Source organism: Dendrobates tinctorius, unplaced genomic scaffold (assembly GCF_039654945.1).
Source record: "Dendrobates tinctorius isolate UK_male_01 unplaced genomic scaffold, ASM3965494v1 ptg000097l, whole genome shotgun sequence".
NCBI classification, from domain to species: Eukaryota; Metazoa; Chordata; class Amphibia; order Anura; family Dendrobatidae; genus Dendrobates; species Dendrobates tinctorius.
The window spans coordinates 2,402,634-2,546,812 of NW_027361765.1; the positions used below are offsets into that span (position 1 = coordinate 2,402,634).

General features: G+C 41.9%; 2 protein-coding genes across 3 annotated transcripts; one reads left to right on the forward strand and one right to left on the reverse strand.

Moving 5' to 3' along the window:
* Window positions 1-6,475: 6,475 nt before the first annotated feature.
* On the reverse strand, window positions 6,476-91,555 carry LOC141098898 (dual oxidase 1-like). Its single transcript, XM_073586868.1, has 34 exons — window positions 91,492-91,555; window positions 83,681-83,748; window positions 82,187-82,270; window positions 80,908-81,072; window positions 78,761-78,948; window positions 73,096-73,297; window positions 70,886-71,052; window positions 70,235-70,295; window positions 68,890-68,986; window positions 49,517-49,607; window positions 48,036-48,138; window positions 47,738-47,901; window positions 46,244-46,407; window positions 44,266-44,384; window positions 42,001-42,138; window positions 41,779-41,889; window positions 39,845-40,047; window positions 39,424-39,609; window positions 37,854-38,070; window positions 34,006-34,099; window positions 31,336-31,502; window positions 29,596-29,677; window positions 22,758-22,823; window positions 22,493-22,677; window positions 21,172-21,402; window positions 20,983-21,082; window positions 19,473-19,522; window positions 16,502-16,629; window positions 14,163-14,316; window positions 12,007-12,236; window positions 11,568-11,726; window positions 10,659-10,814; window positions 9,363-9,491; window positions 6,476-7,097 (listed from the first exon to the last, which is right to left on the reverse strand). The coding sequence occupies exons 2-34, from the start codon at window positions 83,730-83,732 to the stop codon at window positions 6,975-6,977; spliced, it is 4,566 nt and encodes a 1,521-aa protein (XP_073442969.1). The 5' UTR covers window positions 83,733-83,748; window positions 91,492-91,555; the 3' UTR covers window positions 6,476-6,974.
* A 13-nt stretch (window positions 91,556-91,568) lies between these two features.
* DUOXA2 (dual oxidase maturation factor 2) lies at window positions 91,569-117,218 on the forward strand. Of its 2 annotated transcripts, XM_073586869.1 has the most exons (7): window positions 91,569-91,817; window positions 95,160-95,322; window positions 99,289-99,346; window positions 101,354-101,488; window positions 103,016-103,229; window positions 107,151-107,365; window positions 113,475-117,218. In XM_073586869.1, the coding sequence occupies exons 2-7, from the start codon at window positions 95,176-95,178 to the stop codon at window positions 113,639-113,641; spliced, it is 936 nt and encodes a 311-aa protein (XP_073442970.1). In that variant the 5' UTR covers window positions 91,569-91,817; window positions 95,160-95,175; the 3' UTR covers window positions 113,642-117,218. The 2 variants fall into 2 exon arrangements, with proteins under 2 accessions (XP_073442970.1, XP_073442971.1); XM_073586870.1 differs by lacking the exon at window positions 91,569-91,817 and having other exon boundaries at window positions 93,129-95,322.
* The last annotated feature ends 26,961 nt before the right edge of the window (window positions 117,219-144,179 follow it).

Sequence of the window (144,179 nt, forward strand, 5' to 3'; positions counted from 1 at the left end):
ACTCATTACCTATTCCCATTGCGTTCCACCATCGGACCAGCGTGCGTGTCACATCAAATGCGCATGACCGGAAGTGATGTACCCGGAACTTATCAGTGCCTGTTACCTCGCAACCAGAAAGAAGCAGCAGACAAGCACGGCATTATACCGTGACCTATTCCCACGCAAGCGCATTACCACCAGGTTGATAGACAATGATGCCGTCCAGCGTCACCATATATAGATACATAGCCCAGGTTTTTCCGCATACAAAAAACACGCGCACATATTAACCCAATACTTAGCGCGTATGTCAGATTCAACTTATATAAAATAATAATAGTATGCCCTTAATTGAGCAACTAAGTATATAACATTAACAGTGGGAATATACAGTCTCTCGGTATAGTAACACTGGAGAAAGTGAATTTATAATGATATGTTCAAAAGATATTAAATAGTATAACAAATGCTTTATTAATAATAAAACTCATAATAGAGTTAGTGCGAAATTATTACGCACTACTTGCAAATAGACTAGCTACACATTATCTAAGAGAAAGTTTTCTGGGGGCCAAAGAAAGCCATAGGTGGCTAAACAAAATCAAAACTCTTAAAGGAAACATGTGAATGACAAGCATTCATTTAGACCTTTTGGGGACAGGGATTGGAGTCTATATATCCATTCTGCTTCTCTTCTTTGTATAATTTTGTCAAGATCTCCCCCTCGAGGTTTGGGTCTGACTAATTCAACTATACAAAAAGTAATATCCTTCAGAGATCCAGCATGCACCTCATTCATATGTCGCGCAATAGATGTATCCCTACCATTTTTAATGTCATTCAAATGCTCACCTACTCTTATCCTGAGCTCCCTGATAGTCTTACCAACATAATCCAGAGGGCAAGTGCATGTTGCTTTGTATACCATACCAGAGGATCTACAATTCCCAAAATCCCTAATATTATACACCTTACCATCCACTGAGCTACAAAATGTTTTAGATTGCGACATAACACCACATCTCGAACAGTTTCCACATTTGAAAAAACCTTGTGGTTTACGAGCAAGCCAAGTTACTTCCTTTTTTGGTCTCTGATAGAAACTATGTACCAAACGGTCCCCAAGGGACCTACTCTTCCTGTAGGTAATACTCGGCTTGGGCGTAATAAAGCCCCTCAGGTCTGGGTCAGCTAGAAGAATACCCCAATGCTTTCTAAAAATGTTGTAAACCCTTTCAGCTTGGCCATCAAATGTGCCTATCATCCTAACCATTTTTTCATCATTCCTCCTTTCTTTAACACCCAACAATGTAGATCTATCAGTAGACAATGCTTCCTGATATGATTTTCTCAGAATATGTTCTGGATAGCCTCTCATTTGAAGTCTATGGTGCAAATCATCAGCCTGATTTCTAAAGGTAACCAAATCAGGACAGTTCCTCCTGATACGGAGGAACTGTCCCTTTAGTATACCTCTTTTTAAGGGAATTGGATGATGGCTTGTCCAATTGAGGAGATTGTTTGTAGATGTCGGTTTCCGATATGTAAGAGTCTCAATACTGCCATTCCGTTTTTTGATAATAGTCAAATCCAAAAAATTAATATTATTGTTGTGACACTCGGACGTAAAACGTAGCCCTATGTTATTGGTATTAATATTTTCCATAAATCGATGAAACTCACTCTCAGAGCCAGACCAAAATACCAAAATATCATCTATATATCTGGCCCATAATGTTGTATGAGCATGGCACTTATGAAGTCCTCTGTGGGGACCCTACCAAGAAATATCATTCCGTTTAGACTGCAATTTTAACAAATGCAAAGGGGAATGGGACTTATTTCTTTGAATGAATTTAAGTTCATGTTACCTATTCAGCCAGTAGTACCAACATTCTATGCCCTGCCAAAAATTCATAAGGGTCTTGTACCTTTAAAAGGTAGACCAATTGTGGCAGGCATAGAATCCTTAACACAGAATGTTGGTATTTATCTGGATAAAGTTTTAAGGCCATTTGCAACATCACTTCCATCTTATGTCCGAGATACATCACATTTGTTAAATCTTTTGGAGGGAATTTCTATCGATGAGAATACAATCTTAGCCTCTATTGATGTAGAGGCGCTCTACAGCAGCATTCCACATGAATGTGGAATGAGAGCTGTGAATCATTTCCTCCAATCTAGAGCGGTCGAATGTGGGGATCATAATTTGTTGGTAGAGGAGCTTCTTTCATTTACCCTTTCACACAATTATTTTCTTTTTGATGGTAAGTACTTCCACCAGCTCAGGGGTACAACAATGGGGAGCCCTTGTGCCCCCACTTATGCTAATGTATTCCTGGGCTGGTGGGAGGAAACACACATCTTTAGTGGTGAGGATATGTGGTGGAATTCCCATATTACATTATGGGCCAGATATATAGATGATATTTTGGTATTTTGGTCTGGCTCTGAGAGTGAGTTTCATCGATTTATGGAAAATATTAATACCAATAACATAGGGCTACGTTTTACGTCCGAGTGTCACAACAATAATATTAATTTTTTGGATTTGACTATTATCAAAAAACGGAATGGCAGTATTGAGACTCTTGCATATCGGAAACCGACATCTACAAACAATCTCCTCAATTGGACAAGCCATCATCCAATTCCCTTAAAAAGAGGTATACCAAAGGGACAGTTCCTCCGTATCAGGAGGAACTGTTCTGATTTGGTTACCTTTAGAAATCAGGCTGATGATTTGCACCATAGATTTCAAATGAGAGGCTATCCAGAACATATTCTGAGAAAATCATATCAGGAAGCATTGTCTACTGATAGATCTACATTGTTGGGTGTTAAAGAAAGGAGGAATGATGAAAAAATGGTTAGGATGATAGGCACATTTGATGGCCAAGCTGAAAGGGTTTACAACATTTTTAGAAAGCATTGGGGTATTCTTCTAGCTGACCCAGACCTGAGGGGCTTTATTACGCCCAAGCCGAGTATTACCTACAGGAAGGGTAGGTCCCTTGGGGACCGTTTGGTACATAGTTTATATCAGAGACCAAAAAAGGAAGGAACTTGGCTTGCTCATAAACCACAAGGTTTTTTCAAATGTGGAAACTGTTCGAGATGTGGTGTTATGTCGCAATCTAAAACATTTTGTAGCTCAGTGGATGGTAAGGTGTATAATATTAGGGATTTTGGGAATTGTAGATCCTCTGGTATGGTATACAAAGCAACATGCACTTGCCCTCTGGATTATGTTGGTAAGACTATCAGGGAGCTCAGGATAAGAGTAGGTGAGCATTTGAAAGACATTAAAAATGGTAGGGATACATCTATTGCGCGACATATGAATGAGGTGCATGCTGGATCTCTGAAGGATATTACTTTTTGTATGGTTGAATTAGTCAGACCCAAACCTCGGGGGGGAGATCTTGACAAAATTATACAAAGAAGAGAAGCAGAATGGATATATAGACTCCAATCCCTGTCCCCAAAAGGTCTAAATGAATGCTTGTCATTCACATGTTTCCTTTAAGAGTTTTGATTTTGTTTAGCCACCTATGGCTTTCTTTGGCCCCCAGAAAACTTTCTCTTAGATAATGTGTAGCTAGTCTATTTGCAAGTAGTGCGTAATAATTTCGCACTAACTCTATTATGAGTTTTATTATTAATAAAGCATTTGTTATACTATTTAACATCTTTTGAACATATCATTAAAAATATCATTGAAAATATCAATATTTTCCCTTCCTTCATATCTTTTCTATCTCACATTGTTTTCCCACCTGTGTAACTAGGGTGAGGTAGGGGAGTCAGGGTCAGACGACATTGAGTGGGGGCGCCAAGCATCTGTAACTCCCCTACATTCATGGGGTTCCCATGGGTCTTCTCTAAGATTTGTAGCACATTGTTAAAGGTGTCACGCTCTCTGGGGGGTTGTAACATAACTGAGTCTCTTGCTTCTCCATCTAGAGCCACCATGGCCACCTCGGCTTCTAATGCAGGTGCATCCTCATCATCCCCCTAATGCGCTCAGTCCATCTCCCTAGCATAGTATTATTCCCCGTAAACTTAGGGAGGTTGCTCAACAATGCCCTCAGGGATATACTGGACCTAGGGCTCACCCCAACTGCTTGGTCTGTGCCTCCGTGCTGTTAGACTGCATCCTGCTGACTACGCCAAGTGTGAGTTAGCAGGTATGTGGGATGCAGTAATGAGCAGGAGGCAGAACAAGAGTTAAAGGGTTTATTACAGGGAATACTCCACGCAGGGAGAGAATGGATTACTAGGGAGCAAAATTGAAAAATATATCGGGAAAAGAACAATTGTTTATGTAACGGGTAAACTTATCAGTGTTGGTTTTACGAGCTGTGAAGGCTTGAAATCCCTCGATGGCACCCATGCAAGTGAAGCGTGATGTCTCTGGCATGGTCCTATGACATGTTGAGGAACTGTCTCCCGACATAGGCAGAGTATCCTGGCTCTCCTAGGCGAGGTCCTGCATTCACGGGTCGACATACGTGATGTGGCACAGTCTGTGGAACAGCCGGAGCGTGACTCAGTTCAGCGGCGGGGGAGAAACTACCCGAATTTGTATGAATCACCAGATCAGTCTTAGGCTGCGCACCCGCGGCCATCAGCGAAGCAGTGCAGGATGGATTCTCGGTGACGGGTGAGCGGGCACACAGTAACTTGTTGCTCACAATCAGTGGGCACATAGGCTGGGGGGACTACAGCGCAGGCATGAGTTGTCACATCACTCCCTGGAGAGTGAACCAACCTTCTCCCACTGCACACTGTCTTCCTGCCAAATCTCCCTCTTTCCCATGCACCATCCCTTTTATCCCTGACATGCCCCCTACTATTGAGTGCAAAGGTCTGTCCGGGTCAGAAAGCTTTCGCCCTGGCAACAATGGTGACAGCCCTGACAGTTCCAGAACCGGCGCAGGAGAGGTACCACCTTCCTAGTCCAAATTAATACACTAACACTCCCTCTCCTTAGTATACTGTTGCCTATTGGCTATGCCCTTACACTGTTCCCCTATGCTACACCCCCCCACACTACTTAGTCTCTATTATGTGCCTGCTCACACTTATTCTCACCATACTGTCTCCTTGCATGTCTCCTCCTCCCTCCTCATACATTTACCTTCTCACTTTCCATACTGCCTCCTCACACATCCCTTCGACTTCCCATAATGTATCTGCACCCATCCCATCACCTTCACTTCCCATACTGTGTCCTCATACTGTATCTACACCCATGCTACCACTCACCATACTGTGTCTGCACCCAACCCCCCATTTATGCCCCATCTCATACCTTCCTCCTCATATTGTGTCTTTAAATTTCTCCCTCTCTCCATATTGTGTCTCCACCTGTCCCTTCCTTGCGCCCCAAATTTGTGTCCTCAAATAATACCTTGTTACACAAAATCTCACCAGCCCCTCAATACTAAATATCCCCATCACAGTAAATCTCCTTCTGCCCATTACAGTAAATACCCCCCTCACACACACAACAAATACTCTCCTCCACACACAGTAAATACCCCCGTCATGCACACATAGTAAAATACCCCCTCACACACGGTAAATAACCCTCACATACACAGTAAATACCCCCTCACACACACAGTAAATACCCCAACACACAGTAAATACCCCCCTTATATCCTCATACACAGTAAATACCACCATACTCTATATACAACACACACATTAAATGCACCCCCCATGAACACCACCCACATCCAGTAAATACAACAGCACACACAAACTAAATAGCCCCACACACACAGTAAATACACATACACAGTAAACCTACCACCAGGGAATGAAATACCCCTGCAAGCAGTAAATTCCCCCCTCCTATCTTCGGTGTTTTCAGCTCTACTAACGTGGAACACTAACCACCAATCTGCGTTGCCGGTGAGTGATGTCAGCAGCGTGATCACATGACATGATCACACTGCTGCGTCGCTCTGACCCGGCGGGCAGTGCTTCAATTGTGCTCAAGTCTGTAAGATGCGAGTACAATTGAACACTGGGAGCCGGTGCGCTGCAGCTTCTCTGAGCCAGCTGTCAGCTTGACAACCGGCACAGAGAACTGCCGACTCCCAGTTCGGGCAGCAGAATGCATCCGCCGGAGGAGATACTGCGGACCGCCGCATTAGATGGCCCAACTGCACCCCCCTGTCAGCTGTGCCCAGGGCACATGCCCCAGTTACCCCCCCTAGATATGCCTCTGCTTAGTTCTGTCTACTACCTGAAAAGTTTCCATTTGAGTGTAGGTGTGTGGGAACCCCGAACAATCTCATACTGAGATAGATATTCAATTTTTAAACCATGAACAACCCACTTAACAATTTATGGGCTGAACGTTTATGAATATCTAATCAGAGCACCACATGCAGACCCCCCTCCAGGCCCACCTTAGGGCACGAGCATATCATTAGCATAAAACTGAAAATAAAGATTAAAGAACAATCATAAGAAAGATTTCATTTCTTTTACTCATTTATATAGCATCATTAATTCCACAGCGCTTTACAGACATTATTGGCACTGTCCCTAATGGGGCTCACAATCTATAATTCCTATCAGTATGTCTTTGGAATGTAGGAGGAAACTGGAGAACCCGGAAGAAACCCACACAAACACGGGGAGAACATACAAACTCCTTGCAGATGTTGTCCTTGGTGGGATTTGAACCAGGCTGCAGTGCTAACCACTGAGCCACTGTGCTGCCCCCATCAACCAAGGTATCATTTTAATCAGTATAATGGCACTGACCTGACCCTATATGTAGGTTACTGTGCATAATCTTGGTGACAGGCTCCAATTAAGTTTGTCTTTCAATATATTTTTATTTATAATTTTATTTTAGAACAGTGTCACTTGAAGTTTGGCTGAAAACTTATGGTTAATTGCAATCTATAACAGTAGTAAATATAATAATATCAATAGTCACTGCTTGCTTATGTAATCATAAGTTAAAAATTTTCATAGTGATGTATAAAATAAGCCTGGTCCCTTTTGTTGAGTTTCTGGCAGGCATTTTCAACATTTTTAGTCATTCCAGGAGGGCCACAGCTGAAGACACCAATTTTCTTCACCTTTAAAGGAAGATAAACTAAATGTTACTTTCATATTCTTACTCTACATACAGTACAACATTGTACTTTTCTCCTTATGTATCATAGACTGATGGCTGTGTGTACTGCCACAAGGCTTGCATGTTGCAATGTTCATGATGTAGATACTAAGGGCCCAATTCCTCAGTGTTTTTTTGCCAGAAATCTGGTGTAGAACGCTTTCATAAGTTAATCACACCACTGTGAGCATGGTAGCAGTGAACTTCAGCAATGAGTGGCTGAGCACTTTTGACAATTCCAAGTTCAAGCGTGCTAGGATTAAAGCGGTGGACCAAAATTATTATTAATTTTCATCCTAATTGTCTCTCTATCTTAATAACATAATATTTTTCTAATATGGTTTAATTGAAAAGTCCGTACCCTTACCTCTATAATTTACTTTACTTTTGTTTCAATTACATTTCATTTGAGAATCCCCAGTGCATGCTGGGATACTCATATGAGCTTTAATCAGGGGGAAGAGGCTGCGGTTACTGCCACAGCCTCTTATCTAACCCTGAAACAAAGCGTTATCCGTGATGTCCTTTTCAGGGGTTGGGCTAGTTCATACTGTACTGTGCATGCAGCAGACATCAGTTCTAACGGATACTCAGTATGAGTTTACTTCTTACTATGAAATATACTTCTCAGTGCAGAGTGACAGTGTGCTCCCTTGCTGGCACTAATTAGAAATCACAAGCTGGCAACAGAGCGCACTGTCAGTGTTCATTGTAAGAAGATAACATTATCTTTCAAAAACTGCAGAAACAGTGAGTTATAATAAAGGCATGATCAAAAACATTACTAAGAACCTGAAAAACTGTTCTTACTACATTATAAGGAGTAAATACCCTTGACAAGTTCCTTTCAAACCAATGTTAGAAGTACAGTGTAAGGCAAAATTAATTATATAGAAACAATTCTATATCGGTCTTCTTTTTTTTAATCCACTGATAGTTTTGTTTTCAAAAACTGAATGAAAGGGTTCATGTGAAATCCACTAAACGCAAACCAGTAAGAAATAGGTGACTTAGATGCTTACTGTTAGTGCTGATAATCAACACTGACATGTCACATGCATGATACTGAAAAACATTTATATTTAAATGGAACATCCTAACAAAATGATCCTCTCACATAACTTGGCTACATGAGAAGATGACAATGGAATACTGCGTAGGAGACATCTATGACAACTATGAAAGAAAACATAGCAACCAATCACAACACAGCTTTCTTTTTGTATTCTACTTTTTAAAACTTAAAGCTGTGCTGTCGTTGATAGCTCTGGGAAACTAACAAAACTCTTCTTTTCCACAGTTTATCTAAATATGAAAAAAACATGGGAAATGTATTTGTAAAAAAACATTTTCTTTATTACATACAAATGTTTAAAAATTACATCCAAGGTAGATAAATGAAAAGCCACACATTTCAAGTGTACTTCAATGTCCAAAGAACGCTGAGGTACATTCAAAACGCATTGCTTTCCATTTATCTGCCTTGGAGGCAATTTTTAAACATTTGTGAGGAATTAAAAATATATACTTTTTTACCGATAATTGCAATACATTCCCCATGTTTTTTTCCCCTTTTTGCCATACGAAGGAGGGATTGTATCTTTCCATGCACACTTGATCATAATTACTGGTGAGTTCAGCTGTCATACTTTTTCTTCTTTATCTAAATTTGCCCATGACCATATGTATCAATGGACCTTTTATTACAATAAAGAGTAAGATTTTATGAATAATTGTGGAGCACTAAAGCTGGGTTCACATCCCATTTTAGCCACCGACAATGACTCCATCCAGCCATCCATCTGAAGCTCTGGAAGACGGGATTCAGATGTATCAGCTGATGGGACCATTGACTTTAATGAAACAGGCAGAGTCACTTTGTGCTCTACCCTCATTTTTGGCTGTATACGCCTGTTTCAGTCGGTCACAAAAGTACAGATGGCCATGTTTTTGTGTCTAAATCATAAAGGCGGGCATTGCCGAAAATGAGGGCAGGCAGAATACATCTGGCTAAGTAAAGTCAATTAATCTGTCAGTGGATAAACCTTAGTCTCGTTTTTCATTGCTTCCCTGAGAGAGCCACTGATGTGTGGTAAAAATGTGATGTGAACCTATGGCAGATGGGTCTAGAAGTCTTCTTATTCTGTTAAGGGGTTGATTGTGTCAAATATGTACTGAAATTTCTCTGGCTGATGGCACTATATCTTTATTTAATATTAAACCATACCTCGGGGTGGGCATCTTGTAAGGAATTCAAAAATCCCATAAAAGGAGGTCTCCCGAAATGTGTGAATGATCTTAGTCCAGTCATTAAGCTCCTGTTTTGTACTTTCTGAAAGTGCCGCTCACAGATGTACTGCAAAATTAAGGGTTGTATATCTTATTATGTCCAGGTGAATATACATATATATAAAGAAACGTGATCAATATCATGCAAATTAACTTGATGTTGTGTTAATAACGGCTGCTAAAACCATGAGCAGAAAAAAATGATAAGCAATTTGGAATATAAATAAAAAATATCATAATAAAAAAGATTATATAACCCTATTAAAAATAATAAGTATAAATATATTCCAAGTCACTTGGACGTTCCAAAGAACCAGTACATTTCTAAAGATCAGGGAACATTCATACTGTACATTACATTACATTGGTGCATTTCACTTTTTATGCACAACTCAGCTGTTGCAAGATAATATTTTTGAATAATTAGGTGTTCACTTCCTTTTCACCGCTGATTGATATGAAACATCTTCATCCTTTTCAAAAAAAACAAGTCTACACAATCCGAAATGTGAATTATGATTTTCTGCAGCAGCTGTTACAAAGAAATGCATGACACATCACAAATGTTGAAGAACCATGTTCATCGGGACTTAAAAAGAACCTAGAACCTATCACTAGATTCATGCTTTTCCCTGCCTTTTCCAGTTGATTAATAAGTGCCTCCCTGTATTCACATATAGGAGTGAGACCGGTCAATTAACTTGGGCATCAAGAACCTGGCTGGGGTTGCCCCGGACTACTCAATTTTCTTCTTACAGTTTCAGCTATGACGTCATGGCTTTTTAGGAAATACCATACTTGGTTGCAATTGCAAAGCCAGGCTCTGATTTATTCTGCTCAAGGATCGAGCAGTATGAATCTACTCCAAGGTCTTATTAAAGAGGTATTTTCTAGTTCTTAAATTGCTTTAACTAATTATGCAGAAAAAGCAACTAAATTGCAAACTTGCTGTCATTCTCCTATAATGAGAGATTTTATATTTATGGTTTACAGCTTGCTTCCATGGAGTGTAGCTCCTATTGTCTGGCTGAGAGAGTGCAGTAGTTACATTCCAGTTGAGAAGTTAACTTAGCACCCCAGTCGGCCCTCTCAAGTCCACCTGAAGTAAAACAGTGCCACTGCTACATAACCATTAACAAAGGTCATCTGTTATCTGTTACCTGTTAGGAACAATTTCAACCCCAGTGTAATTAACTTGAGGAACAGAAAGAAAAAGAAAGAGCTACATATTTACCAGCATGGCTGTGCGGAAGTCGAACTTTTCACTAAGTTGTGTGATGTATATGTGGACTGACAGAAGGTTGTTTATGTCGTTCTCTTCCACCTCTTTGATGATGTTCGTTAACCATTCAAACTGTCTCTGAGTGCGAGTTACCCAAATGAAATAAATCTGAAGGAGAAACCAATAGTTATTTACATTTCAACCCAAACTTTTATATATTCAGCCTTTAAAATAATTATAATTGTACACTTTTTGTAAAACAGGCATTGTTCTCACTTCCTGCTTGTTTGCTCAGAAGCTGGTCTCTTCTTCAGTTTCCCACACACTCCATTCACTTAGTAGCACTTTTTGTCTGAACATATATTAATTTCGGCTGGTGAATGACTCATGAAGCCTTACATGCATAACTGTAATTTATTATAAAAGATTTCTGGACTATATATTATAATGAATTTTTTACCTTTTGTGATAATTCATATGTCCTATGTCCTATGTCATATTCATATGTTGCTCAGGATTACCAAAAATACACAGCTCAGCTTACTACAAAAACGAGCACCACTCTGGAGTTAGCCTCTCCAAAGATACTGAACATCGAACGACTGAGAAGGCTGACTATTTACCTTCTAAACCATACCCTGGTGAGAAGATATGTGAGCAACCTCCCACCCACTCTTTAGTTGTTCACATAAAACCGAGCATTTAAAATGGCTGTTTAACCCTTCTCAGCACTTAGTGTGCTGGAGAAAACTTTTGAGGCTAATAGCCTCAGTGAAACATGTCTCCCCTATGGTACTTTGCCAGTGACTTTGTCAAAGTAACCAAGAACATTTTATTATACTATTTTATGTAATAATTCCCACTTAAGCATGGTGGAATGATAAATAAAATGGAAAATAAAGATTAATTCTTTACGCATACTTTCTTGCACTGTATTCGTGCGTTGACTGATGATTTGAAGACAAGGTCTTTAAGGATTGAAGCAAATGGTGTAACCCCAATTCCACCACCAACTAAGACAGAAACTTCAAACTTGTTCCACTCTTGGTGCCCTTCTCCAAATGGTCCATCCAGGAATAGCTAAATAAAAGACAAAATAGGAAGTGTAAAAATACTTTTTATATACCATGGACACCAAAATGGAAAATTTCCATATGTCCAAATATTTTCATTAGGCAAGTGGTTATACGCTCTTTCCTCCTTTAAAATGCATGCAGGGATCCAACATTGGTGGTTCCATTTTTCGAAATCCCTGGTAATGTGGCACTCTGACATTTATGATACTTCAACAAAAGGTCTAATACTAAATCTGAACATTTTGTTAACTTACAATGGAAGAAATGCAAAATGTTTTATCTACCTTTGGGAACTTGATCTCTGCTGTGCTGGGAGAGGAATAAAGCTGTCTTAGGCTTGTTGTCCATGGCCCTACTGCTCTTATATGTAAACTTAATGTTTCTTCATGGGGAGCAGATGTCAGTGTAAATGGATGGTATTCATCTGTACCAAGGGTCAAGCAGGCAATCCTAACCCATTGTCCAGACTTGTAGTCAAAGTCAGATGGCCGCTGAAACTTCACGTACGTTACACCTTCAAATTAAAATAAATATAAAAAAGGTTATTTAATATTCATGAATGAATAGATTGGAGAACTTGATTTTTTGCTATTCATTTACACATTAGTTCATGGGTGAACACAGATGTAAGATTGTCCCTTTGTATGTGGCCACTTTGCAGTCACATGATGTGTCTTTGACAGAAGCTTCTTGATGCATTGAAAGTGGAAGTGGGCCCCTTACCTCTTGGGCCCCTGTGCTGCTGCACAGGTTTCACCAATGGTATGTGCACTCCTGGAAAAGTTAATAACCAACACCCAGCTCCAGATTATGAACCACTCTAGATAACAATTTTATAGCTACTATTATATATATAAAGCTGAGTGTAGAGCCCCGCCCATTCCACATAGCAACATTCACTATAATATCCCACATCATCCCATCAGCCAGAGCTACCAGACTACTACCACTAATATCCCACATCATCCCGTCAGCCACAGCTACCGGACTACTACCCATAATATCCCACATCATCCCATCAGCCAGAGCCACTGGACTACTACTCCTAATTTCCCACATCATCCTATCAGCCAGAGCCACCGGACTACAACCCCTAATATCCCACATCATTCCATCAGCCAGAGCCACCAGACTACTACTCCTAATATCTCACGTTATCTCGTCAGCCTGGAGTCAGAACCAGAGCGCTGAGTGGAATGGTCCTAACTTCCATACAGGGATCCCTTTAAGAGCGGCCTGGCATCAGAACCAGAGCGCTGAGTGGATTTGCCCTGACTTCCATACCAATGATTCATTTAATAGAAGCCTGGGGTGAGAATCAGAGTGCTGAGGGATTTACCCTAACTTCCCTTTAAAAGACCCTGGGGAAAGAACCACAGAGCTGAGTGGAATGGTCCTAACTTCCATACCTGGGATCCCTTTAAGAGAGGCCTGGGGTCAAAACCAAAGCGCTGGATGGATTTGCTCTGACTTCCATACCAATGATCCCTTTAAGAGGGAAGATGTGCCTATAGGATGGAGGATGTGTGATGGTATATGGGCACAGGAGGGGGGGATTCATTTCTGTCATGTGCTCTGTGCTCCTTTCAGTGGGGCAGACAATAGCTGTGAGCTTATGAAGTATTTCTCCCACCATGTCAGTGTCTGCTGAGGTGTTGTCAAGTGGGAAAACTGTTGGTCATAGCAACCAATCACAGCTCAGCTTCTTTTAACCAGGCTTTATTTTAATCGGGATGATTAAAATAATCACACAGTGATCAAACTATGATCATAGTTTGATCAGAGTGTGTGCATAGTGTGATTACATTTTCTTGGATGTAGATACGATTGGAAAAAACTTCTCCATCTTGTCCATTCTGTTAGTCCAGGAAAATCATACGTATCATCCGAGCGCAGTCTGATGTTTTCCAAGGACTCACTGACTTGCATGGCTGAGTGTGATCAGAATATTGGATGCAAATCATGCATGCTGCAGTATTTCTCCTGGCACAATAGAATCATGTTAGTCAGACTGCAGTCAAGTGTTTTGTCCGATCATGCTTGATCCAAAAATACAGTCATCTGCACAAGACCATTTAACAAGCAATAACAGCCAGCTGCCTAAGGTTTTTTATTTTCTGAACAGCGTCATTTACAAAACACTAGTGTCGTGAATTATTCATTAAGTGAAGAAAAGAAGATTTTCATCAAGTATTCTTTTTATTAGGCCATCTGCACACACTGAGTATTTGGTGAGTTTTTTAACCCAAGATTTGTTAGCCAAAACCAGGAGTGGAAAGGTCCGAGGAAAAGCATAATAGAAACATTTGCACCACTTCTGCATTTTTCACCCACTCCTGGTTTTGGATTACAAATACTGGGGTAAAAAACTCAATGTTTGCATGTGGCCTTACAACAGTATGTGTACAAGAATGTGCAGTAAATATATTCTATTACATACCTGACGGAAGTTGCTTGGCTTCTAGAACTTCTATCTCTATCTTTTTCCTCCTCAAACTAATCAGTTTGTCAACCACAAAGATGATAGCCGGGGCAATGAAAAAAATGTGAAACCTTGGTTGCTGGATGAGTGAAAAGCTGCCATGAATGATAGTCTGCGATAAACAGATCAAAGTGATATGAGAGAAGCCATGTAAGACAAAGTCTTTGGGGCATCATGGCCATTATCTTCTTACATTGCGTAACTGTACTGGATGACATGATGACTCAAAGCAAAAATAAAACCAAAGGACAGTACACATATCTTACAATATGTGTTACAATTAAGTGCAAAATAATAGCAGTCTAAAATCATTAATATGTTTAATTACTGTTTTTGGCAGAAATGATGGGAAAAAAATTCATGACTAGGTGTAGGCGAGTAATGGGTAACCAACAGAAACAACGGTTATGACATCCACACTTTTAATTGGGTGCAATTGATTCATTTATTGAAAGGGAGGTGTTCTAATTAATAGCAGTGGAGAGGTTAATTAGTGAGGTCATTCATTCTGTAAAGAAAGAGGTGTCAATTATGGCCTTACTTATAGAACAAGGGCAGCAAATGGTGTACCTGCTCCTTTTAGCCCTTGCTCTATTAGCAAAATGGAATGTTCTTGACATTGTACCAAAAGAGAACGAACTTTCATCAAGGAGTTGATTTGAGAGGAGAAAACATATAAAGAAGAGCAGAAAATATTTAGCTGCTCAACTAAAAAGATTTCAAAAGCTTTAAAATGGCAAACAAAACCCAAAACATTTTGTAGGAAAAGAAATACTACCATCCACATAGATCATAGGATTACGAGAATGGTACAGAAGCATCCAATGATCAGTTCCAGGGAGATCAAAGAAGATCTTCAGTTACCTGTGAGTCCTGAAACCATCAGAAGATGCTTGCATGACGACAAGCTATTTGCAAGAAATCCTTGTAAAGTACCATTATTGAAAAAAGGTGGGTTGAAAAGGATACAGTTTGCCAAAGAACACAATGACTGACCTAAAGAGAAGTGGCGCAACATTCTAATGACAGATGAGAACAAGATTGTTCTTATTGGGTCTAAAGGATGCAGTTTGTGACCCACTGACTTCAAGCCACAGTACACTGTGAAGACTGTAAGACATGGAGGTGCAAGCATAATGGTATGGGGTTGTTTATCATACTAAGGAGTTGGGCCAATTTATCAAATTACCACCATGGACCAATCTGAATATATCAAAATACTGGAGAAGGTCATGTTGTCTCATACTGAAGAAAAAATTTCCTTGAAGTGGGGGTTTCAGTACGACAACAACTCCAAACACACCAGGAAGCAGGCAACATGCTAGTTCCAGTATGAAGTGGCCAGCTCAATCCCCGGCCTTAACTGGTTGAGAATTTGTGGCGTGACATCAAGCATACTATTTTTGATACGAAACCAAAGAATATAAAACAACTGTAAAATGTAGGCCAGTCAGCTTGGGCTGGAATATCTGTTAGCGGGTGTCAGATGTTACTTGACTCCATGCTAGGCAGATGTAAAGCAGTTATCAAAAATAAAGGTTATACAACTAAATATTAGTTCACCGGTTAGCAGAAAGCTATGTCTCTAAATACATTTCAAGTTGTATTAAAAATATTCGAGTTTATAAGTGAAAATGAAGGCTGTTATTTTTTCTGAACGTCGCCTATTATTTATTTTTCTTCATTTTCAGTCTGAAAAATTATGTTTTGTTCTTCAAAAGAATTGAATGTGCAGCGCTCTCACTGCCTTTGTGCATATGGAAATAAATGCTATTATGAGGATTGAGCTTTTTCGCAGTTTTTGAAATGCACTGCTATGATTTTGCACATAACTGTATGTCTGGAAATTATTATAGAGAATATATAATAATAACTGTCATAAAGACGTGTTTAAGGCTCAAGACATCCCTCTATTAACCAGAGCAAGGAGGCGTTATCTAGTGGTTTATACATTTATATGCAAGTCATGTAATACTAAATACGCAGCTACATCTGCGTATTATTGGGAGTTAGAAAGGTTGCATTAATTCATTTCCAGAACAGTTTAAACAATAATCTAACGATGGGTTATTCATAAGTCACAGCCCCTTTCAGAAAAACATGTAGTGCAATAAAATCCGTATAGTCCATAAAATCCTTACAGCTTTCATATGTTGGTTTGAAAAATGAGAAATTGATTGTTTAGTAATATACTGTATCTATCGGAATGTAGCATTGATTCCATATCATAATATGATCCATTTTATCCTAATTACAGCAAACTGGTGATTTATGGGCTAGTTTCCTTACAATCTTACCAGAACATAGAACAACACATATAGATGATGAACGATCCAGAATCCACGGAAACTGATCCGTCGAAAATGATAGGTAGAAAACACATACATCAGAGCCATGACTGCTAGGAGCAGGACTCCAGTCATACCTGTAGTTAGAAAGAAAACTTTAACTCAACGTCTTGTGCCATGTCAGGGACAAACAATAGACTGCAGGTCATGGTAGGCATGAAAGATTAAATCTTTAGCTCTCCTGATTATTCCTGCTATCCCAGTGCTACCACAGCATTGGCCCCATCATTCTTCTTGATTCGTCTTGCAGTGAAGACGTGCCAATCATACACAAGTAACCACTGCAGCCAATCAGGCACCATCACTAGGGCCAGTGATTGGCTGCAGTACTAAAGCGTACATGCTTGACGCTTCTTTATTGCAGGGCAAAACTACGAAATCAGCATTATCACCAGTAGCAATGCAGGGGATTCACCAGGTGAATATAAGCTATTATTCAATTTTGCTACATTTGTTGTTTTTTTTTTTATCTTAAATTTAAGGCATTGTGACCACAGTGAGCCTCCACCAGTAGATCCCAATCTGCTAATTGCCAACCCAAGCTCTAGATTTTCTTATTCTTTAAATTGTCTAGTGAAAATAAGCTATTTATGGCTTTTGAAAAAGAGTTGTAAATTAGGTCTCCTAAGGATGACCGCTACAATTTTTTGTCTACATAAATGCCTGTATCTGTGGTTAAAAAAATCATTTTTTGCAATTTGGTTTCAGTAAAACCAAGCTTTGATGTTGCACTGCTAGTGCGAGGGTTGTAACCTTTCTTCTAAATTATTTTATGCTGATTTAGATCAAAGTGGAAATCAATACTGATGCGGACATAAATCTGCTTAGATAAGTTCAAAAAAAGGAAGATAATGATTACAGAACGAGTTCACTGATGAACTCACTCTGTTATGTAGAATTAAGCACAGAGACTGGGAAAAATAAAATGTTCTGCAATTTTAATGAAGCCGAAACACAAAAAAACTATTTTTGGCCAAAAATATTTATTCTGGAAGTAATAAATTAGAAACGATTGTGCTATACTTTTAACTTGCCTCTACATTTACACAACTGAAATTATATTACTATCCTATTTCCATAACTTTGCAGACTGTGTTTTTCAGGTTGATATACTAGTCTTAGTAGACATGTTACACTTGGCTGTAATATCTTTCTGATACTTTGGTGAAGACACGATAAAGAAAGCATTTGTTTCTTATTAATAGTTGTTCGTGATTACATTAATCATACACTAACGAAATGGTGATCCACTTCTATAAGTTAGTAGATATTTCTATAGACTGGGCACTCATGGTTGTATCAGACTTCTTTTACACTAACCGTATATTTGCTGCCCATTTTTGTGGCCCCAATAGATTTCTATGGGGCAGCAAAATCGGCCTGCAAAAATTAGTCGGACCGCCTTGTGCCGTATGGCCGTGAGGGCTGTATTAGCGGCCGTGAAAAAGGATCGAGCCTGCTTGATCTTTTTCACGGCTTACGGACATAGCCCCCATTGAAAATCAATGGGGCCGCAAAAACAACATAAGTTTATTTTTGCGGTGCACCGTCACTTCCGTTTTTGCGGAACGCTGTTTTTTTTCCAATGCTTCTTCCATAGTATTGGAAACCTGAAAAACGGTGATCCGCAAGTGTTTTGCAGTCTTTTATTGCGGCAGACCGTGAAAATTGCGGCAGTATGGCCTGCAAAAAAGGCCCGCAATAACGAGCCGCAAAAAACCCGGTGAGTGTAAACGAAGTCTTATCCTGGAAGTGATTTGTAGATAGGAAAACCCGCTTTATTTATTTATGTTTTTTGATTACAGCCAATCTGTTAACACACATATGCTATGCAATCTGTAAGCAGCATGAATTAGGGGCAGAAACCAGGATTCCAGTGATGTGTCATTCCTGGGCTGATTGGTGCACTTTTAATAAAATCCCTGTTTTATCTGCCGAAGATCTAGCTAATCTCTTCATAGCCTTACCCGCACCACTGATTGGCAGTTTTCTGTGTACATTGTACATTGGCAGAAAGCTGCTAATCAGTGGTATGGGCGGGATTACACAGGGTGGGAGGACTATGTGGCACAAAACAACTAGTCCTGTAGTGATACTCTACTGCTAATAAAACACTGATTTTATTGAAACTATAACAAGCAGGCCAGGAAGTAACACTTCACTGGAATCAGGACTTTTGCCCTTGTATCAAGTGGCAGACAAGGTAGCACTCACGGTGTAAAAATAGTCCTCTATTGAAGTGCTTCTAAAAGCATGCGGTCAGGGAAAGGGAGCAGGTGTGGCTAGTCAGACAAGGGTCATTTCACCCATTGAGACACTTCCACAGGACACAAAACAGCCGTAGTCTGACCAGCCTCACCTGCTCCCTCTCCCTGACAGCATGCTTTTAGAAGGACTTCAAGAAAGGAGTATTTTTACATGGTGAGTGTCGCCTTGCCTGCTATTTGATTTTTGCATTTCTATCGCCATAGTGGAAACATTTGAGCAGTGCACCACTGTTTTATCCACTGGTCTATCAGGAATTATGTCATCTTCGTATATGCACAATGGATAGCGCTAAGTTTTTTTCGGTTTCTCCTGTTGGATTTTCTGCCCCTACATCATTCTGCTCTTGGATTACATAGCAAAAAATCAGCTGAAAGATTCCCTTTAAGCTGGTCAGTGACAAAATAGCTCCAAACCTTTGAGTATTGAGACTGAACCTTTTCAGTTACATGTTTTATGAAATAATGCCAGTCTCACTAGTCTATTATGGTGAAAAGGTTAATTTATATTACACTACTATGTAATTTATTGTTTAACTACAGTTGCCAAGTCAAGGATTCTGAAGAAAGTCTCTATTACAACATCACATCTCAGACGTCAAAGTCTTTGTATTGTAAATTCTCATCAGTCATATTAAGATCCCAAAGCTGCTTACCTGGCACAGTCTCAAAAAACCACCAATAATATTTCTGTGGAAATTCAGATCTGAGGATTTGAAGGAAGCTCAGATTAGCATAAAGTTGCATAAAAAGAAATTCTATTATGGATTGTTATTATCGGATTTTCCACATTTATAAAATAGATAGTTGTTATAATCAAGTTGAGATGCAGAGAAAAGACAACTCAAGTTCTCAGAAACGTTCTTGTGGACCCATCAACATTCTTAGGAATACATTCATTATCAAATACAGAAAAATGTAACCTTTGTATTAGCCAGTAGATAGAAAAATATTACAATTTGAGAGTCCTCAGTGGTTGATACCTTTTAATGGCTAACTGAAAAGATGGTAAATTGCAAACTTTCACAACTAATTGGGTCTCTTCATCAGGCACAGAATCTATTTGAATGGAGGTGCACATGCTCAAACTCTACTCCCTTCACTGCTTATAGAACCGCCATTGATAGCCGACTTATGTTGAAGGCTTTCTCTGCAGAAGAAAGAGAATGAATAGAGCGGAGTTCAAGCATGCACACCTCCACTATATTCAGACCAGGTTTTGCACAGCTCAGTTATCTGGATCAATGGGGGTCCTAGAAGTCATATTTCCAGTGATCAGTAAGTTATTCCCTATTCACAGTGTAACCTTCAAATTTGGTAATACCCTTTTAAGCTACTAGAAATGTAATGGGTTTCACATTCACATTGTTGACTGCATTAAAAAGGTTGTCCCATGAAGGACATTAATCACCTATAGTCAGGATAGGGGATAAATGTCTGATCGGTAGGGGCCAAACTGCTGATAGCCCCACCATTCACTAAAACGGAGTTCCGAAGCCCACCATTCCTGCTCTGTATGATCACTGTGAGCAGAAGTTTGAATAGAGCAGTGGGTCATGATTGATTTACTGCTCCATTCATTGTCTTTGTAATAGCGCTGACAGAAATGGTTAAGTACGGTTATATGGTAATGATAAGTAGGGCACCCAGCAAATGCAGGTAGGTGATTAATGTCCTGTGTTAGGGTGGTTTCACAATAGCGTTTCAGGGCGCAGCGACGGCCTGCGCACGGCCGCCGCTAAGCCCCGCTCCGCCTACCGGCGCATGACGCTGTATGCGTCCCCTATCTTTATCACTGGGGACACAGGCCGTGCGCAGTATGCATTTGGTGGCGCATGTGTCCTTTTGACGGTGCGACGAGCGCAACCAAATTGCAACAGGTTGCGTTTGGTGCTGGTCGGCGCAGCGTCAAAAGGACGCATGAGCCGCCAAGCGCATACTGCACGTGGCCTGCGTCACCAGTGATAAAGATAGGGGATGCATGCAGCGTCATGCGCCAGTAGACGGAACTACCGGAGGAGGCGCGGTGGGGGGCAGGGTTTAGCGGCGGCCGTGCGCAGGCCGTCGCTGCGCCCTGAAACGCTAATGTGAAACCACCCTTAGACATCCCTTTATAGTTAAACAATAGTTCAATTTTTCTGACTCAAATGCTACAGTTTAACGTACCCGTCATCTGAAAACACCGTAGGGAAGAGGCAGCTGAGGACACTCAGTGGAGTGATGGTGAAGATGTAGACATTGACCAAGTGGCCAAGTGTGTGGAAAACTAAAGGAGGCAAAAGTATTGAACAAATTTATCAGTTACTCAGAATTTAGGCTTTATTTGCACTTTAGCCTACAATGATAGAAACTTACTGGTAAGGACAAGTGCACTCATGGCGATCAAACGGTGGAAATCTACTGCGGCATCAAATGGGATATATCGATTCAAGAAGGTCTCTCGCAGGAACGTAATTAGGTTTCGGCACATCGTCAGAAGGATATAGGAGAACATAAATGAAATGCTGGCAGCTGAACCTCGAGAAATTATAAGCCCCACATATGTAGTGTCAGCAATTCCGTTTCCTGGCGACGCAAAACCATAATCTGTAGAACGCAGAAACATTCAGGAGTGTCAGATATTGATGCAAGTCTTGCACATAATATTCATCACTGACATACAATATATCATTATCTTGTTCTTATTGCTTGTTTTACAAAGAGTTTCGCACTGAAAAACATTATTAATGTACCAGGGCCAGAAATCAACAGCTTGCTCGGCAACCTTATACCCTTCTAACTAAGCGTCTGCTCAAACATAGATTTCCTTAATATTTTTCCTTTTTTTGTTTTCAGTTCATTAATAACATGTGCAATACAGAGGTATGGAGTTAAACACTGTAGTTTACAGCAAAAAAGAGAGATATTGCAGGTCTTCCTTTTATTAAATGGGTTTTCTTCAATACTCCCAAAGTGTGCTACACAATTTTATATACTTTTTTTTAAGTAACAGTGCAACATGTAATTATTTTAGCATGGTATACAATGAGCTATCTTTTTGGAAATAGCATAGTTATTAGCCACATTAAAAAAGGAATCTATATTCAGAAATATACATATAATTTATTTTATCTTTTTAATATTTTTTTAAATTCATGGTGGCAGCTAGCCACGTTCAAAAATACATCTTGAACTTTTACATTTTTCACGTTGGCAACTGGAGAAAACAGAATATGCTGATGCTTTATGTTCTCTGCAGATCACTTGTTGGCTTTGCTGTGTAGACTGGGACAGAATCAACAGACGGTGGGAATTTTAATACATTTGACAAACAGATATCTAATATGACAAATTCACCTCTTTTTAAAAAATAATGAAAGGGTTAACCTATTAAGGCAGCCACTGTCTACATGATGATTTAAGGCCTATAGATGGCAAATAGTGTGGTCTTTTTTTTTTTACTGAAAATCACACTACATACTGTAATCGAGAGCGGAGAGTTCAATTCTACTCTGACTGATTATAGCTGTCAATTACATCCTTTCTATGACCTCGGATCTGGAAGGAATTGTTTGTGATTAAATCACTGCTTTAAAGGCAAACTAAATTTAACAAATTAAACATTTCCATCAAATTTACCGTTTTTTAGCTTTGCCGTACACACACACTAACATGAATGAGATAGTATTATACTCACAATATCCTCTTTCTGCAAACAGTCCAGCTGATATTCCATAGAAGATTACTAAGCATACAATATGACGCCGGTAGTTCTCAATTAATCTTTTAAATTGCTGTATTTTTTGGCGAATTTTGCTTGACTCATACTTTTCTCTTCTTGCCTTAGTAAATACATGTGGCTGATTTGTCCTCTGATTATTCCTAATGATGAAATTATAAAATGGATATTGAGCTAGATGTTATTATACTATATAATAATATAATATGCCAACTGCACTTACGTTCTACCATGTCTGTTTCGAAGGTCGCGGCCATCTGACTCTATGTTCACGTTGTTTTCAACATTACTGTAATGATAGACAAATATTGCTTGTTTGATTGTTCAAGGAAATGTATTTTTTTGTTATTAAAAAGCATCAAAAACATGAATCTACACTAAAATCATAATTACATAAGATATATATTTTTTCCATTACATTAAATATAGCTACAATAGGAAGAGAAGACTCTGGAATTATCTGTACTTGACCTTTTTTTCAAATCATGTGAAATTAGTCAGTCTCAGTCTTTCTTGCAACAGTCACTAACCTAAAGTGATGCATTCAACAAAAAGCTTGTTGAATACTTCATACAGATTGCAACTCTGATGCTCTGCCTAGAAATTTAGCTTAAGTGCATAAAATAAAATGAGTATAGTTTAGTCTTCAAGGAAGGTGTTATGCGGGGTTTAGGTCAAAGGAGGCTGAAATACCTGGGGCCCCTGCGGAGTCCCTCAAAATAGGGAAAACCCTGTCTGACCCTCAACCCAGGGGTTTTGCTAATGGTGCAAATGCCTGAGCCTCCAACCTTTCCTTATCTCCTGCTCAGCCCTAAGCTGAACCCTCCACCCTCCACCCAGTGAGTTGTCAAACCACCAAAGCCCACACAGTAATGACAGACAGGGAGAACTTAAACCACACCGCGCCGCAAACACACCGGACAATACTGTAATGTGAACAGGGCAAAAGAAAGCACAAATATAGGAAGGCGAAAAGGTAACAATGGATCATACGACACCAGATATGAATTTCTCTCTCCAACACCACCTCTACAGACCGGAACCACTTGGCATAAAACACAAGCTATAATCGGCGACGCCAACAGGTCAGCACGACTATTTAAAGACCGTGGGCGTGACCAAACATCCCACCTGATTTCCAGCTAGATTAACCCCCGATAACTTGAGTAAAATCAAGCCGGCGCCACTGAGGCTATAGTGGATGGAGATGGAACTACCGCTGCCTGCCAGACGCTGTGGTGTGAATAGTGTCCGACATGACAGTACCCCGTCTTCTACGAGGGACCCCAGTGCCCTCAAGACTCATAGGACCCGGCTTGTCCGGATGACGGCGGTGAAAGGAACTGACCAGCCGATCCGCATGTATGTCCGAGGCTGGTAGCCAAGACCTCTCCTCCGGACCATACCCCAGCCATTGTACCAAATACTGAAGAGAACGGCGCAGTACTCGAGAGTCCACCACCTTGGAGACTTCAAACTCTAAATCGCCATCCACCATGACTGGAGGTGGCATCGGCGTCGTGTCCACAGAGCCTACCACCTTTTTCAATAAAGCCCTGTGAAACACGTTGTGTATCTTGTATACCGCAGGAAGTTCCAACCGATAAGCAACCGGGTTAATGATGTCAGCAATCTTAAAAGGGCCAATAAACCTTGGACTCAATTTCAATGATGGAATTTTGAGTTTTATGTTTTTAGTAGCTAACCACACCCAATCACCCACACACAGGTGCGGACCTGGCATGCCTCTAGCGTCAGCCACACGTTTGTACCTTGCACTCATGCTCAGCAATTGCTGTTTCACACTCCTCCAGACCGAAGATAGTTGAACTCCTAACCGGTCCTCCTCTGGGACGCCCCCAGAGCCCCCCTGACGCAAGGTACAAAGTTGAGGATGGTGCCCATAAACACAAAAGAACGGAGACTCTCCCGATGATTCTTGGCGGTGATTATTTAATGCGAACTCGGCCAAGGGAAGGAACGTCGACCACTCCTCTTGGTTGTCAGACACAAAACATCGCAAATACTGCTCCAGATTTTGGTTCATGCGCTCAGTTTGACCATTTGACTGCGGATGAAACGCCGACAAATGAGACAACTTGATCCCCAATCGTGAGCAAAAAGCTTTCCAAAACTTCGCCACAAACTGGGTCCCCCTATCAGACACTATGTTCGACGGAACTCCGTGTAGTCTGACCACCTCCTGCACAAAGACCTGAGCCAACGTCTTCGCGTTGGGCAAGGAAGGCAACGACACAAAATGTGCCATCTTCGAAAATCGATCAACCACCACCAGGATGACCATGTTCCCCGCCGAGGCAGGCAAGTCCGTGATAAAGTCCATGGAGATTTCTGTCCATGGCCTACTAGGTATCCCCAGAGGCTGTAGAGTGCCAGCAGGACGGGTTCTGGGTGACTTGGCCCTGGCGCACTTGATGCAAGCTGTCACGTACGAGACCACGTCCTGCCGGATTTTTGGCCACCAGAAGCGGCGCGATACCAGCTCCAAGGTGCCCCTAACCCCTGGATGACCGGCCAGGACAGAGTCGTGGTGTTCCCCCAACACTTTAAGATGAAGATGAAGGGGTACGAATGACTTATTAGCGGGAAGTCCTGGCGGTACCTCCTCCTGGGCCTCGGCAATCTCCGCCTCTACCTCAGTCGTGAGAGCCGAAACCACTACACCTTCCTGGAGGATGGGTACCGGATCTTCCCGAGGTTCTCCCCCCGGGAAAACACCTGGACAAGGCATCCGCCTTGGTGTTTTTAGCCCCAGGACGGTAAGTCACCAGAAAGTTAAAACGTGTAAAAAACAATGCCCAGTGAGCCTGCCTGGGAGACAGACGCTTGGCCGACTCCAGATAGAGCAGGTTTTTATGGTCGGTGATGACTGACCTGGTGGGCCGCCCCCTCCAGGAAGTGTCACCATTCCTCAAAAGCCAATTTGATGGCCAACAACGCCCTGTTGCCGATGTCGTAATTCCGTTCGGCAGGCGACAGCTTCTTGGAGAAGTAGGCGCATGGACGCATATTGCTCAAGGACGAGCCCTGTGACAGTACTGCCCCCACTCCCACCTCAGACGCATCGACCTCCACCGTTAAAGGTTTAGATACGTCCGGTTGCACCAGAATGGGGGCTGAAGCAAAACCGTTTTTCAGAAGCTCAAATGCACGCACCGCATCATCAGACCAGATAGTGAGATTGGTACCTTTTTTCTTCATGTCCGTGAGCGGTTTGGCTATAGTAGAGAAATTCTTAATAAACTTCCTATAATAGTTGGCAAACCCAAGGAACCGCTGGAGCGCTTTTAGATTATCAGGCCTTCCCCTCGCAGCACCGTTTGCACCTTCGCGGCATCCATTTTAAACCCTGCGGCGGATACAATATAACCCAAAAAAGGCAACTCCTGAACAAAAAATACGCATTTTTCAAGCTTAGCATAGAGCTTATTCTCACGGAGCAACTGTAACACCTGCCTGACATGCTCTAAATGAGTGTCCTGGTCGCTCGAATAGATGAGGATATCATCCAGGTACACAATGACAAATTTCCCCAGCACATGAGCGAATACATCATTTATGAAATGTTGGAAAACAGCAGGCGCAGTTGTCAACCCAAATGGCATAACTAGGCTTTCAAAATGACCCTCAGGGGTATTAAATGCCGTTTTCCACTCATTCTCCTGACGGACCCTTATGAGGTTATATGCCCCCCTGAGGTCAAGTTTGGAAAACCACTTCGCACCAGCCACCTGGTTGAACAAATCAGGGATCAGAGGCATCGGGTAGGGATCACGGACCGTAATCTGGTTTAACTCCCGGAAATCCAGACACGGGCGTAACCCCCCATCTTTTTTCTTAATGAAGAAAAACCCCGCTGCTACAGGTGAGGATGAAGGCCGGATGTGCCCTTTACTTAAACTCTCCGCGATGTAGTCTTTAAGAGCTTGTCTCTCCGGACCAGAAATACTAAACATCCTCGCCTTTGGCAATTTAGCCCCGGGCTTTAGCCTAATCTCACAGTCATAGGCTCGATGTGGAGGTAGTTCTGAGCAACCCCTCTCAGAGAATACGTCCACAAAATCCTGCAATGCCTCCGGAAGGCTGGACTTCACGGCGGACACACATGTGGCCAAGCAATTTTCCTGGCAGAAACCGCTCCACTGAACTATGTCCTGGGTTCTCCAGTCAATCACCGGGTTGTGCTTGGACAACCATGGGAAACCCAGGACCATTTGTGCTGGGAGATTATTGACTACCCTACATGTAACCCACTCAGAATGTAGGACCCCAATGTGGAGTTTAACCTCAGCTACAAACTCAGTAATCTCCTCCTGTGGGAGGGGAGCGGCATTAATGGTAACCACGCGAATAGGATGAGGGAGTTTTTCGATCTTAAAACCTGCCATGTGTGCAAACTCCTCATCCATGAGATTGGTGGTGGAACCGCTATCCACAAACACTGATATGGGTAGCTCTCTGCCCGCAATAATAACCCTGGCAGGGAGCATACATTGAGATACCATCATGGAGGATATGCATACGCTCAGTTGGGCCTCCTCCATACCCTCTGAGCTTACCAGTTTTCCGCCGGTGCGACTTTCTTTGGTAGCACAGGACAAGCATTTACATAATGATCTCTTTTACCAAAGTAAAAACATGCTCCATGCTTCCTGAACCCAGGAACGCGACGCTGCACATGTGATACCCCAGCGATTTGCATAGGTTCCGTGGGCTCACCTGCAGCAACCACACTTGCACCCTTGCTTTCCCCCAGGGGCAGCATCTCCTGCGCCCCTTGCCGCAAACGGTGATCAATACGAATAACCAAACTCATGGCAGACTCTAACAATGCAGGAGTCTCATACATCAGGAGGGCCTGTTTAACTCTTTCTGAAACCCCATGAATAAACTGACTCCGCAGCGCTGGGTCGTTCCACTGTGTGTCTACTGCCCAACGGCGAAATTCTGAATAGTCTTCTGCCATACATTCCTCCTGACGGAGGGCTCGGATTTTAGATTCCGCCAAAGCCAATCTGTCGGGATCATCATAAATGAGCCCGAGTGCTGAAAAAACATTCTCAACCGAATGAAACGTAGCAGAGTCGGCTGGTAAAGAAAACACCCATGCTTGAGGGTCCCCACTCAGTAATGATAACACCAGACCCACCCGCTGAGCCTCATTACCTGAGGAGACCGGGAGCATGCGAAAGCATAACTTGCAGGCCTCCCGAAAGATGACAAATTTGCTGCGTTCCCCAGAAAATCGTTGAGGCAACGGAATCTTTGGTTCTGCACCTGCACCAGCAGAAGCCGCTTGCACATTAGCTACAACCAGGCCCTGCTGCTGAACTGCCCCCTTCAACTCGGTGACCTGTAAGGACAGCGCCGCCAACTGGCGGTTTATAGAAGTCATGGAATCCATGGAAAAATGTTGGGCCGATTATAATGTTATGCGGGGCTTAAGTCAAAGGAGGCTGAAATACCTGGGGCCCCTGCGGAGTCCCTCAAACTAGGGAAAACCCTGTCTGACCCTCAACCCAGGGTTTTTGCTAATGGTGCAAATGCCTGAGCCTCCAACCTTTCCTTATCTCCTGCTCAGGCCTAAGCTGAACCCTCCACCCTCCACCCAGTGAGTTGTCAAACCACCAAAGCCCACACAGTAATGACAGACAGGGAGAACTTAAACCACACCGCGCCGCAAACACACCGGACAATACTGTAATGTGAACAGGGCAAAAGAAAGCACAAATATAGGAAGGCGAAAAGGTAACAACGGATCATACGACACCAGATATGAATTTCTTTCTCCAACACCACCTCTCCAGACCGGAACCACTTGGCATAAAACACAAGCTATAATCGGCGACGCCCAAAGGCCAGCATGACTATTTAAAGACCGTGGGCGTGACCAAACATCCCACCTGATTTCTAGCTAGATTAACCCCCGATAACCTGAGTAAAATCAAGCCGGCGCCACTGAGGCTATAGTGGACGGAGATGGAACTACCGCTGCCTGCCGGACGCTGTGGTGTGAATAGCGTCCGACATGACAGAAGGGTCTAGAGTAACACTTGTATTTTGCCATGCGTAAAAGAGCTAAGACATTTGTCTTTGATTTGTCTATGTTTAGTGAAAGACACTTTAGAGGACACTAAATGAGACAGAATTCCAGATCTATTTTTGCCTAAAACCTGTCTTTTGTGACATGCACCATTTTTATTATGAGTTTTAGATCCTTTTTTCACATTGTTTGTCAAGGCCTTTCTGTAAAGTCTGTGGCTATTTAAAAAGGAGCATCAATCCCGTGCGCCAAAAATGCACCAACATTGTGGCACTAAGTAGGCAAACTAATAGGTGATGTAGACTTGTACTAGACAGTCAGAAAATACACCAGATTTATGAAGCAGCAAGAGAGACTGATAAATTGAGGATGAATTTGACACATTTTAAAGAGGAACTGTCAATAGCTAAAAGAAAAGTTAAATACTTTGTAAAATCCCTGAGATTCCTTAATTCTGACACTCCTTTCCATTTTTCACTGAGTCACTCCATTGCAGAGATATTCACATTTGTTACTTTTGGAGCATATGATGTAAAATAGCTCCTTGCAGTTCAACCGGGAGTTTCGTCAGGGGGAATGCAAACCACTCCCTCCCAGAAGCAGCCAATCGCAACTCTAGCTGTGTAGCAGTCTCAGTCACAGCCGAGCTGTGATTGGCAGCACCTGGTAAGAAGCGGTGAAAGCATACCCCCAGAGAAGACTCTGAAGAAATGCCCAGTTGAACCCTGTTGAGCTCCAAGAATAAATTTTACACTGTGGACTCCAAAAGCAACAAATGTGAATATCTCTGCAATGGTTTGGCACCACACAAGAAGGAAAAGAGCAGCAGAATCAGGGGACCTCAGGGTGATTAGATGGTTTTTTAAGTCAATTTTGTTGTAGGAAGTGATTGGTTTTCTTTAAGACTGACTGGTCTTTACACTGTTTAAAAATTTGACAGTATTGACAAATCTTCTCGAAAAGATGTTCAAGTATCAAGAATAAACATGGTGATTACCTGTTACCATGCTCGGTGATTTTTCTGTCTATAAAGGAAATCCTGCTGGTAAGATTGTTCTTATTGAGTGGAAAAGTTGATCCTTTAACAAAAACAAAGCACACACATCTGAATATCAAATACATCACATAATGTAACACAACCTTCTTCTTTTAGGTCCTCACCAGATAGATCATGATGGTGCTTTGGCCTCATCGTTAGTGGAGCAAAGTTATGTCAAAATAAAAATTAGTATTCAATTTAAGTTTGTTTCCTGAATTCTCCACAACATGAAAATAAGTGCTGAATGAGTCAATTGTGCTGTGACACTAAAGATGTCTTCAGTCAAAAAATGCACTTTACAACTTAAATTCAATTATGTCAATACCGATTCCCAAGCTCAACATCATCAACAATTAGAGGGGATCTCACCATTTGAGAACCACTGCATTAACAGACTCCATTACTGCCATATTTATGCAACATATAGGTTATATTACTTACCCTACCTTACTTTAAAGGGGTTGGCCAGAACTTATGAATAGGTCATCAGTATGAGATCAGTGGTGGTAAGACACTTGGCACTCCAACTTATAATCTAAAAACTGTTCTGGCAGCATCCAAAACCAAATGATATATAGGTGGAGGGGTCACAGCAGTCCCATAGATTGCTTAGTAGCTGCTGTTGAGTAGTTTGCTTTTTATCATCCATTCAAGTGGGAGAGAATGGTCCACTTCCAGAGTAGTTTTCAGCTAAACGTTGGAGATTCCATCGTGTCAAACCTCCCCTCCAATGTCATATTGATGATTTATCTCATGGATTGCTTTAATAGATTCTCTTTAAAAGATGCAAGCTTTGATTAGCTTACTCCATGTTTGTTGTATATGGATATGAATGTAATCAATTAGACTCTTGTGGTGTTCCTGCCGTTATTGGATCTTAGGATCTATTTTCAGTGGATCTTGTTGATCTCCACAATTCTGCTGAATAAGATATGTATTAAGGTACTGTCACACTTAGCGATGTACTAGCGATCCCGACCAGCGATATGACGCGGTCAGGATCGCTGGTGCATCGCTAAGTGGTCGCTAGTGAGCTGCCACACAGGCAGATCTCACCAGCGATATCGCTGGATACGGGGGTCGCTACTTACCTGTCACACTAGGTGATCCTACGTCCTCCCGCCCGGCTCCACGCTCGTCGCTCGTCTCTCCACAGGAAGCGCCGCAGGAAGCTGATGATGAGAAGCGGTCCTGAACGTTCTCGCGCAATCAGCGATAACCAGCGGGGGAGCCGGTCGTAGGTAAGTATCAGACACAGCGATATCGCTAGCAATATCGCTATAACGTCACTAGTTATAGCGATATTGCTAGCGATATCGCTTAGTGTGACAGGCCCTTTAATGTGGCTTGTTCCACTGTTGTGGCAGAATAAGGATCAAACACGATCAATATTACCAAGATAGATCAGTTGGTCAGCAGCAATGAATTCACATCAGAAGTTCATCACCTAACAAATGGGTACCATAAAAATTGTAAGACCCAAATGCTGATTTTTGAATTGCTGATCATGTCTTTCTGCATTTTGACCCTGGACAATGTATGAAATATTTTACAAACATGACGTCAAACAGTTTTATATACTCTTCCAGCTCGTGTAATTCTTTTCAATGCTGAAAACAAGACAGTATATACTGTAATTGGCTGCTTTAGTAGGTAACTTCATTAATAAACTTGGTATAAATGTCATGGTCACCTTACCTTGAAATGTTATTTGGTTTAAAACATTGGAATGCTGATTAAACAAAGAGTAAAACTGATCCCATGTGATCTCCTGCGTAGACTGAAGTCCGGCTTCAATAAGCATGCTCTCAATAACTTCTTCAGTTTGATCTCTTGACAGAAAGTTAGATATTTGATTGAAAGACCTTAAAATGAAAAGAATTGAACATCAAACACTCAAAATATTTTACTATTTGTTCATTATTATAACTACACACAAGTATTTGTGACTTTAACTGTATTATGCCACATTTTATTTGTTATTCTCTCTTCTTAACTGTGCGGTAACTAACACGCACCTGAATTTTGTCTAGTTTTGGTTGTTTTTCATCTTTTTTTGTTTGCACCATATTCATCTTTCCATTTGCACTTTTTTAAGTCTATTATATACAATATATACATGTTATATTGTTGTTTTTTTTAGCTTGCCACTGTGGGTGACACCTAGGGTTTCCAGATGTTTTGACTTTATTCATCATTTGTGACTTTTCAAAAAGTCTCAAAATTTGACGGAAATGTACTTCAGTACCTCCTAGAGTGATTCCGTGCAATCCAGAAATATTTGAGCAATTTTTGCAATATTTCACTTCCCCTGAGGAAGCTGCACCCAGCAGCGATACGGGTGGGGCTTCCCACACCTCCCCTGTCCCGGGACCACATTTTCCTGATGACCTGACCCCCAACATTCCATTTTGGACTACTCTTTATGGTGACCATTTCTTTACTTTCTACTATATACTGTGGCATTTATCCCAACATTTTTTTTTCTTGCCCTCAGTATTCTATTTGGGTCTAGATCTCCTAACCATACTCATATTGGATGGTTCCCTGCTCCCTCCTATATCAGGGCTATTTGCAGGGCTCCTCAGATCTTAAGGGGTCTTCTGGAGTGAGTGTCTGTATGATATCCCCTCTATTCTTATAATACCTTTTGGTCTATCTATAAATATAAATATTTTGAGTAAATAGCTACATTTCTCTGGGGATGCCCAGATTCGGGGTTGTTGGGTCATGCCCTATGTATTATTATGTACATTTTGGTGAATTTTTTGTCATTTTCCATAAGTGGTCTTTGCCTATCAGCATTTATTATTATATCTGTTTGGGACATTTGGGGTTGTGCCTTCCTTTTTAAATGTTTTTATTCTGCATACCTGTTTGTCTCTCATTAAAATTTATATGTATTGTCACATACTTTATTGCCTTGGATGTGCGCCTTATATGCAGGGCCCTTTTTTCTTTAGTTGATCATTGCTTTTGCCTTTGCATTGTGCAGCACCCCTCATTTATTTTCAATATTAATTATTCCTCAGCCCCTTAGTAGTGCTCCCTAACCTTCTCTTTTTTCATATTTCAAGAATTATGCAAATTTATGTGTTTAAAACTCATAAGAATTGTTAAAGAAGTTGTCAGGGACATTTTTTTCTGATGAACTCTCCCATCACACCCAGCACTCCTACCAATCAGCTGTTTCCAGTGCTGTTGGCAGCCAGATGTGCTCAGTTGCTGAGCTGCATAGCACAGCTCCTTCAACCATATAATGGCCAGCACAGGAACAGCTGATCGGAGGGCGTGCCTGGTGTCTCCATCTCTGTCAATGGTGATTCATAGAGAAAGAAAGGGGTAAGCCAGCCCCCTTTATACACATCCCTGGTTACCAACCAACACAAGAAACTGTTTTCTATAGTATGATAGACCAATATTGGAAGTGGTGCAAGACAAGGCCTGAAAGTAGAACATGGGTAGACATTTGACTATGTTAGTGTATGATGTATATAATGTAGTGATATATATATATATATATATATATATATATATGTATTTCTTAAACATATATAAAGATTGTTTTCATAGCTGGACAACACTTCAGACAAAACTGATGCAACTTGTTATGCTTTGTGCAAAGCCTCAGAGGGAGATACGCAACAGCTCTTGTTATCATAGATATTTTTTCCCCATTCATTTAGGACCCTTTCTCCTCTCATAATAACAAGTCTTACATTTGGGATATTTTGTCCAATGTGTAATTAAATAAGCACTGGCATCAGAGGTTTTTTTATCCTCTTAACATATTGCAGTCATCGCATTATATAGCATTGTATGCTTACAATTGCTTATTTTTCACATCAACCCAGCTAATTCTTCTATTTTCTCTGCTCTATGTAGAAACAGAAAGTTTCTAGTCCTTGCCTTTATAACCTCCCTCTTTAATTTCTGACTCAGCTGCTTCACTCATCCCCCCTGCCAGGGAATTTTTCAGTGACTCATGACTCATACAGGGAAAATTGACCTCCTGTTTCTACATAGACCTCCTGTTTCTTCATAGTCAATTTTTAATCACTTGATGACATAGCCCTAATGGAAAAGAAAAGAATTGACTATGTATAAGGGCAAAATGTGCAATTTTAAGTGCGCAGTGGTATATAATATGATGACTGCAACATTTTGATAGGAGTGATTTGTTAATATTAACTTTTTTTACGAGAACAATAAAAACATGAATAATAAAACAATATTATCTTTTATATTCTCATTATATCGTCAGCATTTTATGACATTCATGCATCACACTGGTAGAATATGTATTTAGATTTTTTGAGTTTGACTTTGATATAAGTAATACATACAAGGTGCCAGGAATATACAGACCTAAGCATTTGAATGATCTCTTCCTTTGTAAGTACTCCAGTTTCATTAACATCATGCATTGAAAACATAAATTGTAACTTGCTTTCCACAGAGCCTAAAAATAAAAACTTATGATAATATAATCTAGAATAAAGCAGGCAGAAAGCTTGGTAAAAAAAAGTCATGCTGAAATACTAAATATTAAAAAAGAAAGAAGATAGAATATGGCTATGGTAATTCGCATTTTTCAATTTAGCACAATAACTATTTTGTTTCATTTTCTTTATTTTTTCTCTAATTGTACCTAAAATCCCCTTTACAATTAAATTATAGTTTCCCTTTAATTTCAGCATATTGATTTCGTCCCCCACAACAGTCCCAGTCTTTCATGTGACCACCCCTAATCTAGTTTGTATTGGGTTCTTTAGTTACTGGACAACAGTTATTTTGTAAATTTTCAGAAAAAACAACGCATGCCAGTATTAACAGATGATATTGGAAGAGAGAAGGATTAGCCATGCTGAATTATAATGCCTGATCCTTTTGTTTTCCAGATGATAAATTGTCACCAGAATTGTTTCTATTTCTGCCAACTGAAAACTCATACAAGCTTCCTAGAGTACAAGTGAATGGGCTAATTGGTAAGAACTTTTAATCAAATTAGTATTACTAGTACTTTTATTCAAAATAGTCCCATAAGATTGGAGAAGGGAAAATGTTGTCCCAATCTTCAAAAAAGGAAAGAAGATGGAGCCACGAAATTACAGGCAGTGAGCCTTACTTCTACACAAGCAAACATCTTTGAACAAATTATTAAACATCATGTATGTAAGTACTTGGATAAGAATACAGTAATTAACCTTAGCCAGCATGGATTTGTAGCAAACAAATCATGCCAAACTAATCTAATTTCCTTCTATGATGGAATCACTGACTGGGTGGATCAGGGAAGTGAGATAGGTATAGTTTATCTCGACTTCGGCAAAGCCTTTGATAAAGTATCTCATACTATCTATATTGACCAAGTATGCAATTGACAAGGCTATGGTTAGGTGGATTAATAACTGTCTCAGTGATCGTACCCAAATAGTGGTAATAAATGTTTACACATTGAATTGGAAGAGTGTTTCAAGTGGGTTATCACAAGGCTTTGTCCTGGCCCCAGTATTGTTCAACATTTTTATAGATGATCTATATAAGGGAACTGAAGGTAAACTATTCAAATTTGCAGACAATGCAAAGCTAAGAGGGATAGCTAACACTAGAAAAGACAGAGAAAGGATTCAGAAGGATCTAGATAAGCTTGAACAATAGGCAGCGACTAGTGATAATTGAGTATACTCGTTGCTCGGGTCTCCCCGGGTATGCTTGGGTGGTCGCCGTGTATTTTGGCATGCTCTGAGATTTAGTTTTCGTCACCTCAGCTACATGATTTGCAACTGCTAGACAGCTTGAATACATGTGTGGAATGCCTGTTTGTTGGGGAATTCCCACATGTATTCAGCCTGTGTACAAGTCGCAAATCATGCAGATGAGATGAGGAAAAATAAATCTCTGAGCACGCCAAAATAATCAGAGACCACCCGAGCATGCTCGGGGAGACCAGGGCAACAATGCTACTCGCCCATCACTAGCAGCGACTAATAGAATGGTATTTAACAAGGAGAAATGCAAGATTATACATCTGGGCAATAAAGTGAAAATTACATCTATAGAATGGGAGGAATAGACTTAAACAACAGCACATGTGAAAAAGACGAGCATACTGATAGAACACAGAGAGCACTTGAGTCAACAGTGTGATGCAGCAGCAAAAAAGGCAAACACAGTTCTAGGATGTATTAAGAGAAGCATTGAGTCTAGATCACGTGAAGGAATTATCCCCTTCTACTCCTCTCTGATCAGGCCTTATTTGGAATACTGTGTCCAGTTCTAGGCATCACATTTTAAAAAAGACATTGAAAAACTAGAGCAAGTTCAGAGAAGAGCTACCAGGATGGTGAGTGGACTCCAAACTATGTCCTTCAAAGAGCAGTTAAAGAATCTTGGAATATTTAGAAGTGCAAAACAAAGGCCTAAGAAGATACAAATTAGCTGTCGATTGAGTGAGTGAATGGAACAGGCTGCCATAAGAGGTGGTGAGTTCTCCTTCAATGAAAGTCTTCAAACAGATGTTGGACAGACATCTGTTTGAGATGGTTTAGTAAATCCTGCGCTGCATTGAGGAGGGAGTTGGACATGATTACCCACCCTTGAGGTCTCTTCCAACTCTAGCATTCTACGATTTTATGATTCTAGCATTTCGCAAGCTGCTATGTAATGTGTATGGTTAAGAGAACTTTAGATCACAGATTAAAGGGAACCTGTCAGTAGTTTTGTGACATAGCAGCTAAAAATATCGCCTTATTCAGTGTCCACTATGCATTCCCTACATCCTTATAGAACCCCCTGACTCACCTTGTATACTCACAAAAACTTTTTTTAATGTCTCCCGCTGTGTATGGCAATCTTCTCAATCTGGTCGATGGGCATGGTTTCGGGCCTCTACATCACTCCCATCAGCTGTTGCTCATCGTACTACTTCATGGTTAATGCCTCTTGCGCCATGCGACATCTCGTGTCTGCTGAGAAATATTGTGTTTTGCACCTGCACAATACACTTTGCCCAACTGCGGGCAAAGCCGAAAAACAGAAGTGTCATGCACCGACACACGTACTTTTGGCTCATGAACCGGAACTACGTTTGCTAGAGCATGCGCACTTCTGTTTTTCGGCTTTGTCCACAGTTGGGCAAAGCATACTGCGCAGGCACAAAACGCAATATTACTGAACAGGCATGAGATGTTGCACAGCACAAGAGGCATTAGACATTAAGTAGAACGGTGAGCAACAACCGATGGGAGTGATGTAGAGGCCCGAAACCACGCCCATCAGACCGGACTGAGAAGATTACCATACGGTGTAGGAGACATTAAAAAACGTTTTTGTGAGTATACAAGGGAAATCAGAGGTTCTATAAGGATGTAGGGAATGCATAGTAGAAGCTGAATAAGGCATCCACAACCTATCCCCTCCCTATATCTCTGAACTTATCTCCCAATATCTTCCCTCACATAATCTTTGATCTTCCCAAGACCTCCTACTCTCCTCCACACTTATTCGGTCCTCACACAACCACCTCCAAGATTTCTCCCAAATATCCCCTATCCTCTGGAATTCCATGGCTCAACACGTCCGATTATCCACCACCCTCGGATCCTTCAAACGGAACCTGAAAACCCATCTTTTCAGGAAAGCTTACAGCCTGCAATAACCATTCTGCCGCCTCACCACCGCCCGAGCTGCCGCCTCATCACCACCAGAGCTGCTGCACCACCAACCGTCTGTCTTTTCCCCCACTATCCCATAGAATGTAAGTCCGCAAGGACAGGGTCCTCTCCCCTCTGTACCAGTCTGTCATTGTAAATTTGTTTACTGTTAATTATATCTATAACTTTGTATGTAACCCTTTCTCATGTACAGCACCATGGAATTAATGGCACTATATAAATAAATAAATAAATAGTAATAATAAGGTGTTATTTTAGCTGCTATGTCACAAAACTGGTGACATGTTCCCTTTAAATTGTCAACTCATATATTATACAATTTGTAAGTCATGTTTAGGACAGTTCAGATGAGCATGAATACCTGTACTTTTTTGAGTGTACAGCAGACTGCACAATGACAGCACATGAATCAATGTGATTGAATAGATAATTCTCATGATCAATATTTTACATGGTCATTATTTAATTTTTTTTTATTTTTCTTCTCTAAAATGCTTTAGTGCATTCTTGTCAAGTAATTCTAAAAAAAAACATGCTTACCTTTTAGTAACATACACAGTATATGACAGAATTCTTGAAAGGACAGGTAGCCATTGTCATCCTTGTCAGCCAAGGAAAACATGGCTTCTACAAAATGGGCCTTAGGATCGAGTCCTAATGATTCTGCAAACTCTTCCCTTGACAGCTCACACTTCAGAGCTTCTGAAATGTCCCGTTTTGGAATTACCCCTGCATCTCTCCTTTCAATGTTAAAAACCTAGGAGAAAGGATTGCATTTTATTATTCTCATCTAATATATAAAGCTCAAGTGTGTGTATGTTTGTATGTATGTATATGTGTATGTCCGGGATTGACATCCGCACCGTCGCAGCTACAGCCTCAAAATTTGGCACAGTCACACGTCTGGACCCCGAGAGTGTCCTAGGCTATGTTGTGAGGTGAAATTTTAACCCCGAGCGTTCCAATTCACCAAACAATTTTGCCGCTATCTACATAATGGGGAAAAAGTGTGTGTGTATCTAGCCCCGCCCCTCATTATGATGTCATAATGGTTGCCATGGCGACGCTGATGTCATCATAGGTTGCAAGCCCCGCCGCTCACTATGATGTCATAATGGTTGACTATGGGATAGAGGATGTGTGATGGTTATATGGGCACTGGACTATGGGATGGAGGATATGTATGACGGGTATATGGGCATGGGACTATGGGATGGAGGATGTGTGATGGGTATATGGGCACTGGACTATGGGATGGAGGATATATATGATGGGTATATGGGCACGGGACTATGGGATGGTGGATATGTATGATGGGTATATGGGCATGGGACTATGGGATGGAGGATATGTATGATGGATATATGGGCATGGGACTATGAGATGAAGGATGTGTGATGGGTATATGGGCACTCGACTATGGGATGGCGAATATGTATGATGGGTATATGGGCATGGGGCTATGGGATGGAGGATGTTTGATGGGTATATGGGCATGGGAGTATGGGATGGAGGATGTGTGATGGGTATATGGGCACTCGACTATGGGATGGAGGATATGTATGATGGGTATATGGGCATGGGCCTATGGGATGGAGGATGTGTGATGGGTATATGGGCACTCGACTATGGATGGGGGATATGTATGATGGGTATATGGGCACGGGCCTATGGGATAGAGGATATGTATGATGGGTATATGGGCACGGGACTATGGGATGGAGGATAATTATAATTTGCTATAACTAACCATAGCTAGTTACTATGCCCGGGCAACGCCGGGCTTTTCAGCTAGTTTAATCATAAAATTGTCCTAAAGAATTACTGCAAGTTGGAAGTGAACTGTACTATAGGATATTGTAAGGACTGTAACCAAAACTAAATATTAGCAAGAACTTAGAGCCAGAAAATGTATGTAAAATATAGAGTGGCGCAATGTCCTGATTACTGTACTTACACTTGCAAACACAATATGTAAATGCGGGTTATTGTGTTAGGTGACCTGCAGAACTCTGTGTTTTACATTCTTTCCCTTAATTGTTTTGAATAAATTTTAATACATGTATTTTAACGTTTCCCCCCCAAAAATAGAATAATTTAAATGACTTACATGGGAAAGAGAATTTCTGAAAAACATCTCCAGTATTTCTTGTCTTCTTTTTCTGGAAACAGATTCTTTTAAGAGGTCTCTTTCTCGTAATGTGGTGACATTATAGGAAACTTCATTTTCAGAAAAAAATTTCTTAAGATTTTGGATGAACCCTCTTCGATCCATATCATCATTAAAAAAGAGAACCTGTGGTACAATGTAATTTAGAAATAAGCGTAAAGGCAAAAATATATGTGCTTTAAAAATATTTATTAGATAAAGTGGTTGTCCAGCTATGGAAAAAAGAATTTACATAGTTTACTAATGTGGCACCATATCTGTTCATCTGGTTTTGCAGCTCATTTTTTCTGTTTTCTAAGGCTGGAAAAAACACTTAACTTAGTGCATTTTATAGTATATACAAAGGAATCCATAATCTTACCAGGTCATACTCTTTAGGAATTTTTACACGAGCAACTTTGCTACCTTCATTATTTGAAAGGGTAATCTCTACATTCTGCTGATGCTTAAAATTGATTGTCCTGGTCTTAGTTGTCTTGCTATAAACAACCTTCATTATTTGGTTTGGATGCAAATGAATGTAAACATGTTGGAAAGGTTCCTCCTCACCACACCATTCTGAGGCTAGAAATACAAGTTATGTTGAGAAATAAAACACTGTCAATTAAATTGTACTGATGGAAAAAAAAAAAAATGATCTAAAGCAATCACTTAGAAACAAACTCCCGAGCGCTGATGCAATTGTGCTTGTTTCATTACTGCTTCTCCTTACCCGGTCGATGAGCTATTGTTTCCCTTCAGGTACAGTGACTTATGTATAACTTCTATTTTTCCTCAAAGAGCAGCTATCATCAGGTAAAAAGTGGCTAGTTGTTGCTATTAGTTTATTCTCAAAGTGCTCCTGAGTATGCCATTTTGTTTTTATAAATCTGAATTTGGGTTCTAGAGATATAGGCTTTTTTAGTGCTAATCTTGATGGTCTTCACTAAACAGGGGTGGCTCACAGGATCATCGAGGGCATGTCTTTAGGCGGTTCTGCATTATTTCTATGTGAGCTATGCACACTTGGCAAAGACCATAAAATTTGCATTAAATATATATGCCTCTATGTCTGTAATTGTATGGCAGATTTATAATAAAAAAAGGAAATTTTCAAGGGTGCAGAGGGAAAAAAATAAGATCAAAGATTGGCTGCTTTTGACTTGGTCAGAGGTCCTATTTAAAGAAGCACTCTCATCAAAGTTTTTGTTCTCTTAAAATATGGCAATTACTATATTATATAGCACTGTGCACTTACAATTGCTCATTTTGCCTTTCTACCAAGCTAATTTCTCTCTTTTCTTTGCTCCATGTAGAAACAGGACACCTTGCTCCTGCATTTATCATTCCTCTCTTTAACTCCTGACCCAGATGCTTTTCTCCTCCCCCTTACCAGGAAATTTTGCAGTGTCTTATGACTCATACAGGGAAAATTGACCTCCTGTTTCTACATAGAGCTTAGAAGAATTCCTCTAGTCAGTTTTTAATCACGTGATGTCATAGACCTAATGGAAAAGAGAAGAATTGGCTGAGTAGAAAGGCAAAATGAGTGCAAAATTGTAAGTACACAGTGCTATATTATAATATAATATGATGAATGCAATATGTTAAGAGGATAAATGTTTGATAGTAGAACTTCTTTAACAATGTTCACTAGTTCATGAACAATCAACACTAGTTTTCAAGAAAAAAAATCTTTAGTATGTATGAAAGAGCCACAGTGTTACCAATCCTTATCCTGGATTAAGTACTACTTCTCTCTACAGACACCATGTACTATTCTATACAGATCATACTAAGCATCTAATAACATAATTCACTTTAGGGGAGAGATCATTGTACCTGGGCTGCACTTGTGTAAATGAAGAATTCTCGTTGGTAAAAAATGATGTTTTTTGTTACACAATGCATGTCGGAGCCGGAATGTCACCTGTTTCAAGTAAAAAACCCAACTGTCCACTATTTCATTTTTACCTTGAAAAAGGCACTAACTTGTCGCTGAAACACATTGGTGTAATAAAAACCTTCATTTTATACTATTAAGGATTCTTCATTTCCACACCTCAGCCCAAGTACCATAATCTCTCCACTGAAGTTAATTGCTATCTGGAAGATCTTGTTCTCCAGCCACAAGGCTGCAGCCATGGATTCTTAGACTTACAACTACGCCAGGTGAACACCACCATCATGCTCACCCTCTCTAATTTATCTTGCAATAGTGCCCTATTATACGCTTATGTCCCAACCAGACTTCACCAGTAAATAATTGTAACACATTATATTGTTATAAGTAACGCATGAACAAAAGTTCATTACCTGGAAAGCCTTCTCTGTTATCTTTATTACTGAAGCCTTCAGTCTTCGGCTGCATCTTGAGGAAAGTGTGCTTTCGATATTTTGCAACCAACAAGGTAATTATTAAACTCACTGAAAACAATAGAATATATGGAAAATAAAACACCAATTTGGGGTGACAACCTGATGGTATTGGGTTCATGCAGTCATATCTAGTTATATCTAGTTCTTAAATAGTTTTACCTATAGGAAGACAACAAAGAGCCGCAATTGTAATTCCAAATCCCACTGCACATCCTTCAAAGTAATCAGTAACCATAATGGGGACACACTTCTCCATATCATCAGACTGTAGCTGTTTGGGTTGAGGACATGGATCATCTGAGAAAAGAAATGCAGTTTATTTCTCTTGTATGCTTATTAAACTATTTTCCAGCTGTTTCAAGACAGAAGTGAGTGGTATATTTTATTATAATCAGGCTTGGACTGGCCCACAGAAGGAAAGGAGAATCCTCTGGTGGGCCGCTATGCAAGAGTAGACCACACCCTTCTATATGAGCAGTGCTTGGCACAATGTACTTGAATCACTATGTACAGACAAAGCAAGTGTCTCATTCATTTAACAATCTACCCAGTTTATTGTTATATAAATTTGTGACTGTCACATTTGCATGAAGTTAAAAAGTGGGGCCCTGGAGTAGGTTACTGATAGGCCCTTGGCACCCCTGTCTGACACTGATTACCATATAAGCACATACTATATAACATATATGTATAATATTACATAGGCAACGGAGCTGTCTACAAAAGTAATCTGAAAATATCTTCTGCAGGAAGATCAGCAGAGGCTATGAACTGTTAAATATGTCATCACTGATGACATTTCCAGACATGTCAATGGAAGAATTTCATTCATGTGTTGTTAAATTATAAAAAGCATATTTATAAGCATATTTTTAGCATATTATTTTTTTTCAAAACAATTAAAGTTTTGCAGGTGCTGGATTTTTGGCCGTGTAACAATGCAGTATTTTTTCTGATCCTGTTTAGGAAGAGGGTGGAATTTTTTTAATTAAAACAATGTAAATCTGAAAACTTTTTTTGTTTAACAGTTCATATCTTTGCATACATTTTACTGGTCCAATTTGAGGACCATAATACTTTTGCTATACTGCAGCCTTCTGTCACATTTTATTTTCTGTAAATATAGCTATCAACTTAGCATGTTATGTCCTTCTTGGCAAGGTTTTAAATATTGGGGTTAAAAAAATTGTCAAAAGTTAAAGGAATGGGCCGAAATACAAATTAATTTTCATCCTAAGTGACTAATCTAATCTATTTTCTAGCATACTTTAATGTGCACAATGACAGTGCTCTCTCTCTCCAGTTCAGATCAGTAGTAACGACCAGGTACAGAGCGCATTGTCAGTGCGCGTTGTATGAATATACTTGCAAGTAGAGTTGAGCGAAACAGGTCGGTCAGATTCAAAAGTCGCCGACTTTTGCCAAAGTCGGTTTTCATGAAACGAAACCAGACCACAGTGTGAAGTCGGCCATGCGGTCGGCGACCCAAGCGCCAAAGTCGGGTTTCGCTGAATGCTTGCACGTGACTTTTTTCAGCCAATGAGAGAAGCGTAGCGTAGCGGGAGTGAGAGAGAGAGGGAGAGAGAGAGGAGAGAGAGAGAGAAAAGGGAGAGAGATTTTGCCGCCTCTAGGGTTAAAATTCATGCCAGGTGTGTTTACAGTACTCCACTCACTGACGACTTTTCTCCCCATTGACTTGCATTGGGTTTCATGTTTCACGACTTTTCACGACTTTTCCCTATAGTCGGCCGATTTCATTCGACTCGACTTTTGAGAAAGTCGGGTTTCACGAAACCCAACTTGACCCTAAAAAAGGCAAAGTCACTCATCTCTACTTGCAAGCAATTTCCTCACAAGTGATGTCACTTTTAGTGTAGTGCAGTTACTCATGCAAATATCAGTAAAAATTGGTCTGATTTCTGAAAGCAATGTACGGACTGGTCGCCGCTCTCCCGACCTGATCATACAGTCTCATAGAAATATATGAAGCTGTCGTGCTCTGGTCGGGAGAACATGGCCAGTTCGTGCATTGTGTGATAGTGGTCTGTGCTCAGATTGACTTGCCCTTAGATAATTTATGGACAATTTTTAAATTTTTCAAACATGAAACCCTTTTTGACCCAGTTGATTTTACTTAGCTTTTATCAAACACTTGTGACTGCTTATGTGCAATAATCAGAATCTAAGTACAGTATTTTTTTTACTTTAACTTAGTTCATCTCCAAATGAAATAACACTTTTTCCTATTATCTACGGGGAATAATTGTGGTTACCGATAAAAGAATCCTTCTCAATGTCTTAATCATAATAGCACAATGAAAGAAAATGTTTACATTTTAAATTGCACCAGTAGTAAAATGATTTCATTAGGACTTAAATAGCTTAACATAGCTTCTCAAGGCAAAATAATTTCAAGAATCTCACTGTTTGTCCAGTGGAAGACATTGTTCTGCGTTATGTTATCCAATGCATCAGCGACCGCGACGAGGACATCATGAAAGCTAGTGTTTCTTATCGCAGATATTTCATCCTCTGTAAATAAACTACACACCAATTGCATACATCAGTGTATTGTAAGAATGACAAAGACAACAGTGTTAGGAAATGATTGCTCATTGCGAAAGGTTACACGTTTAGGGTTTTCCGCACTAATGGCTAGTAAAAATCCACTTTAATGATGGGAAGTAACATTTTTACTCCCCTTAATTATTCTGAAATATAATTGAGATTTTTAAGTCTATTCTAGGATTTTATTGATATGAAGTATGTCACATTTCTACTTATTGGATACCTAAAAATGTAGGAAATCTAAGAAAATATTCCTCATACAAGTATTCACTGTCATTGTTTAATAAGAATATTTAAAATTACCTTGAGCTGAAGTGAAGAAAGAAACTCAGCAATCCCAAAAAGTAACAGCAAGATAAGACAAGAAGGCATTTGTTTTCACTCTCAACATTTTTTCTAATAACATTTATTAGCCAGCAAAATATTCAGATTTTATGCAATATATTTTTAGCACTTGTCACCTTCGTCACCTACGTGAACCTCTGCCAGTAATTTCTTGGGAAAGTCCATCCCTTGTATGTGCCCTTTTAGTCATAGTAATATTTACTAACATTACATCTTAACAATATTATTTCTTTGTGATTAATTTCTTGTTAAATTCTGGTTATATCTAATGCGGTGGATTTGATTTGGAGTAAATGCACAAGGAAATGATAGTGAAGCCATAGGGAAGTACTTTTCATACAGATAATATTGCAAAACCTTATTTCACACCAATACAGTTGTGTTATTAAACTTATATTTAATTTTTTTTATACTAATTCAACATCTGAGCACATGATAATAATAATCACTTGTAAATTTGTAGCTTCCCTTATGTCATCTTCTCCAGTTTAGATGGAGCAAAGTCTGTGAGACATCACACTATCGGCTTGTGCACATGAACATTAAAATTAGACAAGTGCTATCCATTGCTTTGACAGATAGCATTCATCCCCTTGTTATTCTATGGGTGGTACATGTTTGATTTTTTCCTCAGACCCAGTTTGTTGGAGGAAAAAAAGACAGCATCCACGAGTTGCATCCAATTGTTGGACTGCACTCGGCCATTCATGCTTATGAGTCTATGGAAAAATTTTCACAGACATCCGAGAAAACCGGATCACACTCTGATTAAATTTTGATCAATCTCTGACTAGAGTTTGATCAGAGTGTGATTAGCATAATTGGACTGATTTTCTTGGATAAGAGAAAAATGATCTTGTTACCCTAGCCTAAAGGTGGTTATATATATTAGACTCAGGCTGGTATACTTTAAATTAGTTTGGCAGATGCAAGTAAAAAAGAACAAAAAGCCAAAACATCAGCATAATCAATATTCACAACCTGATCATTGTCCTCAAGATAGATAAGCCTCCGCCAGACTTGTCTGTGCTTGCCTCTTGCCTTTTATAACACATGCACACTTTACTTTTCTATTTATACTCATCAGTAATGTCACATAGGTGGAAAATGCAAAGACAATTTAATGCCATATTAATAAAAGATATATTCTATCTACGTAGGGCTGCTCTTATTTTGATGAATATTTGGCCACTAGGAGACAACAGTATAAGCACATTATTAGTATTTTGTGTTTATGTGACCTAACATTTCAGTGATATATTTGCTTAATCATTAAAACCGTGGACTTGAGATGGTCATATCATCCGCCCTGGCCTTTATTCCCAATTCGGTCATTCCAATTGTGATCACGCAGCTATATTAAACTTAGATGGCATCGTGTGATAATGGACAACCAGCTATATTATTGTAGCCTGTTTGGATATCCTACTTATACATGTGACTATCATATGAGTTTACAATAAAGTTAACAATCTAATGAAATACTTACTCATTTTTTACATTTTCAAACCAAAATCTGTCCCCTTCTCTTATTCGAACAAATTGACTTAGAATGATTTCTGATATAAGTTCACCTGGGCCTCCATCAATTTCAGACAAGATTCCGGGAATAAGCTCCAACTTTTCAACGTCATTGCCATACAATTGTTCAAGCTAATTTATAGAATGAAAGGACAATTTATAACTCTCTGTAAAGTATATATAGCCAATTATAGTTTAGATTCAAAGTTAATTTCACATGATTGTTTTGAAGGTTAGCTAGAAATGCAGTCGGGATTTTACTGGATCTTTTCAGGTCCTGCATAGAAATATCCATTATTTACTGGAGTGTGTACCCTCTAGAGCAGGGGTCCCCAACCTGAGGGGTCCCCATGAGAACATATTGTATAGTTCATGACTGTCTTCCAGCTTGGTCTGTTAGTACCAGGTTTAGCAAACAACTATGACAAGAAAGTTTCCAGATGGTGACTTTTGTGAACAGCCCTACACAAAATGCAGATCTGAATCATATATACTGGTGGGGAGGAAAGGATAAATACAGTAAACTGTAGATAGGATGAAATGGCTAAATTATGGATGCATGAGGCTAAATGCAATAGTGTATTACATGTGCATGATGCAAGAATACCAAAAGGGAGTAAACTGGCAACACCTGGATGTAAAAGTGTTGCCTATAAATGAAGGGGGCACACGGTTTCAGTGGGGAAGTGTTGGCTGTCTTTATATCAAGACAGTGGGGCTCTTCATGTTCCTATTGCGTAAGTGAGAGGGGTCCTACTGAATGTGGCTCATGATCCTTTCTCAGAGGTGAATATGGCTCTCAAGGTAAGAAAGGTTGGTAACCACATGGAAACCACTTGTACTTTTGCACTGACAGACTACTCCTATTAAAGGAGTACTCCAGAAAGTGAGGGCTATTAGGAGATGTCACTCTCAGAATGGTGCTACAATGCTCCTTAAGCTATGTACATCTTCATTCATAGATCTGCTACATTGAAACCACTTTTCACATCTAATCTATGATACCAGAGAACGTCACCCAGGAATTAAATTGTAAGGTGCAACATCTAGTGACCTGTGAGCTCCCACTACATACAGTATCTCCTTTTTGAGAAAGCAATAACAGATGAAGTAAGCAATGTTGTTTAACGTCAACTGCATTTTGCCAGACTGCACCAAGAGACTTGTGATCTGACTAGAAGACACAGTATAGTGTAGTAATATAATATCACACAAAACTCTCAGAGATTGATGATAGATAAACATTTCATGGCAGCAAAGTGAGGGTACAATGGACCTCCATCATACATACAATATTGTAATTCATACCGTATATCAGCACCCAATAATAAACAGTACAGTATCTGCCATCTCACATCCCCATAATTAAAAATCTGATTAATTTTTCTCTTTGTACAAAATGATTGCAAATTTATACAAATATTATTTATTTATGTACATTGTAGAGGCAAAATTCACTAACCTGTTTACTTATGTTTGAATTAGTGATATTGATCCAGTCTATAGTGGGAAGTCCATAAAGTTTTCTCAGTTTATTATAACTAGGGAGACCCATGTCTCTCCCACGCAGGATACTAGTAGCCAACAAGTCTGTTCGAGAATATTTAATCTGCCCATACCAGTAGTCTAAAAAACAGCAATGTCCATAGTAAATCAGTTTCAGTTTTTATTTTTGTAAATAGTACCCTATTACGATCAGTAAAAGCATTGATGGTTCAAGTCACAGATTGCAATAGGATTAACAATTCTTCGGATTTTACCTCTTAAATCTGACACTACAATGTGATCTTCTTTCTCGGCTATTTGAGAACACATGCCCATCAGCAAATGATCAAAATCATCTTTGGACCTCAAGTTTGGGTTCTGAAAAAATAGAGAAAAAATAAAATGAATGGAGTTTTTTCATGACAGGCATTTAATCTTCTTCGTTATATTTGGAATTCCAGTGCCTAAGAATGGAAAAAAGGAGCTACATTTCCACTCACTAGTGGTTGGATGTTGATCTGAATAGGAGATCTCCATTGTGGAGGTAGAAATGGGTCTCTGATGAGAGAACCTGCCCTGAATAGAGAGGGTTCAGCTCCTGAGTCCACTCCATAAATGGCAGCCTAACGCTGCTGTACACCTACATGGTGGGTAGGTGTAATATTTGCAAGAAATGCAGAATAGAAATAGCATAATGCCAGACATATAACAAAAGATGTTCCAGAATTATAATACATGTATTACTAAAAAGAACAATACAATATAGTGTAATACTTGAGTAAAATATTTAATTGGTGTCACTAGAATGCACATACAGATACTAATTTATGAATAGATATTATCAATAAGCTTACTGATTCACAAGACCCTGGTCCTGTAGCACAGCAGTATTCCATTACCATTGGATTGCAGCACTGCAAATCTCCTCCTATGTGTCAGGATCCATGGTTCCATTATTGATTAGCAGCCTGATGCAACATCATTTGTGTATCACTCGACCATGAGGTCATCACGCTAGGACAGTTTATCAAAGGAGGTGACCGGAATGCAGACAGGTAGGAGGAGGTTCGCCAGCAATTAAATAATACTGATGTGGTTTCTGGACCAGCATCCTGCTAATTTATGTGCATATATCACTTATGGACAGTGTGATGGTTCAGTGGTTAGCACTGTCGCTGAGGAGCTGGGGTTCAGGACTCAAATTCCAAGAAGATTGTACTGTATGTTCTCCCCATGCTTTTGTGGGTTTCCTCTGGGTTCTCCTATTTCCTCCCACACTCCAAAGACATACTGGTAGGGAATCTCGACTGTGAGCCCCAATGGGGACAGCTATATTAATATTTGTAAAGCGGTGGGGAAATTAGTGGCTTTATTTAAGTGAGAAAGTCATTTTCTAATGGATATTTCAAATACATTCTGTAGAATCTAACAATCTGATAGCCAGGAAATGCAATGGCATGATGGTCCTGTATCCCACAAAGTATACAATGCTCCAAGCCACACCTGTCGAATTTTGTGGAAGTGCTTTTGAGGGTCTCCTATTTGTCTAGGGAAATATTGTTAATTGCAATGGCATAGGTTTTGTTCTCCTTGTAAGGCAGGTGTGGCCAGCAGCTCTCAGGATTTACAATCACAACACGGAGTAGGTCAGCAAGCTGATTTTTTTGTCACTTAAGCACATCTCCTGACAGTTTCTTTTAACACGTCCATCTTTTCAGTTTATTTAAAACTGACTTTCATATTTCATCATACTGACCTTTCTGCTCCAGTAATTGTTGCACAAGCGAAGCGCAGAGGAAATTCCACCATCCACATTCGTCACATTAAGAAATTGACAACTTTTATCTCTAGAATGATGTTTAGGTATAAATTAACAGTGCACATAAAATAATTGCGTACATATAGTAAAGCAAATTGCGGTACAAACTGTTTTATTTCTTTATTTACATCTTCTAAAAAAACTCTCAAAGAAATTCATACAGAAGGTGAAGAAATATGTATTGTCTCAAAATCATGAAGATGTATCTCTATGTGGTTTTGAAGGGATACTTAATTTTTTCACATTTGTGTTAATTCCTTTGAATCCAGTTACATTTTTCCTAATACCAGCTCGAATCAGAATTTTCAGCTGATTTTAATTTGCAATTGGTATTTTTGGTTTTAAAAAGCATGGTTTATTAAAATTTTGTGTATTCTATAAACAAAGGCTATAGACAGCTGAGGAGAAAAGATAGCCCAACAATAGGGTCTTATCTGGAAATAATTATCAAGGATGTTATCAATATACAGTATGCTAACCGTTGTGTGGCGGCTGCTGATCCATAGGTGATTTTACAAAAAAAAATATTAAAAAAATGGAAAGTTTGTGGTCTGTATCCACACTGCCAGCTGATAAAGGAATGTCAAATGCCAGAGATAATGTAAAATAACTTTTTTTTATTATTCTACGAGTTTTGAAGTGTAGCCCAATTTTTCTTTAGGAAGCAAAAATCAAACCTATATATTTTTTGTTTCCTAAAGAAGTAGTGGGCTACACTTCGAAATGCTTGGGAAAAAAAACACGTTATTTTACATTATCTCTGGCATTTGAAGTTTCTTCATCAGCTGGCAGCGTAGATACAGACCACAAAACTGCATTTTTTATATGAACAAGAGCTGTTATAGGCTCGAAACGCGCTGCAAATTATGTCACAAGCCATATCAGTGTGCCAATGTAATTTTTTTGTAAGAAGATGTAAATAGAAAAATTAAGGAATTTATGACTTTAATTCCCAAATAATAGATTGGTTTAGCCATGAAATGGAATTTACTGAGCACTAGGTAGAATGCATCCAAATCTTGCTACAGCTTTGAGAGTGGTAAGCTCCTTTATTTTACTAAAAGTTACATGAGTACTTAGTTGTACTAGTTATACAAGGTTGAGCCCGATGATTGAACTAGTGTCCAGAGAAACACAATGTTCCTTATTGGTTTGTTTTTTTTCTTTTGACTGTTAATGTAGCTTGTTTTTAGTGTGGATGACAATAGAAGTCAACCAATCATTTGCTAAGAAACCCCCAGCCATAAAATATTGGCATAAATGAGTCCTTTATGGCATGCAGTCTTTTGTACTGCTTTCAATAAAACTTAAAATACTTTCATTTGAACATCATACAGCAATATTCCTATAATGTAGCATCAATGGCTCCTGATACACATACCGTATTTGGTAAGATTAAAGGGAATATCTAGGACTTGAAAAAAAAAGGCTTGTAGTTGCTTACAGAGTCAACTACCTGCCTGTTGTACCCGGTGCTAATCTATGACCGCTCCTGCCAGAGATTCAGCTACTCTCTGTCAACAAAGCAGCAGTTTCTCTTCCTGTTGACAGGTCACAACTACTGGTGCCATGCCGATGAACAGTCCTCTCTCTGTTGCCTAATTGGGGGAAACTAGCTGTCAATCAGCATGAGATCAGTAGTCCCGCCCTGTCAACAGGAAGAGAAACTGCTGCTCTGCTGACAGGGAATAGCTGAATCTCTGGCAGGAGCGGTCAATGACCAGCATCGGGTGCAACATGCAGGTAGTTGCTTCTGTTAGCAACTACATGCTTTTTTAAAAAATCCCGGTTATCCCCTTTAACCCCTTCCTGACATCCGACGGTATATCCCATCCATGGGACCTGGGCCCCTATGCCCATGGACGGGATAGTACGTCGGGCGCGATCAGCGGCGCCCACGTGGTGAGCGCCGCTGATCGCGGCCGGGTGTCAGCTGATTATCACAGCTGACACCCGGCACAATGTGTCAGGGGCGGTCACGGACCGCCCCCGACACGTTAACCCCTTGCACACCGCGATCAAACATGATAGCGGTGTACCGGGAGTTAAAGGGAAGCATTGGCAGGGAGGGGGCTCCCTCCGTGCTTCCCTGAGCCCCCACAGCAGCGCAATGTGCAGCGCTGCTGCGGGGGACTCCTTTCCTCCAGGCCCCCGAATCCAAGATGGCGACGGGGGCCTTCGGGGGCCTGAGGAAGCTGGCTTCCTCAGTGCCTGCAAAGCGCAGGCATGAGGAATCCTTCTGCAGTGCCTGTGTCAGATCGCTGATCTGTCACAGTGATCTGTGATGTGACAGATCAGCGATCTGTCACAGGACAGTGATGTCCCACCTGGGACTATTTAATAAAGTAAAAAAAAAAATAAAAAAAAGTGTAAAAATAATTTAAAAAAAAATCGCCAAATAAATTAGAAAAAAAAAAAAAAATTCCCCCAATAAATCCATTTTTTGGAAATAATAAAAAAAAACAACAAGTACACATATTAGGTATCGCCGCGTCCGTAATGACCCGCCCTATAAAACTGTCCCATTAGTTAACCCCTTTAGCGAACCCCTTAAAAAATAAAAATAAAAAACGAAGCAAAAAATAATGAATAAAACCGCTTTATCAATTTTACCGCACGCGGAACGGTGTAAACGCACCCCCCCAAAAGAAATTCATGAAACGCTGGTTTTTCTTCATTCTGCGTCCCAAAAATCGGAATAAAAAGCGATCAAAAAATTTCACGTGCCCGAAAATGGTACCAATAAAAACGTCAACTCGTCCCGCAAAAAATAAGACCTCACATGACCCGGTGTGTCAAAATACGGAAAAATTATAGCTCTCAATATGTGGTGATGCAAAAACTATTTTTACAATAAAAAGTGTCTTTTAGCGTGCGACAGCTGCCAAAAATAAAAACCACCATAAATAGTAAATCAAACCCCCGTTATCACCCCCTTAGTTAGGGAAAAATAATAAAATAAAAAAAATGTATTTATTTCCATTTTTCCATTAGGGTTAGGGCTAGGGTTAGGGCTAGGGGTGTGTTGGGGTAGGGTTAGGGCTAGGGTTAGGGTAGGGTTAGGGTTAGGGCTAGGGTTAGGGTTAGGGTTAGGGCTAGGGTTAGGGCTAGGGTTAGGGTTAGGGCTAGGGGCATGTTGGGGTTCGGGTTGGAGTTAGAATTGGGGGTTTCCACTGTTTGGGCACATCAGGGGCTCTCCAAATGCAACATGGCGTCTGATCTCAATTCCAGCCAATTCTGAGTTGAAAAAGTCAAATGGTGCTCCTTCCCTTCCAAGCTCTGCCATGCGCCCAAACAGTGTTTTACCCCCACATGTAGGGTATCAGCCTACTCAGGACATATTGCAAAACAATTTTTGGGGTCCAATTTCTCCTGTTACCCTTAGGAAAATAAAAAATTGGGGGCAAAAATATCATTTTTGTGGAAAAAAATGATTTTTTTATTTTCACGTTCGAGTGTTATAAACTTCTGTGAAGCACTTGGGGGTTCAAAGTGCTCACCACACATCTAGATAAGTTCCGTGGGGGGTCTAGTGTCCAAAATGGGGTCACTTGTTGGGAGTTTCAATAGTTTAGGTACATCAGGGGCTCTCCAAACGCACATGACACCCGCAGACCATTCCATCAAAGTCTGCATTCCAAAACGTCACTACTTCCCTTCCGAGCCCCGACGTGTGCCCATACAGTAGTTTTCTCCCACATATGGGGTATCAGCATACTCAGAACAAAATGGACAACAACTTTTAAGGTCCAATTTCTCCTGGTACCCTTGGGAAAATAAAAAAATGGTGACTAAAAGATCATGTTTGTGGAAAAAATACGAATTTTTTATTTTCACGCCCGGGCGTTATAAACTTCTGTGAAGCACTGGGGGGTTCAAAGTGCTCACCACACATCTAGATAAGTTCCTTGGGGGGTCTAGTTTACAAAATGGTGTCATTTGTGGGGGGTTTCCACTGTTTAGGTACATTAGGGGCTCTCCAAAGGCAACATGACACCCGCAGACCATTCCATCAAAGTCTGCATTCCAAAACATCACTACTTCCCTTCCAAGCCCCGACGTGTGCCCATACAGTAGTTTTCTCCCACATATGGGGTATCAGCATACTCAGGACAAATTGGACAACAACTTTTGGGGTCCAATTTCTCCTGGTACCCTTGGGAAAATAAAAAAATGGTGACTAAAAGATCATGTTTGTGGAAAAAATACGAATTTTTTATTTTCACGCCCGGGCGTTATAAACTTCTGTGAAGCACTGGGGGGGTCAAAGTGCTCACCACACATCTAGATAAGTTCCTCAGGGGGTCTAGTTTCCAAAATGGTGTCATTTGTGGGGGGTTTCCACTGTTTTGGTACATCAGGAGTTTTCCAAACGCGACATGGTGTCCGATCTCAATTCCAGCCAAAAACGTCAAATTGCGCTGCTTCCCTTCCGAGCTCTGCCATGCGCCCAAATAGTGGTTTACCCCCACATGTGGGGTATCAGCGTACTCAGGACAAATTGCACAATAACTTTTAGGGCCCTGTTACCCTTGGAAAAATAAGAATTGAGGGTGAAAAGATCATTTTTGTGGAAAAAATATGATTTTTTAATTGTATGGCTTTATGTTATAAACTTCTGTGAAGCCCATCGGGGTTCAAAGTTCTCACCACACATCTAGATAAGTTCCTTAGGGGGTCTAGATTCCAAAATGGTGTCATTTGTGGGGGGTTTCCACTGTTTTGGTACATCAGGGGTTTTCCAAACGCAACATGGTGTCTGATCTCAATTCCATCCAAAAACGTCAAATGGCGCTGCTTCCCTTCCGAGCTCTGCCATGCGCCCAAATAGTGGTTTACCCCCACATGTGGGGTATCAGCGTACTCAGGACAACTTGCACAATAACTTTTAGGGTCCTGTTACCCTTGGGAAAATAAAAATTGGGGTGAAAAGATCATTTTTGTGGAAAAAATATGATTTTTTAATTGTACCGCTGTACGTTATAAACTTTTGTAAAGCCCTTGTGGGTTCAAAGTTCTCACCACATATCTAGATAAGTTCCTTGGGGGGTCTAGTTTCCAAAATGAGGTCACTTGTAGGGGGTTTCCACTGTTTAGGTACATCAGGGACTCTCCAAACGTGACATGGCGTCCAATCTGAATTCCAGCCAATTTTGCATTGAAAAAGTCAAACGGCGCTCCTTCCATTCTGAGCTCTGCCATGCGCCGAAACAGTCGTTCCCCCCCACATATCAGGTATCTGCGTACTCAGGACAAATTGCACAATAACTTTTGCAGTCCAATTTCTCCTGTTACCCTTGGTAAAATAAAAAAAATTGAACCTGAATTATTTTTTTTATGAAAAAAAGTTAGATGTTCATTTTTTTTTAAATATTCAAAAAAATTCCGGTGACGCACCTAAAGGGTTAATAAACTTCTTGAATGTGGTTTTGAGCACCTTAAGGGGTGCAGTTTTTAGAATGGTGTCACTTTTGGGTATTTTCTATCATATAGACCCCTCAAAGTGGCCTCAAGTGTGATGTGGTCGTAAAAATAAAATGGTGTTGTAAAAATGAGAAATCGCTGGTCAACTTTTAACCCTTATAACTAGAGTTGAGCGAAACGGGTCGAAAAATTTCAAAAGTCGCCGACTTTTAGCAAAGTCGGGTTTCATGAAACGAAACCCGACCCTAGGATGAGGTCGGCCACGAGGTCGGCGACTTACGCGCCAAAGTCGCGTTTCAAAAGTTTGTTTTGCGCTCTTTTTCAGCCAATCAGGATCCACGGACACTGTGGGCAACATGATGACATAGGCAGAGGTCACCACCATCTTTCAGAAGGGCATTCAAGTGATTGGCTTGCTTTGGTGGGCGTCACAGGGGGTATAAAAGGGCGTGCACGCCGACCGCCATCTTACTTCTGCCGATCTCAGTATAGGGAAAGGTTGCTGCTGATTCTGTAGGGAGAGCGTTAGGCAGGGAAGAAGACAAAAAAACTGCTTCTGCTGCTAGCGATTTGGCCTGCACAACACACCAGTCACTGTGTGTGCAGTGCAAGGGGAGGCTATATAGTGGTGTATCAGTGGTGTTGGTTGTTGGGCTGCCTTCTAAGGCTTCCTGACATTCCTGCATTGCTGTTTACCCACTGCTCCGCAAACTGCTTTTTTAAAAGCAATCCCAATTTTTTTTTTTGTCCTGCTGAGAAGAAAAAAAAACTGCTTCTGCTGCTAGCAATTTGGCCTGCACAACACACCAGTCACTGTGTGTGCAGTGCAAGGGGAGGCTATATTGTGGTGTATCAGTGGTGTTGGTTGTTGGGCTGCCTTATAAGGCTTCCTGACAGGCTGGCATTGCTGTTTACCCACTGCTCTGCAAACTGCTTTTTTAAAAGCGATCCAATCTCCCTTATCCTCTAGTCACTTTTGTCACAGGTGTGCCATCGAGCCTGTGACATAGCGCTCAGATATCAGTGGACCTCACACAATCCAAAAGTGTCCAGTGTCCAAAAGTGTGTGCAGAGATTCAAAATCTCCCTTATCCTCTAGTCACTTTGGTCACAGCTGTGCCATCGAGCCTGTCACATAGTGCTCAGATATTCATTGGGCCTCACACAATCCAAAAGTGTCCAGTGTCCAAAAGTGTGTGCAGAGATTCAAAATCTCCCTTATCCTCTAGTCACTTTGGTCACAGCTGTGCCATGGAGCCTGTCACATAGCGCTCAGATATTCATTGGGCCTCACACAATCCAAAAGTGTCCAGTGTCCAAAAGTGTGTGCAGAGATTCAAATTCTCCCTTATCCTCTAGTCACTTTGGTCACAGCTGTGCCATGGAGCCTGTCACATAGCGCTCAGATATTCATTGGGCCTCACACAATCCAAAAGTGTCCAGTGTCCAAAAGTGTGTGCAGAGATTCAAAATCTCCCTTATCCTCTAGTCACTTTGGTCACAGCTGTGCCATCGAGCCTGTCACATAGCGCTCAGATATTCATTGGGCCTCACACAATCCAAAAGTGTCCAGTGTCCAAAAGTGTGTGCAGAGATTCAAATTCTCCCTTATCCTCTAGTCACTTTGGTCACAGCTGTGCCATGGAGCCTGTCACATAGCGCTCAGATATTCATTGGGCCTCACACAATCCAAAAGTGTCCAGTGTCCAAAAGTGTGTGCAGAGATTCAAAATCTCCCTTATCCTCTAGTCACTTTGGTCACAGCTCTGCCATCGAGCCTGTCACATAGCGCTCAGATATTCATTGGGCGTCACACAATCCAAAAGTGTCCAGTGTCCAAAAGTGTGTGCAGAGATTCAAAATCTCCCTTATCCTCTAGTCACTTTGGTCACAGCTGTGCCATGGAGCCTGTCACATAGCGCTCAGATATTCATTGGGCCTCACACAATCCAAAAGTGTCCAGTGTCCAAAAGTGTGTGCAGAGATTCAAAATCTCCCTTATCCTCTAGTCACTTTGGTCACAGCTGTGCCATCGAGCCTGTCACATAGCGCTCAGATATTCATTGGGCCTCACACAATCCAAAAGTGTCCAGTGTCCAAAAGTGTGTGCAGAGATTCAAATTCTCCCTTATCCTCTAGTCACTTTGGTCACAGCTGTGCCATGGAGCCTGTCACATAGCGCTCAGATATTCATTGGGCCTCACACAATCCAAAAGTGTCCAGTGTCCAAAAGTGTGTGCAGAGATTCAAAATCTCCCTTATCCTCTAGTCACTTTGGTCACAGCTGTGCCATCGAGCCTGTCACATAGCGCTCAGATATTCATTGGGCGTCACACAATCCAAAAGTGTCCAGTGTCCAAAAGTGTGTGCAGAGATTCAAAATCTCCCTTATCCTCTAGTCACTTTGGTCACAGCTGTGCCATGGAGCCTGTCACATAGCGCTCAGATATTCATTGGGCCTCACACAATCCAAAAGTGTCCAGTGTCCAAAAGTGTGTGCAGAGATTCAAAATCTCCCTTATCCTCTAGTCACTTTGGTCACAGCTGTGCCATCGAGCCTGTCACATAGCGCTCAGATATTCATTGGGCCTCACACAATCCAAAAGTGTCCAGTGTCCAAAAGTGTGTGCAGAGATTCAAAATCTCCCTTATCCTCTAGTCACTTTGGTCACAGCTGTGCCATCGAGCCTGTCACATAGCGCTCAGAAATTCATTGGGCCTCACACAATCCAAAAGTGTCCAGTGTCCAAAAGTGTGTGCAGAGATTCAAAATCTCCCTTATCCTCTAGTCACTTTGGTCACAGCTGTGCCATCGAGCCTGTCACATAGCGCTCAGATATTCATTGGGCCTCACACAATCCAAAAGTGTCCAGTGTCCAAAAGTGTGTGCAGAGATTCAAAATCTCCCTTATCCTCTAGTCACTTTGGTCACAGCTGTGCCATGGAGCCTGTCACATAGCGCTCAGATATTCATTGGGCCTCACACAATCCAAAAGTGTCCAGTGTCCAAAAGTGTGTGCAGAGATTCAAAATCTCCCTTATCCTCTAGTCACTTTGGTCACAGCTGTGCCATCGAGCCTGTCACATAGCGCTCAGATATTCATTGGGCCTCACACAATCCAAAAGTGTCCAGTGTCCAAAAGTGTGTGCAGAGATTCAAAATCTCCCTTATCCTCTAGTCACTTTGGTCACAGCTGTGCCATCGAGCCTGTCACATAGCGCTCAGATATTCATTGGGCCTCACACAATCCAAAAGTGTCCAGTGTCCAAAAGTGTGTGCAGATATTCAAAATCTCCCTTATCCTCTATTCACTTTGGTCACAGCTGTGCCATCGAGCCTGTCACATAGCGCTCAGATATTCATTGGGCCTCACACAATCCAAAAGTGTCCATTGTCCAAAAGTGTGTGCAGAGATTCAAAATCTCCCTTATCCTCTAGTCACTTTGGTCACAGCTGTGCCATCGAGCCTGTCACATATCGCTCAGATATCAGTGGGCCTCACACAATCCAAAAGTGTCCAGTGTCCACAAGTGTCTGCAGAAATTCAAAATCTCCCCTGTCCTATAGACACCTTGTATCTTGTTTTACATAACTATATAGTTTGTTGGATTTTGTCTACATTTCTACCAAAAATGAGGAAGGCTGGTGGAAGAGGCCGTGGAATTGGGCGGGGGTTGGCAGCTGGTAATGATAGTGTTGGTGGTGGATCTGATGGTAGTGGCAAGAGCAAAATAGGACCGAATGCAGGAGGTGTTGAGCCTGCGTCATCGTCTGGCTACATAAGGCCTCGAATGCTTAGTTTTCTAGGAGTTGGCAAACCGCTTTTAAAGCCAGAGCATCAGGAAAAAGTTTTGTCTTACATTGCTGACTCATCCTCCAGCTCTATCGCCTCCTCTTCTTCAGTTGTAAAAAGTAAAAGCACTGAGTCGTCATTGGAGGCTCATGTTCATGAACCACACCTTTCCTTGTGTCCTTCACCCCAACCAAGATTGAAGGATGACGCAAGCCATACTACTGATTACTCCATGGAGCTGTTTTCACATACCATGCCTGGATTATCAAGTGAAATGGTGAATTACCCAGGCCAAGATGAATCTGACATGGAGTGCACTGATGCACAGCCGCTGATGGATGATTCTGCTGGTACATTCACTCAGAGCACTACATTGTCCTCGCAGTGTACAGAGCCTGATTCTGACACTGATGAGACTCAGGTGCCCCTTCCCGCACACTATACCACCATACACGGTGACACAGAAGAAGGTGCACATGACATAGAAGAGGAGGTAATGGATGACCCAGTTGTTGACCCAGATTGGCATCCATTGGGGGAAGAGGGTGCTGCTTCCAATAGCTCAGATGAGGAGCATCCACAGCAGACATCGACATCGCAACAGCTGTTATCTGGCAGGCCCGGAGCACTCCAAAGACAGGTTCCAAACATCAAAAGAGTTGCTGGACAGCTTGTCCAGAGGGTCAAAAGATCACAGCGTGCTAGGCCGCAAAATGTCTGCCAAAGTAGGAAGAGTGCAGTGTGGCACTTTTTTGAACAAAATCCTCATGATCAGGCCAAGGTTATCTGTAAGAAGTGCGCAAAGACCTTTAGCCGAGGGAAAAATCTGAAAAATTTGAATACCAGTTGCATGCTTAGACATTTAACCAGCATGCACTTGCAAGCGTGGACACAACACCAAACCTCAAGTGCCACATGTGCAACTGATCACAACGAAGGTAGTCAGCAACGCTGCATTGTTTCCCCCACTGTAAGCCCACCGGTTAGCACAGCAGCAAATGTTGAGGTGTCGTTGCAAGGCCACAGCAGTCAGGGAATCCCACTGTTATATCAACGAAAGAGTGATTCTAGGCCATCAGAAAAAACACCAACTCCATCACCATCATCAACCCTCTCTCAGTCCGCCCTGTCCACCGCTACTTCCACCATATGCAGCTCTCAAGTCCAGCTCACCCTCCCAGACACTATGAGTAGGTCAAGAAAGTACTCAGTCTCTCATCCGCGTACACTGGGTTTGAAAGCCCACATTGCCAAACTAATCTCGTTTGAGATGATGCCCTTTCGGTTGGTGGAAAGCACAGCTTTCCGCGAACTCATGGCCTATGCAGTACCACGCTATGACCTACCCAGTCGCCACTTCTTCTCTCGCAAAGCCATCCCAGCCCTCCACCATCATGTGAAAGACCGCATTGTCCATGCACTCAAGCAGTCAGTGAGCGGAAAGGTGCACCTCACAACTGATGCATGGTCCAGTCGGCATGGCCAGGGCCGTTACGTGTCCATCACTGCGCACTGGGTTAATGTGGTGGATGCAGGGTCCACAGGGGACAGCGGTGGTGGGACAGTGCTGCCTAGCCCACGGTATAGGAAACAGTTGGCTGTAGGCGTTCGACCCTCCTCCTCCTCCAGAAGCGAAAGCTCGTCCACAGAGCACAGTCGTACGAGCACTCCATCTGCAGCTGCCACTGTTACACACGATGTGTCCCCCTATCGAGCAGCTAGTGGAAAGCGTCAGCAGGCTGTGTTGCAGATGATGTGTTTGGGCAACAGACACACCGCCGAGGTGCTGGCCGAGTACTTGAAGCGACAAACTGAGTCATGGCTGGGCAGTGTACATCTTGAGGCAGGCAAGGTAGTTAGTGATAACGGCCGTAATTTTGTGGCAGCCATAGCCCTTTCAAAACTCAGCCATATACCTTTCTTGGCTCACACCTTGAACCTGGTGGTGCAGTGCTTCCTCAAAAATTATCCGGAGTTAACAGCCCTGCTCCAGAAGGTGCGAAGACTGTGCGCGCACATCCGCCGGTCGCCTGTACACTCCGTTCGTATGCAGAAGCTGCAGCGATTGCTCCACCTTCCCAACCACCGCCTCATTATCGACATTGCAACAAGTTGGAACTCCACCCTGCACATGGTGGAGCGGCTGTGCGAGCAGAGGCAGGCCATAATGCATTTGTGGGAGGATACACGGCCAGGCACTTTGAGAGCAGACATGGAGTTGACAGGTGTGCAGTGGTCGAAGCTGAAAGACCTCTGTAAAGTCCTTCAGTGTTTTGAGGAATGCACACGGCTGGTAAGCGCAGATGACGCCATCCTAAGCATGAGCATCCCACTTATGCGTCTGCTCATGCAAACTTTGACGCACCTTAAGGAGCAGGCGTCTGCAGCCAATGTTGATGAGGAGGAAGAGGAGGAGGGAATCCTTGATGACATTCAGCCATTGTCTGCTCAGGGACCTCTCCTGGACGAGGTGGAGGAAGAAGAGGAGGAGGAGGAGGATGATGGGGATGATTACTTAGGGGAGGAGGATGCATCTCGTGGGGCAAGTGAAAATGTTGGCGTGGCAAGGTCTGGTACAGGGTTTGTGCGTGACTGGAGGGATGTGGATTTGCCAGAAAGTGCTCCTCCACCCAGCACTCGCAGTGCATCATTGACACCGGGAACATTGGCCCACATGTCAGATTATGCCTTGCAGATCCTAAAAAGGGACCCACGCATTGCCAAAATGATGAACGATGACGACTACTGGTTGGCCAGCATCCTGGATCCATGCTATAAAGGCAAATTACAAAACATCATGCCACAGGAGAACCTTGACCTAATATTGGCTAATAAACAAGCAACTCTGGTAAATCGGTTGCTTGAGGCATTCCCAGCACACAGCAGCGGTGATGGTTCTCACACGAGCCGTACGGGCCGGGGGCAGCTTGGCAGAGGTGTTCGTGGTGCACACAGCAGAAGTGGCGTTGGAGACAGGGGTTTCATGACAATGTTGTGGACTGATTTTTCAAGTACTGCTCACACAACTGGTAATACTGCATCGATGGAAAGTGACAGGAGACAGCAGTTGTCAACTATGGTTACAAACTACTTTTCCTCCCATATCGATGTTCTCCCACACAGGTCATTCCCCTTTGACTATTGGGCCGCTAAACTGGACACCTGGCCTGAATTGGCCCAATATGCCTTACAGGAGCTCGCTTGCCCAGCTGCAAGTGTGCTATCGGAAAGAGTCTTCAGTGCAGCTGGATCAATCCTGACAGAAAAAAGGACCCGTCTGTCAACCCAAAATGTGGATGATCTAACCTTCATTAAAATGAACCACGCATGGGTTTCCAAGGATTTTGTCCCACCTTCCTCTGATGACACATAGGGTGACAGAAAAATGGCTTGCTTTGGTCCACCTCTTCCTGGGACTTGACCTATTTCACCTTTTGCATCAGCTGAATGTCCAACATCAACATATGCCACTTTCTAAAACTCCCTAACTGTGCTGCCCCCCCCCCCATGGCCGGGGTCACCACCTAGCGCACGACACCGTGCGAGTGCCGTTGCCCTGGACAGGTGGGTAGGCCGACTCTTGGGCGTGGGCACTGGTACAGGGTCCTTCATAGTGCAATCAAGTGTCTCTGACGGTGGTGGTGCACACCCGCCGTCAGACACACCGCTGTACTATGAGGGGCCCAGTGCCAGTACCGACGCCCACGAGTGGGCCGCCCCTTGCTTGGGCAGGGCCCCAGCATTTGCAATCTTTACCTCTCCCTGCTCCTCCGCTGTGTAGTCTGGGCCGTCAAATCCATACTGTGCCTGACACCGTCTGAGCCTGCCTCCTGATGAATAGACATATATTTTGAATGTGTACGCTATCCATACATGTTATCCGGGGAAACGGTACCCTTTCTAACCTTTGTGCAATCACGTGCAATCCATACTGGGCTTAACACCGTCTGAGCCTGCCTCCTGAGACATATATTTTGAATGTGTACGCTATCCATACATGTTATCCGGGGAAACGGTACCCTTTCTAACCTTTGTGCAATCACGTGCAATCCATACTGGGCCTAACACCGTCTGAGCCTGCCTCCTGAGACATATATTTTGAATGTGTACGCTATCCATACATGTTATCCGGGGATACGGTACCCTTTCTAACCTTTGTGCAATCACGTGCAATCCATACTGGGCCTAACACCGTCTGAGCCTGCCTCCTGAGACATATATTTTGAATGTGTACGCTATCCATACATGTTATCCGGGGATACGGTACCCTTTCTAACCTTTGTGCAATCACGTGCAATCCATACTGGGCCTAACACCGTCTGAGCCTGCCTCCTGAGACATATATTTTGAATGTGTACGCTATCCATACATGTTATCCGGGGAAACGGTACCCTTTCTAACCTTTGTGCAATCACGTGCAATCCATACTGGGCCTAACACCGTCTGAGCCTGCCTCCTGAGACATATATTTTGAATGTGTACGCTATCCATACATGTTATCTGGGGATACGGTACCCTTTCTCACCTTTGTGCAATCACGTGTAATCCATACTGGGCGTGAGAACGGCTGGCGAGCTGTTAAGCAAGCTATAGCACCTGTGGTTTGCACACGTAAGTTTTTCATTTTTTCAGGAATGACGGTTAGGCCCAATTCCGGAACTGCGGTTGACCTGCACTTACTGGGAAATGATTGTTCGCGGGTAATAATTGTAATCAGTGATCCCCATCACTAACGTTGTTCAGCGGGTTATCTGCACCTGTAAGCGACAAACGCTGGCCTTTTCAGTGTAGCGCACATGCAGCCACGGACATGTAAGGGCATGACACACCAGTTATTGGCCAATCTCATGTGCCAAAGCCTCACGTGTCCCTCTAGTAAGCCGGACTCGGACCGCGGGGCATGACGGAGTCTTGTTCGTTAACGGAATTAAGCTTGCCATGTGTGCATCTGTTCTGTAGCTGGCATGGTTGAGGTTTCCCAGGTGGAGTCGAATTTAACCGTAGGCTCCACTCCTGGTGGTGCCCTTCTGGACATTCCTTTAAGGTTCAGCTTTGCAACCATACTGCCCACGTAAAACAAACACTTTGCCTTCATGAATGCTGTTTGGAGGGTCATGACTCGTGGGTAGTGTTGAGCATTCCGATACCGCAAGTATCGGGTATCGGCCGATACTTGCTGTATCGGAATTCCGATACCGACTTCCGATATTTTTTCAATATCGGAATTCGGCATCGGAATCGGAAGTTCAGTTGATTGACGGCCTGACGTCATCATGATGCGCGGTGTGTGCGCATCATGATGCGCCGTCATTTCGGGCCTTCCGGGGGTCTCTGCCGGCCTGCCGGGGGGCTGTGCCGGCCTGCCGGGGGGCTGTGCTGATGTCCGGGGGTCTGTGCAAGCATCGTCCGATGGGACTACAAGTCCCATCGGGCGATGCCTGCTACCATGACAGTGATTGACACATTAGCCAATGATGGGACAGTAGTAGTCCCATCATCCGGCTAATGTGTTAAATGTTAAAAAAAAAAAAAAAAAAAAAAAAAAAAAAAATACTACATACATACTACATGCATGCTACATACATATTACATGCTACATACATACTACATATATACTACATACATACTACATACATGCTACATACATACTACATGCATGCTACATACATACTACATGCTACATACATACTACATGCATGCTACATACATACTACATATATACTACATACATGCTACATACATACTGCATGCTACATACATACTACATACATACTACATACATACTACATGCATGCTACATACATACTACATATATACTACATGCATGCTACATACATACTACATGCTACATACATACTACATATATACTACATACATACTACATACATGCTACATACATACTGCATGCTACATACATACTACATGCTACATACATACCACATATATACTACATACATACAATACATTCATACAATACATACATAGACATACAGTACATATAACATAGAGTAACATACTTACCAATACTTGTCACATTGTTCCCCGAAGCCATTGTCTTTCCGGAATAAATATTAACATAACAAACCACAAAAATACTCACCCACGATCCGAAGCAGTCCACGAGTGTGTCCCACGACGATCTTGGGTAGAGAACGGCAGCATCAGATGATGCTGCCGTTCTCTACGGGCTGCAGGAATCCAATGACGGAAGGTAGGTATCCTTCCGCACTGTATTCCTCCGCCACTTAAAAAAAAAAAAAAAGTCCCTAGTCTCACTTTATGCCATTGCTGTGTGGGAAATTCCCACACAGCAATGGCATAAAGTGAGACTAGGGACTTTTTTTTTTTTAAGTGGCGGAGGAATACAGTGCGGAAGGATACCTACCTTCCGTCATTGGATTCCTGCAGCCCGTAGAGAACGGCAGCATCATCTGATGCTGCCGTTCTCTACCCAAGATCGTCGTGGGACACACTCGTGGACGCTTCGGATCGTGGGTGAGTATTTTTGTGGTTTGTTATGTTAATATTTATTCCGGAAAGACAATGGCTTCGGGGAACAATGTGACAAGTATTGGTAAGTATGTTACTCTATGTTATATGTACTGTATGTCTATGTATGTATTGTATGAATGTATTGTATGTATGTAGTAAATATGTGGTATGTATGTAGCATGTAGTATGTATGTAGCATGCATGTAGTATATATGTAGTATGTATGTAGCATGTAGTATGTAGCATGCATGTAGTATATATGTAGTATGTAGCATGTAGTATGTATGTAGCATGCATGTAGTATATATGTGTTATGTATGTAGCATGTAGCATGCATGTAGCATGCATGTAGTATGTATGTAGTATATATGTGGTATGTATGTAGCATGCAGTATGTATGTAGCATGCATGTAGTATATATGTAGTATGTATGTTGCATGTAGTATGCATGTAGTATGTATGTAGTATGTATGTGGTATGTATGTAGCATGTAGCATGCATGTAGTATGTATGTAGAATATATGTGGTATGTATGTAGCATGTAGTATGCATGTAGTATGTATGTAGTATGTATGTGGTATGTATGTAGCATGTAGCATGCATGTAGTATGTATGTAGTATATATGTGGTATGTATGTAGCATGCAGTATGTATGTAGCATGCATGTAGTATATATGTAGTATGTATGTTGCATGTAGTATGAATGTAGCATGTATGTAGTATGTAGTATGAATGTAGCATGTATGTAGTATGCATGTTGTATGTATGTAGCATGTAATTTTTTTTTTTTTTTTTACATTTAACACATTAGCCGGATGATGGGACTACTACTGTCCCATCATTGGCTAATGTGTCAATCACTGTCATGGTAGCAGGCATCGCCCGATGGGACTTGTAGTCCCATCGGACGATGCCTGCACAGACCCCCGGAGCCTGCACAGACCACCGGCAGGCCGGCACAGCCCCCCGGCAGGCCGGCACAGCCCCCCGGAGCCTGCACAGACCACCGGCAGGCCGGCACAGACCACCGGAGCCTGCACAGACCCCCTGGCAGGCCGGCACAGCCCCCCGAAAGGCCCGTACAGACCCCAGAGAGGCTGTACAAGGGCAGGAAAGGGTTTTTCTTATTCCGATACCGGAAGTCCCATAGACTTGAATGGGACTTCCGGTATCGGAATCGGCGATACCGATACTTTTTTTAAAGATCGGCCGATACCATCCGATACGATACTTTGAAGTATCGGACGGTATCGCTCAACTCTACTCGTGGGAATAACGCCGCCCAATCAGTTAACCTGCTAGAGAGATCCTTCGTTGCTCCCAAGCATGACATCACACTCCCTAGGAAGAAGGTAATGCCACTGTGGCGACCGTACTCCTGGGGGCGACACAAGTGCACTGATGCCCAGCCACTGCTCGATGAATCTGCTGGTACATTGACCCAGACCACTACATTCCCCTCGCACGCTACACGACCTGAATCTGACCCTGATGAAACTCAGGTTACCCTTCCCATATACAGTTCCATCTTACACGGTGACAAAGAGGAAGCTGCAGATGAAAGTGCAGGTTCGGCCCACCCGCCATCAGACACACCACCGTACTATCAGGGGCCCTGTGCCAGTGCCATCGCCAACAAGTGGGCCCCCCTGCTTGCCCAGGATCACAGCACTTGCAAAGTTGAAATACTGTACAGTGAGATGGAAGATGGGGACGACGAGGAATCCAGACAAGTACAGGGATTCCCTAGCGAGGAGACTTATTTGATTGTTTTCAATGTTGGGACAGCAATTTTTGGGGAGCACTATACTCTGGAGAATGATAGATGGGGCCCACCATACACTGGAACATTCCAAAGGTGGACATCAGACACTGGAGCAGCATTTACAGGGCCCATTATACACTAGAGCATTAGAAATGGGGCCCATTATGTTTGGAGCATTATTTGGGCCCATAAGACAGTGGAGCTTCATCCATGGGGACCAACATATACTGTAGCATTATGTGGAGCTCATCATATACTGTTTCAAACATTATATGGGACCAATGATTCTGTATGGAGAAATAGATGGGCCTCGTCATGAGATGTAAAAAGTGAGGTATTTTTCATTGGACTATACCGCTATTTCTCTGCCGTATCGGAGCATGATGAGTTGTGGTATGTGTTAAAGGGGCGCTCTTTCACCCAGGGCACATGAAAACCTGCAGCCAGCCCTCACCCCCCACAACTTTAGCCAAATAACCCCCATTTTTCAGTGCGTAACTTGTATTATGAAGTTAATTAAGGTTGACAAGCTTAAGTAAGAAGAATTGATGCTTTTGGCATTCAAATGGGCACTGTAGGTGTGTTTCCTGTCCTCCTCTCACTGCCGACTTTTATTCCCCATTGACTTACATTGGGTTTCGTGTTTCGGTATGACCCCGACTTTTCCCTATAATCGGACGATCTTGCTCGACCCGACTTTTGGAAAAGTCGGGTTTCACGAAACGAAACGCGACCCTAAAAAACCAAAAGTCTCTCAACTCTACTTATAACTTCCTAACAAAAAAAAATTTTGGTTCCAAAATTGTGCTGATGTAAAGTAAACATGTGGGAAATGTTAGTTATCAAGTTTTTTGTGTGCCGTATCTCTGTGATTTAAGGGCATAAAAATTCAAAGTTGGAAAATTGCGAAATTTTCAAAATTTTCGCCAAATTTCCGTTTTTCTCACAAATAAACGCAAATAATTTGAATGAAATTTTACCACTAACATGAAGTACAATATGTCACGAGAAAACAATGTCAGAATCACTGGAATCCATGGAAGCGTTCCAGAGTTATGACCTCATAAAGGTACAGTGGTCAGAATTGTAAAAATTGGCCCGGTCATGAACGTGCAAACCACCCTTGGGGGTGAAGGGGTTAAATTGTAAGTTAAGATTCTTTATAAAGAAAGAACAAAAAGAAATGCTAACATATAGAGGCAGTTTCATCAAACAATTTACACCAGAAATCTGTTTGAAATTTTCACTTTTGTTTTCGCAACTCATAATTCCACTAAAGTTTTGTTGCTGTTTTTATACCCCAGTTCTGCCACTTATTTGGAAAAATGTGGAATTTTAATGGGAGATAGTATGGGCCCACAAAGTCTTCATAACTTACAGCTCGGAAGTTATGTAAACTTAGACAGACAAGTATTCCTATCTGTGATTATAGTGCATTTTTAATGCTGTCTCATGGTAGCTAAATGATAAGAAATCATTAGGATGCATATGTCTCTTAATTGATTTTCTCACCTCTTACTCCAATGTATCCAGGTTTAAAAATAACATGCAAAATGATATGAATCAAATCCAACAGCTCGTGCTAAAATATTTAGGTTTAGCTTTATTTCATTTGTTTTTGCAAATTTAATAATTAAAGGTCTAACTGCTATCCATATACCAAAATAAATGTAACATGTAATCCATGGTCAGCCAGAGTCGGAGAAACTTTTACTTAGCTTGTCCTCTGCACTTGTACAGCAAACGCTATATGATGCCCGCATACCCTAATGCTAATGGAAAATCTTAAAGCTAAAGATTTTTTTTGCTTTTTTAATCATAACAAAATACAATACCTCATATAAACTCCTGAAGGCATCATGGTATATATCATCTGTGCTGTTAGTGACAAAAATTCTGGAGATATGCTTGGATCCACATGTTGGTTGTACCCTAAAGCATGAAGAAAAAAGGAAAATGAAAATCTTCAGAAGATAGCCACAATCTAAAATCACTATTAGAGTCTACCCTGAATTCCATTTGATTAACCATCCTTCCCACCCCATTCTGACAATCTAAAAATAACTAACATTTTTTCCAAAATTATTTTCTTGTTTTCTTTTTTTCTGTTTGCTCTTACTTCTGTTCCCATGAGTTCCATGTTCTTGTGACTAAAAATCTTTTTATTCTTTGCCCTGACTTGCAAGCCAGCAATGAAGAAAGCATGCCCTCCTAATCTTGTGACCCTCTGTGCAAAAGCTCCATATTACCCAAGCAACCCAATTTCAACACGAGCGTCTCTAAATAAGAGTGCTGCATACAGTATAAGCACCTCTGTTCTGCATCCTCTCATTGGTGAAGCAGCTACAAAGCTCCGGAGAATAAATATATCCTTCCCATAATATAGTCTGCTGCTTCTGTTAAGGCTTTGGCCTCAAATTTCTCCGGCAATTACAAAGATAATGAATGGATAGAGATTCAAACAAAGAACTGCTCCATTTAGGTCCCGAAGTTCTGTCTCAGGGTCATTGGGGGTCCCAGTGGTCAGGTCCAAAGAAAACAGCACTTCCTCCCCTATTCTCTAGAAATGGAATAACTTTTGATTTTGGGAAATCGCTTTTAACTTTTCTATCAATCAAACATGTCCCCGAGTGTTAAGCATCTAGAAAAAAAGTATACTTTTCCTGGATAGCTGCAACTGGTGCATCTGACGGATTCCAACCATCAGCCATACACCACCCAGGCATAATTAATCTTTGTTTTACTGGAGGAGACGAAGGTTATTATGAATTGGTTTCATAAAAGATCGTATAACTTAAAACAGTTCAAGAAAGGTAACGGGAGACATTTGATGGCACCAGGCAGCACATTGTTGAAGGACTTTAGATTTTCTCAAATAAATAGGAATTAAATATAGAAACTAATGAAAATCTGTTTTCTTTCAATTCAGTGACCTATAACCTAAAAAAGTAACTTTGCCTGTTTTTTGTGCTGTAAAGAAAGGAACTTGGTCGTGCTTGTTTTATATACTTACACTGATTTTGCTTGAAGTGTTTATTATATAGTTTCACACTACATAAAAGGCTAGAACTGTTTTGTAGTTCACTATGTCAAGGCTAAAGGTCTTCTCAGTGTGCTACACATTTGGCTTTTAACTGTTATTTAGAATTTTTATTTTTTTGGCATTAGACTGCTACGTACCACTGTAGTCTGGAACATGCATTGACAAAAATGTAGGCAGCCATTCATAAAATGCAATATTCTAAAAAAAACAACAAAAATACATAGAAATGAGGTAAATAGCACACAAAACCAATTTATATATGAGGAACATACTATGGTATTTACACCAGATTCTATGTGTAAATTGCACCAGAGTTTTGGTTCATGATGTTTGCATCACTTTCAATGTAAAAATACCTTTAAAATTCTACAAAGAACAACAGTTTTGCCTTTTCTGCTCGAGAGTGAGCATGGCTAATCTATTTCTGATTTTTAAAATCATTTATTAGGCAGAAATTAGAAATTAGACTCTTTCTAAAAAATAGTAGCCATGTAAGCAAGCTAATAAGTGATGTAAGCGCAGACTTTACAGTCTAAAAATGCACTAAATGTACAAAAAGCATGAAACACTATCATAAATTTTGCAACTTGTAAGACTGTCTAGTCTAAGTTTGCACTGTTTGTATGGACAGTTTTATTTAATGACCTTTGTGATTTTGTATCTATCATTCAATTTACTCTTTCATATGCAGGATAGAATATACAGTATATTATATGAACCAATGATTGCTTTGCATCATATGTACAGCACTGGGAGTATATAATGAAGAGTTAATAAGTAAACCTTACCTGGTAAATAGCAATGACCCATTTCCTTGCATTGTGAAACAAAACATCATCAGACCAATCCGGGTGATCTTCTGACAGTTTTTCTGCTTTGTGATTGTGGTATCGAAACCAAACGAGGCTCTGTGCTTGCATAAATGGACTTTCATTTCCCATAGCATTACCAAAGCCTATCGTATGGATTCAAACAAAATCATATGAATTTCACACAAAGGAGTTTTTTGCTCTTTAACTAAATTGATAAGATTGCTCAACAAAATGCTAAATGATCTACAATTATAAAACCAAAGGCAATCACTGAAGCTATGGTCACATTCAGGAACCATACTGCATCTGAAAAATGCAGAGAGTTGAGTTGCTGCAGACTGTTAACGCTGCAAAATCAGTTATCGCACCACTCTAGCATTTTTTTTACTGCTGGAGTGGTGCTTCTAACCTAACTTCACTGCTTCTACCCTCATACTTACCAGCTGTCAGGGTTCCACCCCTCAGGGTGTCTGGGATGCAGCTACTGACAGCACGGCCATCCAATCCAGTACAGAGGCCTGCTGAAGCTGTCAGTACTTTGATGGACAGCATGGCCATCCAATCTGGTACAGGGGCTTGATGAGCTGTTAGTGTGTTGATTGACAGCTTGACTAGCCAATCTGTGACTGGGAGGCGTTGTCTGTCTCAGGTGTTCACTATCCCAGGTAATTGCAATGCCTACTTAACTGAGCAGCTTCTCCCAGACCACTGCCAGATGTACATTCATCTTGTGAGGTTTGTGCTCTGTGCTCTCCTGTGCCTTGTGTTCTGTTTGCTTCATCTGTTATCTGAGTTTGGATTTCATTCTGACCATCCACCTGTTTAACCCCTTCAGCTCTGATCCGATAACCTCCCGGTACTCTGACCTCAAAACATTGCCTGACTACGCTTTTATCTCTTTCTTCTGTTTATGACGTACCCTCCTGGCTTCTGACCCTGGACTCCTTGACCACTCCGACTCACGGCTTGGCCATGAGAAGTGACTAGCATCACACCAGCTACCATCTTCATGCTCTATCAATGCCACTCCTATCAGTTTCCAGCAATTTATGACCTATCGGATCACTCCAGTGTTTAATGGAGCGAGCTGAAGGTCTCTTTTCAAAGCATCTCTATGAGAGCCTTGTTCCCTATGGTCAAGGACCTTAGATTAGTAGCACCACTCCAGAGCTGAAATAAAAATAAAACATCTGGAGTGGTGCTCTAATTTTGCACGGAGATACAGTAACTGTTTCACCTGCATATACAAATGTTTAGCTGGTAAATTACGTTGTTGTGCAAATTACAGCTGTGGTTTTCGACATCTTCATGGCCACAATACTGTCACTGCCCGTGGACGCAATTAGTTTCAACATTTCACTGGATGCTGGATTTTATTACACTAAGTATATCCTCCAGTTGCCACTCTTCCACTAATTCTGGAATCCATTCTAAAGTTATGCCTCCCGGTAATAAAAATGTAAATTTTACCTTCAACCAAATGGCATGTATCACAAAACTTCTCAGTAAAAGCGACCATGTTTTCACTGAAACGCATCAGAATTGAAAGGACAAATGCCCTCTGAGAATTTCGGTGGTATACTCCCCATTGATTGAAAGGAAAATCTGTATCTTTATTCATTGTGGGCATAACTTTGAAATAGAGGGACACCGAAGAAAAATAGATAATGTTTCAAAATCAGTGGAGCAGTGCCAATTGGAGGAGATACTCATTTTAAATTAGTGAAAGGGCCACTTTAAAGGTATATGTTTCTACTACTATAGGTTCTAATGGCAATTAAGAATCCCAAAAAGCTCTAATGCCACATTATAAGACAACAGTGCTAAAACGTGGCACATGGTTGGGCCCATTTTGTAAATTTTTTTATGCTAAGGTCCAGGAGTTTCATGTCTACGAACAATACATTTTTTGGTAATCTTATGGTAATCAATTATAAATTAGTAATTACAAAAATCTACATATACCATTACTATTTGCTTTTCACTATCTACATATTAATGTCATGGACTTTTAACACTCCTCAGTATCTGCAAGGACATTTGTTGAAGTATGAAAACTACATACTTAGTGAAATTGGTTGTAACATATTGTAAGTTCTACTGCCTATTATAACCTATAATTATAGGTTGCCTTAATGGCACTTACAAAACTGAATACAAACTTCACTGAATATATATCTACTTACTATATATTCCTTCATTTCCAGTTTTCCTTGTTGAAGGATCTTGAACTCTCCACATGGGAAGACTCTGTGTAGCATATGGTGGAAAAGTCCCATCTGGTCCAAAAGCCAGTTTTCCTCCAGAGAAACTTCTTAGAGCATCGCTCCACGAATGGGATGAACCATAGATTGAGCTGCCATCTATCCATGCTGTTACTGTATTGATCTGGAAGGTGATTGAACGGTTTGTCATACACCCAGTATAGCAATATCAGCAAGCTTGAGAATTTATAGATATTGCTTCTAAATCGAAAGAAATTAAAACAAACTATTAAAGTCATACTATGAAGTTTACTAGCCCCTAAAACACATAAATTTAAAAAATATAGCAAATGTATAAAATGGACCTTTAATAGTGCATGGCCACTAACAGTCACTGGTCTCCCATGATAACACATAGGGTGCACAGTGCCCTACATTTGTTTGATGTGTGTTAAAGCAGGCTATATTATATGATGAAATTTTGCATATTATAGACATATAAACAAAGCATACTGAGAAAGAAAAATAAATAAATGTAGTGGACTCCGGGAAAATAGAAAAGAGCTGAAACCTCATCTCTCGAGATCTTGGTGCCGAGATCTTCATCTGCACTTGCGCCGCCCCTGGAATCCATTTTCCCAGAGTCTACCGCACAGGAAACCATGGAACTGCCGGAGCTCTGGCTTTTCACAAAATGTTGGCAGAGCCCTGACAGTGCCAGAAACCCCCATAGAACCGCTGGGCACCCGCAGCACTGAGCAGCACCGCCGGGCAGCACTGGAGACACCCGGCAGCAGCACCGGACACCCCATAGCACCGTCGGGCACCCGCAGCACCGGGCAGCATGGGAAACACCTGGCTGCAGCACTGGGCAGCAGCAACAGGACACCCACAGGGGCACGACGAACATTGGAACACCCCCTTATCCCGGCCTGTGGCCTGGAGCATCACACCACTTCTGCCTCCTCCAGCTGCGACCCATGGACCCTGCTTCACCGCAGCCACCACCCCGGTAAGCAATAAGACGCCTGGATTATAAGAAGCACCATCATTTTCTTAAAAAAAATCCTATTTTTCTCCTCAAAATTTGGGGTGGGTCTTATAATCTAGAGCGTCTCATAATCTGAAATATATGGTACATGACCTGCATCAGCTTATTTAGGGTGAATTCAAATAGTGAGAAGACATCAGGGAACCCCTCTCAACAACTGCGATATTAGGAGAAAACCCTAAAGCACTGGACATGTGCTCCAGACAGTAATGTGTTGTACAACTGCATCATCAAAGAAGATAAGTGCAATACATGTAATACAGAGATTCAGTTGATGGAGAGCTAGGAAAGGTGTTTTCTTTTTTGTGTAATCCTTTTTGTGAAAGGGAGAATCATTATTTTTAAAAATCCAAAAGAAAATTCCCTAAGATCTAAACATTTAAATGCGACTGTATACCTAACAAAGTGTGTGTGTTGCAAGCACACCTGTCATTTTTTACATCTGTACACATCACACCAATATCCTCCTTATTGCCGGTGGTAGATTTCGTGACGTTTACCTGCCTAGCATTTATTTTTATGCAATTTTTGGGAACATAATTGAATTTTGTTAAAAAATTTATTTTTTTTAAAACAATGTAGACATTTAAAAGAGTATTCCTATCTCCAAGATCCTATCCCAGTAGTAGGTATAATAATAATATTAGCAAATACCTTAAATTACAAAGGTAGTATTGTTCTTCTGATAACTATGTTGCTTACTTCACGCACACCATTGCAGTAGCTTAGTTATCCATCTTTCTTTGGAGTAGGATAAAAGTCTTTCCCGAAAAAAAAAAATTCTTAAATAAATTTTCCTCAAAAGGAGTTTTCTCAAATTTTTTTTTTCTCTGAGTAGTATTTTTTCTTAAAAGTATTGTGGATTTTGAGAACCAGTTAGCATAATGTTTTTTTTTTTGGAGGAGAAGTTAGTTCTCAAGATCATTTGTAAGTGAGTGGTATAGGGGAAGACCTCTGGTTAAAAAAATCCATAAAAAAAGCTAAATAAAAAAATCTAAAGAAAATTTAGTAATCTACCAATGTTTGACATTTGATTTATGTGATTATAGTCAGATGATTACAATAGTTGTAATAGTTTTTCTATTCTGTCTTTAGGTATTTGTGTATTTCTGTGTTTCTTCGTATATTTTTGTGATATGATATATGTGTTTCTAATTTTATGTATGTATTCACACTATTTTGCAGCAGCTGTGGAAGGAGGAGCTATGCAGTGACTAGACCTTTTTGAGTCCGTCACATCCTTTCACTAACTGACCCGTTGAAGCTCTGGTGCAGAGCGAAATGGCCGTTGTCAGCTTTCTGCTCACTCCTGCTATCACTCCCCCGGCCAATATGTATTGTATGTGCCAATAAATAGCAGCGTTTCCTCTCCAGCCTGAAGAGTGCGGTCCATTTTTCTCCACATGGATTATCCATGGTTACGACCGACTAGTCACTGTATGAGCGGTTGTAACCATTGATACCTAGGCTACTGTAATGGCCTGCACTAGGTAAGTGACACAGTTATCAGAAGAACTATCCTACATTATTAATTGGAGGTATTTGCTAATGTTATTATTGTTACAGCTATGGGAATATACCTTTAACTGTGCTTGTCTGTTTTTGCACAATGGATATATAAGTAAAAGGAAAAAAGAAAAGGCGTGTTAATGAATTTTTAAATTTAAGTTTTAACAATTAATTATTAATTATTTTCATTTATAGACATACTGCTGAGTGATCTCCAAAACCTTCATAGGGTGGCATTATACAATGTGGTTTTCAATATATTCAATCTGATAACGGACAATCATTTAGCTGCAATAATTTTAGTACACCCAGAATAGCCAATTATAGAAACAAGGGACTTGGCTGTAATTTTGTAATACTGTGTAAACTGCATACCAGGTTTTGGTGGACCTGGACCATGTACTGATATACTACATACATATTGTTATGGTCAACTATTTGTTCAGGCCAATTCTTAAACACATATTTTTTGTTAAGTTTATTCTATTACTAAAGTTTTAATTAATTAATCATTAAAAGTTAAAATTGTATAATTCATTCACACAACTTCTTCTTAAATGTACGCACCAATCCTATAATATTGCCACATTTTACTTTCTGTATGTGTACCTACTTGCTTGATATTTCAATTTATGTCCTTTTTGGCAAGTTGAGTAACTGGGATTGAAATGATTGTCAAAAGTTAGAGAAAGCCAGAACGGGTGGACTTCAAGTGCGCTGCTGATTCAAGAACGGATCATAAAGCAAATTACTTGAAAGTGGTTAAACCCCCTTCAAGTAAATTGCTTTATGATCTGTTCTTGAATCAGCAGTGCACTTGAAGTCCACCCGTTGTGGCTTTCTCTATTGTATGCATACCTGTGGATGTTGCAGCAGCTGACAATTATAGTAAGACAGTGGTTGTATCATACACATCTCCTTCAGGATAGCAGTTTTCAACAAAATCCTATACCCAGATTATGCTTTGTATCTTTTACAATTGTCAACAGTTAATTATAGTGTTGTACAAAATATAAATGGTAAACAGGAAAAGTGGCAATGTTAAATGAATGAGGTAGTGTAAAGGCAAAAATAAAAAATACATGGTACGGCTTCGAATGTCGGCGCTAACAGCAGCAAAAAAAGCACCACCATCACTAGCCCTAGCCATTCAGACAGTAGTACTGCCAAACTCAGAAGTGGCCTCTTTGCCCTAAACCAGCATATTTGTGGGGAACATGCATAGTGTGTTAGCTCTCACAGCAACACCGCCAGTTATTGCTCTGCAAAGAACACTCTGATTACAAATGACCGAGGAATAAATTTTTGAACCATTTTTTTTAATAAAAAAAACATGAAAAGTCTTTCAGTGCAGTGTTATTGAATAGGTTGTTGCTTAATACCATTAATTATCTATTTCCATGGTGAGGTCCCTTTTGATGTTTCTAAACCTGTATTTGTGCTAAAGAGCTTATAAGGGGTTGGAAACAGTTCTAAGAAACCTCAGAGTGTTGTACGTCTTTTCATGGCAATTGATGGCTTTGCAATATTGCTATTCATGATTAGAGATGGGCGAAGCCAAACAGTAAAGTTCGGCATCCATACCGAATACCTACTGTTTGGGCATGTACGCCAAACATGGACTTCATGAGGATGTCCGTGTTAGTGTTTGGGTTCGGCTTCCCGAACAGCGGGTGTTTGTCACGCTGTCATGTGCTTGACAGTGCGGCAAACACTGCTTCTGTTCAGTGGTAAAATCATCAGCGTTGGTCAGACAGCCATGGCTCTCACGCTGTCAAAGGCTGGTTGTCAAAAATGGGGGGAGGGACCCCACACTGTTTTTTTTTAATTATTTATTTATATAATTAAAAAAATATGGCATGGGGACCCCTCTATACTTGATAACCAGCTTTGCTGAAGCTGACAGCTGAGGATTGCAGCCCTCAGCTGTGAGTTTTTCCTGGCTGGTTATCAAAAACACAGGGGAACCCACACTGTTTCTTTTTTAAAATTATTTATTTACAGTGCAGGTGCCGGCTGATGAATACTCCCATCAGCCGCTCGTGCTCTCACTGTTATTAGCGGCAGCAGGTGTCGGTTGGTGGAATCAGTAGTCCTATCAGCCTTTGCTAGTGACTGGAGGTAAACTTTATACCTCCAATCACAGCTGCCCGCTCACACTATCTTTTGATAGCATGTGAACTGTGGCTGTCTGACCGGCGGGATGATTTTACCACAGATCAGAAGAGGTGTTTGCCGCGCTGACATGCACATGAAAGTGTGGCAAACACTGGATGTTCGGGCCCCCCTTTCAAGTGAATGGGGTCCAGGTTCAAGTCCGGGTACTGTTCTGGAACCTGAACCCGAACTTATTGTAACTGTTAGGCCGAACCTGCCAGACCCGAACATCCAGTTGTCCGCCCATATCTGCTCATGATGAATCAATTCACTTTTAGAAAAATTTGAAGAATCAGGTAAATTTAAATTTAAAAAATTCAATCATCTCTAAAATATATGGCATGAATTAAAAACAGCACCATAGTTTCAGTTTTTCTCACCATCCCTGAAAAATAATGTATTTTTATATATCTTTGTACACAAAATGGCATCAGTAAATTGCAAACCATCTTCTAAAATATAAGCTTTTATTCAGCTAATGTATATTATAGTAAATCATAGCTAAGGAGAACCTATCATTTGGTCCATTGTGAACATGTTTTGCGCTCAGTTCATTCCTGCTGCTTTTGCATATTTCTTTTTTTAATCTGCCATACAATTCCAGAGATATGTTTTTTCATTGTTTTGTACTACATTGGATTAGGTGACAGTTCCTCGATAAAGACTATAAACTGGTCAAAGTTCATACCCTTTGCTTTCATCTGAGTGCTGTAGAAATAACTTGATCTTTCATTAAAAAAGCTATGTCACATATTTTCTATATAGATGGGACATTTTTACATCAAATACTCTTTCAAAACCAAATTTCCTTTGCTAAACAGAAGCAAAACAATACACATCATACCAAAGCTGAAAAAGATAAAACGGGACTTTATTGGTGAATCTATGACATAACTCATCACATTCTGATCTTTGTTAAGACCATGTTACCTGCTCTCTTGGGCTGCTAGGACTTTTTCCTGTATGTTGAGACCATTTCATTCTTTGGAATGGCAAAACCACATTACCTTTTCCCGTATCATCAAATATTGGGTCTTTCTCAGGAATATTGAGATTTAGAAATTCAGCAGGACATGCTGGCATTTCTGTAGACACTATTTCTGAAAGGACATGATAACCTAGAAAAGAACATGAATCCCTATAAATACTTAGTAATTCTAATTTTTATATTTTACAAATTATAAAATGGAATTTGAAATGTGTTTACAAGTTGTTCAGGGGAACTTTTCTTACAGTAAGCAAACTGGAAACTTTTCATGTAAACTGTTTTGATTGCCTCTTGAAGATTACATGAATTGATTGCCATATACAACTCCAAGATAGGTCTAATCTACAAGAGAGCTCCCTGGTAGGTACCTGACCTAGGAGTGACTGGCAACTATTCCTTATGTGCCCCCTGCACCCAGTATGCATCCATACTGGCTGCTATATGTCTCTGTTCACACTTTGTTTCTCCTTGACCCTATGTTCCCCAATACTGCTAAGCAGGGAAACTGCTTACATAAAAGGAGCATGCCTACAAAGAAAATTGCAACTTAATTGATGTGGGCAGCCCTGTTAACAAACTTGTACCTCAGCACTTTTTCCCCTCACATACCTTCCTCATGGCCTATTTTTCATTAGAAGAGAAATGTACCATATTGTGAACAAATATTGGATGCTATTTTGTTATGTCTTGTTGCTGTTGTTCACCATGTTCACTACATATGTACAGTGGGGGAAATAAGTATTTGTTCCTTGCTGATTTTGTAAGTTCGCCCACTGACAAAGACATGAGCAGTCTAGAATTTTAAGGGTAGGTTAATTTTAACATTTAGAGATAGAATATCAAAAATAAAATCCAGAAAATCACATTGTATAAATTATATAAATTTATTTGCATTTTGCACTGAGAAATAAGTATTTGATCCCTCTGGCAAACAAGACTAAATACTTGGTGGCAAAAGCCTTGTTGGCAAGTGCAGGAGTCAGACTTTTTTTGTAGTTAATGATTAAGTTTGCGCACATGTCAGGAGGAATTTTAGTCCTCTCCTCTTTGCAGATCATCTCTAAATCATTAAGATTTTGAGGCTGTCACTAGGCAACTTGGAGCTTCAACTCCCTCCATAAGTTTTCTATGGGATTAAGGTCTGGAGACTGGCTAGGCCACTTCATGACCTTAATGTGCTTCTCTTGGAGCCACTCCTTTGTTGCCTAGGCTGTATGTTTAGGGTCATTGTCTTGCTGGAAGACCCAGCCACAATCCATTTTTACTGTCCTGATGGAGGGAAGGAGGTTGTCACCAGGATTTTACGGTACATAGCTCCATCCATTCTCCCATTGATGCGGTGAAGTAGTCCATTGCCCTTAGCAGAGAAACATCCCTAAATCATAATGTTTCCTCCTCCATGCTTGACAGTGTGGACGGTGTTCTTTGGGTCATAGGCAGTATTTCTCTTCCTCCAAACACGGTGAGTTGAGTTAATGCCAAAGATCTCAATTTTTTGTCTCATCTGACCACAGCACCTTCTTCCAATCAATCATAGAATCAATTTATAGAACCAGGTGTTCATTGGCAAACTTCATATGGGCCTGCACATGTACCTTCCTAAGCAGGGAGACCTTGCAGGCACTGCAGGATTTTAAACTTTTATGGCATTATGTGTTACCAATGGTTTTCTTGGTGGCTGTGGTCCCAACTGCCTTGAGATCATTAACAAGTTCCCCCCGTGTAGTTTTAGGCTGATGTCTCACCTTTCTCATGATCAAGGGTAGCCCAAGAGGTGAGATTTTGCATAGTGCCCCAGATTGATGTCGATTGACAGTCAATTTGTATTTCTTCCATTTTCTTACTATTGCACCAACAGTTGTCTCCTTTTCACACAGCGTCTTACTTATGGTTTTGTAGCCCATTTCAGCTTTGTGCAGGTCTATGATCTTGTCCTGACATCTGCACAGGTTTTACATTTACATGTACCCTCAGACAGTCAATAAAACATCTAAATATCAGGTCTTTCATTGCATCAGAATAAATATTGGCCTCAGCTAAATGGGGTTTTAGGGTAAAGTGACAAATTAGACACTGCATGTTGTCTCACCAAAAAATACTGCCATAACTGTCAAATTTCGAGACGATGAAGAACCAGACTCTCCCTTCGTGATGGCATTACTGATTTCCCGTGAATTCGGCTTGTCGGGTTCTGATGCAATTTGATAAACTCCATCAGAGTAGCTTGCCGGGATGAGGCGAGAAAGCTTAGAACCTAGTGGAAAACCAACAGATAAAGAAATTCCAAAAATTAGAATTGTCTTTTGAAAAACTCACCATACTAGTCTCTGCATTTAATTTAAATTAATTGCCATATTTTTACTAGTGGAAATTTATCAGTTTCCAAAATGTACAAAATATGCAATTTATGTGAAATCATAGTTTATTCAAGAAAAAAGGTAAAAGCTACAAATCAGAATTACAAGTTAAAATTTTAGGTCCATAATTCTGTGCTGATAAATCGATTTTAATATATTTTCATAGTGGTTGGAGTGCTTTTTTTTACCTTGCACAGCCATAAAGTTACATGATTTTTTTTTATTTTGGTGCTTAATTATATAATTATGCCTAAACATCACAGCTCTACCTAATGTTGGTGGCAATCAGCCAGAATATTATTACTATAACAATGAAACGCATGAGATATTGATAAGTTGTTCCCTTGGGTAATAGCAGCAGTGTCTCACCATGCTACCAAAAATCTCTTTTTGGCCCATTTTCTTTTTTTCTTTTTTTTCCGTCAATCTGTTTTTTTTTTCTACTTATTGAATTAGTTGTGGTTTCATCCCTGTACTTTTAATGTTATTTGATGGAGTCCTATAACATTAGTAGTGGCTTTGAATCCTTTTACAGACAAATATATCAGAAAAGTTATTTTCTTAGCTTTTCTACAATTTACTTTGATTGAGACATACCATCTTTTCTCACATTTTTGTGCTACATTTGCACATTTACTTGCCCAACAGGTCTGATTGAAGTTATGCCAAAGTTGGTACATAGTTGACAAGGATATTGTCAGATAATGTTTGTTTTTTCTGAATGTTGCAATGTCTTATTTGACTTTTTTTTAAGAAGGTTTCCATTGATTTTAGATTTTCCATACAGTTTATATTCCTCTAAGATGTTTATATAGTTTAATCTACTGAAATATTGTGTCCAGGAGAAGTCATCAACTTTCTCTATTCATTCTTAGTCAATAGGTAAGAATGGTTTCGAATATTTTAGAAAAAAAACTAAAATTTCTGTTATTTATCCTATAATTTCTTGTACAATATTAATATGTTTTTTAAAGAAAATCTCCATGTGGTTTTTACTGACTTTTGACTTACCTTTCGAGCCCATGTTATGATATGCCAGATTATTATACCACCCATCATAACGTTGAACTTCCCAGTTCACTGTACTCTGTGCACCTTACAAAAAATGAGTTGGAATAATAATGTTAATCATCATCATTTAGACTGTAAAACTCATACAATAAATAAAGGTAGCAGAACTAGGTTCTTTAAAAAAAATAATGGTGCAGGCCCCTGAGATCAGATCTCTCGGCCCCTTGTCTAAGCTTAAATTGTTACGCTATCATAAATTCTCTACTTTTTCTTTTTTCTAATGTACAGAATAAATCAGTTTAACAACTTTCTTTCTTACTTGAGAAGTCATGTTTAAATCAATGAAACATATCGACTGTCCAAAGTTCAATGTATTCAGTAACATATTGTTTGGTACATCATACTCACAAGATATCTGAATTTTTTATTTGTGTAGAGATGAATCATGATGCATGATAACTATTAGCTTGGACTCCAAAGAAAAACACACATCATACATTCAGAATGTTTTATATCAATGGGGATGATCTATTAAGTCTTACCACTCTTAAAGTACTTCCTGGAGTATGGTATGCCAAAATCATTAAATAAGCACTCCCATCATAGTTTTTAGTATTTTTAATATATTGCAATCATCATATTATAAAGCATTGTGCACCTAGTTAATCTCTTTTCCATTAGGTCTATGACATCACATGATTGCAAACTGAATAACTGAATCTTTCTAATCACTATGTAGCAACAGGAAGTAAATTTTTCCTGCATGACTCATAAATCACTGCAAAATATCCTGACAGGGAGGAGTAGTGTCAGGAGTTGAACAAGGGGATGATAAATGCAGGGAAAAGAGACTTCCTGATTTTACATAGAGCAGAGAAAAGAGAAGAATTAGCTGGGTAGAAAGGAAAAATAAGCAATTGTAAGTACACAGTGATATATTAAGCTGACTGCAATATATTAAGAGAATAAAAACTTTTATGGGAGTGCTTCTTTAAGAGGCGCACACTACTTAGTGAATTCAACATGTTTTATTGGCTAGCGCCTTCATGCACCTCACTAGAAATGTTACTCCAGTCAGGGAGAAGAGTACCATTTCTCCCTTAGAAACACAAACACTCTTGCTGAATTTGATAGGTGCCCTGTTCTGTCTCCTCTCCGGGTCTGTCCATTTTTATCGAGCTGCTGGAAACTGACCTGAAAATGGCAAAAGCCACAAAATGTATGTGCAACTCAGCATTCAAAAAAGTTTTGCAACTTTTTAGAGTTTTTTATGTCTCTTTTCTAGTGAAAACACTTAGATGAATCAACCACTATGTCTTTACAATGAATAAGGAGCACTTTATCAGGAGATAGCTATAAAACTTTATTAAGAAATTATTAAAGAAAGAAAAATCTAAAAAAGTTAATCACATGCATTGTAGATATCTGATAAATATGCACATATGATGGATCTTTTAAAAATGTACAGTATTTATTTCTGATAACTATACCTACCCAGGCACATCAAGACATGGATCAAGAAAAACCAGATCTGTTTTCCGGTCATGATTTTTGCTGGAGCCCTGGAAACAAATAGGCAATAAAGTATGAATATAAAATACTGTATATTACAAACAGGAGCTGAATAATACAAGATGACATATTTTATAGTTGAATACAGCTTGTAGATAAGTTGACATTTTGAAAGAAGTTCCTTGTGTTACATGTTGTGAATGAATAACAATCGGTTTCCTGAATACTATTAACATATTAAGTGGAGGATAAAGTATATGGTCACCAGTGACACATACTAGTATGACATATACACTCACTGGCCACTTTATTAGGTACACCATGCTAGTAAGGGGTTGGACCCCCTTTTGCCTTCAGAACTGCCTCAATTCTTCGTGGCAGAGATTCAACAAGGTGCTGGAAGCATTCCTCAGAGATGTTGGACCATATTGACATGATGGCATCACACAGTTGGCGCAGATTTGTCGGCTGCACATCCCTGATGCGAATCTCCCGTTCCACCACATCCCAAAGATGCTCTATTGGATTGAGATCTGGTGACTGAGGAGGCCATTTGAGTACAGTGAACTCATTGTCATGTTCAAGAAACCAATCTGAGATGATTCGAGCTTTATGACATGGCGCATTATCCTGCTGAAAGTAGCCATCAGATGTTGGGTACATTGTGGTCATAAAGGGATGGACATGGTCAGCAACAATACTCAGGTAGGCTGTGGCGTTGCAACGATGCTCAATTGGTACCAAGGGGCCCAAAGAGTGCCAAGAAAAAATTCCCCACACCATGACACCACCACCACCAGCCTGAACCGTTGATACAAGGCAGGATGGATCCATGCTTTCATGTTGTTTACGCCAAATTCTGACCCTACCATCCGAATGTCGCAGCAGAAATCGAGACTCATCAGACCAGGCAACGTTTTTCCAATCTTCTACTGTCCAATTTCGATGAGCTTGTGCAAATTGTAGCCTCAGTTTCCTGTTCTTAGCTGAGAGGAGTTGTACCCAGTGTGGTCTTCTGCTGCTGTAGCCCATCTGCCTCAAAGTTCGACGCACTGTGCGTTCAGAGATGCTCTTCTGCCTACCTTGGTTGTAACGGGTGGCAATTTGAGTCACTGTTGCCTTTCTATCAGCTCGAACCAGTCTGCCCATTCTCTTCTGACCTCTGGCATCAACAAGGCATTTCCGGCCACATAACTGCCGCTCACTGGATTTTTTTTCTTTTTCGGACCATTCTCTGTAAACCCTAGAGATGGTTGTGAGTGAAAATCCCAGTAGATCAGCAGTTTCTGAAATACTCAGACCAGCCCTTCTGGCACCAACAATCATGCCACGTTCAAAGGCACTCAAATCACCTTTCTTCCCCATACTGATGCTCGGTTTGAACTGCAGGAGATTGTCTTGACCATGTCTACATGCCTAAATGCACTGAGTTGCCGCCATGTGATTGGCTGATTAGAAATTAAGTCTTAACACACAGTTGGACAGGTGTACCTAATAAAGTGGCCAGTGAGTGTATATACATTTAAGAGTTGCGTAACAGGAATTTCTTAATGCGTATCTTTTAGAGTACAGTATTTATTTCCTTAAAAAGGTTTTCCCATGTACAAAAGTTCATTTCAATCAATAGATCCTGGAATGATAATAATTCCCACAATTGGATGTGTTTAAATATAATGTTCCTGTCCTGAGATAATCTTATATATGTGTCCCTACTGTGTACTGTGTAATGGCTGTGTCTGACCTTACAGGGACATGGTCTGATCATACCACATCTCCTGGCAGGGGGGGTAGAGCATAAGGGTATACAGATAGGAGTGCAGCTGAATTTTTCTGTGAGGTAAAAAATTTCCCTACCTGTTTTTAAACAATATTTTACCTCGAAGAAAGAATCATTTGGAAATGATCCCCTTCTGTAATGTCTGCATATTGTCTTGCTTCCTCCCCTGTCCAGGAACGTGGTATGATCAGACCATGTCCCTGTTTGGTCAGACATGGCCAGTACACAGTACACAGCAGGGACACATTTATAAGATTACCTCAGTACAGTAACATTTTATTTATGCACATCCAATTGTTCAACTTATTATTATTCAAAGATATGTTGATCAAAATTAACTTTTGTTCGTGGGAAAACAGTTTTGATAAACTTGAGGGGCAAGATGGTCTCTTGAACCAATATGCAAAGCCACAATAGGGCAATTGAATTCCTGGTGGACTTGCCAGATTTTCATCACGTAGCATCCTAATACAAAGGAAAAAGCCTTATCTAGATGTGCCTGTCCACCGATGGTAAAGTACACTTTGAAGCAATGTCAATGACCAGGAAGTCATCTAACAACACAAGAGAAATTGAGTGGGTGAGTTTTTCATCCACAGACACTGTTGCACCCACGCCTTCTTTGATGTTTCTCTTCCTCATCTAAGAGATAAGTTTTCACCTTTTGGTGACCAAGACTTTCAACGTGTCAGAGTTCAGAGCAAACTACCATCAGTCAAAGTGACACTTTCAAAGGAAATCTTATATTTAACATTTTATCTTTTTTATATGACGGGGCATTTTTCTGCCCATAGATTTTCCCATGTAGAGTGATAACAAATAAGTGTTTTTCTTTGCTCTCATTTTGCCTTGCTAGACATTATAGTAATAAAGACTAAAGCAATGTACATGCGTTAAGCTGACCCACAGTATTAAATGACCGCCATTTGGCTATATAAAAGCTGATTAGCAGTGGTTCAATAGCCTGTTTAGACACAATGATCACACTGCACACAGAACAATTGGTAATAGGTTTGTTCTCTGTGTATTGACCATCATGGTTCTCAGCAGCACATGAGTTTATAAAGGACTATGTTCTGTTGAAAACAATGTTTTTTTTAGCGCAAGCTAAAAGATAATTTCACCCAACAACCAAACACTTTGCTCATTCATCGGGTGATTGGCAGCCTGTATAAAATGGTACAATTATTGAGAATATCTCTAGCAAGGCTCATTCTGGATCATCAGTTACTGTAAATGTACCCTAACACAGTTGTTTGATTGGGACGGAGAGAGGAGATTAATTTTTTACTAGCCTTTATAACTGGCTCAGTTGTTATGATTTAGCCATGATGGTCTAGAACATACATATCAAAATCTGGCCCTCAGGGTGAGTATATTTGGACCGCAATGCCAGGTGGGACCATTATTCTGTATGGAGGCGTATGTGGGGCCATTATGCTGTTTTTAGGATTATGTGGTGTCATTATACTGTGTGGAGCACTATGTCCATTATATTGTGTGAAGGGCTGTAGTTGGGATTACAGTTGGGCAATCATATTGTGATAGGTGTCACCATACTTTGTTGGCTAGGTTGAGGGGGGTACAGTAGGGTCATCATTCTGTGCATGTGGAGAGTACTGCGGAGGAATTCACTGTGGATCTTTTGTTAGTATCTTACTGTATTATCTGCATTATTCAAGGTTTTTTATCCTTTGTCACTACTTATTTAAATTAAGCCATATGCTTTTTACTGCTCCTGCATGACATATTATATTATTCCAATATGCTAAGATCTATTAATTAAAATGCACTTTGTTGGTGGAACAACCCATTTAAGTTTGTTTCCCTATGAAAAAGTTCATCGTTATCTATGATAATAAGGAAAAACTTCCTCTAATGTAGGCATTTTTTAATAATTATCAAGGTTGGCCCACGACTTTATCCAAGCTTTAAATTTTGGCCTTCTGTGTATTTGAGTTTGACATACTTGGTTTATAACAAAGGTCCCTATTTTAGACAAGACTTTCTCCCTAAATTTCTATATTTTTTTATGGTTATTTTATTGTGAGTGTCCAAAACATCTTAGATATAAAATGACATGAGAGCTGTGCTGGTGACAAGAAATAATATTCAGGGTCAAGAAAATCATTCCTTCTGCACAGCTTGGCGGCATTTTCGCAATAATGTGTGATCACTGTGCAAAATACATCAGTCATTCCAAATGTTTTGATGTCAGCATGAATATACTACAGTAGGTAGGTGTCCCGGATTATTTTTTTGTGGAGGAGCTTCTAAGTGCTCTATACACAGAGTAAGTTCCACTTTAAAAGACTCCAAGATGAAAATCATATTTGTTTTGTTTACTGATCAAAAGGATCTGATGCTATTAGTCTATTAGTTATCATTTTTCTTTAATTGTTATTTCTTTTTAGAGCACCAATGATTCCATTTATATGAGAAGGGGTTACATACAAGATAAAATATAAATTGCAGTGAAGAAACTAACCATGACAGACTGGTACAGAGGGGGGAAATGGCCTTGTCCTTGCGGGCGTAGGCTATGTGCACACGCTGAGGAATCACCTGCGGGTTTTTTCACGCGGAACCGCAGGTAAAACCGCAGGCAAAGTGACCTGCGGTTTTCTTTCGGTTTGGCCTGCGGTTTTGCCCTGCGGTTTCACACCTCTACTATGTTAAAGGTGTGAAACCGCAGCGGAATCCACAGAAACAATTGACATGCTGCGGAAAAAAAACCACAGCAAAACCACGTGGAAATAAACGCAGCGTGAGCACTGTGATTTTGGAAACCCATAGGGTTACATGGTACTGTACCATGTCTGCGGAACTGCTGCGGTTCCGCAGGGCCAAAACCGCAGCGGAACCGCAGCAAAAACCGCAGCGTGTGCACATAGCCTTATAGTCTACCTGTCTACAGTCTTTTAATAATGTTCCACGCATCAGTCAATGAAAATTGTTTAAAACATTACCATGAAAATAGTCTTACATTTTCACTCTGCTTTCTTATTCATATTGTTTTAAGATTGTGTCACAATCATTGTGTTTTTGTCTTCCATGTTTTAATGAGAGAATGTATGTCCTAGCTTTATTTAAAAGATTACATGACTGATCTACTGGCAGATAACATTTAAAAAACCTCCATTTTAAATCAAGAATTTTTTGCCTCGATTGTCATATTTCTGTCCATTACAACAATCTTTCCCTTGTGTGTCATTGTCATCAGTCCTAAAGTAAACTACAGTGCCCAACCTCTTTATCTCTTGATGTCCATTTCCACAGGCCCTCAGAAGGACTGTTATTCTTCCCAAATTGAAGCAGCCTTCTCTACTCTGTACCTTTAATATCCTTTCTCCTCTCACATATGCCTTGTATCCACAATTTAGCTTTTCAACCCTTCTTTTTGCCCCCTACGTCTTCTGGTATTACACCACCTGCACTTCCATGGTACCTGATGTAACTTATTCCCATTCTCTAAGAATTCCCCATGCATTGATGTATTTCTCATCTAGTGTTTACTTATTTTCTTACAGTGGGGTATTTTTACATTTTGTTTCTGTTTTGGGTTTTGTCTGTTTTTTTGCCAGTCTGAACATGCTCCTATTTCGCATGCATATCAACTTGTATTCTAGTTCATTTATTTCAGTTTTGTTAACTATTTATATGGTTCCATACCTTGTAACATTTTAGCCTCAAATACTCATTTTTTGTTTTCTCTGACAAGAGCCTAAAACTTAATGTCAGCAAAATCATGTTCTATTGTCTCCTTCACTTTCTAAAATTCTTCATAGCACTGCGCCACAAAATATCATAGTTTCTTAGTTTTTAAGGTTGAAAAAGGCACAAGGCCATCAAGTTCAACCTATAGGCTACCATGTTGATTCAGAGGAAGGCAAAGACCCCATGGGGCAGATGCCAATTCCCCATATTAGGGGAATATTTCTTCTTGGCTCCACATACAGCAATCGGACAAGTTCCCTGGATCAGCATCTCATCACAGAATCTAGTACCTATTATCTGTAATATTATATTTTACATGAAAAGCCTCCAGGCCTCCTTGTACTTTTGTAGTGAATCATCCATTACAACATCATGGGGCAGAGAGCTTCATAGTCTCACTGCTCTTACAGTAAAGAATCGCCATCTGTGATTATGATTAAACCTCCTTTCCCCTAGATGTAAAGGATGCCCACTCATCGTCACAGGCCCAGGTGTAAAATGATCATTAGAAAGATCTCTGTACAGTCCCTCCATATACCTGTACTTTGTAATAAGATCACCCCAAAGCCTTTGTTTCTCCAAAATGCCTAAGTCCAATTTTGGTAACCTGTACTTACAAATACAGGATATAATTATGATGAATGTTATTAATTTTATCATTACTAGTAGTACCAAAATTAACTAATATTCCTAATATCGTAATCATCATCATCATTTCAATAACCATAAATGGCCCTGATATTCTTACCTCGCAATTTAGTTACCTTGAGGCAAACCTTAACTGGGCTCTATCCTTAAATACTTGACTGAAATATGCAACACTCTGTTATATAACAGTACCTTATAATTAAAGTATACAGCTCTGGCAAAAATTAAGAGACCACTTTCAAATGTTCAGTTTGTCTGATTTTTCTCTTTATAGGTATATTTTTGAGTAAAGTGTAAATTGTTCTTTTAGTCTACAAATGTCTGACAACATGTCTCCGAATTTCCAAGCAATACATTTTTTTTTTTTTTTCTGAAAATTAGAAATGGTCAAAATTAAAAAACAAAAAAACAAAAACCAGTGCTTTCAGACCTCAAATAATGCAAAGAAAACAAGTTCATAATCATTTAGAAACAACAATACTAATGTTTTAACTCAGGAAGAGTTCTGAAATCAATATTTTGTGGAATAACCATGATTTTTAAAAACAGCTTTCATGCATCTTGGCATGCTTGCCACCAGTCTTTCACACTGCTTCTAGTGTAAGCAGTTCTTTGTTTGATGGCTTGTGACTATCCATCTTCCTCTTGATTACATTCCAAAGGTTTTTAATGGGGTTCAGGTCTGGAGAATGGGCTGCCCATGACAGGGTTTTGATGTGGTGGTCTCTTAATTTTTGCCAGAGCTGTATATTTTCATGCTTGTCCTACAGACCTGTCAGCAGAGTACAGGTTGCATCTCGCATTATGTTATATAACAATAATTTCATGTTAATTTTTACATTTCCCATTCTTGCCCTACAGACCAGTCAGTAGAATCTTTGCTGCAGTTAGAACGATGTTCTATAACAGTCCCTTATAATTCATTTATACATTTTCCATGCCTGCCCTACTGACCTGTCAGCAGAATACAGGTGGCATTTAATCCATCTTTATGGAAGAATGATAATATACCCTAATTAGGCTACTTTCACACTTGCGTTTTTTTGCTGCGCATTTTTTGCGCACACAAACGCATGAAAAAAAGCATCATGCGTTTGTGTGCGTTATTTTGCGGATTTTGGTGCATTTTTTAAAAAAAACGCATGCTTTTTCTGCACATACGTGCGCACTACAATGCGCACATATGCACACCCATAGACTTTAATAGGTGTTTTGCTGTAAAAAAAACGCATTGCGTGCGCATGCGTTTTTTGGGGGCAAGTCGGACGCACAAAAAATGCAACAGGATGCATGGGCATACAAAGGCGTACAAACGCATGTGTATGCGCTCATATGCGCATCCAAGTTAAAGTATAGGGAAAAAACGCATGCTTTTTTGCGCTAAAACACAAAAAAGCGCAAGTGTGAAACCAGCCTAAGCCCATCCATGTGGAAGAACAATAATCTACTAACTTAAAAGTAAATTTGCTTAAAATCCTAAAGTAATGTTATAGCAAAGTGCTAAGATGGCATCATGAGTTCAGGAAAGAAATGTAACTGTTGGAAATGTCACTTTTCATTCAGCATCAATATACAATAAATAGAAACTATACATATAAAGCTAGTAATATTCTATATAGTAGAGAAGATCAGCTGCTGATATAGGGCTTACCTGCAGATCTCAGCTCTGGTGTCCGTGGTGTGAAGCTAATAACACAGGCATAATTGAGTATGTGACAATGTGAAGGAAGTTGGTAAGTACAGTAGCACTAGGGTTGGGCATCTCCCTGATTTGAATAATGTCCTTTATTGTTAGAAAATAGGAGACACACACAGACATTATTTGATGCTGAGTAACCTGTCTCAAGGTTCTCTTCTCCATTTTTTTTTTGTTGGAAGCAGGGTATAAAAAGGCCGCCAAGCTCTTAAAATTCCAGTTCAGCTCTTGTATAGCCACTGGACCTGACACACAAAGCTTCCAAGATCTGTACTTTTAAGGTCAGTCTGTTCATTATTTTAGGTGAATTTTATTTTATTACATGTTCCTGATTTGCATTTTGTTACAATATTTTCTATTTCAAACGTGTAATGTATTATTTCATGGAAATATTTGTTTTCATTGTCCATTGAATGGTATTCTAAGTTATTAAAACTATTATTATTATTATTATTATTATTATTATTATTATTATTATAAATTATTTATATACAGTAACACCACTGTTTCCATGGTGCTGTACTTGAGAAGGGGTTAGATGCAAATTACAGATATCACTTAGAGTAAACAAACTAACAATCACAGACTGATACAGAGGGGAGAGGACCCTGCCCTTTTGGGCTTATATTCTACAGGATGGTGGGGAAGGAGACCGTAGGTTGGGGGGTTGCAGCAGCTCCTGTAATGGTGAGGCAGTGGTGAGGAGGCAGCGGGGATCATTGCAGGCTGTAAGCTTCCTGAAGAGATGGGTTTTTTAGGTTCTGTCTGAAGGATCCGAATGTGGTTGATAGTCGGACGAGTTGGGGCACAGAATTCCAGAGGATGGGGGATATTCAGGAGAAGTCTTGGAGGCAGTTGGGTGAGGAGCGAATAAATGTGGAGGAGAGAAGGCGGTCTTGGGAGAACTGTAGATTATGTAAGGGAAGATATTGGGAGATTAGTTCAGAGATACTGTATATGGAGGAGACAGGTTATAGATGGCCTTGTAGGTCAGTATTAGTAATTTGAACTGGATACGCTGAGGGAATGGGAGCCAGTGAAGAGATATGCAAAGGGGAGAAGCGGAGGAGTATCGAGAAGAGAGGTGAATTAGAGTTAAGGATGGACTGGAGAGGTGCAAGGATGTTAAGGGCCTGTCACACTAAGCGATATCGCTAGCAATATCGCTCTAGCATCACTGGTTTTTGTGACATGCTAGTGATATCGCTATGTCTGATACTTACCTCCGACCGCTCCCCCGCTGGTTATCGCTGATTGCTCGAGAACGTCCTGGACCGTTTCTCGTCGTCAGCTTCCTGCTGGGGCTTCCTGCTGTGGAGACGAGCGACGCATGGACGCGGGCGGGAGGACGTCAGGATCGCCTCGTCTGACAGGTAAGTAGCGACCCCCGACTCCTGCTATGTCGCTGGTGAGATCTGCTTGTGTGGCAGCTCACTAGCGACCACTTAGCGATGCACCAGCGATCCTGACTGCGTCATATCGCTGGTCGGGATCGCTGGTGCATCGCTAAGTGTGACAGTACCTTTAGGGTGTTATTACTTACATTTGGGCCAAAAACAAGCAAGCAAATAACATATAATACTAATAATAATATTGCAAGTCAATTGAATCATTTCCTCAATTATTTATATATCATTATAACATATTCCACCATGTTGCACACAGTTGAGATTAGCGTCATCTGATTTGTTTCCACTTTAACTCACAATTTATTGTAATGTGAATATTTCCTACATAGATACTCACTCTTGAGCAAGTAATTTTACCTCAATAGTGCAGCAGCTGTCTTAAAATATTTCTTTCAATGAGCTTTGTGAGGTTTTCCCTTTTTTATTGTTTTTTTTCTATACTAACCTTTCCAACCCCTGGAGCCACAGTCAGTTCTGAGAGAAAGTGAGGAGCCACATCCAGAACCCCTTGAAATACAGTCATCCAGCTCCTGCCTCTCACACAATAGTGACACCCAGATCTGGGATGTATAATACATCCAGATAAGGGGGTATTGATATATTGCCAAAGACTCCTCAAAGAAGTCGCACCAAGGCACCAAGACACACTTGCATTTCAGGGTTCTCACCTTATCGCCATTGGGTATTCATGCTTCCAGCACTTCCACCACTCCATTACATCCCACTAAAAAAGCCCCTTTATCTGGAAGTACCATCTTATATCCAACTTAGCACTTACTTAATCTCTCCAACCTCATGTCAGTTTATGTCCATACAGATATGCTTTTCTATTTTGGCCTGCTCATAAAGGTCAACACCTAGAGACCTTCTCTTCATAAATGTTTCCTAGACCTGATGCTAATGCACTAAGTTGGCAGACAGCTGTGAGCCACATGTCATGGTCCTGCGAGCCACATATGGCTTGTGAGCCATGCATTAGGTACCTCTGGTATAAGTACACTTTATAAATGTATAATTTGTTAAAAGGGGGAAATTCATTTTTACAATTTCCCTTTAACAATATATTTAATATTTTAAATTGACACCTTTTATAAAGTGTTAAGACGTACTAATTATGTTGTAAATGTCTGGACATAGGTTATAAGGTTCATATTTTATTGGAATTTGCTTGAATATGAGTCTGACATCAACGTAAAACGTCAGGAAGTTTAGTGCTTTATTGTGTTTAAAAGCTCTCGTAATAAATCAACCATTTAGTGAATGGAATAAAAGTGCAATGATTTCCTGTAAAGGGACTAGTTATCTTCTATTACAGCAGGTTCCAAGATTAGAATATATTGTTTATTAATATAACAGGAAGATTAATATTGAGGAATACATCAATGCATAAAAAATCAGTATATGCAGAAAAAGGGGCGATACTATCCAGATAAAAAAGACATACTAATATTGCAATGTGTAAAAAAATCAAAAAATCACAATGCTGTGCAGTATAACATCATGTGCACTAAAATTGTAACCAAAAAAGTATAAATATCATGCAAATATAAACAATGTGCACCGTGGAAAAATAAGTAAAGTGCAAGTGCTAAAGGACACCAGTAGGTGTCAGTACAATGGCATACAGCACCCAGACCAGGGCAAATAAATGTAATAAAAGTAAAAAAATATAGAGCTAAGATTATATAATAGCTTACAGCGTAAAAAGCTCCTGGTCTCCTGGATAGGTGCCCTCCCCAACACGCATTCCGGCACGTTGCCTCCCTTGACAAAGGCAAGAGTAATAAGTAAATTAAAAAATTATTCCATAACACTCAAAATTCCAACTTATCCACATTAAAATTGATTCAAAATTTCTGATCCTTGGGATCCCAGTGGTCAGACCCCCAAGAATCCTTATCTTTTGACCTCTCTTGTGGATAAGTTATAACTTTTAATGTTCGAAATAACTCATTAAGGTATAGTTATTTATTTTTATATGTTGATTGCACAGACATGTTGAAATCATAAAAAGATATTATGTGTACAAGTGTCTGGAAGTCTATCAGATAATGACAGTCATACGACATGAAATCTCAAAACACTTCAGGATGTCATTAGAATTTTAATAGACTTGATTTTATGATATTGAGTTTATAGCAATGCAGGAGATGAATCAGAGTTATGGTCTAAGTCACGACTATAAAATATGCTGTATTTATAATTTCTGTTTAGGTACAGTTGGAACGTCATGACCTTCTACGATGGAGTGTTTCCGTTCTACCCACTTGAACGGAGGAAATGGGTGTTTGCTGTGGATATTATTATTGTCATAGTTGTGTTTTTGGTGTTTGTCTCAGCTTTTATCCTCATCATTCCAGGAATAAGAGGCAAAGCAGTAAGTTATTTTTATCTATCTATCTATCTATCTATCTATCTATCTATCTATCTATCTACCTGTCTGTCCGTCCCTGCCCAAAAGTGGGTGTTTATTAACCCATACTTTTATGGCAACGTTTTAGCTCCAAATAAAATAATGAGCATTTCTCAAGCAGCATGAGGAAGGCAACAACAATGGATTAACCGCTTCCCGACCGCCCACAGTAGATAAACGTTGGCGCTTGCTGGGCTTTGTGCAGCGCCGATGTTTATCTACTGTCAGCGGTTTTGTGCCTCCCGGGACCCCGCCATACCTTATAACGCGGGGATCCCGGTGCACAATGCATGCCGGGACCCCCGACGTCATCGAGACCTGATTGGTTCAGGTCCTGATGACGTCAGCGTCACAGCAGCCAAAGAGAGCGCTCGCTGGGAAAGCTGCTTGTTTCCCGGCAATCTCACTCATTGTAATGCGACTTCTCCTCTGATCTCACACTGACAGATGATCAGAGGTGAAGCAGCGTTACTGTGTGACTAGATCGCTGCCTGGCACAGCTGATCGCTGCCTGGCACAGCTGTGCCAGGCAGCGATCTTGTCACACAGTAACGCTGCTTCTCCTCTGATCATCTGTCAGTGTGAGATCAGAGGAGAAGTCGCGTTACTATGTGCCAGGCAGCGATCTTGTCACATAGTAATGCTGCTTCTCCTCTGATCATCTGTCAGTGTGAGATCAGAGGAGAAGCGGCGTTACTATGAGTCAGATCGCAGGGCAGCGATCTTGTCACAAAAAGAAAAAAAAAGTAAAGAAAAAAAAGCAGGCACGCAGGTTAGGGCTAGGGTTAGGGCTAGGGCTAGGGTTAGGGCTAGGGTTAGGGCTAGGGTTAGGGTTAGGGTTAGGGCTAGGGCTAGGGCTGGGATTAGGGTTATGGGTGTGTTGGTGCTAGGTTTGTGGTTAGGGTTATGGTTAGGGTTGGGATTAGGGTTAGGGCTGTGTTGGGGTTAGGGTTGGAATTAGAATTGGGGGTTTCCACTGTTTAGGTACATCAGGGGCTCTGTAAACGCAACATGATGCCCGCAGACCATTCCATCAAAGTCTGCATTTCAGAACGTCACTACTTCCCTTCCGAGCCCCGACGTGTGCCCAAACAGTAGTTTTCTCCCACATATGGGGTACCAGCGTACTCAGGACAAATTGGACAACAACTCTTAGGGTCCAATTTCTCCTGTTACCCTTGTGAAAATAAAAATTGGGGGCTAAAATATCATTTTTGTGGAAAAAAAATGATTTTTTTTATTTTCACGGCTCTACATTATAAAGTTTAGTGAAACACTTGGGGTTCAAAGTGCTCACCACACAACTAGATAACTTCCTTGGGGGTTCTAGTTTCCAAAATGGGGTCATTAGTGGGGGGTTTCCACTGTTTAGGTACATCAGGGGCTCTGCAAACGCGACATGACACCCGCAGACCATTCCATCAAAGTCTGCATTCCAGAACGTCACTACTTCCCTTCCGAGCCCCACCGTGTGCCCAAACAGTAGTTTTCTTCCACATATGGGGTATCAGCGTACTCAGGACAAATTGGACAACAACTTTTGGGGTCCAATTTCTCCTGTTACCATTGTGAAAATAAAAATTGGGGGCAAAAAGTTCATTTTGTGGAAAAAAAATGATTTTTTATTTTCATGGCTCTACGTTATAAACTTCTGTGAAGCACTTGGGGGTTCAAAGTGTTCACAACACATCTAGATAAGTTCTTTAAGGGGTCTAGTTTCCAAAATGGGGTCACTTGTGGGGGTTTCCACTGTTTAGGTACATTAGAGGCTCTCCAAATGCGACATGGCATCCGATCTCAATTCCTGCCAATTCTGCATTGAAAAAGTCAAATGGCGCTCCTTCCGTTCTGAGCTCTGCCGTGTGCTCAAACAGTGGTTTAGCCCCACATACGGGGTATCAGCGTATTCGGGAGAAATTGCACAAAAAATTTTGTGGTTCATTTTCTCTTTTTACACTTGTGAAAATAAAAAAAATGGTTCTGAAGTAAAATGCTTGTGAAAAAAAGTTAAATGTTTATTTTTTCCTTCCACATTCCATTCATTCAACTGAAGCACCTAAAGGGTTAATAAACTTCTTGAATGTGGTTTTGAGTACATTGAGAGGTGAAGTTTTTAGAATGGTGTCACTTTTGGGTATTTTCTGTCATATTGACCCCCCAAACTCACTTCAAATGTGAGGTGGTCCCCAAAAAAATGGTGTTGTAAATTTTGTTGTAAAAATGAGAAATCTGCTGGTCAAATTTTAACCCCTATAACTTCCTTAAAAAAAAACTATGCTTCCAAAATTGTGCAGATGTAAACTAGACATGTGGGAAATGTTATTTAGTAACTATTTTGTGCGATATCACTCTCTGATTTAAGGGCATAAAAATTATAAGTTTGAAAATTGCAAAATTTTCTAAATTTTCGACAAATGTCGATTTTTTTAACAAATAAGCGCAGTTCATATCTAAGAAATTTTACCACCATCATGAAGTACAATATGGCACGAGAAAACAATGTCAGAATCAGCAGGATCCGTTGAAGCATTCTAGAGTTATGACCTCATAAAGTGACACTGGTCAGAATTGAAAAAATTGACCCGGTCACGAAGGCAAAAACAGGCTCGGGTGCGAAGGGGTTAATAAACACAAGTCCACCTTCTTACTTGAAGAAAAAGTGCTACCTTTTTTCTGCTATTTTCTGGACAACTGGGTTATTTTCTTTAGACATTTCTTTCTTTCCTACTTTCCTCTAATAATATTTCTATGGAATGAATAGTAATTTTCTTAAAGGGAACCTGTCACCCTCTCCAGGTGGTTTTAACTAAAAGAGCCACCTTGGGCAGCACTAATGCTGCATTCTGTCAAGGTGGCTCTTTTATTTGGCGTCCCTTCCACCACAGAAATAAGCATTTTAATATTTGTCCGTCATACCTGTAGGTTGTCCGGGGGGCAGGTCTTTGTCCCCCGGACACAGACGCCTCACATCCATCAGTCATGTCCTCCTTTCGAATTTGGCACCACCTCCTCTGCGTTCTTTTCTTTTCTTGGCGCCTGCGCTGTAATATTTTTTCTTGGGCATGCGCAGTTAGCGCTGCCAGTCCTATGACATCACATGATGTCTTTCTTATCGCGCCTGTGTGGACGTAGGCCCGAGATCCCGCCCCGCAGTCACTTCTGATTTATTCACACTGCGGGGCTGGGAATCTTGGGAATGCGCAGTAGTTCTCTGCGGCTCTCCCTCAAATCCCTCCGCCTCTTTCCTACTGTGCAGCATCATAGGAATCGTCAGCTCATCACTAATTCCTATGATGCTGCACAGTAGGAAAGAGGCGGAGTGATTTGAGGGAGAGCCGCAGAGAACTACTGCGCATGCCCAAGATTCCCAGCTCTGTAGTGTGAATAAATCAGAAAAGCCTGCGGGACGGGATCTCAGGCCCAAGTCCAGGCGCGATTAGAAAGACATCATGTGATGTCATAGGATGGGCAGCGCTAACTGTGCATGCCCAAGAAAAAATATTACAGCGCAGGCGCCAGGAAAAGAAAAGAACGCAGAGGAGGCAGAGCCAAATTCGAAAGGAGGACATGACTGATGGATGTGAGGCGTCTGTGTCCGGGGAGGAAAGGCCTGCCCCCCGGATGAACTACAGGCATGACGGACAAATTTTAAAATTGCTTATTTCTGTGGTGGAAGGGACGCCAAATAAAAGAGCCACCTTGACAGAATGCAGCATTAGTGATGCACAAGGTGGCTCTTTTAGTTAAAAACGCCTGGAGAGAGTGAAAGGATCCCTTTATATTTATTCCTATTTGGATTGTGTACCTCCATTGTAGTCAGTATAAAGATCAGATTTGATGATAATCCTACTGATAATGATTCATACAGACGTCAAAATACATTTTATAGACCATAAAGAGGTCATGAGATTTTTCATTTTTTCCTTACAGAGACTATCATGGACATTACGAGTAGTAATAAGCCTTTTTATTGGAGTTGTTACAGTTGGTGAGTAGATAACTTGTTTTTACCAATCTTCCATCTTGATACGAAGCCAGTATCATTTTAGAACGCAATTGTATCTAGCTAGAAAGGCTCATTGTTAGTTCATCAGTTGGGGATAAGTATGGAAAAATGTAATGCTCTTTTTACTCCAGGCCAAACTTGTGATTTTATGGTTCAACATTTCTTATTTTGACTAAAATGAGACAAACACTAAGAAAATTCAATGTTCAACCTTACAAGGGAATTTCACTATCATGTATCATTGGAAAAGCAATAAAAATGTCCAGAGATTACATGAAAAAGGGCTAAGGATCTACAATGCTTAGTGATTGACCTACAGCTTTACAGGTCCATTAATTTTGTGGGGAAATCATTTGAATAGATACTGATTTTATCTAATGGCATGCTGTATCCCCAGAAAATGGAATGTGTAATTCTATCTAAAAAGGAACCAGTCATGAGGATTGTATACCTCAAACTAATGACATTTAAGTACAGGGTATATCATGCTAAGTAATTTCATACTATCTTTCTAGGAAATAATTTTGCAGTTTCCGAGAAGTCCAGCGTTGAAATTCTATGCAAATGAATGTTAAGATCTTCTGGTTGGAGCTCTCCTACTTTTCTTCCCTACTCACCACCAGCCACCTTTCTCCTGTGCTTGCCTGACATATTTATCTTGTTTCAGTGATTTACTGTGTCTGCCTGACATATTTATCTAGTTTCAGTAATTTACTTTCCATTAACAAGAGCTCTCACCAGTGGTTCAAGTGCCTGATTTTGACATATTCAAACACTATTTGTGCCAAATGTATGTCTTACGATCGGTTCCAAACATATTCAGTAGCTTCTATTCCCATTGACTCTAATGATGTTCAGCTGTGTTTGATGAATATTGCAAAAACAATATTCAATTCCGATCATATTCGGAACCGAATCCGAACAAATTTGCTCATCTCTAATTAATGAGGTCTTTATGATGTCACAACACAAAGTGTATCGATCTGCACATGCACCACCCCAAGCATTGACAGAGCTGGCGAGATTTTATGCTAGAGAAAGCTAGTCACTGAAACCAGAGAGACCTATTTGTCAGATATTGGCGGCAGGTGTTTGGCGGGGAGTAAGTAAAGAGTGCAGGAAAACTGCAAGTACAAAGTCCCAGTCTGAAGCACTTATGGCTCATTTTCATATGATTTTAACAATGGATTTCTCAGAAACTGAAAATTAAATTTCTACAATTAAGGTATTGATTTAATTATCATAAAAACTTCTGTACATACATGAAATTAGTTTGAGGTACACAGTTAGCATGACGGGTTCCTTTTAAAATGATATCATGGGGTTAGAAGAAACGTGGCTGGTGCTTTTAAAAAAAAAAGCCACATTTTGTGTATTGCCCAAATGTTCTAATTAAAGCCACCCTGCAATACCACTCCATCGTTAAGTGTGGCACTGTTCATTAAAGAATACACCTATGTTTTTTCATCCTGGGCATCCTCTTTAAGGAAATTCGAAAAACATGACCCATCGGGGTCCTGTTTTTCAACAAATAATTTTAAAGGTGTAAATGATACACTACTTGATGTATTACATGATTTTATACACATAATTGAACTAAAGTAATTTTTAGCTATGTTCGACTATCAGTCAGTGAAAAATGGGAAGCTAGTGGATGACAAACAAATGGTAATTGTGTGCTATCTGTGATTTTCATGAACCCATAGACTTGCATTGCTTAGTTTCATCTGTTTTTGTGGCCACTCAGTTTGCAAAATAACCACAGATATGTGAACAGCTGGGGAATCATGCGTTTGTTCTATTCTGGAAAAACACAGATAGAACCCATGTGTGAATCATAGACCTCGGAATTAGACCTTATATGGATTTAATGTAGTAAATAGTATGTGACTGATCAAATGTTTTAATAAATTTGTAATTTTTCTTTTCAAACACTTCATTGTTTACAAAGTATTGGACTAATATATATGCCTTATCTAATTTTTTTAGTTGTAAACTTTACAGCTGACTGGGAGGTTGGATCAGTTAATGCTGTAACTACATATAAATCATTCAGCAATTCCACTGTGAATGCAGATATTGGAGTACGTGTTGGGCTTAGTGGAGTTAACATAACATTAAAAGGTGAGACCAAGGCATACATACATTTTTTCCCCTTGCTTTTAACAAAAAAAAGTTCTTTTCTTTTCTGCCCATCTGAGAGCTGCATAGTGTGAGGGAAAGATACTTTGATTCCCCTTCTGTATAACTTACTTGGCTTATTTCTCTAGTTTTGATACAATCACTGGTTTATCTGTTGCAGCTTAGATAATCTTCTAAGTGATAAGCTCAGTAGGTCCCTGCTGACACCAATGACACCTTGATTACTTGATATAAACAGTATATAAATGAGATCTTTGGGCCGGGCAGATTAGAATCTGCTGCTGCATCTTATTTTAAATGAAAAGAGGCATAAAGGGCCGGTCACACTAAGCCATATCGCTAGCAATATCGCTATAACGTCACTGATTTTGTGACGCAACAGCAATATTGCTAGTGATATCGCTATGTCTGATACTTACCTCCGACCGACTCCACCGCTGATTATTGCTTATTGTGCGAGAACGTCCTGGACTGCTTCTTGTCGTCAGCTTCCTGCTGGGCTTCCTGTAGCGCCGACCAGCGACGCGTGGATGCGGGCAGGAGGACGTCAGGATCGCCTCGTCTGACAGGTAAGTAACGACCCCCGACTGCTGCTATGTCGCTGGTGAGATCTGCCTGTGTGGTAACTCACTAGAGACCACTTAGCGATGCACCAGTGATCCTGACCGCGTCATATCGCTGGTTGGAATCGCTGGTGCATCACTAAGTGTGACAGAACCTTAACTTCAGCTTCCTATGACTTTCGTGCCCATAAAGGCCTCTTAGGAGGGTTGATCCTACTGACAAATTTCATTTAAGTAGAATCTAACAAAACAGAGTTTATAGGCATGCAAAGAAGGATATCTACACATAATTACAAGTACAGAAGGCTCAGCATTAAGGCCAACATTCAGTCAGTGTTGACTGTTCAGTCATGGGGCGTTCAATCACCCCCATGATGGAACGCTGAACGCTGCCTGGAGGAATAAAGTTAATTTCCTCCCAGTATCAGGGCTCTCAATCAGAATGCTATTGACCTACAGATTAATCCTATATCTGAAGGTTATTAGCATTATTTTACATGACCGGTTGCCTTTAAAGAGCACATAATGGTAGTCATAGGAGTGTATTCTCATTTACATAGGTAGCTATGTACTCAAGCTCAGACATTTGGGTATTCATTAAAATTCTTATTGCTATTTAGATGCAAATAAAATTTGTATTTTGATCATCCAAAAAAGTTGTATTCCAGGATGGTGGTCTTTCTAATATATTTTATTATATATGGTGAAACCTAAGTTTGTTCACAGGATATCTGGTTTTCTCTAAGAGGTAATCTTTTGGGAAAGTAGAATCATAGAAAGGTAGAGTGGGAAAGGACCTACAGGGTCATTGAGTCCAACCCCTTGCTCAATGAAGGATTCAATAAACCATCTCAGACAAATGTCCGTCCAGCCAAGTATTACACCAACAGATTATACAAACATCTAATGAGCTCTAAAATATTGTATTCATTTTTGTTTCCAAAAGGTATTCCAATTCATCAAATTAATGAGACAATTGACTACAATGAGCAATTTCTCTGGAGTATTGGGTCACAATTTAATGAATACTACAATGATGGTCTGAAAAGAGGTCTCCCTAATCCAATTCTATATGTGGCAGAAAAATTTACCCAGTATGACCCATGTGGTATGTTTAGCCAATATAGGATATCTGGTCACTATGCATCAGCTTGCATGTGGTAAGTGGAATCTTCAGTACAATATTCCTTTACTTATTGAGAAATATAAGCTATCAGAGGGAGAAGCCTAAAAAGACCTTTATGAGTTGTGGCATACTGAGCATTGTCTAGGTAAAGGTGGATGAATGATTTAGAATCATAGACGCAAAGTTTCCTGGTAATAAATCTTGAGCTGAGGGAAAGAGTCAAATAACATAGTTGCACACTTGGCAAAGAGTTTTGGCAGCTTTCCTTATTTCCTTATTAGTTAGTCACATTCGAAATATGACGTCCAGCAGGCACTCAGGTATTTACCAGTGACTTCTGGGAGGATCCATTGGAATGCTTTAATGATTGTCTGGGTGGAGATGGAGCTTCACTGATGGCTTGGGCAAATCCCATTTACTAATGTATAGGCGTGAATCAGAGGTCACATGGCCAGTCACCAGTTGGCCTGTCGCGAGGAGATGCTGAAATATTTTAATAAATATTCCTGAGCAACCATTGTGAAGCAAAGTTAATTTTCTTCTCATAATGCAGAAAATATTAATTATGCCATTTTTGAAAATTCAAATACCCCCCACCTTCTAGGATTTGTTGTCAAATATTCTTTAGACAGACAGTTGGACAAAAGACATAAGGAATTTAGACAAAAGGTGGTTAATAGAAATTAACAATAAGTGATGCTGCATATAAATTACAGAATAAAGATTTAGTACAACATGAATGCAATCTAGGTCATATCAGCTACCAAGAAGTCACAATAAATATCTCAACATCTATCCAACATTGCAACCATATTGGTTATGAATTCAAAGTTTGGAGGGCACACTGCTGGGCTACTCTATATTAATAGCCTTGTGCATCATATAATAAAAAAAAACAACTTACATTTACCTCTCAGACCAATGTTGTTACTCAGATCTCAGTGCTGTGTACTCTGCCGATCACCAAAGCTAACCAAACTCATGTGACCCATTCGTCCAGTCAGCAGCTGATTGGCTCAAGACTTCATTATTCCTTCAGGTGGCTGAAACACAAATCTTCATCTCTTGACAGAATAATGAAGGCTGCAGTCAAACATAAATTGCTGTCAATCAATAATGAGCACCACATAAATACAATAAAAATATATTAATCAATAAATCAATTAACTAATTAATGCACAAGAGGACTGAAATGCATGAAGTATCTAACACATCAAATATACGAATTCTGCATACACAGGAACACTACTTACTGTAGATAAATAATAGAGATGAGCAAATTGATTCCATGTGAATTAAACTTGTGTCAAATCGAGAGTAGCCTCAAATGACACCACCATTTTACAGTCTGCAGTAGATGGCATCAGCCAGAGAAGACCAATGGCCTTTGGTGAATTGGGTTCATAGGAGCTCTTATCACAGCTCACACCTTAGCAATATAGATAGGGAAAAAAGCCATGAAACACTGAATAAGCATTATTGGTAGTGTGTGACAGTTACTATTCATTTATTAAAATGAGACTAAAATGAGTTGAATATACTCCTAGGAGTCTTTAAAGTGTTATGCTCCCATTATCAGCACAATTTGAGGACTTGTAAATCACAGTGCTATTTTTTGGACTAAATTGGCAAAGTTGATGAATTTGATTTTTAATCCCTTTCCCACCTTAGATGTATAGTTACATCTAAGGTGGGCTCCCCCAGTTGCTGCAAGCTCTAGCCGTGAGCCCGCAACTTTTCCGGCACATTTCAGCTGATTTGACGTTTGCCCCTAACAGCTGCAGGTGAAATCGCGATCCACCCATGGTTGTTAACATGTTAAATGCCACTGTCAATCTCATCACTAATCCCGCCCTTTGATGCCCGTGTCAGATGACCGCGGGTCGCCGATGGGTTGGCGTGACAACTCGTGGTCTGCAGCAGACCCCTGTTGTTGTCATTGCTGGATTGCTATGAGTGCCGCCCAGTGGTCAGTGCTCATAGCAATTGAACATTTTAGATTACTAGAGCAGGGCTGAACCCCTGCTCTGTGTAACATAAGCGATCGGATGATTGCAGCTTCTAGTCTCTCATGGAGAGAATTACATTTTTTTGGTCACCACTACATTGCAATAAAATGCAATAACGAGTGATTGAAAGATCATATCTACACCCCAATGATATCAATATAAACATCAGCTCAGCACACAAAAAATAAGCCCCCAACCAACCTGAGAACATGAGAAATGGAAATGCTACAGGACTCAGAAAATGGCGCCTTTTAAACAAACTTTGGATTTTTTTTCACCACTTAAATAAAAAAGTTTAGTGAACATGTTAATATAGCAAAAACAAAAAACAATTGTGGAATTGCACCTTTTTTTGCAATTTTACTACAGTTTGAATTTTCTTCCTGTTTTCCAATACACTTTATGGCAAAACCAATAGTGTCATTCAAAAGTACAATTCGTCCCCAGAAAAACAAGCCCTCACATGGCCATATTTATGGAAAAATAAAAAAGTTATGGCTCTGGGAAAAAGGGGACCAAAAAACGGAAACTCAAAAACGTAAAAACCCAAGTGGAAGAGTTAAAAGATTTGCTCTAAACTTGTACAGTTCAGGAAATATTTTCTGCTCTGATTTTCCTGATATACAGTGTGCAATTAATTATTAGATCTTTGCTTTGTCTAAATAAATTAATCATGCCCGCAGTAGTGAAATTGGTCACATATATTGTTATTGTAGCCTATTTCCTACATTAGGGAAATAACATAACATTACGAATGTATTAGTTACACCATCGACATCTGAAATTCGTAATATACTTCACGCGTGGACATTTCTATATAATGATCTAGGACACTTATTCAATTAGTTTTCTTCATAATTTTAATGTAGGTATCAATTAGTACTTATTACAATTCATGAGCAATGAATGCTCTTTTGTTTATAGCGTATTTATAGAGCACAGCTTTACAAATTGAAATTACATGCCTGTTTCTAGATGAACATAGTTAAGGGAGTTGTCCAGGGATATGGTTAGTTTAACTTGATTCTAAATGTCTATATAGTCTGTACTGAGACGCAAGAGTCTACAATGATTTTAATAGATAATAATTATTTTAGGTTGGTTTTTAGTGGAGCATGCTACAATCTTTTCATTGTTATAGATACGCAAAAGATTCATGGTACCCAATTAAGGCGACTGGTCAGGTCCTCTGTTGCAGCTGGGCATCAATTTTGCCGCCGTCATTTTTTCCCAGCATCCCTTGAGCGCTTATGTCACTTCCTAAGCCACAGGACACATGCCATGATGCAGTGTGAGACCTAGTGACCAAGCCTCAAGTAACTTCATTATATCTCAGGACCTAGAGAAACAGAGATGCTCCAGAGATGATGGACCAAGTATGACGGCCGCAGAAGTGAAGTCCGGCTGCATCATAGCGCTGGAATAAAGATCTGAACTGGATGCCAATAATCTTTTTCTTATCTTTAGTTGTATTCATAAAAACTCTAACACAGAAGAAAATCTTTGCACCACTTTGTAAAATCATGAGCTTAAAAAACAGTAAGGCATCATAGAATTCCAGTAACATAAATTAAGCTTGATTCTTGAGAACATAAACTTTTTTTTTAGGTAAATTACAAAGTTGCTTGTTTTTCCAAACAATATGTAATTTTAAACGTTTTAGATGTTGAGACTCCTTCTTAATAAAGCAAAAATCATTGAACCTGACAAGTTAGGAGTTGTACACTTTTCTGCGTCAGGATATATTGTTGCATCAAGATATATGTATCATGTTTGGAAATGCTACATCTGTATTTCATCTTTATTTATCAGCAAAAGTGAACAAGATATTTCGACCAACAGAAGAATAATTTGGAATAGGTTTCATGACTGAAAATTTTGTGTCTCATCTACAGTATTCATTTGTTAGTCACCTAATGCCAACATTCATTAATTTTGTATTACAGGGTGGCATTCTGTTCCTGGATTATCTGCAACCTTCTTTTCTCCATGTCAGTATTAATATATGGAGCCTACATGATCCTTGTGACATCAGCTTTTATGTTCTTCTCATTGCTCTCTTTCTCCACCGTGAGGAATGTATCATTTTGTAATATAAACTTTGGTTCAGAATCTCTCAAAACTGCATTTGGAGGATCTTTCTGGCTGACTCTGGCTACAGGTGGGTAACAGAAACATTAAATTAAAATCACATGATATATATATATATATGTATATATATATATACAGTGGGGCAAAAAAGTATTTAGTCAGTCAGCAATAGTGCAAGTTCCACCACTTAAAAAGATGAGAGGCGTCTGTAATTTACATCATAGGTAGACCTCAACTATGGGAGACAAACTGAGAAAAAAAAATCCAGAAAATCACATTGTCTGTTTTTTTTTCATTTTATTTGCATATTATGGTGGAAAATAAGTATTTGGTCAGAAACAAAATTTCATCTCAATACTTTGTGATATATCCTTTGTTGGCAATGACAGAGGTCAAACGTTTTCTGTAAGTCTTCACAAGGTTGCCACACACTGTTGTTGGTATGTTGGCCCATTCCTCCATGCAGATCTCCTCTAGAGCAGTGATGTTTTTGGCTTTTCGCTTGGCAACACGGACTTTCAACTCCCTCCAAAGGTTTTCTATAGGGTTGAGATCTGGAGACTGGCTAGGCCACTCCAGGACCTTGAAATGCTTCTTACGAAGCCACTCCTTCGTTGCCCTGGCGGTGTGCTTTGGATCATTGTCATGTTGAAAGACCCAGCCACGTTTCATCATCAATGCCCTTGCTGATGGAAGGAGGTTTGCACTCAAAATCTCACGATACATGGCCCCATTCATTCTTTCATGTACCCGGATCAGTCGTCCTGGCCCCTTTGCAGAGAAACAGCCCCAAAGCATGATGTTTCCACCACCATGCTTTACAGTAGGTATGGTGTTTGATGGATGCACCTCAGTATTCTTTTTCCTCCAAACACGACAAGTTGCGTTTCTACCAAACAGTTCCAGTTTGGTTTCATCAGACCATAGGACATTCTCCCAAAACTCCTCTGGATCATCCAAATGCTCTCTAGCAAACTTCAGACGGGCCCGGACATGTACAGGCTTAAGCAGTGGGACACGTCTGGCACTGCAGGATCTGAGTCCATGGTGGTGTAGTGTGTTACTTATGGTAGGCCTTGTTACATTGGTCCCAGCTCTCTGCAGTTCATTCACTAGGTCCCCCCGCGTGGTTCTGGGATTTTTGCTCACCGTTCTTGTGATCATTCTGACCCCACGGGGTGGGATTTTGCGTGGAGCACCAGATCGAGGGAGATTATCAGTGGTCTTGTATGTCTTCCATTTTCTAATTATTGCTCCCACAGTTGATTTCTTCACTCCAAGCTGGTTGGCTATTGCAGATTCAGTCTTCCCAGCCTGGTGCAGGGCTACAATTTTGTTTCTGGTGTCCTTTGACAGCTCTTTGGTCTTCACCATAGTGGAGTTTGGAGTCAGACTGTTTGAGGGTGTGCACAGGTGTCTTTTTATACTGATAACAAGTTTAAACAGGTGCCATTACTACAGGTAATGAGTGGAGGAAAGAGGAGACTCTTAAAGAAGAAGTTACAGGTCTGTGAGAGCCAGAAATCTTGATTGCTTGTTTCTGACCAAATACTTATTTTCCACCATAATATGCAAATAAAATGAAAAAAAAACAGACAATGTGATTTTCTGGATTTTTTTTTCTCAGTTTGTCTCCCATAGTTGAGGTCTACCTATGATGTAAATTACAGACGCCTCTCATCTTTTTAAGTGGTGGAACTTGCACTATTGCTGACTGACTAAATACTTTTTTGCCCCACTGTATATATACATACATACACAAATTTAAATATATATATATCCTTTTGAAAAAGGATTTCACATCCGGAACGTTGCCATGCCATTGGGCATTAAAGTTCACTTGGGTGAAGCCATTTATTGTCAAGCTACTGTATTTTCTCTTTTTAAATCATAATGACAACCCAAAACATCCAAATGTCCCTGATCAAAAGTTCACATACCCCATTTCTTAATACCGTGTATTGCCCCCTCTAACATCAATGACAGCTTGAAGTCTTTTGTTCTAGTTGTGGATGAGGTTCTTTACTTTCTCAGATGGTAAAGCTGCCCACTCTTCTTTGCAAAAATATTCCAGTTCCTGTAAATTCCTGAGTTGTCTAGCATGAAATTCACACTTGATATCTCCCCAGAGTTGCTCAATGATATTGAGGTCAGGAGACTGAGATGGTCACTCCAAAATCTTCACTTTGTTCTGCTGTAGCCAATGACAGGTTGACTTGGCCTTGTGTTTTGAATCGTTGTCATGTTGGAACATCTAAGTACATCCCATGACAACTTCCTGGCTGATGAGTGCAAATTTACCTCCAGTATTTGCTGATAATATAATGCATTCATCTTTCTTTCAACTTTGACCAAGTTTCATCTGCCTTTGTAGCTCACACATCCCCAAAACATCAGAGATCCACCTCCGTGCTTTACAATAGGAATGGTGTTCCTGTCATCATAGGCCTTGTTGACCTCTCCAAATATAACGTTTATGGCTGTGGCCAAAAATTTCAATTTTGGTCTCATCACTCCAAATTACCTTCCATATGTTTTGAGGCTTGTCTCTGTGCTGCTGTGTATATTGTAGGCAAGATACCCTGTGGCATTTGCGCAGCAATGGCTTCCTTCTGGCGACTCGACCATGCAGCCCATTCAATTTTCCTAGCAGTTGTGGATGAAATTTTTGTTGGTCTACCTGATTGTGGCTTTTTTTATACAGAGCCCCTGATTTTCCATTTGTTAATCACAGTTTGAACGCTGCTGACTGGCATTATCAATTCCTTGGATATCTTTTTGTGTCCCTTTCCTGTTTTATACAGTTCAACTACCTTTTCCCATAGATCCATTGACAATTATTTTGCTTTCCCTATGACTAACAATCCAGAAACATCAGTGGCTGGATGAAAGAATCAAGAGTCTGTCTGGATCCCAGAAACTCACTCAGCTTTTATGCACACACACTGATTACAAGCAAACAGGTCACAGGTGAGGATGTTACCTTTAGTAGCCATTGAAACCCAATTGTGTCAACTTCTGTGCATGTTATCAGGCCAAAATCACCAGGGTATGTGAACTTTGGTCACGTTCATTTTGATGTTTTGGGTTGTCATTATGATTTAAAAAGAAAAAACAAAGTAATTTGACAATAAATGGCTTCACCAGCCACTAACCACGAGTGAAGAAAAAATTTTGGTGTTGTTATTCATATTCTCTGAAAAAAAGCTAAGAAAGCAAAAAACAAAAATTATGCTGGGGTATGTAAACTTTTGAGCACAACAGTATTATATATATATACAGTGTGTCTGTAAAGTTATGGTGCCCTTTTGACCAGTCACTGGAAAACAACAAAAGGCGATAGAAATGTGAAATCTGCTCCAAATAAAAGAAAAACTCTCCCAGTTTCATACCTATTCAGTGTAGTTTGAGGTGGGCTCCATTTGTTGTCCTATACACATCTAAACGATAGTAAAGTTCTTGCCACACATGGGTAAGGACTTCTCGTGTAACAGAGTGAATAACGTCTGTGATTCTGTGTTTTAAGTGATTAATGTCGTTGATACGTTCAATGTACACATGTTGCTTCACATAACCCCTAAAGTAAGAGTCTAAGGGTGTCAGATCCAGGGATCATGGTGCCATGGCTTGGCAGAACCCCTGCCTATCTACCGCCTGGGGAATATTCTATCCAGAAACTCACGAACAATGGTGGCGTAGTGTGGAGGAGCGCTGTCCTGTTGAACGATGACACCTTCTGGAAATATATATATATGCATATATGCACACTATATGTGTTTGTGTGTGAAAAAATTTCCTGTGATTATTCCTTAATTTAAGTAACTTGCATAATGACATACAGTAATCACTGAGATGAGTGGAGAAATCTCAGTCCACCCGGCTGCTTGCTGCCAGCCTCCCGGTCTACTTTCTGTCATTGAATATCCAGGCTTTTCACTATTGGTCAGGACTTCTTGGTGCCATAACGTGCTGCCAACTAACAACACTCAGTGTCCGACTCAGAATCCCTGGTCCATAATGAAAAGAACAGGGATGCAACAGCAGAGAGATGACAGGATAGCTGACAGCGAGCAGTCAAGCTTCTTTAGACATGAGTGGTAAAGTATTAGTTTTTTTTCTACATCTTACATTTATTATACTCTGTGGTCTGGAGAGAGCAAAATAAGGAACATTCAATTCTTTGAGAAAATTTCACAAAGTAGGCAAATTTGAATTTCAAATGAGATGCTCATCACTCATAATTACTGTATTTTATAGTGGTAAAGTTCGTCTCTGAGAGGGAAAAAGGTTGCCTGACAGACAGACATGTTTCTGGCTGTTTTCTGTTCCATTTACAAAATGTCAATTTTCTTTAGTTTAATGTTTAAATGGTTAGTACTACTACTTTATCAATTACAAAAGAGATCTGCATCTCTTCCTGAGGACAATTTTTAAGTACCTGATTTTGTGATATGCAAGTCCTGATTCATCATTTGCACTTTTTAGACACCTTTCTTTGGGGTTTTGAGGCATTTTTTGCCATTTTATTTGACAAATTATTTAAAATAGCTCATGTTGCCCATACATTTTGCGCAAAGTCATAATGGGTCTTTATTTTTATCTTTAGCCTTTTTTGCAACTATTTAGTTCAAAAAAGTGGCACGCTTTGCAAAATGACACAAACAATTGCCACATAAAATTACTCTAGGTGCAGGCAGGAGTACATTTGTGTCAAACTTTGCAACTTTTTGAAAAGTCGCAATCGATGAATCAATAAAATACTTTTGGTAACCCCTAAATCCCTTACAGAGTGGAAAACTAAAAAAAATAATCTAAAATAAACTTAAAAAAGAACAAATAAAAGGCAAAAATTACAAAAACTGGGCAAAAAAAATACAAAGCTCACTAAACCTAAAAAACAGACTAAAATGCATAACTATCTACTTTACACATTAAGGTGTATTTGACTAGTTTAATTGAGTGGATCGGACAAGATTTGAATTTGCCAAGTCACAAGGATTTCATTGGCAAATTTGATTTGCACAGAAGATATTATCCACAAATCGAATGTCACTTATTGTTCTGTATGGTCTCTCCTGTTCCCAGACCATAGGAAACAAATATTGTAAAAAACAAGAAAAATCTTTATACTTACTTCACAGCTCACCTGTCCAGCCCCTCCTTTGCGCGTTACCACCCATCCTGTCCTCCAAGATGCCTCTTCTTTGATTTCTGCATCTCCTGCCTTGTTCACAAACAAGTTATGTGCAGTGACCTTCTGAGGATTAGTCATTGCCAGAAGTTTGGCCTAGAGTGAACAGGCTGCAGCTACGATGGCAGAGAAAAGTGACTGGATGGTGTTCTTCTTCTTTCTGCTGCTGCATTGTTCTCTCTAGCCCAGCATTTCCTGCTGCGATTAGGCATCAGTGGTCACTGCTTGTCACAGAATCATATCATCATGACATGTGGAGTGCAGTGACCTCTGAGGCATGGTTGCCACCGGATATTATGCCCTAGAGTGAGCAAGCCAGGATATGTGACTAGTGATGGTGAAAACAAGAGGTAACTTGGATGAGTGGATGAGTTGAATGAGTGAGAGGGAAGGTGAGAATAAGTTTTCTTTTAAACTTTTGATGGAAATCTGCAATTCAGGAAAATAGTTTCCAGCAAGTCCCCATTTTGCTGAGTTCACGCAAAACAATTTTACAAAAACCTGTAATAACAAAAATGCTAATTATTTTGTATAATCTAACAGAATTCAATTTCCTTCAAAATTGACTGCACATTTAGGTAATGGCAGCAATAACAACCATTGTTTCCATATTTAAACTAGAAAAAAAATGAAATGTGCATTAGTCAGATTGCTAAAACCTTTTCAGGCCCAAAACAGATATAAAGTTACCCAGAACTACATATATTTTAAAGTTGACATTTTTGGGGGTCTGAGAGACTCAAATGTCTGTTTAGAGATGATAATTTTTATTAATGTATTTCAAATGGTTATGGGCCATATCAGTGTGAACAGTGTAAAACTTTGAAAAAAAGAATTAACAAACATGCTACCACATTGAGCTAGTATCAGCTTTTCCCTATTTTTTTTATAGTAAGCCATTATACGTAGTTGAATTATTCAACAACAAGATGACATTACTAGAATCTTGACAAGACTGTGCATTTATACATGATATTTTGCATTTCAGGTCTTCTGTGCTTCATTATTGGAACAACATTAATTGTTTTAAATTGGTGTGTTCCCGAAAAATTGAAATTATTTTTTAATGCTATTGAGGAGGATGAAGAGGAGTTAACTTCAAAGCCCTGTGATAATGGACACTGTCACAATAATTTAGCTTTTGAGCAAGTATGATTACAAGGAAATTCCAAACATTTCATGGACTATTATTATGGGAATCAATTTTCAAAAATTAAGTGCAATCACACTAAGCAACCTAAAGTTTGGTGTGGCAGATTTACCTATTTTGCACAAGTTGCTAGAAAAAGATGAAAACATGAATGGACCAATCATCATCAATCTTCAAGTGTATAAAGTCACTTCTAGTATCTGGATCTATATGGACGTTTCATACTTAAAGACATAATGCACTAAATGCCAAGAAATTGTTTACCATAGATATTTAATAGCAGAGTAAATTGAAATATTTAAGGACAACCAACAAATACTGGAAAAAAAAACATTTTCTGGCTAATTATTTATATTGGTCATGTTTTGTAAATAATATAATAAATACTTTGTTGAGAGGAAGAAAAAGGTTGTCGGATCACACAGCTGAATAACAAGAAACAATTCTTCTTTATTTCACACCATCATAAAAACGTCATAGCTATGACTAAGGGCTGTTAGAAAGAAATGCGTAAGTATATATCTACATGTTTTTATGATGGTGTGAAATAAAGAATTGCTTTTTATTATTCAGCAGTGTGATCCGACAACCTTTTTTTTTCCACTCATTGTGATCCGACGATCAGACGGAATTTTTTGGATCGCTGCTGGCAAATTCAAGGCTACCAAGCACATTGACACGGTGAGGCATTCCGTTTTTTCCTGCATTTTTTCTGTTGTAATAAATACTTGTTCTTTTTGGAACAAAACTTCAAAAAAATACTTTATTGCATATTATTATATATGTATGTTTTATTACTTTATGTTATATTGCTTAACCCCTACCCGACCTGTGACGTAGCGTATGCGTCATGGCAGAATCGCGTTCCTGTGGGTCAGGTGACCGGGGTCACTGAAAGGTCACCTGACCTGCAGGTACAGGAGGACTTGTACTTCATCCTGGGGGGGTGGCTTTGCCCCCCCCATGGCTGCGATCTTTATGATTGGCTGTTGAAAGTGAAACAGCCAGTCAGAGCCATTGTAATAGTTCACCAATGAAACTTGGTGAAATATTACAATCTAGCCATGGCCGATGCTGTAATATCATTGGCGATGAGAGACCATGATCTGCCCCCCAGGACTGATGGGGCAATCTGCCCCACCACGACTGATGATGGCGATCTGCTGCTGCCATCAGTATTTGCTCCCCTCCGCTCCCCCATCTTCCAATTCCCCCTCCCCCACCTTTGGATTCCCCCCCTTCCATGGCGCCTCCCGAGTACCGTGTCCCTCCGTCTTCCCCCATGGGTGCTGCACATGCGCCCACCTATTCTGCGGCCGGCAGATTCATTAATTTATTCCAGGTGCATTTTGATCACTCTGATAGACCCCATCACAGTGATCAAAATAAAAAAATCGTAAATAAACCCCCTTTATCACCCCCATAGGTAGGGAAAAATAATAAAATAAAGAAAATATATTTATTTTTATTTTTCCATTAGGGTTAGGGTTAGAATTAGGGTTAGGGTTGGAATTAGGGTTGGAATTAGGTTTGGGGTTGAAATTAGGGTTAGGGTTGGAATTATTGTTGGGGTTGGAATTAGGGTTGGGGTTGGAATTAGGGTTAGGGTTGGAATTAGGGTTAAGATTAGGTTTAGTGGTGTGCTGGGGTTAGGGTTGGGATTAGGGTTAGGGGTGTGTTGGGGTTATGGTTAGTGCTGGAATTAGGGTTAGGGGTGAGTTGGGGATAGGGTTGTGGTTAGGGTTAGGGATGTGTTGGGGTTAGGGTTGAAGTTAGAATTGAGGGGTTTCCACTGGTTAGGTACATCAGGGGACTCCAAATGTGACATGGCTCCACCATTGATTCCAGCCAATTTTGAGTTCAAAAAGTCAAATGGTGCTCCCTCCCTTCCGAGCCCCGACGTGTGCCCAAGCAATGGTTTACCCCAACATATGGGGCATCATCGTACTCAGGAAACATTGCACAACAACGTTGGGGGGTCTAATTTCTCCTGTTAGCCTTGGGAAAATAAAAAAATGGGGGCTAAAAAATTATTTTTGTGGGAAAAAATGATTTTTTATTTTCACGGCTCTGCGTTATAAACTTCTGTGAAGCACTTGGGGGTTCAAAGTGCTCACCACACATCTAGATAAGTTCCTTGGGGGTCTAGTTTCCAAAAAGGGGTCACTTGTGGGGGGTTTCTATTGTTTAGGCACATCGGGGCTCTGCAAACATAGCGTGACATCTGCAGACCATTCTATCAAAATCTACATTTTAAAACGTCACTACTTCCCTTCTGAGCCCCGACGTGTGCCCAAATATTGTTCCTCCCACATAGGGGGTACCAGGTACTCAGGACAAACTGGACAACTTTTGTGGTCCAACTTCTCCTGTTACCCTTGTGAAAATAAAAAATTGATGGCCAAAAAAATAATTTTTTGAGGAAAAAATGATTTTTTTATTTTCACAGCTCTGTGTTATAAACTTCTGTTAATCACTTGGGGGTTCAAAATGCACACCACACATCTAGATATGTTTCTTGGGGGGTCTAGTTTCCAAAATGGGGTCATTTGTGGGGAAGCTTCAATGTTTAGGCACACAGGGGCTTTACATACGCGACATGGTGTCCGCTAACGATTGGAACTAATTTTCCATTCAAAAAGTCCAATTGCTCTCCTTCCCTTACGAGCCATGCCATTCACCCAAACAGTGGTTTTATGACCACATATGAGGTATTGGTGTACTAAGGAGAAATTGCCCAACAAATTTTAGGATCAATTTTATCCTGGTGTCCATATTAAATGAAAAAATTGAGGCTAAAAGAAATATTTTCTGAAAAAAAAGTACTTTTTAATTTTTACGTATCAATTTGTGAAGCACCTGGGGGTTCAAAGTGCTCACTATGCATATAGATAAGTTCCTTGGGGGGTCTAGTTTCCAAAATGGGCTCACTTGTGGGGGAGCGCCAAAGTTTAGGCACACAGGGGTTCTCCAAACACAACATGGTGTCCGCTAACGATTGGAGTTAATTTTCCATTCAAAAAGTCAAATGGCGCTCCTTCCCTTCCGAGCCCTGCCGTATGCAGAAACAGTGGTTTATGACCACATATGAGGTATCGGTGTACTCAGGAGAAATTGCCCAACAAATTTAAGGATCCATTTTATCCTGTTGCCCATGTAAAAATGAAAAAAAATTGATGCTAAAAGAACATTTTTGTTGGGAACATTAAAATGTCCATTTTTTCCTTCCACGTTGCTTTAGTTCCTGTGAAGCACCTGAAGGGTTAATAATCTTGTTGAATGTAATTTTAAGTAGCTTGAGGGGTGCAGTTTTTAGAATGGTATCACTTTTGGGTATTTTCTGCCATATAGACCCCTCAAAGTGACTTCAAATGTGAGGTGATTCCTAAAAAATGGTTTTGTAAATTTTGTAAAAATGAGAAATCACTGGTCGACTTTTAACCCTTATAACTTCCTAACAAGAAAAATTTTGCTTCCAGAATTGTGCTGATATAAAGTAGATATGTGGAAAATGTTATTTATTAACTATTTTGTGTCACATAACTCTGGTTTAACAGAATAAAAATTCAAAATTTGAAAATTGCTAAATTGTCAAAATTTTCACCAAATTTCTGATTTTTTCACAAATAAACGCAAAAATGATGGACCTAAATGTGCCACTAACATGAAGACCAATATGTCACGAAAAAACATGTCAGAATCACTAGGATCTGTTGAAGCATTCCTGAGTTATTACCTCATAAAGGGACACTGGTCAGAATTACAAAAAATGGCCTGGTCATTAAGGTCAAAATAGGCTTGGTCATGAAGAACTTAATTCTGTTCCCCCACTAAAAAAAAGCTGAATCTAATACCAAATAATTTAAAGATTGAGATAAAAAGAGCAGAACATATTATCCATCAAATCCTTTGCTAAATCCTTCCTTATAATATACCTTTTTCATTTTGTAAACTTTTAAGAACTGTATGTGTATTCTGCCAATTATTACGTCCTGGAATTCTAGTCATTATGAGTAATCACATGAATGATACACAAAAAATGACTTACATTTTTAAATATGAGGGGTAATGTTTCTCCTTGTAGAGAGTGACATGTCTGACATGCCAGTGTGAGGAGGCTTATAATCCCTGCAAAGCTTCTCTTGGAAAATAAATATGTCAATTGCCTCTTCAGAGAGAAAAGGGACTAAAACTTTAGTGCCAACTAATGGAAATAGCAATACTATGTCATGTCTCAAAGCTCATTAAAGGGTCGAAATTGACTTTTAGGATTGCTACTTTCAATAGGTGGCACTAGAGTTCTAATCCTCTTTCTCTCTGAAGAGGCAATTTGCATATTAAATTGTAAAAAGAATAAATTAATGTAATTAAACCATTGTTTTAATTTTAATTTCATAAATCAACAGTACACATGAAAACAAGCAACTTTGTAATATATCTTGTTAGAGAAATCTGCTTCTTCCTCTGCCAAAATTGACCAGTCATTATCAAAATTCTTAATTCTGAGGTAAAATCTGTGTTCAGTGAAGACAGAATGTCCCATTACTAAGATGGGATATGACAGTTGCAATGGATACAATTCTATGGAGACCGGAGGAAGGAGGAGCTAGAGACAGAGCTCCTTCTCCCCCTCCTTTCTAGGTAGAATCTCATTAGCAGTAACTGCCATCTCCTATCTCAATAATGGGAAAGTATGTCTTCACTGAATACAGATTTTACCTCAGAATTGAGAATTTTGATAATAATTGATCTTTCCAAGAGGAGAAAGAAGCAGATTTCTTTGATAAGATATATTATTATGTTACTTATTTTCATGGGTAATATTGATTTATGACATTAAATTTAAGATGATTGTGTGATAAAACCACACGTTGCCACCCTGCCTGACATCATTATTATGTCAGAAGGATCACATAATGCAGTCTCCCCACTTTTACCAACTTGACGTCCAACACCCCCTGGGGACCCATAGAGTCAGTTTGGTACAATTTTACACAGACACCCCTTGCCCAAATGTTTGCAGAGAGCTTGTGGCCCACGCAGTCACGGATGTGGCTCCACACTCGCCCACAACCCTGACAGCCTTAGAGGCCCCTTTCACTAGTACTAATGAAACAACACCAGTCAGCCCGGTAGGACTGCCACCAGTCCCTCGCTAGATATAAGCCCAATAAGTTAACAAGACTGTCTAGGGCAAGAAATCAGCCCTGTGGCATTAAAAGTTAAGCTGAGAAACAGATATGTGGATTCGTGGATTGAGATAACAGAGCAGCCCAAGCTTGAATTATATATTTAATTGCCTAAAGAGCACACTAGACAATACACTGTATACACAATGGTTATATATATATACAATAGTCAGATATGCATATGCAATAGTGTTATGACAGTTACCAGTCAGTTAAAAGACAGTAGAGATGGATGGACCCCTGAATGTTCTGGTCCGGCGGGTTCAGCAGAGCGGTTAAAAAAAGTTTGGGTTCAGGTACCATAACAGTACATGAACTCGAACCCCATTCACTTGAATGGAGGGCTCGATCATCCAGTACTTGCCACACTGTCATTACAGCCAGTCAGACAGATGCGGTACCCACACTGTCAAATGTCAATATGAACCCACAGCTGTGATCGGAGGTAAAATGTTTACCTATGGTCACTGGTGTCGGGTGATGGAACTGCTGCTCCCATCAGCCTATGCATACGCATGCTGCATCTAATAACAGCAAGAGTGCTCATGGGAGTATTCATCAGCCGGCGCTCTGAATAAATAATTAGAGAAAAATAGTGTGGTTTACACTGTATTTTTGATAATCAGACAGGCAAAACTGACAGCTGGGGGCTACACCCCTAGCTTTCATAAGGTTGGTTATCAAGACTAGCAGAGTCCCCACACAGTTTTTTTAAAAATTGTTTAAATATATAATTTTAAAACGGCCTGGGGTCCCCTTCATTTTTGTCAACTAGACAAGCTAAAGCAGACAGCTGGGGGGGCTGGTATTCTGAGGCTGGTAAGGGGCCATGGATAATGGCTAGAGTTGAGTGAAACGGGTCGAAAAAATTCAAAAGTCGCCGACTTTTGGCAAAGTCAGGTTTCATGAAACGAAACCCGACCCTAGGATGAGGTCGGCCACAAGGTCGGCGACTTACGCGCCAAAGTCGCGTTTCAAAAGTTTGTTTTGCGCTCTTTTTCAGCCAATCAGGATCCACGGACACTGTGGGCAACATGATGACCTAGGCACGGGTCACCACCATCTTTCACAAGGGCATGCAAGTGATTGGCTTGCTTTGGTGGGCGTCACAGGGGGTATAAAAGGGCGTGCACGCCGACCGCCATCTTACTTCTGCCGATCTTAGTATAGGGAGAGGTTGCTGCTGATTCTGTAGGGAGAGCGTTAGGCAGGGAAGAAGACAAAAAAACTGCTTCTGCTGCTAGCGATTTGGCCTGCACAACACACCAGTCACTGTGTGTGCAGTGCAAGGGGAGGCTATATAGTGGTGTATCAGTGGTGTTGGTTGTTGGGCTGCCTTTTAAGGATTCCTGACACGCTGGCATTGCTGTTTACCCACTGCTCCGCAAACTGCTTTTTTAAAAGCAATCCAATCTCCCTTATCCTCTAGTCACTTTTGTCACAGCTGTGCCATCGAGCGTGTCACATAGCGCTCAGATATCAGTGGGCCTCACACAATCCACAAGTGTCCAGTGTCCAAAAGTGTGCGCAGAGATTCAAAATCTCCATTATCCTCTCGTCACTTTGGTCACAGGCAGCTGTGCCATCGAGCGTGTCACATAGCGCTCAGATATCAGTGGGCCTCACACAATCCACAAGTGTCCAGTGTCCAAAAGTGTGCGCAGAGATTCAAAATCTCCATTATCCTCTCGTCACTTTGGTCACAGGCAGCTGTGCCAACGAGCGTGTCACATAGCGCTCAGATATCAGTGGGCCTCACACAATCCACAAGTGTCCAGTGTCCAAAAGTGTGCGCAGAGATTCAAAATCTCCATTATCCTCTCGTCACTTTGGTCACAGGCAGCTGTGCCATTGAGCGTGTCACATAGCGCTCAGATATCAGTGGGCCTCACACAATCCACAAGTGTCCAGTGTCCAAAAGTGTGCGCAGAGATTCAAAATCTCCATTATCCTCTCGTCACTTTGGTCACAGGCAGCTGTGCCATCGAGCGTGTCACATAGCGCTCAGATATCAGTGGGCCTCACACAATCCACAAGTGTCCAGTGTCCAAAAGTGCGCGCAGAGATTCAAAATCTCCATTATCCTCTCGTCACTTTGGTCACAGGCAGCTGTGCCATCGAGCGTGTCACATAGCGCTCAGATATCAGTGGGCCTCACACAATCCACAAGTGTCCAGTGTCCAAAAGTGTGCGCAGAGATTCAAAATCTCCATTATCCTCTCGTCACTTTGGTCACAGGCAGCTGTGCCATCGAGCGTGTCACATAGCGCTCAGATATCAGTGGGCCTCACACAATCCACAAGTGTCCAGTGTCCAAAAGTGTGCGCAGAGATTGAAAATCTCCATTATCCTCTCGTCACTTTGGTCACAGGCAGCTGTGCCATCGAGCGTGTCACAAAGCGCTCAGATATCAGTGGGCCTCACACAATCCACAAGTGTCCAGTGTCCAAAAGTGTGCGCAGAGATTCAAAATCTCCATTATCCTCTCGTCACTTTGGTCACAGGCAGCTGTGCCATCGAGCGTGTCACATAGCGCTCAGATATTAGTGGGCCTCACACAATCCACAAGTGTCCAGTGTCCAAAAGTGTGCGCAGAGATTCAAAATCTCCATTATCCTCTCGTCACTTTGGTCACAGGCAGCTGTGCCATCGAGCCTGTCACATAGCGCTCAGATATCAGTGGGCCTCACACAATCCACAATTGTCAAGTGTCCAAAAGTGTGCGCAGAGATTCAAAATCTCCATTATCCTCTCGTCACTTTGGTCACAGGCAGCTGTGCCATCGAGCGTGTCACATAGCGCTCAGATATCAGTGGGCCTCACACAATCCAAAAGTGTCCACTGTCCACAAGTGTGTGCAGAAATTCTAAATCTCCCCTGTCCTATAGACACCTTGTACCTTGTTTTACATTACTATATAGTTTGTTGGATTTTGTCTACATTTCTACCAAAAATGAGGAAGGCTGGTGGAAGAGGCCGTGGAATTGGGCGGGGGTTGGCAGCTGGTAATGATGGTGTTGGTGGTGGATCTGATGGTAGTGGCAAGAGCAAAATAGGACCGAATGCAGGAGGTGCTGACCCTGCGTCATCGTCTGTCTACATAAGGCCTCGAACGCTTAGTTTTCTAGGAGTTGGCAAACCGCTTTTAAAGGCAGAGCATCAGGAAAAAGTTTTGTCTTACATTGCTGACTCAGCTTCCAGCTCTATCGCCTCCTCTTCTTCAGTTGTAAAAAGTAAAAGGAGTCGTCATTGGAGGCTCATGTTCATGAACCACACCTTTCCTTGTGTCCTTCACCCCAACCAAGATTGAAGGATGACGCAGGCCATACTACTGATTATTCCATGGAGCTGTTTTCACATACCATGCCTGGATTATCAAGTCAAATGGTGAATTACCCAGGCCAAGATGAATCTGACATGGAGTGCACTGATGCACAGCCGCTGATGGATGATTCTGCTGGTACATTCAATCAGAGCACTACATTGTCCTCGCAGTGTACAGAGCCAGATTCTGACCCTGATGAGACTCAGGTGCCCCTTCCCGCACACTATACCACCATACACGGTGACACAGAGGAAGGTGCACATGACATAGAAGAGGAGGTGATGGATGACCCAGTTGTTGACCCAGATTGGCATCCATTGGGGGAAGAGGGTGCTGCTTCCAATAGCTCAGATGAGGAGCATCCACAGCAGACATCGACATCGCAACAGCTGTTATCTGGCAGGCCCGGAGCACTCCAAAGACAGGTTCCAAACATCAAAAGAGTTGCTGGACAGCTTGTCCAGAGGGTCAAAAGATCACAGCGTGCTAGGCCGCAAAATGTCTGCCAAAGTAGGAAGAGTGCAGTGTGGCACTTTTTTGAACAAAATCCTCATGATCAGGCCAAGGTTATCTGTAAGAAGTGCGCAAAGACCTTTAGCCAAGGGAAAAATCTGAAAAATTTGAATACCAGTTGCATGCTTAGACATTTAACCAGCATGCACTTGCAAGCGTGGACACAACACCAAACCTCAAGTGCCACATGTGCAACTGATCACAACGAAGGTAGTCAGCAACGCTACATTGTTTCCCCCACTGTAAGCCCACCGGTTAGCACAGCAGCAAATGTTGAGGTGTCGTTGCAAGGCCACAGCAGTCAGGGAATCCCACTGTTATATCAACAAAAGACTGATTCTAGGCCATCAGAAAGAACACCAACTCCATCACCATCATCAACCCTCTCTCAGTCCGCCCTGTCCACCGCTACTTCCACCATATGCAGCTCTCAAGTCCAGCTCACCCTCCCAGACACTATGAGTAGGTCAAGAAAGTACTCAGTCTCTCATCCGCGTACACTGGGTTTGAACGCCCACATTGCCAAACTAATCTCGTTTGAGATGATGCCCTTTCGGTTGGTGGAAAGCACAGCTTTCTGCGAACTCATGGCCTATGCAGTACCACGGTATGACCTACCCAGTTGCCACTTCTTCTCTCGCAAAGCGATCCCAGCCCTCCACCATCATGTGAAAGACCGCATTGTCCATGCAATCAAGCAGTCAATGAGCGGAAAGGTGCACCTCACAACTGATGCATGGTCCAGTCGGCATGGCCAGGGCCGTTACGTGTCCATCACTGCGCACTGGGTTAATGTGGTGGATGCAGGGTCCACAGGGGACAGCGGTGGTGGGACAGTGCTGCCTAGCCCACGGTATAGGAAACAGTTGGCTGTAGGCGTTCGACCCTCCTCCTCCTCCTCCTCCTCCAGAAGCGAAAGCTCGTCCACAGAGCGCAGTCGTACAAGCACTCCATCTGCAGCTGCCACTGTTGCACACGATGTGCCCCCCTATCGAGCAGCTAGTGGAAAGCGTCAGCAGGCTGTGTTGCAGATGATGTGTTTGGGCGACAGACACACCGCCGAGGTGCTGGCCGAGTACTTGAAGCGACAAACTGAGTCATGGCTGGGCAGTGTACATCTTGAGGCAGGCAAGGTAGTTAGTGATAACGGCCGTAATTTTGTGGCAGCCATAGCCCTTTCAAAACTCAGCCACATACCTTGCTTGGCTCACACCTTGAACCTGGTGGTGCAGTGCTTCCTCAAAAATTATCCGGAGTTAACAGCCCTGCTCCAGAAGGTGCGAAGACTGTGCGCGCACATCCGCCGGTCGCCTGTACACTCCGTTCGTATGCAGAAGCTGCAGCGATTGCTCCACCTTCCCAACCACCGCCTCATTATCGACATTGCAACAAGGTGGAACTCCACCCTGCACATGGTGGAGCGGCTGTGCGAGCAGAGGCAGGCCATAATGCATTTGTGGGAGGATACACGGCCAGGCACTTTGAGAGCAGACATGGAGTTGACAGGCGTGCAGTGGTCGAAGCTGAAAGACCTTTTAAAGTCCTTCAGTGTTTTGAGGAATGCACACGGCTGGTAAGCGCAGACGACGCCATCCTAAGCATGAGCATCCCACTTATGCATCTGCTCATGCAAACTTTGACGCACCTTAAGGAGCAGGCGTCTGCAGCCAATGTTGATGAGGAGGAAGAGGAGGAGGGAATCCTTGATGACATTCAGCCATTGTCTGCTCAGGGACCTCTCCTGGACGAGGTGGAGGAAGAAGAGGAGGAGGAGGAGGATGATGGGGATGATTACTTAGGGGAGGAGGATGCATCTCGTGGGGCAAGTGAAAATGTTGGCGTGGCAAGGTCTGGTACAGGGTTTGTGCGTGACTGGAGGGATGTGGATTTGCCAGAAAGTGCTCCTCCACCCAGCACTCGCAGTGCATCATTGACACCGGGAACATTGGCCCACATGTCAGATTATGCCTTGCGGATCCTAAAAAGGGACCCACGCATTGCCAAAATGATGAACGATGACGACTACTGGTTGGCCAGCATCCTGGATCCACGCTATAAAGGCAAATTACAAAACATCATGCCACAGGAGAACCTTGACCTAATATTGGCTAATAAACAAGCAACTCTGGTAAATCGGTTGCTTGAGGCATTCCCAGCACACAGCAGCGGTGATGGTTCTCACACGAGCCGTACGGGCCGGGGGCAGCTTGGCAGAGGTGTTCGTGGTGCACACAGCAGAAGTGGGGTTGGAGACAGGGGTTTCATGACAATGTTGTGGACTGATTTTGACAATGTTGTCAACTATGGTTACAAACTACATTTCCTCCCATATCGATGTTCTCCCACACAGGTCATTCCCCTTTGACTATTGGGCCGCTAAACTGGACACCTGGCCTGAATTGGCCCAATATGCCTTACAGGAGCTCGCTTGCCCAGCTGCAAGTGTGCTATCGGAAAGAGTCTTCAGTGCAGCTGGATCAATCCTGACAGAAAAAAGGACCCGTCTGTCAACCCAAAATGTGGATGATCTAACCTTCATTAAAATGAACCACGCATGGGTTTCCAAGGATTTTGTCCCACCTTCCCCTGATGACACATAGGGTGACAGAAAAATGGCTTGCTTTGGTCCACCTCTTCCTGGTACTTCACCTATTTCGCCTTTTGCATCAGCTGAATGTCCAACATCAACATATGCCACTTTCTAAAACTCCCTAACTGTGCTGCCTCCCCCCCCATGGCCGGGGTCACCACCTAGCGCACGACACCTTGCGAGTGCCGTTGCCCTGGACAGGTGGGTAGGCCGACTCTTGGGCGCGGGCACTGGCACAGGGTCCCTCATAGTGCAATCAAGTGTCTCTGACGGTGGTGGTGCACACCCGCCGTCAGACACACCGCTGTACTATGAGTGGCCCAGTACCAGTACTGACGCCCATGAGTGGGCCCCCCTTGCTTGGGCAGGGCCCCAGCATTTGCAATCTTTACCTCTCCCTGCTCCTCCGCTGTGTAATCTGGGCCGTCAAATCCATACTGTGCCTGACACCGTCTGAGCCTGCCTCCTGAGACATATATTTTGAATGTGTACGCTATCCATACATGTTATCCGGGGATACGGTACCCTTTCTAACCTTTGTGCAATCACGTGCAATCCATACTGGGCCTAACACCGTCTGAGCCTGCCTCCTGAGACATATATTTTGAATGTGTACGCTATCCATACATGTTATCCGGGGATACGGTACCCTTTCTAACCTTTGTGCAATCACGTGCAATCCATACTGGGCCTAACACCGTCTGAGCCTGTCTCCTGAGACATATATTTTGAATGTGTACGCTATCCATACATGTTATCCGGGGATACGGTACCCTTTCTAACCTTTGTGCAATCACGTGCAATCCATACTGGGCCTAACACCGTCTGAGCCTGCCTCCTGAGACATATATTTTGAATGTGTACGCTATCCATACATGTTATCCGGGGATACGGTACCCTTTCTAACCTTTGTGCAATCACGTGCAATCCATACTGGGCCTAACACCGTCTGAGCCTGCCTCCTGAGACATATATTTTGAATGTGTACGCTATCCATACATGTTATCCGGGGATACGGTACCCTTTCTAACCTTTGTGCAATCACGTGCAATCCATACTGGGCCTAACACCGTCTGAGCCTGCCTCCTGAGACATATATTTTGAATGTGTACGCTATCCATACATGTTATCCGGGGATACGGTACCCTTTCTAACCTTTGTGCAATCACGTGCAATCCATACTGGGCCTGACACCGTCTGAGCCTGCCTCCTGAGACATATATTTTGAATGTGTACGCTATCCATACATGTTATCCAGGGATACGGTACCCTTTCTAACCTTTGTGCAATCACGTGCAATCCATACTGGGCCTGACACCGTCTGAGCCTGCCTCCTGAGACATATATTTTGAATGTGTACGCCATCCATACATGTTATCCAGGGATACGGTACCCTTTCTAACCTTTGTGCAATCACGTGCAATCCATACTGGGCGTGAGAACGGCTGGCGAGCTGTTAAGCAAGCTACAGCACCTGTCCAGACAAGTACAGGGATTCCCTAGCGAGGAGACTTATTTGATTGTTTTCAATGTTGGGACAGCAATTTTTGGGGAGCACTATGCTCTGGAGAATGATAGATGGGGCCCACCATACACTGGAACATTCCAAAGGTGGACATCAGACACTGGAGCAGCATTTACAGGGCCCATTATACACTAGAGCATTAGAAATGGGGCCCATTATGTTTGGAGCATTATTTGGGCCCATAAGACAGTGGAGCTTCATCCATGGGGACCAACATATACTGTAGCATTATGTGGAGCTCATCATATACTGTTTCAAACATTATATGGGACCAATGATTCTGTATGGAGAAATAGATGGGCCTCGTCATGAGATGTAAAAAGTGAGGTATTTTTCATTGTACTATACCGCTATTTCTCTGCCGTATCGGAGCATGATGAGTTGTGGTATGTGTTAAAGGGGCGCTCTTTCGCCCAGGGCACATGAAAACCTGCAGCCAGCCCTCCCCCCCCACAACTTTAGCCAAATAACCCCCATTTTTCAGTGCGTAACTTATATTATGAAGTTAATTAAGGTTGACAAGCTTAAGTAAGAAGAATTGATGCTTTTGGCATTCAAATGGGCACTGTAGGTGTGTTTCCTGTCCTCCTCTCACTGCCGACTTTTATTCCCCATTGACTTACATTGGGTTTCGTGTTTCGGGACGACCCCGACTTTTCCCTATAATCGGACGATCTTGCTCGACCCGACTTTTGGAAAAGTCGGGTTTCACGAAACGAAACGCGACCCTAAAAAAACAAAAGTCGCTCAACTCTAATAATGGCCACTAGCCTAGAAATAGAAGCCCACAGCCGCCCCAGAAAAGACACATCGATTAGATGCACCAATTACTGTACTTTGCTCTTCTCTTCCCACTTGCCCTGTGGTGGTGTCAAGTGAGGTTCATATTTGTGGGGTTGATTTCACTTTTGTATTGTCCAGTGACGTCAAGCACACGGTTTAGTAATGGAGAGGCGTCTATAAGATCTCACCGGAGGTTAATGCAGTAGACTGTCCTTGCTGGGAACACAGCCTCAGTGACCAACAGTAACCTCAATTATGTCCCCACTAGTCACTGATGCTGGGCATGCAGCAGCTCATTCTTCAATGATTCTCAGCCTGAACGGTTGCATCTGGGAAGCATTTGCAGGAGTCTGCTATTTTTAGGCTGGGGGGCCAATATCCATGGCCCCTTACCAGCCTGAGAATACAAGCCCCCAGTTGTCTGCTTTAGCAAGGCTGGTTGTCAAAAATGGGGGAACTCCTTGTTGTTTGTTAAAATTATTTACTTAAGTGCAGAGACCCTTCTATTCTTGATAATGAACCTTGCTAAAGCTGACAGCTGAGAGTTGCATTCTGCAGCTTTCAGTTTTGCATGACTGGTTATCAAAAATACAGGGAAACCCATGCCGTTATTTTTTTTCAATTATTTATAGCTCATGCATCAGTTGATGAAAGTTTCAGCTGCCCCTGCTCACGTTGTTATTAGTGGCAGCAGGCGTAGGCTGATGGTAGCAGTAGTTCCATCTGCCGACACCAGTGACCAGAGGTAAGCTTTTTACCTTAAATTACAGCTGCGGGTTCAAGCTGTCACTTGACAGCATGGGAACCGTGGCTGTCTGACAGGCAGTAATGATTTTACCACTGATCAGAGGCAGTGTTTGCCTCGCTATCATGTACATGACAGAGTAAGAAACACCCAGTGTTCAAAAGGGGCTGAACCCAAAAAATAACACAGACTTCCTGGTGAAGTCTGTGTTCGGAGACCATGCCCGGACCGTAGGTGTTCGGTACACATTCCGAACTTTACTGTCCAGGTTCGCTTATCAGATGAAAGGTCTGGCTTGCTGCCACATGGGAGACTTATGGTCCCCACTGATGCTTTACTTCTACCCACATGATATGTCGTCATGACCTCCCCAGCAAAAATGCACTATGACATGCTTAACACAAGCATTTAACATCTCTGGGTCACTCCTCTCTAGCCCCCTGTGCTGAACCTCAATCCCCTTGCCATGCCTCTAGCAGCTTAAAACTCCCAAATCTAAAAAGCATCATAACTCTTAATGGAAGGTCCTAGGGAGGTCGTTTTGGCATCATCAGATCCAGCGGGCCCCTACTATGTGTGAAGACTAAACACATCTTTGCGATCTGATTCCTACTAGCCATTATACATATCTCCCCTCACTTGGTTGCTAGAATGGATTGAGACCATGGAAGGCATTGGGCCTGTTTCAAATATCTCAAAAATTTAACTGTTGTATATCTAGGATATACAATAACTCCATATTCTCCTTAAGAAATCCTAGCTGTCTGAACAAATCAGTTAGACTGCATAGTTTAGATCCACAGGGAGTCTTCCTGTACTAGCTAGTTGGTAGAGGTATGACGTCCTCCTTTCAAGCCAAGAAACTGGGCCTCCCTGCTGAGCCAGGTGTCATGTTATAGCTGCACTTTTTCAGGAGGATTGTAAGCCGCTAATAAATTCCCTTCATCCCTCACAGATAGTTAAGCTTTAAAGTGAACCTGACAGATGGTGCAATTTGCACAAGCAGCATGTTTCAGACACTGGCTGTATGATCTCAGCCAGGTATGTTTGACTCTGAAACACTGCGATATTTCAGAGAAAAACATGCTTTAAAAATCACCAGGGTCCACATTGCTGAAGAGAGCAATTTTTCTAACAGGTTCAGGGCCCTCCCACTTCACTTGAGTGACAAGTTTCTCCTTGCGTGTGTCTATAGAGCGAGATATGTGACTCCAGAGCAGCCAAAAAGAAGCTGATAGGGACCTTCCTGTCTGGCTAGCCTCCCTTTCAGCTCATAATAACATAGTGTGGGGATGTGGCTCGCTTAGGTGCAGCGGGAGACAAATGTGAGACAGGTTCTTCCACAGTGCTTGCAGTTTATTCACGGCATAAACGCACAAGGCAACGTAACAGCAAACAAATAGCCTTTTAGCTCAGGCAAAATAACACAATGTCCGTAGTTGTAGACTCAGAGCAGGAGTCTCAGCACACATGGGAGGCTTAGTCCTCCCCACACACAACTCCTTGGTTCAGGAGCAGGCCACATTATAAGGCTGTAGCCACACCCACGTTCCCAGCAGCTGACTGGTCACCTGACTGTGACCTCACCACAGGTCCTTCAAACAAAAACAATAACAATATCTGGTATGCTTTACTTCTGCCTTACATTATGGAGATAAGCCATTTATGAGACACATATCTCCCATCGATTACACGACCCTTAGCCCTGCCACATACCTCCCCCCTCTGCCTAAAGCCGTGGGGCTTGGCACTTTCACCTACCAGGCAAGGGATTCTGGAGAGGGCATCGGCATTCCCATGTAGTTTCCCGGCCCTATGCTCTACATGGAAGCTGAAGTCTTGTAGGGCTAAGAACCAGCGGGTGACCCTAGCATTCTTGCCCTTGGTTTCCCTCATCCACCTGAGTGGGGCATGGTCGGATATTAACCTAAACTTCCGTCCCACCAGGTAGTACCGTAATGTGTCCACTGCCCATTTTATGGCCAAACACTCCTTCTCTACAACTGAGTAATTTCTCTCACAAGAAGTCAACTTCCTACTCAAGTAGAGAACAGGATGCTCCTCCCCACGTATCTCTTGGGAAAGGACAGCTCCTACCCCGACATCTGAGGCATCTGTCTGGAGGACAAATTCACGTTTAAAGTCTGGGGCCACCAAAACGGGTTGCTTACAAAGCGCTCCCTTCATTTCTTGGAAGGCTGACTCTGCTTCTTCGGACCAGCTGACCATCACTGACTTTGTCCCTTTAAGCAGATCAGTTAGAGGTGCAGCCATTGTGGCGAAGTTTGGGATAAACCTCCTGTAATATCCCACAATCCCCAGGAAGGCTTTAACTTGCTTCTTTGACAGAGGTCTCGGCCATGTTTGAATTGCCTCCACTTTATTGATTTGGGGTTTGATCTCGCCACGCCCCACTACATATCCGAGGTACTTGGCTTCTTCTCTCCCCAAGGCACACTTCTTCGGGTTTATTGTAAACCCTGCCTCTCTTAGAGCGTCAAACACTGCTTGGACCTTTTCCAGGTGAGTCTCCCAGTCCGGGGTAAAGATGACGATATCATCCAGGTATGCAGCAGCGTATAGCTTATGAGGTGCAAGGATTCTATCCATCGCCCTCTGGAAGGTTGCTGGAGCTCCCTGTAGGCCAAACGGCATCCGGACATACTGGAAGCACCCGTCTGGTGTGGAGAATGCCGTCTTCTCCTTGGCTTCCTGTGCCATGGGGATCTGCCAATATCCCTTGGTCAGATCCAAAGTGGTTATGTACCTGGCAGGTCCAAGTCTCTCGATGAGCTCATCAACGCGTGGCATGGGATAAGCGTCGAACTTGGAGACCTCATTCAGCTTCCGGTAATCGTTGCAGAACCTCCATTCACCATCAGGTTTTGGGACCAGGACAATCGGGCTCGACCAGCCGCTCTTGGATTCCTCAATGACCCCGAGCTTCAACATACGCTGCACCTCCTTGGAGATTACCTCTCGCCGGGCCTCAGGAATACGATATGGTTTCACGTTCACCCGCACATGTGGCTCGGTCAGAATTTCGTGCTCCACGACCTTCGTGCACCCCGGCAACTCTGAGAACAGGTCCCGGTTTTTCTGGAGTAACTTCCGGCACTGCTGCTTCTGGGCCTTCGATAGAGTCTCCGCTATGGTAACGGCTCCAACCTCCCCTTCTAGGTTGCCCAGCAAGCACGGAGTTACCGCTGGCTCTCTATCTTGCCACGGCTTGATAAGGTTAACATGGTAAACCTGGTATGGCTTCCGTCTTCCGGGTTGGTGGATCTTGTAGTTTACGTCTCCCAGTTTCTCCACCACCTCATATGGCCCTTGCCACTTGGCCAAGAACTTACTTTCCACCGTCGGGATTAGCACGAGAACTCGGTCTCCCGGATTGAACTGCCTCACTCTGGCTGACCGGTTGTAGACCCTGGCCTGAGCCTCTTGTGCCTGGCGGAGATGTTCTTTAACAATGGGCATCACCTTTGCAACCCTCTGCTGCATCAGTGCCACATGCTCAATGACGCTTCTGTGGGGCGTGACTTCGGCTTCCCAGGTTTCCTTGGCTATATCTAGGAGACCTCGCGGATGCCGGCCGTACAGAAGCTCGAAGGGGGAGAACCCCGTGGAGGCCTGGGGAACTTCACGGATAGAAAACAGTAAATACGGTAAGAGACAATCCCAGTCTCTACCATCTTCCTCTATGACTTTTCTCAGCATGCTCTTCAGGGTCTTGTTAAACCTCTCAACAAGGCCATCTGACTGTGGATGGTACACTGAAGTCCTCAGCTGGGAAATTTGCAAGACTCTGCACAATTCTCTCATCACCTTGCTCATAAAAGGTGTCCCCTGGTCGGTCAGGATCTCCTTCGGCAAACCCGTCCGGGAAAACACATGGACCAGCTCACGGGCTATACTCTTCGCAGAGGAGTTTCTCAGGGGAATGGCCTCAGGATAGCGTGTGGCATAGTCCAGGATGACTAATATATACTGATGGCCCCGAGCTGATTTAACTAAGGGACCGACCAAGTCCATGGCAATTCTCTCAAATGGCACCTCAATAATGGGCAGTGGCACAAGAGGGTTCCGAAAATGAGATGTGGGGGCAGTTAACTGACATGTCGGGCAGGACCTGCAATAGTTTACTATTTCCCGGTGACACCCAGGCCAATAGAACCTCTGTACAATCCGTTCCTGGGTTTTTTCCACCCCCAGGTGTCCCCCCAAGATGTGTGAATGGGCCATGTCCAACACTTTTCGTCTATAGGGGCCTGGTACTATTAACTGCTCTGCCACCTCCTCCCTTATTTTCGTGACCCGGTACAACAATTCCCCACTCAACATAAAATGGGGAAACCTTGTGTCTGCTCCCGGCTCTTGTGCAACCCCATTAATGACGGTGACATTGTTAAAGGCTTCCCTTAGTGTGGGGTCCCTATGTTGGGCAGTCCCAAAATTCTCCCCGGCCACCCCTAACTCCGGGATGTCAGGTACAGGGGACCCTTCCTCTTCATCCCCAACAAGGACACATAAAGGGAACTCGTCTGCCTCTGGTGGTGGCGATACCTCAGTGGGGTGGATTGGTTCCCTGCTCTTGCTAGCACACTCAGAACCCATCCCCCACAGATCCCAAAACAGACAGAAATCCCAGCCAATAATTATGGGATGCAACAAGTCTCGAACAACGCCAACTTCATGCGACTCGGTGCCATGCGCCATTTCAATCTTCACCCTAGCCATAGGGTAGTCCTTTGCATCGCCATGTATGCACCGAACACCAATCTTTTTACCCGGGAGTATGTTTAGAGGAAAACTGGCCCTCACAAGGGTCACCAAGCTCCCGGAGTCCAGAAGCGCCATTACTGCTCGACCGTTCACCTTCACGGGACACGCTTGTGGCCCCTTGTTAGGTAGCGAGTTCACACTGCAAGCTGGATATGCGTAGTATGAACTACGGCGTCCCATGCTGCAGTCCATCTGCTCGGTGGTCTGGGGACAACGGGCCGCTATATGTCCTGGCCCATGACACTTCCAGCAAATAACACCCGAGGGGACCTTGGGCACCGCCTCCCCCGCCCCTTTTGACCTTGGACGCACCACCCCTTTTTGTGACTCCGCCCCCTGCTGGGACCCCCAATATGGAATGGGCTGCTTCCCCAAGGAACCTTCCATCCCCTGGTATCTCTCGACCAGCCCAACCAGTTCATCAGCATTTTGGGGATCACCCTGGGCAACCCAAGTCTGTAGAGGTCTCGGCAGAGAATGCACAAACCGATCCATCACAACTCGCTCTACCATCTGTGCAGGGGAAGCCGACTCTGGCTGCAGCCATTTCTGGACCAGGTGCAACAGGTCAAACATTTGGGAGCGCGGGGGTTTGTCCCGGTGATAGGCCCAACGGTGCACTCTCTGTGCCCTGGTAGTCATTGTTACCCCCAAGCGGGCGAGAATTTCCGCTTTTAATTTGGGATACTCTCTGGCATCTTGTACCGTCAGGTCAAAGTACGCCTTCTGGGGCTCCCCCGTTAGGTAAGGGGCCAGTACCTCCGCCCACCGCTCTGGCTGAAGTTTTTCCCTCTCAGCCACCCTCTCAAACACCGTCAGGAAGGCCTCCACATCATCCTCAGGGGTCATTTTTTGTAATGCGCGTCTTACCGCCTTCTCGACGTCGGTGGCATCAGCCCGACCTGGGGTTGGGGCGCTCGTCCTGCCCTCCTGGATGGCAGTTGCCAGAAGCTGCATCTGCTGCCGTTGTTCCTGCTGGCTTTGCTGGAACTGCTGCCGCTGCTCCTGCTGGCTTTGCTGGATCTGCTGTAACAACAGCTTGTTGGTTTCCTGCTGCAGTGCCTGGGACTGGACCAGGTGTTTCATGAGGTCCTCCATGATTCCAGGCAATGCTTGTTGCCCCGCTGCAAACTTCACCCAGGACATGCAGCAACTGTCTCAAGTCTCTGCTGGGACCGCTGCCCGCATTCTCCACCAATTGTGGGGATGTGGCTCGCTTAGGTGCAGCGGGAGACAAATGTGAGACAGGTTCTTCCACAGTGCTTGCAGTTTATTCACGGCATAAACGCACAAGGCAACGTAACAGCAAACAAATAGCCTTTTAGCTCAGGCAAAATAACACAATGTCCGTAGTTGTAGACTCAGAGCAGGAGTCTCAGCACACATGGGAGGCTTAGTCCTCCCCACACACAACTCCTTGGTTCAGGAGCAGGCCACATTATAAGGCTGTAGCCACACCCACGTTCCCAGCAGCTGACTGGTCACCTGACTGTGACCTCACCACAGGTCCTTCAAACAAAAACAATAACAATATCTGGTATGCTTTACTTCTGCCTTACATTATGGAGATAAGCCATTTATGAGACACATATCTCCCATCGATTACACGACCCTTAGCCCTGCCACAATAGTAACATAGTTAGCAAGGCCGAAAGAAGACATTTGTCCATCCAGTTCAGCCTATATTCCGTCAGAATAAACCCTCAGATCTACGTCCTTCAAAAGAACCTAATAACTTTAAGATACAATACAGTATTGTTACGCTCCTGGAAGACATCCAGACCTCTCTTGAACCCCTCAACTGAGTTCGCTGTCACCACCTCTTCAGGCAAGGAATTCCAAATTCTCATTGCCCTAACAGTAAAGAATCCTCTTCTATGTTGGTGGAAAAACCTTCTTGACTCCAGACGCAGAGAATGACCCATTGTGAGTGACTGTCACATTCCTTGTTATAAACTAGAGTTGAGCGAAACGGGTCGAAAAAATTCAAAAGTCACCGACTTTTGGCAAAGTCGGGTTTCATGAAACGAAACCCGACCCTAGGATGAGGTCGGCCACGAGGTCGGCGACTTACGCGCCAAAGTCGCGTTTCAAAAGTTTGTTTTGCGCTCTTTTTCAGCCAATCAGGATCCACGGACACTGTGGGCAATGTGATGACATAGGCACGGGTCACCACCATCTTTCAGAAGGGCATGCAAGTGATTGGCTTGCTTTGGTGGGCGTCACAGGGGGTATAAAAGGGCGTGCACGCCGACCGCCATCTTACTTCTGCCGATCTTAGTATAGGGAGAGGTTGCTGCTGATTCTGTAGGGAGAGCGTTAGGCAGGGAAGAAGACAAAAAAACTGCTTCTGCTGCTAGCGATTTGGCCTGCACAACACACCAGTCACTGTGTGTGCAGTGCAAGGGGAGGCTATATAGTGGTGTATCAGTGGTGTTGGTTGTTGGGCTGCCTTTTAAGGCTTCCTGACAGGCTGGCATTGCTGTTTACCCACTGCTCCGCAAACTGCTTTTTTAAACGCAGTCCCAATTTTTTTTTTTTGTCCTGCTGAGAAGAAAAAAAAACTGCTTCTGCTGCTAGCAATTTGGCCTGCACAACACACCAGTCACTGTGTGTGCAGTGCAAGGGGAGGCTATATAGTGGTGTATCAGTGGTGTTGGTTGTTGGGCTGCCTTCTAAGGCTTCCTGACAGGCTGGCATTGCTGTTTACCCACTGCTCCGCAAACTGCTTTTTTAAAAGCAATCCAATCTCCCTTATCCTCTAGTCACTTTTGTCACAGCTGTGCCATCGAGCCTGTCACATAGCGCTCAGATATTCATTGGGCCTCACACAATCCAAAAGTGTCCAGTGTCCAAAAGTGTGTGCAGAGATTCAAAATCTCCCTTATCCTCTAGTCACTTTTGTCACAGCTGTGCCATCGAGCCTGTCACATAGCGCTCAGATATCAGTGGGCCTCACACAATCCAAAAGTGTCCACTGTCCACAAGTGTGTGCAGAAATTCAAAATCTCCCTTATCCTCTAGTCACTTTTGTCACAGCTGTGCCATCGAGCCTGTCACATAGCGCTCAGATGTCAGTGGGCCTCACACAATCCAAAAGTGTCCACTGTCCACAAGTGTGTGCAGAAATTCAAAATCTCCTTTATCCTCTAGTCACTTTTGTCACAACTGTGCCATCGAGCCTGTCACATAGCGCTCAGATATCAGTGGGCCTCACACAATCCAAAAGTGTCCACTGTCCACAAGTGTGTGCAGAAATTCAAAATCTCCCTTATCCTCTAGTCACTTTTGTCACAGCAGTGCCATCGAGCCTGTCACATAGCGCTGAGATATCAGTGGGCCTCACACAATCCAAAAGTGTCCAGTGTCCAAAAGTGTGTGCAGATATTCAAAATCTCCCTTATCCTCTAGTCACTTTTGTCACAGCAGTGCCATCGAGCCTGTCACATAGCGCTCAGATATCAGTGGGCCTCACACAATCCAAAAGTGTCCAGTGTCCAAAAGTGTGTGCAGAGATTCAAAATCTCCCTTATCCTCTAGTCACTTTTGTCACAGCAGTGCCATCAAGCCTGTCACATAGCGCTCAGATATCAGTGGGCCTCACACAATCCAAAAGTGTCCAGTGTCCAAAAGTGTGTGCAGATATTCAAAATCTCCCTTATCCTCTAGTCACTTTTGTCACAGCAGTGCCATCAAGCCTGTCACATAGCGCTGAGATATCAGTGGGCCTCACACAATCCAAAAGTGTCCACTGTCCACAAGTGTGTGCAGAAATTCAAAATCTCCCATATCCTCTAGTCACTTTTGTCACAGCAGTGCCATCAAGCCTGTCACATAGCGCTGAGATATCAGTGGGCCTCACACAATCCAAAAGTGTCCAGTGTCCAAAAGTGTGTGCAGATATTCAAAATCTCCATTATCCTCTAGTCACTTTTGTCACAGCAGTACCATCGAGCCTGTCACATAGCGCTCAGCTATCAGTGGGCCTCACACAATCCAAAAGTGTCCAGTGTCCAAAAGTGTATGCAGATATTCAAAATCTCCCTTATCCTCTAGTCACTTTTGTCACAGCAGTGCCATCGAGCCTGTCACATAGCGCTCAGATATCAGTGGGCCTCACACAATCCAAAAGTGTCCACTGTCCACAAGTGTGTGCAGAAATTCAAAATCTCCCTTATCCTCTAGTCACTTTTGTCACAGCAGTGCCATCGAGCCTGACATAGCGCTGAGATATCAGTGGGCCTCACACAATCCAAAAGTGTCCAGTGTCCAAAAGTGTGTGCAGATATTCAAAATCTCCCTTATCCTCTAGTCACTTTTGTCACAGCAGTGCCATCGAGCCTGTCACATAGCGCTCAGATATCAGTGGGCCTCACACAATCCAAAAGTGTCCACTGTCCAAAAGTGTGTGCAGATATTCAAAATCTCCCTTATCCTCTCGTCACTTTGGTCACAGCTGTGCCATCGAGCCTGTCACATAGCGCTCAGATATCAGTGGGCCTCACACAATCCAAAAGTGTCCAGTGTCCAAAAGTGTGTGCAGAAATTCAAAATCTCCCCTGTCCTATAGACACCTTGTACCTTGTTTTACATTACTATATAGTTTGTTGGATTTTGTCTACATTTCTACCAAAAATGAGGAAGGCTGGTGGAAGAGGCCATGGAATTGGGCGGGGGTTGGCAGCTGGTAATGATGGTGTTGGTGGTGGATCTGATGGTAGTGGCAAGAGCAAAATAGGACCGAATGCAGGAGGTGCTGACCCTGCGTCATCGTCTGGCTACATAAGGCCTCGAACGCTTAGTTTTCTAGGAGTTGGCAAACTGCTTTTAAAGCCAGAGCATCAGGAAAAACTTTTGTCTTACATTGCTGACTCAGCCTCCAGCTCTATCGCCTCCTCTTCTTCAGTTGTAAAAAGTAAAAGCACTGAGTCGTCATTGGAGGCTCATGTTCATGAACCACACCTTTCCTTGTGTCCTTCACCCCAACCAAGTTTGAAGGATGATGCAGGCCATACTACTGATTACTCCATGGAGCTGTTTTCACATACCATGCCTGGATTATCAAGTCAAATGGTGAATTACCCAGGCCAAGATGAATCTGACATGGAGTGCACTGATGCACAGCCGCTGATGGATGATTCTGCTGGTACATTCACTCAGAGCACTACATTGTCCTCGCAGTGTACAGAGCCAGATTCTGACCCTGATGAGACTCAGGTGCCCCTTCCCGCACACTATACCACCATACACGGTGACACAGAGGAAGGTGCACATGACATAGAAGAGGAGGTGATGGATGACCCAGTTGTTGACCCAGATTGGCATCCATTGGGGGAAGAGGGTGCTGCTTCCAATAGCTCAGATGAGGAGCATCCACAGCAGACATCGACATCGCAACAGCTGTTATCTGGCAGGCCCGGAGCACTCCAAAGACAGGTTCCAAACATCAAAAGAGTTGCTGGACAGCTTGTCCAGAGGGTCAAAAGATCACAGCGTGCTAGGCCGCAAAATGTCTGCCAAAGTAGGAAGAGTGCAGTGTGGCACTTTTTTGAACAAAATCCTCATGATCAGGCCAAGGTTATCTGTAAGAAGTGCGCAAAGACCTTTAGCCGAGGGAAAAATCTGAAAAATTTGAATACCAGTTGCATGCTTAGACATTTAACCAGCATGCACTTGCAAGCGTGGACACAACACCAAACCTCAAGTGCCACATGTGCAACTGATCACAACGAAGGTAGTCAGCAACACTACATTGTTTCCCCCACTGTAAGCCCACCGGTTAGCACAGCAGCAAATGTTGAGGTGTCGTTGCAAGACCACAGCAGTCAGGGAATCCCACTGTTATATCAACGAAAGACTGATTCTAGGCCATCAGAAAGAACACCAACTCCATCACCATCATCAACCCTCTCTCAGTCCGCCCTGTCCACCGCTACTTCCACCATATGCAGCTCTCAAGTCCAGCTCACCCTCCCAGACACTATGAGTAGGTCAAGAAAGTACTCAGTCTCTCATCCGCGTACACTGGGTTTGAACGCCCACATTGCCAAACTAATCTCGTTTGAGATGATGCCCTTTTGGTTGGTGGAAAGCACAGCTTTCCGCGAACTCATGGCCTATGCAGTACCATGCTATGACCTACCCAGTCGCCACTTCTTCTCTCGCAAAGCGATCCCAGCCCTCCACCATCATGTGAAAGACCGCATTGTCCATGCACTCAAGCAGTCAGTGAGCGGAAAGGTGCACCTCACAACTGATGCATGGTCCAGTCGGCATGGCCAGGGCCGTTACGTGTCCATCACTGCGCACTGGGTTAATGTGGTGGATGCAGGGTCCACAGGGGACAGCGGTGGTGGGACAGTGCTGCCTAGCCCATGGTATAGGAAACAGTTGGCTGTAGGCATTCGACCCTCCTCCTCCTCCTCCAGAAGCGAAAGCTCGTCCACAGAGCGCAGTCGTACGAGCACTCCATCTGCAGCTGCCACTGTTGCACACGATGTGTCCCCCTATCGAGCAGCTAGTGGAAAGCGTCAGCAGGCTGTGTTGCAGATGATGTGTTTGGGCGACAGACACACCGCCGAGGTGCTGGCCGAGTACTTGAAGCGACAAACTGAGTCATGGCTGGGCAGTGTACATCTTGAGGCAGGCAAGGTAGTTAGTGATAACGGCCGTAATTTTGTGGCAGCCATAGCCCTTTCAAAACTCAGCCACATACCTTGCTTGGCTCACACCTTGAACCTGGTGGTGCAGTGCTTCCTCAAAAATTATCCGGAGTTAACAGCCCTGCTCCAGAAGGTGCGAAGACTGTGCGCGCACATCCGCCGGTCGCCTGTACACTCCGTTCGTATGCAGAAGCTGCAGCGATTGCTCCACCTTACCAACCACCGCCTCATTATCGACATTGCAACAAGGTGGAACTCCACCCTGCACATGGTGGAGCGGCTGTGCGAGCAGAGGCAGGCCATAATGCATTTATGGGAGGATACACGGCCAGGCACTTTGAGAGCAGACATGGAGTTGACAGGTGTGCAGTGGTCGAAGCTGAAAGACCTTTGTAAAGTCTTTCAGTGTTTTGAGGAATGCACACGGCTGGTAAGCGCAGACGACGCCATCCTAAGCATGAGCATCCCACTTATGCGTCTGCTCATGCAAACTTTGACGCACCTTAAGGAGCAGGCGTCTGCAGCCAATGTTGATGAGGAGGAAGAGGAGGAGGGAATCCTTGATGACATTCAGCCATTGTCTGCTCAGGGACCTCTCCTGGACGAGGTGGAGGAAGAAGAGGAGGAGGAGGAGGATGATGGGGATGATTACTTAGGGGAGGAGGATGCATCTCGTGGGGCAAGTGAAAATGTTGGCATGGCAAGGTCTGGTACAGGGTTTGTGCGTGACTGGAGGGATGTGGATTTGCCAGAAAGTGCTCCTCCACCCAGCACTCGCAGTGCATCATTGACACCGGGAACATTGGCCCACATGTCAGATTATGCCTTGCGGATCCTAAAAAGGGACCCCCGCATTGCCAAAATGATGAACGATGACGACTACTGGTTGGCCAGCATCCTGGATCCACGCTATAAAGGAAAATTACAAAACATCATGCCACAGGAGAACCTTGACCTAATATTGGCTAATAAACAAGCAACTCTGGTAAATCGGTTGCTTGAGGCATTCCCAGCACACAGCAGCGGTGATGGTTCTCACACGAGCCGTACGGGCCGGGGGCAGCTTGGCAGAGGTGTTCGTGGTGCACACAGCAGAAGTGGCATTGGAGACAGGGGTTTCATGACAATGTTGTGGACTGATTTTTCAAATACCGCTCACACAACTGGTAATACTGCATCGATGGAAAGTGACAGGAGACAGCAGTTGTCAACTATGGTTACAAACTACTTTTCCTCCCATATCGATGTTCTCCCACACAGGTCATTCCCCTTTGACTATTGGGCCGCTAAACTGGACACCTGGCCTGAATTGGCCCAATATGCCTTACAGGAGCTCGCTTGCCCAGCTGCAAGTGTGATATCGGAAAGAGTCTTCAGTGCAGCTGGATCAATCCTGACAGAAAAAAGGACCCGTCTGTCAACCCAAAATGTGGATGATCTAACCTTCATTAAAATGAACCACGCATGGGTTTCCAAGGATTTTGTCCCACCTTCCCCTGATGACACATAGGGTGACAGAAAAATGGCTTGCTTTGGTCCACCTCTTCCTGGTACTTCACCTATTTCGCCTTTTGCATCAGCTGAATGTCCAACATCAACATATGCCACTTTCTAAAACTCCCTAACTGTGCTGCCTCCCCCCCCATGGCCGGGGTCACCACCTACCGCACGACACCGTGCGAGTGCCATTGCCCTGGACAGGTGGGTAGGCCGACTCTTGGGCGCGGGCACTGGCACAGGGTCCCTCATAGTGCAATCAAGTGTCTCTGACGGTGGTGGTGCACACCCGCCGTCAGACACACCGCTGTACTATGAGGGGCCCAGTGCCAGTACCGACGCCCACGAGTGGGCCCCCCTTGCTTGGGCAGGGCCCCAGCATTTGCAATCTTTACCTCTCCCTGCTCCTCCGCTGTGTAATCTGGGCCGTCAAATCCATACTGTGCCTGACACCGTCTGAGCCTGCCTCCTGAGACATATATTTTGAATGTGTACGCTATCCATACATGTTATCCGGGGATACGGTACCCTTTCTAACCTTTGTGCAATCACGTGCAATCCATACTGGGCCTAACACCGTCTGAGCCTGCCTCATGCTGTATAGACATATATTTTGAATGTGTACGCTATCCATACATGTTATCCGGTGATACGGTACCCTTTCTAACCTTTGTGCAATCACGTGCAAACCATACTGGGCCTAACACCGTCTGAGCCTGCCTCATGCTGTATAGACATATATTTTGAATGTGTACGCTATCCATACATGTTATCCAGGGATACGGTACCCTTTCTAACCTTTGTGCAATCACGTGCAATCCATACTGGGCCTAACACCGTCTGAGCCTGCCTCATGCTGTATAGACATATATTTTGAATGTGTACGCTATCCATACATGTTATCCGATGATACGGTACCCTTTCTAACCTTTGTGCAATCACGTGCAATCCATACTGGGCCTAACACCGTCTGAGCCTGCCTCCTGAGACATATATTTTGAATGTGTACGCTATCCATACATGTTATCCAGGGATACGGTACCCTTTCTAACCTTTGTGCAATCACGTGCATTCCATACTGGGCCTAACACCGTCTGAGCCTGCCTCATGCTGTATAGACATATATTTTGAATGTGTACGCTATCCATACATGTTATCCGGGGATACGGTACCCTTTCTAACTTTTGTGCAATCACGTGCAATCCATACTGGGCCTAACACCGTCTGAGCCTGCCTCATGCTGTATAGACATATATTTTGAATGTGTACGCTATCCATACATGTTATCCGGTGATACGGTACCCTTTCTAACCTTTGTGCAATCACGTGCAATCCATACTGGGCCTAACACCGTCTGAGCCTGCCTCATGCTGTATAGACATATATTTTGAATGTGTACGCTATCCATACATGTTATCCGGTGATACGGTACCCTTTCTAACCTTTGTGCAATCACGTGCAATCCATACTGGGCCTAACACCGTCTGAGCCTGCCTCATGCTGTATAGACATATATTTTGAATGTGTACGCTATCCATACATGTTATCCGGGGATACGGTACCCTTTCTAACCTTTGTGCAATCACGTGCAATCCATACTGGGCCTAACACCGTCTGAGCCTGCCTCATGCTGTATAGACATATATTTTGAATGTGTACGCTATCCATACATGTTATCCAGGGATACGGTACCCTTTCTAACCTTTGTGCAATCACGTGCAATCCATACTGGGCCTAACACCGTCTGAGCCTGCCTCATGCTGTATAGACATATATTTTGAATGTGTACGCTATCCATACATGTTATCCGGGGATACGGTACCCTTTCTAACCTTTGTGCAATCATGTGCAATCCATACTGGGCCTAACACCGTCTGAGCCTGCCTCCTGAGACATATATTTTGAATGTGTACGCTATCCATACATGTTATCCAGGGATACGGTACCCTTTCTAACCTTTGTGCAATCACGTGCAATCCATACTGGGCCTAACACCGTCTGAGCCTGCCTCATGCTGTATAGACATATATTTTGAATGTGTACGCTATCCATACATGTTATCCGGTGATACGGTACCCTTTCTAACCTTTGTGCAATCACGTGCAATCCATACTGGGCCTAACACCGTCTGAGCCTGCCTCATGCTGTATAGACATATATTTTGAATGTGTACGCTATCCATACATGTTATCCGGGGATACGGTACCCTTTCTAACCTTTGTGCAATCACGTGCAATCCATACTGGGCCTAACACCGTCTGAGCCTGCCTCATGCTGTATAGACATATATTTTGAATGTGTACGCTATCCATACATGTTATCCAGGGATACGGTACCCTTTCTAACCTTTGTGCAATCACGTGCAATCCATACTGGGCCTAACACCGTCTGAGCCTGCCTCATGCTGTATAGACATATATTTTGAATGTGTACGCTATCCATACATGTTATCCGGGGATACGGTACCCTTTCTAACCTTTGTGCAATCATGTGCAATCCATACTGGGCCTAACACCGTCTGAGCCTGCCTCCTGAGACATATATTTTGAATGTGTACGCTATCCATACATGTTATCCAGGGATACGGTACCCTTTCTAACCTTTGTGCAATCACGTGCAATCCATACTGGGCCTAACACCGTCTGAGCCTGCCTCATGCTGTATAGACATATATTTTGAATGTGTACGCTATCCATACATGTTATCCGGTGATACGGTACCCTTTCTAACCTTTGTGCAATCACGTGCAATCCATACTGGGCCTAACACCGTCTGAGCCTGCCTCATGCTGTATAGACATATATTTTGAATGTGTACGCTATCCATACTTGTTATCCGGGGATACGGTACCCTTTCTAACCTTTGTGCAATCACGTGCAATCCATACTTGGCCTAACACCGTCTGAGCCTGCCTCCTGAGACATATATT

Coding starts and splice junctions, on each gene's coding strand:
- LOC141098898 (XM_073586868.1), bottom strand. CDS start 83,732: ATGACCGGAAAACAGATCTGGTTTTTCTTGATCCATGTCTTGATGTGC. Junction 71,053..73,095: donor TGGAAATGAAGGAATATATA/GTAAGTAGATAT, acceptor TCCATACGATAG/GCTTTGGTAATGCTATGGGA. Junction 40,048..41,778: donor TAACAGAGAAGGCTTTCCAG/GTAATGAACTTT, acceptor TTGTATTTCTAG/CCTCAGAATGGTGTGGTGAG.
- DUOXA2 (XM_073586869.1), top strand. CDS start 95,176: ATGACCTTCTACGATGGAGTGTTTCCGTTCTACCCACTTGAACGGAGG. Junction 103,230..107,150: donor TATGCATCAGCTTGCATGTG/GTAAGTGGAATC, acceptor TTTGTATTACAG/GGTGGCATTCTGTTCCTGGA. Junction 107,366..113,474: donor CTGGCTGACTCTGGCTACAG/GTGGGTAACAGA, acceptor TTTGCATTTCAG/GTCTTCTGTGCTTCATTATT.